This window comes from Lissotriton vulgaris, chromosome 8, assembly GCF_964263255.1.
Source record: "Lissotriton vulgaris chromosome 8, aLisVul1.2, whole genome shotgun sequence".
Classification (NCBI taxonomy): Eukaryota; Metazoa; Chordata; class Amphibia; order Caudata; family Salamandridae; genus Lissotriton; species Lissotriton vulgaris.
The window spans coordinates 1,457,594,173-1,457,738,351 of NC_141696.1; the positions used below are offsets into that span (position 1 = coordinate 1,457,594,173).

The following is a 144,179-nucleotide window of genomic DNA, read 5'->3' on the forward strand; positions in this document are numbered from 1 at the left end:
GAAACTACATTTACAACACATTCCACTACAATGTATACTACATTTACAACGCATACCATTACAACGCATAACATTACATTGCATGTAAGGTAAGTATTGGATAGTGCAGGGGTAAAAATTACTATTGTAATTCCAGGGGGTGCAACAGTAGGGTAAGTGTTGGATAGTGTAGGGGTTAAAATTACTACTCTAACTCCAGGGGGTGCAACAGTAGGGTAAGTGTTGGATAGCGTAGGGGTAAAAATTACTATTCTAACTCCAGGGGGTGCAACTGTAGGGTGAGTGTTGGATAGTGTAAGGTTACTATGTGTTGTAATGCTATGCGTTGTAATGGTATGCGTTGTAATGACTGCATTGTAATGGCATGCGTTGTAGTGGTGTGCGTTGTAGTGTCATGCGTTGTAATGGTTGCGTTGTAAATGCATGTGTTGTATTGGATGTTGCATTGTAACAGTTTCGTTGTAATGGTAGTGCGTTGTAAAAGTTGCATTGTAAACGTTGTTTCCCAGCAGGGACATTATAACTGATGTATAATCCCTGATGAGGAAAAACGGACAGTGTAATTGTACCTCATGTAGAAAACTGGCTCCATTGGCTAACATGGGAATATTTTATTTAACTATAAATATTGACAGGAGCCAGCTAAAAATGTACCTCAAGGACAGGTTGAACCAAGCTGTCTTAATGAGGTGTGAACTGGCCTGCTAGACAGACAAAGGGTTTTCTGTCGGTGGAGAACTGCAGAACACAAAAGCAGGATGAAAGTGGAGTTGCCAGACTGGTCTTTAAAGGAAGAATGACACTTTGGAATAGCACAGGCTCACCCGGACATCCTGAACCCCCAGCCACACAGGAGGCCTTATAATTCAATCAGTGAAGATGATGGAAGTGGAGTGGTATGGAATATTAGCCACACCAGGGGGGTGTTTTCGGCAGATCTAAGCCTCCAAGAGAAAGATTCCCCATTTTGGATTTTAGAAGAATATTGCTTTCTGGGGTAAGGATTTGCCACACTTTGGAGGAAGTGGTCATACCGGAGGGTGGCACCAAGCATCCCATATGTTAGGGGTGGCCCCTTGTTTGACACCCACGAACACTGAATAAATATGGAAGAGTTGCCAAGCAACTCAGATCAAATATCTGAAACAACAAGGTGAAGAAGAACTGCCCTGCTGGAACCCTGATCTGAACCCAAAGGACTGCACCTGATGCACAATATGGTACTACAGCCCTAAGGATGTTGCCTGGCTTTAAAAATGATTAAGGAGTGGACCCCCTGCAAGCTACAGGTTAACAGAGCCCACCTGAATTATCTCCACAAAGAAGTCTCCTTCCAGAAGTACGTCCAGTGGACTTTTAAGGATTTAACCAGGTGCATTGTTGGAATTGTTGGAATTGCCCAGTGATCCTGCCTGTTGCAAGAAGGTGGTTAGCATTGGGCTGCCCAGTGTAGCCATGGAGTAGGACTCCTCAGATGAGGATGCCCTCTTGGCATTTTGTTGGGAGACAGGGCCAGTTGGTAAGCTGGAGATCCCTGAGGGTGGGAGCAGACACTTACACTCCATTCAGGTAAATGGAATCCCTGCCATTGGCCTGAGAGATACATGTGCCATTCACACTATAGTGAGGGACAGGTTGTTTTCATCAGACCTGTATGTACAAGAGAGAATGGAAGAGTAAGGGTATCCCCAGGTGAGGTCACCACCAAACGTGTAGCCATAGTGCCCCTAGAATGGGAGGGTACCCTTAGCTGGTATGAGGTGGTAACCAGTGCAGATATCTGCTTAGATTACCTCCTGGGCAATGACCTCTCAGAGGTTGGTCAGTGTGCAAGGAACTGTCGCCCAGGGCGCCTCCAACCCCCTATAGTTAGGAGTATCGGGTCCCAAAAGAAAGGGGAATAGAAGAGGGAAGATCAGCCACTCTTTAAGAGAATTCCAGTGAGCCATGAGTCATTTGTCCCAGTAAGGGCGAACTCCAAAGTTGGCACTGGTGAGCATTCACCTGACTACAAGGAAGTCCTGAGAAACCTGGCAGCTGTCAAGCAGCAGGGTGCCGCCCATGCACTGACAGAAGCGAGAGTGTAAGAAGGGTGTCTGCCACAGGATGAGGTAGCCCCTGCTCTAAATAGCAAAAGAGGATCCAGGAACCCACGGTTGCCCCTAAGGCAGCTCTTGTCGGTGGAGACCTTAGGGTGTGGCTCTGGACTATGATAGCTGTCAATAGCCTCTGCTGGGTGCTGGCCTTCATGGTAGCACTGTCCTTGGCATGGGAGGAAGACCCCATAGGCAAAAGTAAGTTAGGACCCATGACCCTGTTGGTCATGGTGGGGTTGCTCAACTGTTGGGTAACCTCAGTGGGTAAGCTAGGTGCTGCCTAGCAAAGTTAGAGATAGAGGAATTTGGCACCTCACTACCCAAACTAAAAATGGAGGGAGACAATAAAACAGCTGTGATGAAGGTTCAGTTTAAAATGGGTCCTATCACTGTAGAGATTGGTCAGCCTCCCAGAGAAAGTGACCTTGGCAGGAGGATGTAAGGGAGAGTAGGGCCTGAAATTGTACAGCCTGATTTCTTTACTTTCTTCCTCACCTAACAAAACAGAGTGAATGGCTCAGAGATGGGCTTAGTTTCCTAGGCTGTTGGCTGGGTGGAGGGTGGGCTTGTGTGAGAAATCAGGACCTACTTGCAGTGTCTCCCTACTTTTTGCCCTCATTTTGACTACTAGGTGCTGGTTTCTGACTCTGACTGTGCCCTGGGCTCTGCTAACCAGACTCAGGGCATGTACTCCGAAAAATCTATTGTAATTAGGTGCAATTACAATTGGTACTGCCAGCCTAGCTTTAAGTCCCTAATATAAGCTAGGACATGTAGGTTTAGAGGCCCCATAGATTTCTTACAGTTATGTGTGTATTACTGTGTTGCTTGCTGTCATTTTTAGAGGCATCCCTGCTTTTCAGGCCACATTTACATTTAATTTATATGCAAATTCGACTTTGGATTTAAATGTACTTCCAAAGTCTAAAATGGCCTTACTTTTATATATGTCACCCTAAGGTCTTCCCTATGTGCCCCAAGAGTAGGGTGACATGTAACTATAAGAAGGGACATTATAAAATATGCTTTATAAGCCAAGGTGAGAGAAAAACTGTCATTTTTTGTTTACCCCATTGTAGAAAACTAGGGGCCTGATGTAGGTAATAGGGATATACCGAATTCTAATTATCGAATTTTACCGATTCGGTATTTAGAAATCAGTATTTCAGATGTAGGTAAGAATTCGGTAAAAAATACCAAATTCTTAATATTCGTTATTACCGACTCCATAATTGAGATTCGGTAATAACGAATACCTACCCATTCATTCCTATGGGCATAGGAATGAATGTGAAGACATTCGGTATCACCGATTCGGTATTACCGAATCAGTAATACCGGTAGGTATTTCAAGGGTGCCAGGGTGTCCAAAGTACACCCTGTTGCACCCCTGAAATGTGCATGTGTGCACATGTAGCACACATGCATGCCCTAAGGGCATGGATGTGTGCCACATGGCACATAAAAAAAGCAAGAAAGTGCTTGTTGGACCTGGGGTTACCAGTCTACATAGGGTAGTTTGGCACAAAATAGGTAGGCTTATCCCAAAGGTCAATGTGTTAAGTTTGCGTCACACCCTTCAGTAACATAACGTCCATCCACTCAAAAATAAGGTCACTACACCAGCTTAGAAAAATACGGGTCACTTTTATAAAAGAATTCTGTATACTCTCGCTTATTTCATCTGATAGTTGAGACACTATTCACATCAGAAACTCCACCATCAGTCTGGTTGCATCAATAAAAAGAGAACTTCACATTACATTGCATTTGCTGGCACAGAATTCCCCTTCTCTCACTTTTAAATGACAGGACTGGTTGACTTAGTCCACAGATTAAGGTGACATTACATAAATTTCACGATCCCAGGCAAGGTCTCAGATCTGGTTAACTCTTTCTACAGGTGGACACAGTTGTACATTACCCCTTAAGGTCTCAAGAACAGTATAATCCAGTTGGTGCAGGTTCTTAGTACAATTCCAGTCACCGGACCCTTGTGTCACAGTGCACGCAGCTAGGGATCTAAATGGAGACAGACAAGTTTTTATTCCACTGAATTAAATTACTCAGCTTGCTCTAGTCTCTCAGAAGACACATGGGATCCCTCGCTCTTTCCTCCTGGGCCCACAATATTCTGTTTCAAATCAGCTCCCGCCCCACACTTTATTACACAGTCTTGCCTCTGGGGTACTGCTCCTGGCAGTTTAACCTTATCAAGTCAGGGAAACACTGCACCAAAGGAGATGGACCTAGGGGGACTTGAAAGTTTCTCAGTACATCGCCTGGGGGATATCCTGTAGTCTCATTTCGGTTTGGCAGTCAGATCTCGTGTCCCGCTGAAGACCCAGTCTCACTCTCCTCCTCCCTCCAGCCAAGCCCCTTTCCCTCGCTTACTTATTCTCTTGAAGCTGACCGGGACTTGGATCGCTCCAGACACACTACCGGACTCTTTCCTCAAGTGGCGCCTCCCTCGCGAGCCAGACCGTGGCAAACCAGCTGGTCTTGAAGGGAGGACACGCTGGCTTAGGGCGCCATCCTCGTCGTCTCGCTGGTGAACGGCGGCTCTGAGCAGGCGCAGGGGAGTAGCGTCGCTAGGCGGGGATCTCCTCCTTCCCCCAGAGTGCTCAGTGGTCCGTCTTCGAGCTTGCGCAATCACGGGTTCTTCCTGACTGAGTCTCCGCCCCCACTTGGAGACAGCGATCTCCTCACCGGTCCGGCGCAGCGCCGCGCCACCACAGCAGCCCTCACCCACTCAGATAGAGCGGTCTGGCTAACGTGCGGAGCACACCTCAGGAGCCCTCGGCTCTCCCTACCAAGGCCACCAACAGCGGAGGAAAAATCCTCCAGTTGCGCCACCGAAGGAAGGCAGGGGAGGACTCGGTGAGCCCAGCGCAGGTGGCAGGTTGACACGAAGTACAAGGAGAGGTAGGAAATAATTAGTTCTCTCCGTCCTAACACCAACCTTCCAGTGTTTCTTTAAAGTTCGATTTAGTCTTTAGTACTGGACAGGGGAGGGGTGGCCCAACTTCCACACCCCTCCACTCCTTGATAAGTCTCTCAACTCACCCCAGATTAGGGATCAACCCTTATTAACCCGGGTAGACTTCCTGTCCAGGATCAACAGAAACGCAGTCTAACTAGGTCAGGTCTGCAGGGAGAGGAGGCGGTGGTACCATGAGGGGGCAACCCTTAAAAAGCAGTCCACCATCTGAATGTCCTACCCCCAAGTAACGCCACAGCCTGTACTCTAGCTGACCCTCTCTGAATGACAAAATGGCCGCCCTACAGTTGGTCTTTTATACCCCTAGCCTCAAGTGTCTAGAACAGGCCAGAAGGTTCTAGATTCCCTATGTTAACCTATGGGTCCCTTTCCTGAAGTAACCGTTATGGCAGTTACTGGCCACCATTTTAGGTAGCTAAGCTTTCCCTCAGAAAAGGAGGGATTTCTAGGCCTACGTGGAGCCATGGGGTCAAGGAGTACCTAACCCCCAGGTCAACACCTAAAAATTCCAGTGGACATAAAAAGTGAAAGGATTGAGGAGCAAAAAGGGGACAAAAATAAATAAATAATAGGAGGGACCACCCAAAGGGCTGACAGGTCTAACAGTGCTTTTCTAAAGGAATTTGATAATTACCACCAACTTGAAGTTGGTGGTAATTACCGATTCCTTAAGGCCAAAAAGCACTCTTTTATGTGCTTTCTACATTGCATTTAAGGAATCTGTATTACCGATTCCTTAAATGCAAGGCCAATTAGGAATCGGTATTAAGGAATCGGTATTTACCAATTCCTTAATACCGAATCCTTCCCTACATCACGAATGCCTAAAATACCAGTCGGTAACGGTGAAATTTATAGAATTTCACCCTTACTGACCGGTATTTGGGCCACCTACATCGGGCCCTAGATCTATAGGCTAACTTGGGAATTATTTAATTAAGTATAGCTATTTACGGAAGAGAACTAGAAATTTAATTCAAGGACTTAAAAGAATAGTCATGATACATAGAACAACTTGCCACTGTTAGATTTGTTATAGCTATTACAGAAAATAAGCCATAGAACTTTCTTTTCTGTAATCTAAAATCTAGCATTCCAATTATCTTCTCCTGATTGGCCAGCCTTTGCCAGGCTGAGCCCAGCTGTCCTAATAAAGGTGTGAAGTGGCCTGCTAGAGATACAAAGGATTTCCTGTGAGTGGAGACAAGCCGCTGCTGAAGCAAAAGGCAGGATGGTGTGGGGTAGCCAGACTGGTTTTCAAAGGGAGAAAGACACTTTAGGAGAGCACAGGCTCACCCCCACATCCTGCACCCCCAGCCACACAGGAGCCACTGTTATTAGATAAGTGAAGGGGCTGGAAGGGGAGATGTTAGAGAATCGTAGCCAAGCCAGGGGGTTGGCTTTGCCAAATCTAACTCTCCAAGAGAAAGTTTCTCCATTTTTTAGTTTAGAAGAATAGTGCTTTGTGGGACACAAATATGCCACACTTTGAAGGGAGTGGTCATACCTGAGGGTGGCACCCTGCATCCCATTGGTCAGGGGTGCCCCGCTGCTTGATACCCAGGAAGACTGAATAAATATTGAAGAGTTGCCAAGCAACTCAGATCTACTGCCTGAAAAAACAAGGAGAAGAAGAATTGCCCTGCTAGAACCCTGATGTGCACCCAAAGGAATGAACTCTGAAGGACTGCACCTGTTGTACAATCTGGTACTACAGCTCTAAGGACTTTCCATGGCTTCACAAGGATTAAGTAGTGGATCCCCCCCAAGTTACAGGTTAACAGACCCACTTGCATCATCTCCACCTAGAAGTCCCCCTCCTGGAGTGTACCTAGTGGACTTTTAAGGATTTAACCACATGCATAGTGGGGATTGCAGGCCCAGCAACCCAAGGACCATCTCAGATGTTCTAGACCCTTGGAGTGGTATTTTGGCCACTTTGACCCACAAGAGGAACTTCAGGGAGAAGTTTTAGAAGCTTGAAGAAGTTTGGAGCACCTTTGGTAAAAAGTCGATCAGGTGCATTGTGGGAGTTGTAGTCCAGACCCCTAGAGGCAAACCAGAGAATCTGAACCCTTGGCTGGTGATGTGAACCATTTTCCTGCATCAAGAAGCCCTTATGGAAGTAAGTTTAAAAGTGTTATATCGTGGGTGGTCTGAACTCTGGGTTTTGACCTGGTTAAGCTCGAACCTTTTTATACTTTGCAAGCTAATTGTTTCTAAACATTAGTTTTTCTTTTAATCTTTACAACTTCAAATCTCTGGTTCCCTACATTGGATGTTTTTTTTGTTGTCAATTTGTTCATAAACATATAACCTCTGTTTATAAAATGGCGTTGGAATATTATTGAATATTGTGTCTTACTTATTTAATGTATTGGTGTTTTTAATTGTTTTACACACCTGTCCCCTAAGTTAAGCCTGCCTACTCATTGTCAGCTACCAAGGGTTGAGCAACAAATAATCCACTTTCCAACAGGGAGACCTATAGCAACACATTGAGATGCTCCTCTATCTAAAAAAAAGGCTTTGCACAGTTTATATATTAAACTGCTCTCATTTGTACCAGTCCTGTTGTCATTGTTTATTCTATCCATCCAATCTTTCACCAAACGGACAACAACAAACAACAACTTTTCGCGCAGTGTACTATGTCCATGTACAACAAGGTCTGATAAACTGCCTGCGATAAGTGTGATTGTAAGCAAAACCATATGTTAGCACTTTATCTCATGAGGCCGCACAAGCAAATGTGTGTTAAAAGTCAACGATTAACCCTTTTGTTGCCAGACCTCCCCCCATGCCCCGCCAAATTAGCATCCTTTTATCCCACATCCTGAGGAATCTAAAGGTACCCAGAATTTGAGGATTATCCTGGAGGGGATCAAGAAATTGACCAAAATACAGCTAAATGTTTTTTGGGGGGAAAAATAGGGAAGAAGTAGCAGACAAATGTGTCTGTTTTTTCCCTGCAAATGGTATGAACAAAGGGTTTGCAGTGCTAAAATTACCATCTTCTCAGCTTTCAGGAACAGGCAGACTTTTGTCAGAGAACCAAAATGTTCTACACAGTTTTGGCATTTACTGCGACTTAGCCTATTTTTACAATTTTTTTTGCTTTTACCTCCTTCCAGTTGGTGGTAGAAATGGGTGTGAAGCGAATAATGGATCCTTGAATGCTATACATTTCCGATAAGAGGACACAATTCTAAATTCAGCAAAGGGCCATTTGTGTGTATCCATCAAGGTTTTCCTATAGAAAATAACTTTTGAAATGATAAAAGAATGAAATTGAATTGAAAATTAAAAAAACAGCAATTTCTGCCTACATTTTCAGCTCTAACTTATTCTAACTATGGCAGAATTTTTAAAGCAATATACTGTTACATTTGCTGGACTCTTTTGGCTGAGGGAATATCTTGGGCTTCTAGGTTCACCAAGAACCCAGGGTACCCAGAGCCAATAACTGAGCTGCACCTTGAAATGGGTTTTCATTGTGTACAGAGAATACAGCAATTAATTTGGTAAAATATAAAGAATGAAAAATAGGTATCAAGGAAACCTATGCATTTTCAAAATTGTAATAAGATATGGAGTTTACAAATAGTGGTCATTTTCACATCTCTCAATTTGTGGGTACCCATACTAGCATGTGAATTACAGGGAATATTTCAAAATATCTTCCTTTATACACACTGTACTACATTTGAAACATAGAAATGCATAGAAAGACAATTGGCAATAACATTTTATATTTATATTGATTTTCACAATATCCTGTATATATGACAATTACAATAAACAAATGGAAAACAAAATGTAAAGGCACATCAGTATATCGTTGCACTTAATCAAATTGACCAATATGCAAGATACAAACAGATTAAAAGCAAAAAAACACAGACATCAGAACAGATGGACCCGTGACTAAATCTGAAATATACATATGAAAAAGATGAAACAGATCTGACAACATTACAGCTAGTATATGACATATATGGTTACATAGTTTTGGCTCCAGTTGAACCTTGCTGGGAAGCAGAACGTAAGTATATAACTAAGGGCTCTCAGATGTCATTTGGCCTTGGGGACGCTGGAAACTCCTCAGCGTAAACGGCTAAGTTTTCTCTACAGTGTGACAGATCTTTAAGCCACAATTCCATTGTAGGGCAATTGGTAATAACACATGTTCTACTATTCTGTGCTCCTCTAAGTATCCCAATAAAAACAGTACCTCACTTTGTCAGTAGGCCTAGTGCCCGCGACAGGAAATGGACCAAAATTCAATGTGGACACATCACCTTTTTCCACTGAAAACTGAGGCTTTTTTTTGCAATGTTCCTAGTTGTGGATTTTGGGTACTAGCTCATATAGCACCTAGAGAAACCTAGCAAACCTGTACATTTCTAAAAGATTGACACCCAGGGGAATCCAGTATGGGGTGACTTTTGTGGCTCTCACCAGGTTATGTGACCCAGAACCATTTGCATACCTCAAAATTTGTCCAAATAAAAACACATTATCTTCACATTTCTGTGATGGAAAGTTCTGGAATCTATGGGGAGTCGCAAAATCCATCCACCCAGCATTCCGCCAAAACTTCTGATAAAAATGGTACCTCACTTGTGTGGGTAGGCCTAGAGTCTACAACAGAAAAAAAAAAAAACGCAACATGAACACATCACATTTTTCCACTGAAAACTGACCCTTCTTTTTCAATGTGCCTAGCTGTGTATTTTGGGCCCTTGCTCAGCCAGCACCTAGGGAAACATAGCAAACCTGCACATTTTTGATAATGAGACACCCATGAGAATCCATAATGTGGTGACTTGTATGGCTTTCATACAGAATACCTTGCAAACTTCAAATATTGTAAAAAGAAACATATTTCCTTACATTTTTGTGATGGAAAGTTCTGGAATCTGAGGAGAGCCAGGAACTTCCACCCACCCAGCATTCCCCCAAGTATCTCACTAAAAATGGTACCTCAATTGTGTGAGTAGGCCTAGTGCTCGCAACAGGAAACTGCCCAGGATGCAATGTGGACACATTACATTTTTCCGCTAATAACTAATCTTTTTTTGCACTGTGCCTGGCTGTGAGATTTGGGTTCTAGCTCAGTCGGCACCTAGGAAATCCTCTTAAACTTGTACATTTTTTAAATCTAGACCCCAAATGGAATTGGGGATGGGGTGACTTGTGTGGCTCTCACCAGGTTCTGTTACCCAGAATTCCTTGCAAACCTCAAACTTAAAAAAAAACACACATTTCCCTCACATTTCTGGGTTTGAATTTTCTGAAATCTGTGGGCAGCCAAAAACTTTCACCCACCCACCATTTCTCCAAGTCATCTGATAAAAATGGGATCTCACTTGTGTGGGTAGGCCTAGTGCCTGCAACAGGTAATGGCCAAAAACTTATTGTGGAGACATCAAAATTATATATCCCAAAAAAACCTGGTTACTCAAGGGAGTCACTTACGTTTTTGGTCCCTGGCTCGACGGTCACCTAGGGGAACCGAGAAAACCCAGACATTTCTGAAAACTAGACACCTGGGGGAGTTCAGGGAGGTGAGGCTTGCACGGATCCCTCTACATTTTCTTACCGAGAACCCCCTGCAAACCTCAAATGTAGATAAAAAAAATAGAATTTTACCCATATTTCTGTGTGAGAAAGCTGCGGGATCAACAGCCTGACACAAATTTCCTCCGACCCAGTTTTCCCCAGGTCTCCCAATAAAAAAGGTACCTCACATGTGTGGGTGGGTCAAGTGCCAGTGACAGGGAAGGCCTCAAAACCTATCGTGGAGACATCAAGATTATCTATCACAAAAAGATCTGGTTTTGCAAGGGAGTCACATTAATTTTTGGACCCGGAATCCACGGCCATCAAGGGAAACCTACCAAATCAGGACATTTCTAAAAACTAGACACCCATTGGAGTCCAGGGAGGTGTGGCTATTGTGGATTCCATAATGTTTTCTTTGGGGATCCACAAGGGGGGCAGGAATGGCCAAAACATTCAACCCCAAAAGGTGAGCAATCCTTTCTCAAGGGGCCACTCCCTAAAACATTTTGTGCCATATACAATAAATACTCTGGTGGTCTAGTGGTTTGTGCACCCCTTGGGGGGAGATGGGCAGAACAATACATGGCTGATCTGCCCACAAGGATGCAGAAATGGGCAAAACATTCACACCCAGAAGGGGCGGGTCCCTTGCCCAAGGACAGCCTCCAAAAACATTATACGTCACATAAAAATAATCCCTGGTGGTCTAGGGGCATCTGTCCCCCTTGGGGAAGATGGGTCTAAAAACTATAAGGCAAATATGTCCCCAAGGGGTTCAAAATATTAATCCTCAAAAGGAGATTGACCCTGGCTAAAGGGATTGCCCCCCATAATGATTATAAACAATACATCCCTGGCTTCTAGTGTGTTTCGACCCCTGGGGGCTAGATTCGCTGAAACAACATCCAATCTAGCCCTAGGGGGTGCCGAAACATGGAAAAAACATATTGCCCCCTGGATAGCAGCCCTTGCCCAAGGGGTCACTCCCAAAATACGCCAACATTTAATTGCTTGTGTCTAGTCGGAGCCAGAGGAGCTGATCGGCAGAAAAGTGGCCGAATCAGCCCCGGGGGGGGGGGGGGGGGGGCAAACAATGGCAAAACATGCCCCCAGGGGAACAACCCTTTCCAAAGGGGTCGCACCCCCAACAATATATAGAAAAACCCCTGGTGGTCTAGTGTAAGGATGCCTGCTCAATGATCGGGAGTCTCACCTGCGATTTTGGAGCAGGAATCCTTCAAAACAGGCACACAAGGAAAGCAAAACTCTTTCCTTTTCCCCTGTTTTTGTTTTTCCCCCAAAAAAACCTTCCCCCCGGAGAAGGACTCACCCTATTGGCGTCCTCTCTCTGGACACCCTGGAAGCAAATGGATACCAGAAAGTCCCCAACAGCCTATGATCACTTTGGCGTGTAGTGAGCACGCCAACGTCATTACATAGTGAGGGAGGGGGTTGGGGACGGCAGCAGAAGCGTTTCCGCTGCCATCCATGGCGGGGGCTTCTAGGTGGATGGCTCACTGGGTAGATCCAGTGCTTCCCCCATGAGCAGGTGCCAGGACGTAATGGTTACATCCTCGGCACAGCAGCACCTCTGACTTGGAGGTAACCATTAAGTCCAGGGCACTGAATACATGAGCATGCAAATTGGAAGTGTTTGTGCCAGTGGCCTATGTAACCTCACCGCACTACCCTAGGTCTAAATACAGCAGGTAATGCTTAACTCTTAAATAATTCCTCATCAGTGACACAAAATATAACTGTGTCATCAGAAGTGCATAATCAATTACTTTAAAATCCTAGGAGATAAGTAAGAGTAGGCAGGATAAATGAATAAATAGCAAAAAAGGCCGCTATGGTGGAGATATTCAAATAATATTTTAAATATTAGTATTAAATGCCTACATGGTAGATTGCAATGCCACTGCAGACCTCATAACTTTATTTCTGGCGCACATGATCTAAGCATCTATTTACACAATTTAATTGAAGTAAGTGAGAATAGCTGGTGCCAGTGATATTTACTCTGTACTCAGAACACGATTATTTGCTCTCCTTTCCAGATTAAAAAGAATACATTCATTTTATATAAAAGATAAACAATAAAAATATATAAGAATAAATTATGTGGTGTTTGCCCATGACAAGCTGTCTGGTGGGTTCCTCCTGTCTCGTTGCCTAGGAGGAGGAGCTCGGCAGCTCTAAATGAGTCATAAACAATACCTACTTCTTAACCCTGCTTTTTCTGAATCATTACAGAATGGGTATGTCATCAATGGTGGCTGAGCCCACCTAAGACAGTGACTACAATAGACATCCACTTGTTTCTGAAACCCCCCTAAAAAACGAAGGATTACACATACAATGAGTTTTTTTCCTACAAGTGGAGGTCAATGATAATTTTCCCTGTCTGGCATGGCAGACCCTGACAGGGGTTTGAATCGAGAAACCAACATAAAATAGGGCAGACTTCCCTGATATATTGACAGTAGGGACCCTGTGGTGGTAGACCTCACATGATATGCTGCTGGCAGACTAAGGCTAAACTTTTGGAAGGCGTTACACCTGAAACCTCAGAATAAGGTCTTAAATTGAAAGGAGAATTGACAGTCTCATGGAATGGGGGTTCCATGAATTTATGGTAGATTAAATCGCTTAGCCCAAATTTAAATGACCGGCTTAATCTTCATCTTTTGGTGATTAGATTTAATTTGCATCAGTACATCCCTTACAAACCTACTCCCTTGTTTAAGAATCAGTGAGAAGAACATACACTCAGTGTTAACAAAAAAGAATAATAATATTATAATAAAAAAATGAACACAACAAGATTTTCAATGTGCAGTTATGTAAAGCATGTTCATCACACAAAGATAGCTTTTTTATCTTTGATGCTAAATGTATCATGGGAACTCCTGCAGATGTTATGTGGGTGTAGGGAGCAAAGGTGTCTACAGAATGGTTGGTGTCTGCGAGGGGACGGGCATTGTTGGGGGCCCCCTCATAATTTTTTACAGGGTGGGCTATCTAAGGTTTTGTTACGCCACTGACTTAGGCTAACGAAAAGCCTCTACATGCAACTGGATCGCAAATGGAGAACATGTTGTGACACCACAGATAAAAACATCTTCAAAATCAGTCCTAAGATGCTACCCCCAGCATATACCAAACACCAGGCACAAAGCTCTTGTAGACCACATCAATGCCAGCACTAACAGCGGCAAGGAAATCTTCGCCATGTTCAAAGATTTTACAGTGCTTCCTTCCACCTCCAGCAATATCGCCCCCTCACAAGACCTTTGCAACAAGCTCTCATATTTCTCCTGTAACAAAATCTCCTCCATATACAACAACCTCTACCCTCAACCGGACACCGCCACTGTCTCAACTCAACTTCCCATCATAGCCAATTAATGAATCCTGTCCTTGTGGCACGCCATCATCGAAATCGCTCCTACCATGAATACCATCCATTCGGAGATTCCATCTGACAATTTCCGCCATCATGTCTTCACCAAAGGACTCCTACCAATTAGCGAAGCACTAAAACCATCTGCAATGCCTCCATCGACTCAGCCTCATTCCCAGACACACAACTTCTCTAGGCCCCATAGTCTGGTCTCAGGCCCAACCACAGTATAAAATCACTGCTTATCACCTCTACAGTCGACATCAGCAGCATTTGACACAGTCTCACACCCCATCCTCATCAGGTGCCTGCATGAGATTGGGATCTGCTCCTTCCAAAAAGATCACAAACAAGTTTTCAGCCTGGCACCTTACTCCTTTGAATCCTACATATTTATCTGCAGAGAGCCTCATTGCTCAGCCCTACCCTCTCCAACACATACATGCTCCCTCTGCCCAACATCATCCATGCACACAGCATTAACATCCACTCCCACGTATATGTTATGTTATGTTATGTTATGTTATGTTATGTTATGTTATTATAGGTCTTCTATAGCGCACGGCTACTCCAAAGGAGTGTCCCGGCGCTTTGTGCTCAGACCTAAGAGGAAGAACAGACAAAACATAACAGTTAACAACTCATACTCTCCCATGGACTCAGACAAGACCCCCAACACAGGAATCAAGTTCACCACCTGCATGACTAAAGTTGCTAACTAGAAGAAAGCCAGCTGTCTCAGCACTGTCAAGTCAGAAGTATGGATCTTCAGGAAAAAAAACCCCATGGCACTCCAATCGGTGGCTGGCCGAAGTCTGACCCACACCCAAAACACACACCATAAACCTTGTGTTAATCATAAACAGAAAACTGGACATGACTGCACAAGTCAATATCATCACTGCATCCTGCATTCACACCCTGAAGATACGGAGGAAGATCTTCAAATGCCTCCCAAGCAACACTAGAAAAACTGCCACTCGTGTTCCAGTCACCAGCAAGTTGGACTATGGAAGCATCCTCCATGCTGGGATCATGAAGCAACTTACTAGAAGACTAGAAACCATCCATAACTCAGTAGCCAGACTCATACTCAACCTCCTATATTGGACCCACATTACAGCACACCTCAGCGAACAACACTGGCTTCTGATTCACAAACACCCTCATGTCAAACTTCCACATCCACATTCATGGCCCTACAATCAGGACCCAATTAGTGGTAAAGGTGCATCTCCTTCTACCAATAAGGCAGATCTCCCGCTCTACATCATAGCCTCCTACTCTCTTCTTGAATTTGCAAGGAGTTGAAGACCTCTCTTTTCATTTAAACAGCCTACCATAGCAGGGCTAGGCGTACACACCTGCTGAGCACCAGGATGACTTCACGGGTGATAGTGCACTTACAAACACACATAAAATAACATTTGGTGATGGTGTAGGGGAAGCGCTTCCACTACAGGAAACAATGGTTTCCCTGCAAAGTTAAAAAAAAAAAAAATTGTGCATTTGCACAGCAAGTCCACCCTTTGTGCTAAAATCTCCCATCTCTGGATTTCTGCATGGGGGAAATAGGAGTCCATCAGACATTCACAAAACATTACCAAGTTGGGAAACCTGCTTCGGGTGTAGCTTTTCAGGACTACCAAAGTGAATTCTTGTGAATTTGAAAACAAAAGAAAAATATGTTCAATTAGACATGTAACTCTCTGCATGGCCTTTTACTTTTTAGTTGTGAATTGAGAACAAAGTGGTTCGAATATGGCTTAATGTATAACTGTGCCAGCATAGAAAAATTTAGATAAGTTTGAACTTTGTGAAACAGAGAAAAAAACTAGTTTGCCTGAGACATACATTTAAAAAAAAAATGTTTTTATTATTTTGTTCAGGCACACATATAACATAAGTGCATACACATTTGAGTTCTGCTCGGCTGAATTTCGAACAACATTGACATAGTAGGATGGAGTATCAGCGTTAAAGATTGTCAGGTACATTGCTCCGTCACAGATTATCCTACCAATAACACAGCAGGTACATCTATACATCACATGGAAATAGCTTTCGTAGGCTTGTTGACTGTGAAATAGCAGTGTCAGCTGTGGGCCGAAGAGACAAATAGATTATAGGCCAGTACATTTAAGAGGGGGAAAGAGTGCACTGCATGACCCCAGCCCCAAGCCTAGACTCGGCCAGCACCGGAGTGCAAGGAGCACACCCACATACAGACAAGCTGGAGAGGGGTTAATAAAGCCATGGGGAGATGACTTAAGTTGGGCTAGGAGCATCCAGAACATTTGTATTGTGTCCCCTTAGCCAGGTAGTAAAAGGTTCCAAGATATCCCTCGGGTGAGATGCCCTCGGCATTAGGTCCCAGAATGTCACCAGCTGCTCTTGGCAGTAAGCTACATCCCGCACCCACTCGGCCACCCGGGGGGCCCCAGGGGCACCCCATTGTATGGCTAGTCTGTTGCATGAGTAATACATAGTTTTAATTAATTGACCCTGTACCTCGGAGCCAGATATTCTGCTTAACATGAAGGAGACATAATTTTGCAAGGCTGTGAAACACAATGGCAGTTACTCTAACATGTAATGTTCCTCTTTAAAGGCAGTCTCAACCATTAACCTCTGGCAGCAGACAGAAGAAATGAAGTACAGCATTGCCACTAAAACATCCATTAGCTGCCATTCCCTGAACTGTATTATTTTGTGAAACTTGTAGTGTACTGCTGGCCACATTATGCAGTAGCCACTCCCCAGGGAAAGTGCTAACACCCATCCAACATAGGCGTCCCCAGTTAGGTGACCCTGCTAATAAAAGGGGCCATGTGCAAGTGCCCTGGGCCAGTAATGTATTCCCCACACTAGTGTTCATTTCATTATTTGTTTTAGTATGTGGGCCTAGGGCGACGAGTGGGTTCAATGCCACCTCTGCAATGCTGAGCGCACAGAAAGTTCCCATGGGGGATGTGTAAATGGATTCCGGAGCACCTCGGCTCCACTTCTAGGAGTGCAGCGACCAAGGCACTACGGACGTGGCACACCACAATAAGTGGAGAAAGCCAACCAGCTCGCAAGGACAGTGACATCCGTTATTAGTACACACATTTAGATATCCAGCTAGAAGTGCCAACTGGTGAAGAACATTGGGCTGTTGCAATTCTTGGCCCTTCCTTTCTTCAGTGTGGATTGTACATGGTACACATTACAGAACAACCATTGTTTGATTTTATAAACCATTTCATTGTATTATTCTACATTGTACATATTTATTGTCATTGTGTCATTGTAATTTCAGGTTTTATGTTGTCCTATCTTCACTACCTATCATATAATCAGTTCAACCTGTCTTTGTCAAACAAATCTCTTTATCTGTATTGCCTCACATGCGTTTTTATTAGACCGAGCCTAGAGCAGCCTGCATGCGCTGCTTTGTGAGACTTCTTGTAAGGGGCTTCAGAAAGCTCGCCACACACACGCTCATGCGTGTGTGGCTTATTGCTTGCGGCTACCCACACGGCGCCATGTGTTTTGAATTATTATGCCCAGATGAGTGGGCGATAATTCAAAACACATGTCTCACTGTGGCACGCGCGTGGACCACTTGCGTGCTTGTCCTCTGTTTCCCGTGAAGTTGCCTGGAAATCCTTCCGTCAGCGGCTGTCTCCCCTCCAAGCCTCACACTTGAGACTGTAATAATTGACTGAAGGCTATACCACATAACGCCAACTGACACTTTTTAAACAGCGTCATGTTGCTTCGGAGTAATTTTCTTGGCGGAACTTGTTCTTGTCTCGTTGCTATGAAGAAATTTGCAGACTGTGTTATTTTTTAAATCTGAAAGCACCCCTGGTTCGTGTCATGTCCTGACTATATTCCAGCACCACTCGAAAATATTGCCCAAAATAGAGATGGCGCATTCTTTCATTCAGGGCATTTGGCAGCCGCTCGGTACACGGCAGCACAACATGGTCATTTGGCAGTGCGCTCAGAGGCGCCTGTTGCGGTTTCCTTCTCCCTAATTGTAAACCATATTGTCCTCAGCTCGTTTCTGAATGGACGCACTTCTGTCCTGCCGGCTTTCCGTACTTGACACCGTTTGCATAAGAACAATGTGCACCCCGCGCGGTTTGTCATTAGCATTCCATCCTCCCAAAACTCCCTTTTGCAAATGTGTGACTGCGATGAAAGATGCAGCATCCCTCATTATTTCTGATGAAAACTCCATGATCCAATCTCATTTACACAAATGTGCAAGTATCCAGTGAACTGCACGAGCCCCATTGTCTGATTGGCTTAATTGGTGACAGCTGCAGGATGCTCGTCATTTTCGTTGCCATACCCTCTCCTGGTCCAAGCCCGCCTTCCGTTGGCTTCTCATCTGTGGTATTATTTGGGGCACAGGCATAATTGTTTTGTCAGTGAAATAATACAACTCTGTTCTGATTTTATAACCCTTTTGTGTATACTATACATTTTGATTAATTTCATCATGAGGAAGCTCATTTCCCGGATTGTTGAAAGCTGTATTCGATTCATTAATCTGTTTTGGCTGAGCATAGGGCAAGTCACCCCCCAAAAGTAATTTTTAAAAAAACAAAAAAATAAACAGTCCATCAGTTTTCAAATGTATTGCCTTGCTGACAGGAATGCGATGAGATGCTCCATCGCCTAAGGGACTGGCTGAATATTAATGCGCAGAGGGCCAGAAGTACCACCTTTTTTCGCGGTTGCAATCTGTAAATGAGCCCATTTGCTAATGCTAAATATGTCTGTGCAAGACTTTAAGTGGGCTTGGTCCTGCTGCTGCTGAGCACCGGCACTTCTAACAAGCGTTGGCATAGCCAATAGGTCTCGCCTTTGGGACCTTATAAGTGTTTAGCCTGTTGGCCCCACTGACCCTCGACAGGCCAGTGCCAAGGAATAGGGGTGGGCGGAATTTGTGTAAAAAATCTCCGTGAACACGCAGAAATTCCGCGAACACGCGGAATTGCTTGATTGCGATGCTTTTTTCCTGTTCGCAATTGCTGTTTGCATGCTCGGTTGTAAATATCTCGTGAACACGCATTTTGAGAACCAGGCACCCTTGCCTGGTTCCGCGAGCAATAGTTACCCAGTCTGTAAGAAATCCGTTAACTAAGATTTTTACTCACGGGGTGCGGTAAAGGGACCTAATTGCTGTCACAAAATTAATAGGGAATCCAAACTCCGATAAGGCCTTCCACAAGTATGACCAGTTAACTTGGTCGAAAGCCTTAGCAGCATCAATGGCTACCATAGTCAGCAGAAGCTTTTTATTAGTTGCAACATCAATTGCCGCAATAGCTTGGAATGTTAGTTCATTTAGTTGCCTATCAGGGATAAACCTCCTCTGATCTTGGTGAACAATGGTTTTAATCACTCCAGCCATTCTAGCTGAAAGGACTCCCGCAAATATCTTATAGTCCGAATTCAACAATGAAATCAGTCTATAAGACTCAATTCTTAAAGGATCCTTGTTGGGCTTCAATAATAGAGTGACAGTAGCTTCAGACCATGATTTCGGGGCCGCCTCACCTGATAAAAAGATTTTATTGAACAAAATCGTCAAGACAGACACAACTTGATCGAGAACTATTATATATAGTTCTACTGGAAGTCCGTCCGGGCCGGCTGCTTTTCCCCTAGTCATTTTCTTAATCTGAATTCTGACTTCACTCTCACTGATGCCAGAACTCAGTAGAGCTCTATCCGCAGCAGATATGTTAGGGAGCTCTAGTTGGTTTAATCAGTCTTGAACTCTCTGTGGAGAGGAGCAAGTATCAGCCTTGTAAAGACATTGTATGAATAGTCTAGCTTCTTCCCTAATTAGATCATTGTCATGGGTAACAATTCCTGAACTGCATAGGAATAAGCTATTGATCTGATTCCTAGTCCTATCCGCCCGGGATTTCCAAGCCAGAAGGCGACCACAATTTTTCACCATATGAGAAATTTTGAAGCTTGCTAGCATCCCACCTATCCTTTAAGATCTTATCAAGACTTGCTTGGTACTCTGCCCGTAGGCCATCTAGCTCAGCTTGTAGGCGTGGTACGGTATTTAACTGATCCGCCGATGCTCTCTGAAGCTCCTGCTCTTTTAACTTAAGCTTTAAGAGATGCTCTTCCTCCATCTTCCTCCTGAGTTTATTACTTCTGATCATCAAAGTGCACAGTAGGCCTCTTAGATAAGCTTTAAAAGCCTCCCATACCACCTGATCACTTGTGGAGCCATAGTTATGCCTAAGATACTCCTCTGGCTGGGTTACTATAACCAACTTAACTTCATCCTTAGATAATAAGGATCTATCTAAGGTCCACCATCTATGATGCTCCCTCTGCTTAAGATTGATGACCAGCTCCACGACAGAATGATCCGACAGCACCGCTGGGATATAGAAAATGGATTCCACTGCAGAAAAGAAAGACTGATCGAGTAAAAAGAAATCAATTCTGGAGTGATGTCCGTATCTTCGGCAATAGAAAGAGAAATCCCTTTTGCTACTATTTTTAGCTCTCCATATATCTATTAGATTGAAGTCTTTCATGATATTCTTCAGTTCAATTCGGGATTTATGGGGGGGGGGTGAATTTAACCCTTAAAGTAGGGTCCAATTTTTCATCGAAAATTAAGTTGAAATCCCCCCCTCAAATAACTGGTACTGCCATATCTAATAGACTTATAAATGAGTCTAGGGAGAACCCATTACTGATAAGCAATGCACAGCCTGAAGGCACTAGGCCTAGAGTTTTTAGCATACGTTTTGCAATTTATTAGACAAATGCATATATTCCAAAGTAATCAAAAAACCTCCAACTTAATCATAAATCAGGTTAAAGCTCAAAACAATGATACATGTCAACATCATCTGATTCATTTCTCAGTGTTAAAACATATGTATCAATTATTGATTATCAAAACAAGTGTTCATAATCAGTTCATGAACAACCCAATGCATTTCGGGTTCATCCCGAACCCTTCGTCAGGGCAGATGACGTATACAAATATCCACATATATAGTTGAAACTTCACGGCGTCAGTCAGATTGCGAATCTACAATGAGAACGTACATTGGCCTTAGTTACAATAAAGGAATAAAAATTTTCTAGAATGCATTAAATATGGTTCATGTTGCTGTGGGTTTTTGCATGCTCAAAAACGACATGTATACCAAAATAGGCGTGTTCTAGGAAAGGTTTCCCAATTTAAGAAGATCCAAAGTGTAAGTAAAAAATAGATATAAAAAGAAAATGAAACAGTGTTTTAGTATTAGAATCCAATCACCAGGAAGATAAAAACTCTAGAAGGTAAAAATTCTAAAAGGTGCTCCATATCTATCTACCATTAAACACAAACCACTGTAATCAAAAGGCAACCCTCACCAAGTGGTACACCTGAACAGATTATAATGTGTACCTCCAATATTCAGATGGAACAAGAAGATTCTCTCATAAATCCAAACAAACACCGTCATACCTATAAAGGTGAAAGGAGTTATATTCGTGTGCCTTTGTTTTTAGCCCAAAAAGGTTAAATGTTAGCGTGAAAACAATTACTCACAACAAGGTAGCATGTCTGGACCATGAATGTTGAAAGGCGATGTCAATCACAAGATTAACTAAGGAAGAATAGTAATAATGCGCCAATAAATACCGTCCTATACAACCAGTCTACATCTATGCTAAACACATTTTTAACACGGCGTCTCCGTCTTACCTTCTGAATGCAATTCCAATGCCCCCTTCATGTTACTTGTATATGAGGGTATCTAAAATGCCAGAATGAAACCCATTAAGAAAAGTCCTCCATGCGGACGAGTAGCTACTGAACGTAGGACGTGATTAGAAAAATAACATCTCCATACCTTCCAGTTTCGTTACGCCCTTCAAACACCTAACTTCTCTTCGTGAGCTTTTTGCATCTGCTTGCCGGTAGGAGTATATATTCGGAAACAGGAGGGATGCGATACCGCCCTCCCTACAGTCATTAACATCCAGGAAGGACTAGTGAGAGAAACAGACTGCTTTATCCAAAATGGCGCTCATAATCAATATTTTATGAAGCAAAGCAAGAACGTAAATGTAAAGGAAAAGGAGATAAAAGGAGGTAAAAAGAAAAATAAAATTAATAAAGGAAGGACAATGGGGGATGCATCAATATAAGTGAAGTCCAGTGCAGTATGGTATATTATCGGTTTAGAGTCTACAAAATTACCCCTCACATTCTGAGGTCACACAAGGTTGACCAACCTTATAAAAATGCACTTATAGAAAACACAAAAGTTCATAGTGGTCATTTAGACCCCCTGGGATCATGGTCCCTAATTTTTTGATCCATTGTGTCTCTTTTCGTGAAAGTGTAGTGTTTGTGTCCATACCTGTGTGTGGTGCTATGCACTCTAGGATCGTATATCTAAGTTGCGGAATGGTATGACCTGCATTAATCCAATGTGCTGAAAGTGCGGAATTCATATTTTTGTTGCGTATTCGGCTTTTGTGCTCCACTATCCGTGTTTTTATTTTCCTGCTTGTTCTGCCCACGTAAATCAGTCCACAGGTGCACTTTATGGCATATATTACATTCTCAGTCGTACAATCAGATGTGTGTTTAAGAGGAATTGCTTTTCCAGTTTGGGGATGATGAAACTCCTTCCCTATGATTACGTTTCCACACTGCCCACAATTATAACACTTCCTCATTCCCTTGAACACTTTCACCATTTCAGTTCTGGGTGCTTTTAACAATTCACGTAGATTCTGACCTCAAGTATGTGCAAACAGAGGTATTCCTGTTATAACTCCATTGAAATCAGGTTCATTTTGGATCAATTCCCACCTTTTGAGAATGATAGCTTTAATTTTGGGGGCTTGATTTGAATATTTCAGAACAAACACCTCCTTCTTTTCTCTTGGTCTGATTTGTTTCTGTAATAGATCTTCTCTTTTCTTATGTGATACTACCCTTCTTGCTTCAATAAGAGTGGAATCCGGATAACCTCTAGATTTATATCTCAATATTTGATCATCCATCAATTGTTCGCAAGTTTCCTCCCCCGATGTTATTCTTTTTATTCTCATTAGTTGTGATACAGGTAAGTGTTTTCTTAAAGAGAGAGGATGGGCACTTGTGAAGTGAAGAGCGCTGTTAACATCAGTGGGTTTTTTGTAAACCTTGGTAGCCAATCCAGTATGAGTCTTTGAAATTTCAATGTCCAAAAAATGTATTGTACTTTTATTTATCTCATGTGTAAATTGTATCCGACTGTTGAAGGAATTCAATTCCTGAAGACATTTGTCCAGTGTCACACGTGGGCCTTTCCAGATTACCAAAATGTCATCAATATATCGGATGAACATGATTGCATTTTCTTGCCTGTCAGGATGATGGAGTACATGTTTTTCTTCGAAATACGCCATAAATGTATTAGAATAGGCAGGTGCCCCTGGAAATCCCATAGAGGTACCTGTCCTCTGTGCATAAAAGCGGTCCTGCCAACAAAAATAACTGTGAAAAAGAGCAAAATGTAAAAGTTCTCATGTGGTATATCTGAATTAAGAAGTCTCCATTCCGTGGCCTCAAGTCCTTCTTCATGGACTATAGAAGTGTATAAAGCAACCACGTCGATGGTGCAGAGTAATACATCTTGAGTAAAAATTTCTTTGATAGAATTGAGTTTTTGCAAGCAATCAGTTGTGTCTTTCACATAGGTTATCCAAGTCTGGACAAGTGGTTGCAGATGAAAATCCAAGAAAAATCCTAATGTTTCATGTATGGATCCACACCCTGCCACAATAGGGTGGAAGGAGGGATTATTTCTGTCCTTTTATGTACCTTAGGTAACATGTAAATCGATGGTGTTTTAGGGTACTGGTTGTATAGATATTGTTTTTCTTTTTCAGTGATCACTTCCATTGTTGCTCTTTTCTCCAAGATTGAACACAAAATTTGTTGTAGTTCTTTTATAGGATCTTGTGGTAATTCAAAGTATGTGTCTTTGTTGGAAACAGGCAAGTTCACACTTGTCTCATAAAAGTCAGTGTCAAGAACCATCAGGGCTCCTCCCTTGTCCGCTGGTTGAAAAGTTATTGAGCGATCTTGTCGCATATTGTTTAGAACCCTTCGATCTTAAAATGTGAGATTAGAGTAAGAATATGTTGAATATTTTATTTGTTCAAGATCTTTCTTCACCAGGGTTTCAAAATTATCCAAAGTTTTATGGGATATAGGCGGGATAAATTTGCTTTTAGGTTTGAACTGAGTTCCAGTTGTTTGGGTGTCCAGTGTTGGTCCACTTGAAAAAAACCATCTTAATCGCAACTTCCTCATAAATTTGAATAGGGACACTTCCGTCTCCAAAGCATTAGAGGTAGGTGATGGTACAAACGATAATCCCTTGTTAAGTATCCTCAGTTCCTTCTGACTGAACTCCTTGCGAGAAATATTGATTACCAAGGATTCATCCATATTTATTTCTTCAGGTCTCGTTTTGGTCTGCCCGTCTCCACTGGAATAACTTTTTTTATTTTTTCCCTACGGTCCTTCGTTTCCAGAGATTGTCTTGTCCGGAGGTATTTTGTCCGCCTGGCCTGCCTCTAAAAAAGGCTGTCCTGTTGCAGAAGTAGTTGGTGTGTCATCCCTAGTTTTTCTTAGGGTCTGCAATACTGACGCCGCACTTGGTCTTTGCATGTTTAAATCTTGGTCCGTGGCCACACTTTCTTCTGATGAAGACGTGCCGGGTTTTTTGAAAGCTTTTCTCTGGGCATAGTTGTCAGCCCACGTATAAACTTCATCGAGTTTATAGTCAATAGCATCCCGTTTAAATTTACTGGTCTTGCGCTCGTGCACTTCACGAGCATGTATATCCAAATTCCTGTTAATATCTTCCAAGGTCTTGGTCCAATCCTCTCCTTCCATTTTACTAAAAAGATCATCTTTTAGTTTATTAATGTCATGTGTGAGTTCCTTTAAAGCATTAGAAATTTCCTCCACTAGTAGTAAAATCAAATCTAGAGAGCACTTGTTTAGAAAACCGAGAGAAATGAGAAATACCCTTGACATGTGTGACCACATTCAACCCAATATCAAATCAAGTGACCAGAAGCATAAATAAACACTGGGCAATCGTGAACACTGGAAATCTACACTGGGAGAAGCCTCTGTTCTCTTTTAAGAAATCACAAAGTCTAAAAGACACTCTTGTTAATACCAGACCAAAAGCAAGAACAGCACAAACTACACCATCGATAACCAGGACCTGGGGTTTACCAGATATAATCAGTCACTACCGCTGCGGAGATTGCAGTGTATGTCATTTGACAAGGAATACCAAAACACTAGATCTGGAGCCTGGCAAAATCTGGAGGCAGATTGCACACACCAATTGCAACAGTAGCAATGTGGTATATTTAATCGAGTGCACTTGCAACAAGCGGTACATAGGAATGACCACCCGAAAAGTCAAACAAAGGATATGCGAACATCGCAGCACCATACGCTGCAAAAAAATGCGACCCGACTTACCGATCATTTCATTGAGAAAGGCCACACACCAAACGATATGTTTTGGACCATCATTGAGCAAATGACCCCTGGACCAAACATACAAAAACGTTTGTATGAAAAAGAACAAAGATGGATATACAGATTATCCACACACGTGAACGGCCTGAACGATAATATACCCTGGGCGAATGTACTCTCCTAAATACCTTTGTCAGGCCCCGTAGTGGTATACATCCCATTATACCATGTTGAATGGCTATCCCTTGTTTCATTTCCGTGTATGAGATCACGTTCCCATGACTACCCCCCTTGAGTCTGAACGCTCCTCCCTTTGGAGCTCTGCTGTGAATTTGTGTTCCGTTTCTATGGTAAACTCTAACCTGACGGGCCTCCATAGATTCCCCTGTTACCGCATGAAGTCTTTACATCACGGTAGCCACGCCCACCCCGAATCCAATGGCGGCTACCTTTAAATACAACCCCGCACTTGGCTCTTAGCGGGCGTACGGAGGGGCGAAATAGGTATACGGCTGTAAACAGACCACTGAAACTGTAAGTAGATTCCGGCTGCACTAAAAAGAAACACGTCTGTTTTTAGTTACCCTACCCAAACATCATATGTGGTGCCGACTAGCATTTCACCCAGCCATTTTGCTGATCTCCTAAAATTTTCCATTCTGCAGAATACGTTTCCTGTATTGTGGCCTCCCTTCCCTCTAATCCCGTGCAGCATTCTAAACCCCTAAAGAGGAGTGAGCACGCTTTATTTACAATATGTGTTATGTGTTGTGTCTGTTTTGTATTGTTTATTTTGGATCAAGTTGTACTCTTAGCACGTCGGTAATCCCTGGCACCATTAAAATATGAGTAATACCTAGGCACGCACTAGTTAGCCGTAACGAACCTGCAGTAAATAGACTTTGCTCGTTCTCTTTGACACTTATATTGATAGGTGTGTCTACAATCAACCCTAAACTTCACTGTTAAACAACACTCAACCACCGCACCTGAGTAGTTCGTTTTAATTGGATGTGGGATGATTCACAGAAAGAGCAGATTCGTCACTTCACTACGTTGCAGGCATGTAACTAGTTTTGTTGACTTAAAATAAAATGTATTTTTCTCTACAGGTTTTTTCTGCTTTTAATGCAACCACCTTTGGGTTGCTTTTTTCTTTGCTCTATAACAATACTTTTGTTAATTGGGAACAAAGGGTTGCAGGTATGGCAGGGTGTTAGTGTACCCTGACCACCCAACACCTTTATTTTGGTCCTGATGAAAAACCGGTAATTTCCTAAACGGTTTGAAACATGTAGACCTCACACATACTTCACAGATACATTTGGTCAGAATAAAACCATCACTGTATCGACACGCACTGTTTTTATTATTGTCCAGTAGTCTTAGAATAAAATATTGTATAAGCCATACCTAGACAATTTTTAACTCACTGATTCCTTTTTTCTCTACATTCATCACTCACATACCCGCTCCACTGTATCCCAGGTGTTGCAGCACACCTTGATGGCACTCGGCTGTCAAGGTGGCCCCGATGATGAAGCATGTCACCGACCATGTCGGTGAGTGAGGGGTTCATTAAAAACAAAGAAGGACTTCTTCTTTTTTCTCATTAGAATTCCATCCCACCGATATCGCTCTTTAGCCTTATCTATGGTGGTACTCCTCCTTTTGTTATATAGTTACCTATCCAGGGGATTGGGAGTACCTTTCCGTCCACCGAGGTGGATAAAATCCCTTTACTCTCCATTTTTGTTTATAATGTATTTCGAAGAAAAACATATACTCCATCATCCTGACTGGCAAGAAAATGCCATCATGTTCATCCGATATATTGATGACATTTTGGTAATCTGAAAAGGCCGACGTGTGACACTGGACAAATGTCTTCAGGAATTGAATTCCTTCAACAGTCGGATACAATTTACACATGAGATAAATAAAAGTACAATACATTTTTTGGACATTTAAATTTCAAAGACTCATACTGGATTGGCTACCAAGGTTTACAAAAAACCCACTGATGTTAACAGCGCTCTTCACTTCACAAGTGCCCATCCTCTCTCTCTAAGAAAACACTTACCTGTATCACAACTAATGAGAATAAAAAGAATAACATCGGGGGAGGAAACTTGCGAACAATTGATGGATGATCAAATATTGAGATATAAATCTAGAGGTTATCCGGATTCCATTCTTATTGAAGCAAGAAGGATAGTATCGCATAAGAAAAGAGAAGATCTATTACAGAAACAAATCAAACCAAGAGAAAAGAAGGAGGTGTTTGCTCTGAAATATTCAAATCAAGCCCCCAAAATTAAAGCTATCATTCGCAAAAGGTGGGAATTGATCCAAAATGAACCTGATTTCAATAGAGTTATAACAGGAATACCTCTGTTTGCACACGCTCGAGGTCAGAATCAACGTGAATTGTTAAAAGCACCCAGAACTGAAATGGTGAAAGTATTCAAGGGAATGAGGAAGTGTTATAATTGTGGGCAGTGTGGAAACGTAATCTTAGGGAAGGAGTTTCATCATCCCCAAACTGGAAAAGCAATTCCTCTTAAACACACATCTGATTGTACGACTGAGAATGTAATATATGCCATAAAGTGCCCCTGTGGACTAATTTACGTGGGCAGAACAAGCAGGAAAATAAAAACACGGATAGTGGAGCACAAAAGCCGAATACGCAAAAAAAATATGAATTCCGCACTTTCAGCACATTGGATTAATGTAGGTCATACCATTCCGCAACTTAGATATACGATCCTAGAGTGCATAGCACCACACACAGGTATTAACACAAACACTACACTTTCACGAAAAGAGACACAATGGATCAAAAAATTAGGGACCGTGATCCCAGGGGGTCTAAATGACCACTATGAACTTTTGTGTTTTCTATAAGTGCATTTTTATAAGGTTGGTCAACCTTGTGTGACCTCAGAATGTGAGGGGTAATTTTGTAGACTCTAAACCGATAATATACCATACTGCACTGGAATTCACTTATATTGATGCATCCCCCATTGTCCTTCCTTTATTATTTTTATTTTTACCTCCTTTAATCTCCTTTTCCTTTACATTTACGTTCTTGCTTTGCTTCATAAAATATTGATTATGAGCGCCATTTCGGATAAGGCAGTCTGTTTCTCTCACTAGTCCTTCCTTGATGTTAATGACTGTAGGGAGGGCGGTATCGCGTCCCTCCTGCTTCCGATTATATACTACTACCAGGCAAGCAGATGCAAAAAGCTCACGAAGAGAAGTTAGGTGTTTGGAGGGCGTAACGAAACTGGAAGGTAGGGAGATTTTATTTTTCTAATCACGTCCTACGTTCAGTAGCTACTCGTCCGCATGGAGGACTTTTCTTAATGGGTTTCATGCTGGCATTTTAGATACCCTCATATACAAGTAACACGAAGGGGGCATTGGAATTGCATTCGGAAGGTAAGACGGAGACTCCGTGTTAAAAATGTGTTTAGCATAGATGTAGACTGGTTGTATAGGACGGTATTTATTGGTGCATTATTACTATTCTTCCTTAGTGAATCTTGTGATTGACATCGCCTTTCAACATTCATGGTCCAGACACGCTACCTTGTTGTGAGTAATTGTTTTCACACTAACATTTAACCTTTTTGGGCTAAAAACAAAGGCACACGAATATAACTCCTTTCACCTTTATAGGTATGACGGTGTTTGTTTGGATTTATGAGAGAATCTTCTTGTTCCATCTGAGTATTGGAGGTACACATTATAATCTGTTCAGGTGTACCACTTGGTGAGGGTTGCCTTTTGATCACAGTGGTTTGTGTTTAATGGTAGATAGATATGGAGCACCTTTTAGAATTTTTACCTTCTAGAGTTTTTATCTTCCTGGTGATTGGAGTCTAATACTAAAACACTGTTTCATTTTCATTTTCATTTTTTTTTATATCTATTTTTTACTTACACTTTGGATCTTCTTAAATTGGGAAACCTTTCCTAGAACACACCTATTTTGGTATACATGGCGTTTTTGAGCATGCAAAAACCCAAAGCAACATGAACCATATTGAATGCATTCTAGAAATATTTTATTCCTTTATTGTAACTAAGGCCAATGTACGTTCTCATTGTAGATTCGCAATCTGACTGACTCCGTGAAGTTTCAACTATATATGTGGATATTTGTATACGTGATTTCCCCTGACGAAGGGTTCGGGATGAACCAGAAATGCATTGGGTTGTTCATGAACTGATTATGAACACTTGTTTTGATAATCAATAATTGATACATATATTTTAACACTGAGAAATGAATCAGATGATGTTGACATGTATCATTGTTTTAAGCTTTAACCTGATTTATGATTAAGTTGGAGGTTTTTTGATTACTTTGGAATATATGCATTTGTCTAATAAATTGCAAAACGTTTGCTAAAAACTCTAGGCCTAGTGCCTTCAGGCTGTGCATTGCTTATCAGTCATGGGTTCTCCCTAGACTCATTTATAAGTAATTTTCCCGGGGGATAGGTACTTTCTCCCATAGCACTGAACGCCAAAAGTGATTACATTGTATTAACTCATTTACAGAAACTAAGATAATACAGGAGTGCAGATCCACCCACATTTACATATCTAATAGACTGGCTTTTAGCTTCAGGAGAGCCCCCGGAAGATCTTGATTGGGCCCATAGTAAACTGCACATACAAATGGAGTACTACCCACTAATATTGCAGCCACCAACCACCTCCCAGACTGATCTGTCTCAAACTTCTCCACTCTGATCCCAGCATTAGCTCTGATCACTATTGCCACTCCTCTTGTGCTACCTTTCTGGTCCGAGCACAGAATATCCTGGACCCACCGAAGCCTACCAAAGGCTGACTTGCAATCTTGTGCCTCTAGATGAGTCTCCTCAAGTAATCAGATATGGGCCCCGGAACTATTCAGATATTCATTCACCCTGGACACCTTACTCCTATCCCTCAGCCCGTTAACATTCCAACTGATGATCTTAATCTTACTGGAAATACTGGTCATCTCAATGTTACAAAGGATGAATCACATCCGACTCCCGTCCCAAAAAAGATATTTTTCTTCATTTTCATAGTTATACGAGGAATAATTTTTTCCCTTTTTACCCCTACCCCCCAACAGCCCACCCACCTCCCATGAGGAACCCCCCCCACCTGCTTTGGCGATCTTATCGCCGATCGGGAGCTCATAGATCTGGTCAGGATCACCCCCCAGAATGAATAATGGGCAACTATGAGTACTGTGAATTGTAGATTATATTTCCCTTTTTATATATTTTTTTTATTTTTCCCCCATGCATATATATATTTTTTCCTTTTTTCCCCCTATTAAGTGAGTATATTTTTTTTTTAAGATGTAGCTATAAATTCAAGTTGTGCTACATTAAGTGCAGTAAAGAGAGAGGAGAAAAGTAGAAGACGCTCCACTGAGAGCTTTCTTTCATTAGAATGAGAAAAGTATCGACTTCTTGTGGGGAGAAAAAATTGTGAGTTTTGTTCTTCCACACCACTTTTAAGAAGGTCGGAAATTTAATTTGTATCTGTGCGCCCATACTTCTCAGATCAGGCATTATACTCCCCAGCTCCCACTGCCCCTGCGCTGTAACTTAGCCTGCGTCTGAGCAAATTAGATATTTTGTAGAGTTAATATGAAGTGAGGTGTCGGTCAGTGCTCTCCCTAATATTAACTCCTTAATATCAAAAGTGTGGAAGTTAACTAAAACTTTCCTGGGAGCCTTCCTGTCGGTATGCAATCTGAACGGATCCCTATGGTCTATCTTTGTAATATTAAAAAGAATTTGATATAGTTCTCTTTGGTACATTGAGTCTATTGGTTTAGATTTAAGGTCTCTCATTCGTTGATGCTAGATGCGTCATATTTACAGTATGACGCATCATGTCGCAAGGAGTTTCAGATACGTCAGTATTTCTGACGTATCTGTAGGCGCAAAAATGATGCATTGCTGGATTGTGTCACGAAATTGACGCAGCTCCAGCAATGGGTAATTTCAGATGGGCAAGCCTCATTTCAAATGTGCCTGCGTCAGTCTTATGCCTGCTGTGAGGCAGACGTAAGATATTGACGCATTTGCGTCCTAGAAGTGGCGCAGTGAAATCTCATAGATTTCACTGAGTCACTTCTATGAGGCTTACTTGCTTTGGAACGCCCACCCTGCATACATTATACCTGGCGCAGGTATAATGTGGCACAGGGGTTTACAAAGTGACGCATCTACCTAGATGCATCACTTTGTAAATATAACCAACACTGCACATTTCTTACGCCGCTGGTGCGTCACAAAAAGTGACACACCGGCAACGCAAAAGTGACGCAAGGGCTCATAAATAAGCCCCTGTGGCTGTAAAGGAAAGATGAGGTGTGTCCAGGGAGACTTCAAACCCCCTGATGATCACCTGCCACACCACCTCATGCTGTCAGATAGCCACCTGTCAATGTGGCAATGAAAGGTGAAATAAACTGACTACCTGCTCCTGGAGAGGTTTTGGCACATTTCGATTGCAGGGAAGCCTAAGAGGGAAGAGAACTACCAGCAGGCCCCACTGATCCTGGACAGGGCAGTGCCAAGGAACCGGTGAGAGCTGAGGCTGTCCCACTGACAGTGTCCATGCCCGAATCACTAAACCATGGAGTACAAAAGAAACAAGTAAATTTAAATCACGGCATTTGATTTAGGTGAAAACAATACTACCCAAATTTTAAACATCTAGGTTTATTCCATCTTTCATTATTTTGTTGCATCCTCATGACAGAATTCATTAAATTCCACTCGAAATAGAAATTTGTTTCACAACATACTGGCGAGAATATGCTTTGGACAATTAGAGTAAGACGTTTACTTTTTTCATATATATTTAATGAATGTTTTTTAAGCTTACACATATTGATTCACTTACATCAGGACATATAAACCAACTTTGGATCGGCTATGAGAACCAAAACTATACCTCTCGTCCCTCAGGGTTTGTCTACTTTAATAAACCCTGTTTAATACACCCTGTTTAAGATGATGAGAACTAAGATCAACATTTTTCGTTTGGATACTTTGCTTACTTCTGTATTCGATAAGAGTAAATCTTAGACTAACTTCATTTAGTCATTCTTCCAGTAGAAACTCTACAAGGAGTCGATTGCCAAATATCAGGTTGGCAATCTTGATGTTTCAATAAATCTCCAGTGTCCTGCAAACACTGTTTTTTTAACCATAATTACTGAATTTTTGACCTTCAAATTATAGTAGTAATCAACCAGATTTTTTCTAGACTACAATCTAAACACACATTTTGGATCATTATAGGTTGTATTGATTCAGCTACCAACCATTAATAAGACCAGTGATGGAAATATTACAAGTAAGATTTCACTATTAAACCAACTAACACAAAGGTGAAGGACCTATCCCATGAAAATTGGTGATGTATTTCTCTTTCTTTCCAATTCTGGGTCACTCTGTGGCATAAATGGTCTTTATTTTTTTCACAAACATTATTGAATTTAATTTGACTTTTTCACAAATATTTTGGGTGTCTTTTCAATTGTTTTGTCAAGGTCCATCTAATAAATAATATGTTGCATTTGTAAATAGTTATTTTGCCAAAGGGTCCGTATTCTTCCTCGGAATCTCAATGTCCTCAAGATGGTCTTATAGATGAATCACACTAGACTGAAACGTCGACATGTCAACTCATTTTGTCCATTCTACCAATTAACCTATATGTTTATGAAAACGATGTCAAATATTTAAGCCGTTTTCATTAGGATTGATTTTGAGGTGTGTTTACTACATTGGTGAAGATGATTAATTAATTTATAATCTTTAGTCTCAATCACCTATGTATCTAAGAGGTATCTGTGTACACTTCGATTTATTACTGAAATTAAAATTTGTACAAAAAAGAAATACACCCTATTTTGTTTCTTCTGTTTAAATGATTAATTTATTACTAAGTTACTTCATTATTTTTTAGTCTAAATTGTTTTGCCAGGATGCTAATTTGAAGGCATCCATAAGCATTAACTAAAGGAAAGCAATTGATGTTTAAATGATATCCCTTGTAGGCTCCTTTACCTGATACAGTGCACGAGTGATTAGGCAGTGGCTTCTCAGCGTTCTTGCAGTGGCCTAGACGTGTCACACATGCAGCCTCAGTGCAGATCACACGCAGTCCTTTTGGAACCCAACTAATGAGCCTCTATTAAAGCGAGAGATGGATTCGACACTGTCCCACTGACGGATGCCAGGAGCTACGAGGGCTGAAGAGTTGTGACTTCAACAGATTGCAGCATGCCAAGACTGTTATCAAGGAGTCAAGCAGCACCACCAATGTACGCTTTGCGATGGACTACGACACCGCTCCTGATGCACCCTTTTTTTAACTGGTCCACACCAACCACAAATCCTCTGGAGCATCAGCAGAGTAGACCAACTCCACACAATGGAAATGACTACAGCCGGCCTGAAGCCAGAAGGTTTTGAATGTCCTTGAACCAGTGTACATCTCCTTTCTCAGGCATGGTAAAGTATTAATGAGAGCAGAGATGTCCAGTTACAGCCAGTATCATCCGACCGTGCGTCCACTGCTGTCCTGCTGAGTGACTCTAGAGACTGATGGACTATGCGATATCAGGTTTGTTTTGTTTTGGTTCCGATAGGTTGGACTCTGTGACCTTTCTTTTGGATTTCGGGGGGATGAAGGGCCCGATTCACAGAATGAACTTACTACTTTTGGCATTCACAGAATGCACTTACTACTTTTGGTATTCACAGAATGAACTTACTCATTTTGGTATTCACAGAAGTTAGGACTCCTAACTTTAGGACTCCTAAATGCCTTCTGTGAATACCGAAAGTCTGAAAATTACGATGTTTCTCAATTTGGTAGTAGTAAAGTTAGGAGTCTAACTTTACTACTACTAAATTGAGAAAAATCCTAATTTTAAGACTTTCGGTATTCACCGAAGGCATTTAGGAGTCCTAAAGTTAGGAGTCCTAACTTTACTACTACTAAATTGAGAAAAATCGTAATTTTAAGACTTTCGGTATTCACAGAAGGCATTTAGGCATCCTAAAGTTAGTAGTCCTAACTTTACTACTACTAAATTGAGAAAAATCCTAATGTTAAGACTTTCGGTATTCACAGAAGGCATTTAGGAGTCCTAACTTTACTACTACTAAATTGAGAAAAATCGTAATTTTAAGACTTTCGGTATTCACAGAAGGCATTTAGGCGTCCTAAAGTTAGTAGTCCTAACTTTACTACTACTAAATTGAGAAAAATCCTAATTTTAAGCCTTTCGGTATTCACAGAAGGCATTTAGGAGTCCTAAAGTTAGTAGTCCTAACTTCTGTGAATACCGAAATGTGTAAGTTCATCCTGTGAATACGAAAAGTAGTAAGTGCATTCTGTGAATGCCAAAAGTAGTAAGTTCATTCTGTGAATCGGGCCCGAAGTGTCCAGCTGGACATGTTATGCATCAGCCCTTCCAAAGGGGCAGTGCCAAGACCCACCCTACACCCATCCAACACAGGCTCTACCGGTCAATAGACCCTACTATTAAAAGGGGTTGGCTGGACGTGCCTTATGCCAATAACATACATACAAAGTTTAACAACAATTGCCAAGTTGGGATGCACCCTCTTTGGAACTTCACCCAATTCTTGTTTGAATATTTCAACATAGCTCTCTTCTGTCAGCTAAGCAAACTTCTGTAGAGTTGTAGTTACAATTGCCATTGATGTGGTCACTGCTCTGTGCAGTCTGCTGATATGCAAAGGATTTGAAGACCCTGGAGGAACAACAACAAACACTGGCAATGCCAATAAGTCTCGCCTATGCAAGAGCTATTGGCTTTGGCAATGTGTTTTAGCAATGTTGTATACCAGTGTGGCTACTGTGCAGCATAGCTAAATATTAGTGGTGTGGTGCGGCATGGAGTACACTTGAGTGGGGTAGGTGGGGTAGAGTGGAATGGAATGGATTTGTGTAGCATGGAGTGGGGTGGACTGTGGTAGCGTGGAGTGGTATGGGTTGGTTTAGAGTATTGTGGCATGTGGTAGATTGAGGTAACATGGAGTGGGGTAGACTTGTTTATAGTGAAGTGGGGTAGTTTAGGGTAGTGTGGAGTGGAGTAGATTGTAGTGGGTACATTGGGGTACAGTGAGTTAGAATGGAGCGGGGTTGATTTGGGTGGACGGTATTGGTGAAGAGTTGGGTAGATTGAGTGGAGAAGAGAGGGGTAGATTGGTGTGGGGTCAGGTAGATTGTACTAGAGTGGGGTAGATTGTAGTAGAGTGAAGTGGATTGGAGTGGAATGGAGTGGTTAGATATGAGTGGAGTGGGGTAAAAGTTGGTGGATTGGGGTAGATAAGAGTAGTTTGAGTGGACTGCATTAGATAGGAGTTCGGTAGATCAGGTTAGATTGGGGTAGAGTGGTGCGAGGTATATTGGGATACATTGGAATGGAGTAGATTGGTAAAGAGTGGAGTAGGGTGCATTGGATTAGTTTGGAGTGGAGTGGGGTGGGGTGGGTGGAGAAGGGTAGACTAGAGTGAAATGGGGTATTTGGAGTGGGGTAGATTGGGTAGATTAAAGTAGAATGGAAATGGAGTGAGATAGGTCATAGTGGGGATAGATTGAATTGGACAGGGGTACATTGAGTGCAGTAGATTGGATGTATTAGTAGGGTAGAGTGGAATGGAGTGGAGTGGAGTGGGGTAGACTGGGGTAAATTGGAGTGGGGCGTTTGGGGTAGAGGGGGTAGGTTAGAGTGAGGTGTGTGGAGTGGAATGGAATGTAGTGCAGTAGATTGAAGTAAAGTATATTGTAGAGGAGTAGATTGGGCTATATTGGAGTGCAGAAGATTGGGGAGGAGTAGGTTAGATTGGAGAGGAATGTGGAAGATTGGAGTGGTTTAGACTGAAGTGGAGTGGGGCACATTGGAGTAGAGTGGAGCATGGTATATTGAGAGAGTGGAGTAGAGGGACGTGGGCTAGATTGGAGGGAAAAACAGTGGGGTTGATTGGGTAGATTGGAGTAGGGTGAAGTGGAATAGGGGAGATTGGGGTAGAGTGGAGTAGGGAAGATTGGAGTGGGGTAAATTGGAGTAGCATAGAGCAGGGTATATAGAAATAGAGTGGAGTGGGGTAGATTGAAGTGGAGAAAAGTGGGGTAGATTTGAGTGGAGTAGAGATGGGTAGACTGGAGTGGAAAGGAGTGGGGTGGGGTAGATAAGGGTGAAGTGGAGTACAGTGGAGTGGAGTAGATTGGGTGGATTTGAATAGATTGGGGATGAGAGTATGGTAGATAAGTATGGTAGATTGCAGTGGAGTGGGGTAGACTGTAGTGAAGTGGAGTGGGGTAGACTGTAGTGAAGTGGAGTGGGGTAGATTGGGTTGGGGTACATTGAAGTAGAGTGAGATAGAATGGAGTGGAGGGGTGTAGAGAGGAGGGGCGTAGAGTGAAGGGGTATAAAGTAAAGTAGTAAGCCGTGTCGTAGAGTGTCTTACAGTGGAGTGTCGTGGACTGGAGTGGAATGGCATGACATTGAGTGGCATGGCATAGAGTGGAAGGGCATAGAGTGGAGCAGAGTGTGGTAGAGTGAAGAAGTCTAGATTTTGGTGGAGAATAGTGTAAAGTAGAGTGATGTTGTGTGGAATATACATGGTGTGGTAGTGCACTTCTATTATAGACAAACCATTTCCAATTGAAAATTAAAAATGGGCATTACATTTGCATAGACATTTTGTTTTGTTACACACAAATGATAATGTATTTAAACATTTGTTTCCACCACCCTTCAGAATTACAAAAAAGTACTTCATTTCTACTGTTCTCATTCTGATATATCAGCACAGTTAATTTTTATTGTGTGCTAGAAAGTACACCATATTACAGCCTATCCTCTCGCATAGGAACTCAATAGGAAGATTGTCACATACATTCTTTTGCTTTGAAAGTAGCAAAATAAAAGCAAACACCAAGTTCCTTTAGAATACAAAGACTGAAATTTGACATCTGTCTTATTTGACCTCTGTCTTTGAATGTACAGCAAATGAGACAAGATAAGAACAAGATTTAAAGGCCTGTTTACAGATAGCGAGTACTTATGTGAGATACAAATTCAAGCTGGAAAACCTAAACCAAGAAGCAAATGAAAAGTCAGCTAGGAAAGATACACTCTGTAGAGTGGCTCAACAAAAAGAAAAAAATGGGTCCCAAAAGTGTGAGCAGTGCAAGGACACAAGTACTTGGGCCATGCTCTAGGGGAGGGTGACTTCGCAAAAAGAGGGAAGTGCAGGCCGCAGAAGTGACCAGCAGGAAGCGAGTAATTGAGAGTGGCTTTGAAGCCCACCAATGGTAACTAATTGGAAGGCTCCAAGCCTACTAACAGTAAACAATTTATCTTAAAGAGACCTAAAAATGTATGGCCCAAATTCTGGCACTCTCAGAACTTCACACTGCATTTATCCTCAACTCTTTGTCGTGCTATTGTGGATACCCATCCACTTCCTGAAATCACCGACTCCCAGAGGCAACTCAGTTTGCAGTATTGGCTTAGATTATATTTCATGAAGAACAAAAACACTTATGAAATAGGGACATGTTCAGTTTAACGTGAAATAAAATGTGTGAAATTATCAGTGAATGCATAATTGACTTGGATTACCTGAAGGTTTGATGCACTCATTGTTGAGAAAGAAATCATAGTGTTGTCTTGTAAAGTTAAGGATAAGAAAGATAGGGCCTTGTTGGCGCCCATTTTAAAGTCAGTTTTGCTGAGCACCCAACGCACATAGAGCCCTGACTCACTACATTCACAATCATATAATCTCAATATTCTGTCTCGCTCTCTCACTGGCAGCAAAGCCAGACATCCCATTAGTGTTGTTAAAGGAGGGCTGCAACTGTCTTGCACAGTTTACACAGCATACATAACCTGCCAATAAGCAGTTAATCAGGATCCAGATTCATGGTGCCATAAGAATGAGTGCCAGTGGGGACCATTGGCTACCATAGTAAAAAACATCATCCTCTTTGGCAACTTACCATACAACAGCTGACTAGTTTTACTACCATAGTGTGTGGCTTAAGTGACAGAGAATATGCTTATGCAAAAATATCAAACCATTAAACAAACAGATCTGAGGATATAAAACTGACTTGAAAGTCTCGAAGAGCAATCCACATCCAGAATCTGCCTAACAGACTGAATTGAGGAGACTGCACTAAACCATGGCTCAGAAGGTGTTCTTTGGTCTGGCTCTGGTCCTTATTATAGGAGTCATGCTTTTGAATGTACAGCCTGCTGAATCTGCCCCAGGTAATGTATAATCAATGTATCCACATTCTGTAGATTAGCCAACATGAATATAAGGTTCATCAGAGCAAATCTGTAGGCTGACCCACAATTTCTGGGGAGAAAAGTGAACACAAAGATGATTAGGGAAGAACAGAATAGGATTTTGGTTTTGTTTTCACAAAATGTATTCCTTCATTTTGTCCATGTGGTTCATGGGTCGAAAAGTGTTTATTCCAAGGTAGCTCACATCTGGAGGGTCTTTGATTTAATATGTCTTCGAAAGAGTTAGCAAAATAAAACTATGTTTAGGGGATAGTCTGGGCAAATGCAAAGACATTTGAACACTCTAATAAATGATTTACGCTAGTAGCTCTGTCATGTTCCAAAAATGAAATCTATATCAAGCCTTTATTGTGACATTGACTGAACGACCTTTCTGAAAAACTCTAAGTTCTTCATTCTTAAAAGTGGTTTAAATTGTGCAATTATTGATGGCAACTAGAGTTGCGAAATGTTGGGCTAAAATATCAAAGTGTGAAATTCGAAAAAGGCAGTTATAGGTGCACAGCAGACGCATGCCCTCAAGTGTGGTGAAATACAATGCACTGCACTGGGGATGGGGATGTGAATAGCAGGAGTGGAGGTAATGAGGCAACAGAAACTATACTGTTCACTCTTCAAACTTTATTAAATGATCAGTCATGAGCAATGTATGTGTCTATGGTACTTGTAGAGCAGGAACCTTGTCAAAAAAGCAGCAGAGTACTCTTCTGGGTCAAAGGTAAAGATATAATGACCAAGTGATTGGAGAGGAGCTGGTATGGAGGGGGACTATTAGTGCCCCGTGATCAATGGATTTGACTCCATGCCATTACTGCAACTAGGTACAGAACGCTATCTCCCTGAGTTGTGTAAATGCATTGCTGTTATTTAGTCATTCACATTTAATCTCTCTGTGCGGACGGTTAAGGGTGGACTTCACAAAACAAAGTCCGGTAGCGTCCTTACCCACCAATTTGAGTAGAAAACGTATAACTTAGCCAATGAGCTTAATTTTAAAACAGAGTCCCCTTTACCTAAAACTCTGCTTTAAGCAAATTATAGCTGAAGGCAGAGATTGCTCTCTCTAAGTCTTCACAATTGTATTATTCTTAGTTTAAATGGATGAAGTGGTAAAGAGAATAGATATGCTGGGGAAAGTGATGAGAAAGAGAATGGTACCATTACCCAGTACAAAACAATGAGACTAGGTCCTTCGCTTAGCTCATTTCCTGTAATCTGTTCCATATGAAACGCAGTAAATTCCACAGCTCCAGTTCTCTCAACATGGCGTCAACGAGTGCCACACGTGCGCTCTATCATCTTAAAAGGATGCTGGCTCTCTAGCTCATTATGTACCCTCAGTGGTGAAGCTATAATAGAGCAGTAGTGTTGGAAGGCTCCTATTCTGTCAGCTGAAGCGGGACATTGAGACTGCTGCTGGTCTGTGCTGATCAGACAGAGGCTCTCATACCAGCTGCACTTGTCAGAACAGGACATCCAGTAAGGGTCCACAGGCAGAGTTACTTAAGCCACTGCTTCTTCTTGGGGGTTCTAGTCCACAACTGTATTCTTTGTGCAGGCGGTCTACCTCATAAGGACTGAAACCCCAAGGAATTTCTCATCTTTCAAGGAAAGGTGATGTAGGGTGGAGTGAATCATACTAACCGCAGGACCAGCACTTCTCACCACGAACAACTGCAATTACTATAATGACCAACACATACCTTATGCCCTGTGTGTCATTTTCATTTTCTCTCTTTATCCATCGTCTGAATATACATGCCCACTCACTCATCCTATCTTCTCCTACACCCCTCTGTCAATTCTCTTCCACTCATTTGGTGATTCTGCATGTTATGTCACTTGTGTGATTATCTCCTGCTGTCCTACCTTTGAGCATGTGGCGACTGGCACACAGTCACTCTCACTCTCCTCATCTGAAAATTAACATTATACAGTGATAAACCTGCTCTGGCATGTGTAGTTGGGTCCATTATACCTCCTTTAGTGAATGTCTCAGTGAGTTCAACCCCACCCTTCTTTTCCATCGGTGGCACATCACAGTGTCTGCTTTTATAGTTTTCCTTTGGGGGCAATGAGGACTATTCACATTTGGATCAACCTGAATGCTCACCAAGCCCCTGCAATTCCCGTACATGGTTAATACAAGTATTCAATATGCAAAATGTGTGCCCACCACCTAGCATTCATAAGCTTGCATTCAAACCTTACAGTCACGAATAAATTACTATTTGCTATTGCGTGAGTTGACTACAGCTGATAATGCACGCATGTTGATTTTCAGTATGGTGCTCGTACGGGAATGTGACTATGATTGATTTAGTGTTTCTGCCCTCTTCAAACGTTTGTGCAATTAGCAGAACCCTTCTTCGGTTTGGTGCTGCGTTTTCCATACAAATGTTATGCTCATGGGTAACAAATGTTTTCAAGTTAGGATTGACTTTTAGGAGAAACTCTAAATCAAATATAGAAAAATCTAATTTCTTATGACCTTTGGATATGTTGGTGCAAATTGCTCACTTTATAAGCCCTGTTGTACCAAGAGAGCACACCAACATATTTCTTGTACTTTTTGAGACTTGTGTGTTTAGAACACGACCCGGAAGAGGTTGGGATATCATTGTGAACATAGAAGACAAACCACCTTTTGCAAACCTTGATATCTTATATCTTATGTTATGTTATTCAATACCTTCCAGAACTCAAACTACAAATGAAAGCAATGTCTTTATTTTCCTGAGAAAAAGATAACAGCAAGAAAGAGCTCCTAGATTCAGTAAAAGGTTATTCCTGGAAATTAGAGGATAAACTTTAAGATACTGCAATGAATTGTTCCTAAAATAATGATACTGGAGACTCTAGTTAACTATAAATGAAGCAGTTTTACTCTGTTTAATATGAATGCTCTGTTTCTACCAGCTTGTGACTGCCATACATTCAGTAATAAGATGTGAAACCTTCAACCTCTTATAGTAACATGCTTCATCAAAGGGCATGCTCCATGGTAAAGGTGGATGACTGAGTCCATAATGTGCTCCTGGTAACTGTGTAGCATAGGATACACCTGTGCCTGTGTGTAGTAATGCGGTACAAAAGGGGGTGGTGATGGACGGAGCATCTGAATCAATCAAACACTCACACCCAGTCAAAAGATCTGGGTTTAATCCATCACCGTTCTTTAGCCCACACTGCCACCCCAGTTCAGACATGGCTATATGCAAATCAGTCTGACCCTGTGCCTCATGGGAACAGTCCAGCCCGAACTGCCAAGACATGTCTTCCCTGGACCGGAAACAAGCTTCCGAGGACCGGTTTCTGGCATTCCAGCAGTCTTCCAGTGGCAAAGTGAGCAAGGCTCTCAGGTCTGAGCATACCCTGCCAACTTATGGCAGCCAAAGCAGTACAAAAGGGGGTGGTGATGGACGGAGCATCTGAACCAATCAAACACTCACACCCAGTCAACAGATCCGGGTTTAATCCATCACCGTTCTTTACCCCACTCTGCCACCCCAGTTCAGACATGGCCATATGCAAATCAGTCTGACCCTGTGCCTCATGGGAACAGTCCGGCCCGAACTGCCAAGCCATGTCTTCCCTGGACCGGAAACAAGCTTCAGAGGACCGGTTTCTGGCATTCCAGCCGTCTTCAGCCCGGCTTGCTTGAATCCAGTGGCAAAGTGAGCAAGGACTGTAGTAATGGGCAGTTCAATATCAGGGTCAAGATGATCTGTGAATATAAAGAAAAAACTTGAGTGAGCAAGGGACTCACATCTGAGCATACCCTGCCAACTTAGGGCGAACAAAGAAAAACCAAAGGGGATGATGGACGGAGCATTGACAATACAAACACTCACCCCCAGTCAACTGATCTGAGTTTAATCCATCACTGTTCTTTAGCTCACTCCGCCACCCCAGTTCAGACATAGCCATATGCAAATCAGTCTGACCATGTGCCTCATGGGAACAGTCCAGCCCGAACTGCCAAGCCATGTCTTCCCTGGACCGGATTCAAGCTTCCCAGGACCGGTTTCTGGCTTTACAGCCGTCTTCAGCCGGGCTTGCTTGAATCCAGTGGCAAAGTGAGCAAGGGACTCACGTCTGAGCATACCCTGCCACATTTATGGCGGCCAAAAGCGGTACAAAAGGGGGTGGTGATGGACGGAGCATCTGAATCAATCAAACACTCACACCCAGTCAAAAGATCTGGGTTTAATCCATCACCGTTCTTAAGCCCACTCTGCCAACCCAGTTCACTCTCCGTTCTTCTTTGTTGCACTGCTTACGATGGAATAGGCCAGTTTCTGCTCTAGTAATGTAAAGTGAGGTTTACATGACCCTGTGCCTCATGGGAACAGTCCAGCCCGAACTGCCAAGCCATGTCTTCCCTGGACCGGAAACAAGCTTCAGAGGACCGGTTTCTGGCATTCCAGCCGTCTTCAGCCCTGCTTGCTTGAATCCAGTGGCAAAGTGAGCAAGGGACTGTAGTAATGGGCAGTTCAATATCAGGGTCAAGATGATCTGTGAATATAAAAAAAAACTTGAGTGAATGCAGAAGCAGAGTATGTCTACTCTCTTTATAGTTTCTGAGAGGCTCCTAGATCATCGAGTTGTCTCACAGGCTAGCCTTTTCTAAATGTCACATATACACTAGCCTGGGGCCAAATCTAAAGAGGTTTGGAATATTGGTGATGAATCCACAAATAATGTATTGAGTTACCACAGGCAGTAATCATGATATCAAAGTGGATCAAGTTTAAAATAGGATTAATCTGTGGCAATATTGTTTTTGTCTGATTTTTCACATGTAATGATATGAAGTTTCCACAAGCATTGTGCTAATACTAAGGAGGACAGCTGTCCCATGCCATACAGTGGTATTACTGCAGTAGTAAACTACTTTCCAAAGTCTTATGAAATGTGAGTTTACCCCCTGACTGTACATTGTAAAAAAACGTTTTACTATGCAACCTTCTGTAAATGATGGTGTTTTACAGTTCCTATGAATTAAGGGGGACTGTGTACCTGGACAACATAAGATTCAGAATATGGGAGTTCAGTTCAAACATACAATAAGAAAGTATTGTCCTGGGTCCCAGCGAGCCTCCAGTGCCCCATCTAAACCCCTAATCCTACCATGATACCAGAGGGGATCAGCAACCTCGAATATACCCACTCTTTATTCCCCAAGGAAATCGTGGAAAATGATCTACCAATTTCTTGTTTAGATTAAATGACCAAGGTAAACACAAGAAAGATACAAATTTACTTTTCTTTTTTTGAAATATTCATATCCTTGAAGACAAAGAGTGTGATGCAATTATTAGGCAGAAGAAACAAAGCATTGTTACTAGCATTACAAGAATGGTGAAAAAAATTAACAGTTCAACCATTATATAATTACTATGCTTTTACTAACACTTAACACTACCTATACTCTTGAGAGGAAATTAGGAGTACCCTCTGCAAGATCCCCTGGGATAGCCTTGTGTAGGACAGGCTATCATCCTTTGCAGGATAGAGGCCATAATCAGCAGGACTGCATCTGAGCCACAGGGCGTCATGTTCCAAGAAAATCCCAGCAAAAGTGCTCCTCTGCCAAATCTGCAATAAGGGACTTTCACTTACTTGTCATTTGAAATTTCCCAGAATGCCATGTTTAGGTAAGTAGATAAGTTCAACGGGAAAGTGGCCAATAAGAGGTTGTGGTCCCTCTGAAAGTCAAACATGTGCTGCAGAAGCTGCCTTCCTTGGAGGCTCAGCCTTATCAGCATCAGGAGAGATGCAGCATCTTTTCAAAGTGTGCTGCCAGTAGGTGGGACTGTCTCTGGCAGAATCTTGTGTGATAATCTGGGTGAAGGACCTCTTCTTCCAAGTGGTCGAGTGTCAGTCCTTATATACTAAATCCTATCAGACACTAGAATTTCTGACATAAGTTTAGGAATGTCTGACTTAGCTGATGTGCATCAAGGTGTACGCCCCAAACATTTCCTTATGTATATGTAAGGTGAATGGACATCAATTCCGACTACACTATTTTAGCTATATGTCTGCATTTTTCCTTATTTGACCTTGGTATTCTGATAAGTAGACACTTGCCCCAGACTGATGCTTCATCAGGTGTTATATCTACACCATTAGCAACATCACTTGGTGCCTCATTTATGAAAAGTGACACATCACTCTGTGAAAATAGAAACACGTCACTTTTCGTTGCGCCCTCCTTGCGACATGCTGGATGCGTCATATTTACAATATGACACATCATGTTGCAAGGAGTTACAGATTCGTCAGTATTTTTGAAGTATCTGTAGGAGCACAAATGACACCTTGCTGGAGTGTGTCACAAAAGTGAGGCAACTCCAGCAATTGGTAATTTCACTTGGGCCAGTCCCATTTCAAATGTGCCTACGTTAGTCTTACAACTGCTGTGAGGCAGACGTAAAGATATTGACGCATTTACATCCTACAAGTGACGCAGTGAAATCTCATAGATTTCCCTGCATCACTTCTACTAGGCTTCCGTGCGACAGAAAGCCCACCCTGCATAAATTATACCTGGCGCAGGTATAATGTGACGCAGGGATTTACAAAGTGATGCATCTAGATCTGTAAATATGACGCAACATAGTGCATTTTTTACGCCGCTGTTGCGTCACAAAAAGTGACGCACCAGCTGCGCAAAAGTGACACAAGGTCTCATAAATAAGCCCCTTGGCATTTTCATGGTTCTTAAAAAAATAAGGCCAGACAACATCTGTGACAGTGGAAGACATGGCAATGATTCTTCATAAAACTGGGCATATGGCGACACCTGTTACCTAAGGTAGTGTCAGGGCTTGAGTCAGACCTCATGGGCTTTCCGTCAAGACCTTAGGAACAAGAACTGCTTGAGTGAAAGATGTTGCTATAATGTAAGCATTCCTGATGCAGTGTTCTACTGTAAAAAAACTGGTAATGTATTTACCCTACCCATGTCTTTTTCAGTCGCAGCTGGCATGGTTTGCGGGTGAAGAAGCGGGGAGTTGGGTCACGCGTAGAGGTTGGGGTTTAATTTAACAACAATAAAAATAATAGACTTACCTCTCCGCTGGCCGGGTTCCACGTCTTCTCGGCTCCTGCTCTCGTGCCTCTGTCTGGAACAGGAAGCAGACAGCCAGGCTCCCTCCGACCCTCCCGTAAGGCAACCACAATGCTGCAAGTAGCATTGTGATTGGTGGGTTACCACCCAACCAGGTCCTTACGGGGAGGCCATGTTCTCCATGTATGCTACATTGCACCCTGCATGTAGAAGGGCAGAATGTGCATGACTGGTTTGGGGTGCCCCAAAGGGCCGTCCAAACAGTCTTTGCGCACTCAGGAGTGGGCAAACCACTCCTCCCCTGACCTGCCTGCCCGCCCGCCTGCCTGCAATCAAACATAAAATGCTTTGCCGACTTGGTGACTCTTTCCTGTTGTTTCCACCACTTCTAGCCTACTTGAGAGACGCTGCTATTATCAATTCAGGGGTGCCTGACTATGATGCAGTACAAGTATGGCTTATTCTGGGGGTGCTGCAACCTCCTCCAGTGTGATGGAGGCTAACATTCTCCCACTGAAAAATGCCCAATGATAAAAGATGCTTCCATGGCCACCTCCAGGCATTCCTGGACCACAATCAGGAGACAATGTTTTACCCGCGTGACCATTGGGCAGCCAAGAAAGCGACAGTCAGGTATGACATAATGTGGGCCACCACCCAAAGAAATGCAAGGCACTCCAGATGCAAGGCAGACTGTAACAAGTCAGCCATACGCCCAAGACTCAATACTCCGCCACTCCCACGGAGACTACATTGGAAGCCTTGCTGCAGGCTAAAAAAAGTGTTACCTCACTTTACATTACTAGAGCAGAAACTGGCCTATTCCATCGTAAGCCGTGCAACAAAGAGGAAGGGAGAGTACTAGGCAACTTCTAGCCCTATATGCCCACCAACAAGAGGTATCCCACACTATACCTGCCAAACTTCATGCAGATGGCACACCCCGCACACAGCCAGTAGATATTCTGGTGACCTTTGGAGCATACAACACAATCTGATGCTTTCATACATCATGAGCACACCCGTTGACATAGACGTTTTCCTGATGCAATACGCGCCCACTAGATTTACTCCACTGCAACACTTACGAATTGAGGCCGCTATTACTGAGGGCAAAATCACAGAGATTATTGGGGGCCTACCATACAACTAGTCCCCTGGCACAAAAGATGCAAAAGGACATTTTAGTGCCCATTCTTTGTACGTTCTTTTTGGAAACACTCCCCACCCAACATACTAACATAGGCCAACATTGCACTAATTACTGTTATCATAAACCCTGCAAGGACCCATTGCACTGTGCAAATTACAGACCAACTTTTCTTCTTAATGCCAAAACCAGAATTGTGTGCAAACCACTGGTAAAACGACTGCAGCAAGTTATTCTCACTTTAGTAATATGAGATCAAGTGGGATTTGTTCCCCACTGCTCCTCCATGTCACATCTCTGAGCCCTCTCCCACATTTCCTGCAGGTGTGCAGTGACAAAGATGAAAAATGACTAATCTCACTTAATGCTGAAACAGCATTCAACAGAGTTGATTGGGTCTTTATATTCCACATACTACAACTGGTAGGCCGAGGCACATCATTCTTAGCTTTGGTCTATAAACTGTACAGTCACCCAAAGGTGAGGGGGGATTTTCACGGCTACATCTTTACACCCTTCACTATTCACAGGGGGACAAGAATAGCCTATTCCCTCTCTCCCTTGTAGGTTATCCTCACCCTGGATCCCATGGTGATCACATTCAAAACTTGCAAATAATACAAGCATACCAACCACAGGAGGGATTAATAAAATATCAATAAACCAACTGTAAAAGGTGGCATGAGATTCCCTAGTATCATAAATTACTGGCAGGCATCAGAACTCATGCACCTCTGTTACATCCTACATGCCTCCCTAGATACCCAGAAATGAGTTGCAATGGAAACAGCCCTGAATGGAGGCTTAAGTGGATCTAGAATGCTCTACACTGGTGTCCATGACTGCCGCCTCTCTTCCCATCCGGTCTTGGCCACCATGACCTATGCCTGGAGAAAAGCCAGTAAACTCCTGAAAGTACATCCCACACTTCATTTTCTGGTCTCTATTGGTGTAAGGCATTCATGCTGATAGACGGTAAAGAGCCCTTATGGAAAGCACTAATGTTGTCTGTTCTATAGCCGGCGTGCTTATAGACCAAACATGTGAATCCTTTGCTGAAGGACAGGCCCAATTTAACCTACCTTTGCAATATTCATGGGACTACCAGAGAATACAACATTGGTTGTGGAAAGGCTTAGCTCCTCCCATCTCAGTAATACTGGAAGGCCTTTCCTGTCCTGGACTACTTGAAGAAATTGGCTATACACAAAGGGGTTGTGTCTGTTCTCTATCAAATACTGACAGACGGTCAATACTTCACACCAGGGGTCCCTCCTTGAAATCTTGGTGATCAAACAGGCCATGTATACAATATTCAGATGGAGATTGGCACAACTATAGGCCACACATAACGGCCATAGCAGGTAAGCCAGACTAATATTAAACTTTCTTAAATACTTCATCAATGGCATTGGATACCCTTTCAACTACAGCCATCCTTACTGCTTTCAAAAGAGACATGTAAGCGGGTTGGGCCTCTGGACTGAGACATTGTTAATTTTCTGTGGGAATGCCCTGCATCATCCCACTCTTGGACATCTGTGACCAACACAATTGCAAACACGGGTCCTTTTAGAGGACCCTTCACAACCCAAATGATTCTTCTTCGTGACTGTCCCCAATGCCCGGACATTAGCCATCATCAATACAGATGACATACCATGGCACTGGCAACAGCAAAAATCTGTATCATTATATTCTGGTGCACTAACATCTGCCCATCCTATGACTCCTGGCTCATGGAAATGTATAAAACTGCAGTCTGTGAACTCATCGCTGCTAGGCTGAATGATCGACTGGAGATGTTTCTAGAGCTGTGGAGTGTGTTCATTAGAGGCTCCTGGACTAGTCCATATAACCTGGTAGAAATGGACTATGAGGGATCCAATATACATTCATACCCATGGGATTAATCAGGGGAACCTGTGTTGAGGCTCAAGAACACTTGTCTGCAATTAGCCAAAACACTTTCTCAGAACAAAAGATATTGGACACCTCAAAAGTTGGGAAGGTTCCCTACTAACACACTCCCCCCTTTCTTTTTTTACTGTTCACCACCACGCCTCCCCGTCCTCCTTCCTGGATTCCCCCCTTCTTATAGAAAATGGTTACATTTACCCTCTATCAGTACGAGGCCAAAAGGCAGGATGCTTTAATTTGCCATACATTGGACTTTCGAAGGCTCCTTTAGTTCTGCACTTTTGAATAGTCCAGTAACTTGACCGTGTATGCTGACACGTTTGCTTTACGAGGCTTTACTTTTCTGTATGATACATGTAAAACCCAGTAGAAAAGTGTGAATGAAGGTAGATTGACTGGTGAATAAATATTTACCTTCTGACGACCATTATTAATGCTTTTCCTTAGTGGGTTGGTGTCTTCTTGACAGCCTTTCTCTCAGTTGTGGCACAAAAATGTAATGCTGTTAATAGACACAATATCAGTACATGAACATTACTGCCCTGTTCTTCTAGGGATAGTGCGACTCATCTATTGGCAATCAGTGTATACGTTTGACTATGTTATTATTCCAGGGTTCCAGGTTAGGTTGACTTTATCCCACCTCAAGAAAATCCTAAGAACTTAGTTTGGATTGTTGTATTGTCCTTGAGAGTTTACTCCTTCTGTGAACCATTTACAGCATGGTTAAAAAATGAGACATTAGACCAAGTACCTTCAAATGTGCCTTTAGTCAGAAAATCAGGTAATAGCCTTTAAAAATAAGTATGTGATTCAGTTGGATAAGTGCACTAACACTGATGTAATTCTGTCTTTCTCGGGACCAGGAGAGAGTGTATTGGTGAAACTCTGTCTTTTCTTTTTCTCCTGCAGAAACACGAGAGTCAAGGCTGGGTGATGATCGTGCTTCAGGATTGCGTGTATGTATTGCAGGTTTTGTAGTCGTGCTTGTCAACGAGGGTCCCAATAGGGGCAGAGAGAGGAGTGAACCACACTGTGCCCTTTTACCAATAAAGCCAGGCAAGGCCTTGTGGCTGTGGGGTAGCAATTGTCCCACACATGTGCAAGGATGGCTGCCAAGTCATGTGGTCATGTCAAGATCCTGAGAATTCTTATAAGATCTTCATCACGCTCACATCTAATAAGCATTGACAGAACCCATGGAATCTTGAGAGCCAACATACATTGGCAATGTACACAGCTCTACTAACAGGAAGGGGGTGCAGCACTGAAATCATAATTTAGAAAGGAAATAATTTGAGGAGAACATTCACAGTTATTGGATCCAATCCATTGGTCAGGTTGTACAGTCATTAATCAGCGTCTGGATTATATAAGTATAAGTATACTCTCTTTTATTCTGCTTGGTTATACTTTACAATTTAATAGTTGTAGGGGAAGTAGTTTAGAGTACATCGCTGTTTATCAATCTGTATTGTCATTGATTTCGTTATTGTAGAGCCAAACCATTGTTATATGTTCTTCTTGCTCTTCTTCTTTTCAGGCTAACCGGCCGGCAGCCGACGAAAGAGAGTCAGAGGTATGTATTGTATCCTGGAGTAAAGATATTGTTCATCTCCACTCTTTCTTCTATCTTGTATTTCACTTCCAACAATACCTTACCTCGGTATGGTTTATCTAGTCCTGTCACTTTCAGAAAGACTGGTCTTTACTCTATAGTCCTTTATTGTTTCCTTTGACCTGCCCTGACAAGTCTTTCCTTCCTACAAATTAATTTTAATTATGTTTTAGAACGTTTTGCTTAAAAGAAAAAAAAAATATATATATATAAATCCTTTTGCCAGTATAAATCTATCTATCCGCTTTTCCCACACTAAATATGAAACTCAAACTAATATCAAAGGAAAGAAAGAAGAAAACCAAATATTGGGGCACCAAAAAATATATAATAATCGTCACTCTTTTGTTATTGTGACGCATCATTCTGCCAGTCTGTACTTTACTTACTCAGCCTTTCCCACACCACTCCCCAGTCTGGCCGCCTCTTCCCAATCCATGCGAAGTTGTGATCATGTTTCTGGCTTGGCCACGCCCCTCCTAGAGCGTGGCGGAATCGAGTGCTTCTCCCACTAGTTCCCGCTCCTCCCTGGTCTGTTTCCCTGACTGCTGCAACTTTGGCATGCGTGTCTCTGTAAGCTTCCCTCAACCCAGAGGTCTCCAGTCCAGGGTCGGAGTGATAAGGTGGCCACTCTGGCAATGGCTGAGAGGCCGGTGTCCGAATTTCAGCTGTGGACCGCTTTTTTTGAGCAGCCGGGCGGGGGGGCAAGTTGAGAGGTGTCTGTGTTGTTCAGATGCCGCCAGTGGCCCAGTGGGTGCCTGAGTGGCTTTTCTGGAGGCAGATGGGTGTCCTTTACATCCCTTTTATCAACAGGCAGATGTGTCACTCCCTTTCTTATGGCCGAGATACCCGCAACCCCCTTTCAACACAATCCCCAAAGGAGGGAAACCGGAAACAGTTCTTGAGTTTTTGGAAGTGGGATGGAGTGACCATCCCGGCCGTATTTATTAAAACAAAAATTAAAACATTAAACGTTTCATGTTATGTACAATTTCATTACCATAATGCGATGTTTGGCTAACCTTAACAGATTCTCTAATACAGAGGTTCTCCTAGCCGAACTAGCATCCTACAAAACATTTCTTGACATATTGAAATTGTACACCTAACGTTTAAGGGCCAACGGCAAGGTCATAACCGGTGTCAAGATCCCTAACCAGACTTACCCCTCCCACTTGGGCTGGGCGACAGCACGGAGGCGTACCTCAAGTGCAACTATTACCAATTTCCCTTGACTTGACGGGGGCACCTAAAGACTCGACGCCAGTTAAAGGTCGTTCGAATACTCGTGTGAGGTATCTAGAAGGTACCGTAGACCTTATCCCAACCCCACACAACTTACCGCATCTGCCGTCGCAGATGTCACTGGCCCCGGGAAATTCCCCAGGAGGGGGCTGTAACCCCTCCTACAAAGGAAGGGGCCTTGACCGCCTTTCCTTTACTTCCGGCGACCCATCCTTAGAAGGGACCGCCTCCCCATTGAGGGGCCAATGGCCACCTCTCCCGAGCGCTCCCATCCGTGTTGGGTGACGCCCACTCATAGGGATCTACTAATTAGTGCTCACCGATCATGACCTTACCGCCTACCAAATAAATACGACAGTGCTAACTAAAACTCAGAATACAGTGGCCACTATGACCGAAAGGGCATGCATAAAATTCGACACTAAATCTGAATCTCCTTAATGGTAAAACGTACTCAAACAGACCATTCTTTATTAACTCAATATCAACATGATACTCCAACCTGGAAACGAGAACACCAACAAAATTAATCAACTTTATTAAAAACAACTGGCTGTCTTCAGGGGCTGGTGGGTGGGTCAAAATTGGCTCTTCGTTCTGTCCCGAGCTCACGTGCAGCGAGGAGGTGCAGCTTCAGGGCACAAGAACAAGAGGATGTCTTCTGGTCTTGCGTCCCTTTTTATCCGTCTTCAGGGCGGGCGTCTACCCGCCCCTGCCTGCCCCGAGGGCGTGGCTGGCTGCGTCAGTGTCTAGGCCAGCCCACTCTAGGGCGGGAACAGGCGCGCCCCGGCTACGCCGCTTCGGGCATACCAGCCGAGACGCGCCTCCCGCCCCAAAATGGCTTCCCGGGGGGATCGAGGCACTCAGCCATAAGTTCGGGGGGACCAAGTTGGTCGCCCCTTTCCATATGGCCGAGATACCCGCCACCCCCTCTCAACACAATCCCCAAAGGAGGGAAACCGGAAACAGTTCTTGAGTTTTTGGAAGTGGGATGGAGTGACCATCCCGGCCGTATTTATTAAAACAAAAATTAAAACATTAAACGTTTCATGTTATGTACAATTTCATTACCATAATGCGATGTTTGGCTAACCTTAACAGATTCTCTAATACAGAGGTTCTCCTAGCCGAACTAGCATCCTACAAAACATTTCTTGACATATTGAAATTGTACACCTAACGTTTAAGGGCCAACGGCAAGGTCATAACCGGTGTCAAGATCCCTAACCAGACTTACCCCTCCCACTTGGGCTGGGCGACAGCACGGAGGCGTACCTCAAGTGCAACTATTACCAATTTCCCTTGACTTGACGGGGGCACCTAAAGACTCGACGCCAGTTAAAGGTCGTTCGAATACTCGTGTGAGGTATCTAGAAGGTACCGTAGACCTTATCCCAACCCCACACAACTTACCGCATCTGCCGTCGCAGATGTCACTGGCCCCGGGAAATTCCCCAGGAGGGGGCTGTAACCCCTCCTACAAAGGAAGGGGCCTTGACCGCCTTTCCTTTACTTCCGGCGACCCATCCTTAGAAGGGACCGCCTCCCCATTGAGGGGCCAATGGCCACCTCTCCCGAGCGCTCCCATCCGTGTTGGGTGACGCCCACTCATAGGGATCTACTAATTAGTGCTCACCGATCATGACCTTACCGCCACAGGCCCGGATAGTTGACCGGCTATCCGGGCCCCCCACAAAACTCCTAGCTAAAGGTCATGTTTCAACGTTTTTAACCATGCTAAGAAGTCTCCTATGAGTAACTCATTCCCCACCCGAGACAAATGCACACCATCCCCTAGATACATACTGTCATCATTAATACAACCGTGCGAGATAGAATGCAATGTCCTGGAACGAAACAACCTACTCACTTTGTTATTAAGTTTTCTAACAGAATGGTTCAAAGCAGGAATCGAAACAGCCCCCCGCCAGACTTTTCGTGGGATCATATGAGACCACCCAATTATGCACCCCGGAACTCTCCTCGCCAACCAACTTACAGTGGAAAGCATCGCCTCCAGGAGAAGTCGTCTACCGGTGGTGACCAAATCATTGCCCCCTAAATGTACTATGACTATAGACGGCGGTGACCTCGTCCGCCCTAACAAACCCTCAAAGAATGCCTGAAATTGGTCAATACAGAGACCGCCCCTTCCGTAGAAGGACATTCTGTACCCGTATTCCCCAGCTACGTGAATCATGTCACCTGCTTCGAATACGTCTGCGGCACGCCTCACGTATGAGTGGCCCACGACCCACACCTCCTTTCTCACAGCCGGTGATGTCTGACCGCTGGCCTGGTGTTGGGTCGACTGCATAGTCCGCCCCGCCTTGAAGGCTTGCGTAACTGAAAACCAAACAAAAGACAAGAAGCGTGAGTACATTATTACAGCTTCACAACATGTGCAATCGCACATACCTCTTATAACAATTGGAGGACCAACGCCCCACTCGTTTTACTTGTTCCACATTAAGACCCCTGGCTGTAGCTTCAGTGGCAGCCCCTATCCGAAAGGAATGGGTCCCAAACTCACCCGGGTCCAAGCCCGCTGCGGTAATTGACATCGCGAGCACCCGCTGAAACTGAAACTTCGTCAGTGGGGCGGCGTCCGCGTGTCTCAACAATGTCCCCCCCCATGATGCCACCCTTCGTGCTAGGTAATCTTCTAAACACTTCACCGGACACATGGAGGACCCTGGAATCCTGCGAATGACTATGCAGTCTCCCACCCCACCTTGATCGGTTTTTGACTTGACAAAGGATACAGTCATCGTCTCACCCCTGATCTGAACGTGTTCCCGGCACAAACCCCCCACCACATCCCGCTTGCTCCTTGCTACCAGCTCACTTATCCTCATTGCCCCGTGAAATGCAAGCGTAAAAGCAGCTCGGAACAAACAGGCCTCGAACTGAGACGAGCATGTGGCGGGGAGTGTGGCCAGCAACTGGGACAACCTATCCAGACCTATCGGGCGCCTCTCATCTACTTTGCGACCCTCAAGGCGTTGCCACCCACGCAGCGCTTTCTGTACTACAAAAGACGCTGTCGGGTCCTGGATATTATGAGCCCTGGCAACAAAGGAAATGGCAGCACGATGCCTCTGGGCTGTAGCCACCGACTTCCCAGCTTTACGCAAGGACATCAGAAAATGTACTACCCAATCCTCATGCCCCCAAAGCCCCCCTCTCTCAGTCCCCAAAAAGGCTAAATAAGCCCGAAACGCCCCTTCGTATGCCTTCCTCGTCCTTGGTGCTAGACTCTCTCCCACGAGGTAACGAAGTTCGGGGCACCGAGAGACCAGAGAGCTTCGGGAAAGGGTGCTGGCTCTGGGTCCGCTGAGGGAAGGAAACCCGAGAAAGCCTGCATTTGAAAACGAGACAGTGCATCAGCAGCCTGATTCATCACCCCTGGGACATGTTTTGCTCTGAATACCACGTTCAGTTGCATACACAGTAAGACAATTTCTTTAAGCAGCCTCAAAATCATTTTACAACGTGCTGCCTGACTATTGATGCATTCTACAACGGTCATATTGTCAGACCAAAATATGACAGAGTGATTTTTGAATCCATTGGGCCAGGTTCTGAGGGCCACCAAAATGGGAAACAGTTCAAGGAAAGCAATATTACTCGTCAGCCCCTCTTCATGCCACCATGTTGGCCACCTTTGTGCCGACCATTTTGTGCCGAAGATGGCGCCGAAACCCATGCTTCCCGCTGAATCCGTCCATAGACCCAGCTCTTCAGAGGACAAGGCCGGTTTGTTCCAGACGACTCGACCATTGAAATCCGCCAAAAATGCTAACCAAATACGCATGTCTTGGCGGACCTCGGCCGATAATCTCGTGCGATGATGACCCTCTTTTAGGCCGACCATCGCCTGGGCAATTGAACGGGAGAAGGGGCGGGCCATCGGGATCACCCTTAGGGCAAAATTCAACTTCCCCACCAATTGCTGCAATTGATGCAGCGTAACTTTAGATGCAGTAATACACATTTCCAGGGCTGCCCTGAATTTGGACACTTTGGCAGCTGGTAAGCGAAAACAACACTCACTAGAGTCCAACTCGATCCCGAGAAACTCGAGGCAAGTCGTGGGACCCACAGTTTTACCTGGTGCCAATGGCACGCCAAATTGATTCATTAAAACACAAAAGTCAGTCAAGGCCCGGGCACATTCATCATCCCCAGCGGCCCCAAGGAACAGAAAGTCATCGAGGTAATGCATCACATTTCGAAAACCCGTTTCCTTCGTGTAAACCCATTGTAGAAAACTACTGAATTTCTCGAAATATGCACAAGATATAGAGCACCCCATCGGCATACACCTATCCATGTAATATGAACTTTGAAACATGAATCCCAAAAGACGTTGGTCTTCCGGGTATACCGGGAGCAAACGAAACGCTGACTCGATATCTGATTTCGCCATCAGCGTCCCGGGCCCCAGGCGATTCAAAATGGCTACGGCCTCATCGAATGATGCGCACCGCACCGAACATATCTCTGGATCAATTGCATCGTTTACAGAAAGGCCATGAGGAGCTGATAAATTGTGAATCAATCGAAACTCACCTGGGTCCTTCTTGGGGACCACCCCTAAAGGAGAACAAACAAAATTCGGTACCGGCGGAACACTAAACGGGCCTGCAACCCGACCTCGGGTAACCTCTTTCCGGATCTTATCCTGTACTACAGTCGTATGCTGCAAGACGGAAAGTTGGTTTTTGCACGTCCCGACACCCTGAAAGTTCCCCACCGGGATGCGGAAACCATATGAAAAACCGTTTCGTAGCACCCCAGCAGAAGTACGATCTGGGTATTCGCTGAGCCAGGGAATCATCGCCAGGGTATCAATTGGGGTTGGTAAAGGCGCCCCTCGGACTATATTAGACCTGTTTGGCGCCTCCTCTACCCCCATTTTCACCCGATTTGGCTCTGCACGAGGACTCAGGATGGGGTGCCCCACAACCACTACATTCGTGTTTGAATTTACAAGATCCCGGGGGCCTAGTACATTTACTTCTGTTGAAATTGAAACAGAAACCCCTCTTCCCTGTATTGCCGGCGGGTCTCGGGTAATCGTCTGTACCCGTACCCGACCGAAAGGGCGTCCCCCCATTTTGGCGGGAGGACTCACTAACAGTACTCCCCACCAACGGCACTTTCAACATCCCCGACTCCTTCATTTTATTCCATGTCAAAGAATCGTAACAGTCCCAGGTTAAACTTTTGTTATGCTCCATCGCCTTCCTGAAAAGGTTGTCATAACAGAACCATTGGTTACCTTGGTGCGATGTCGAGTACCCCATAATTCGTGACTGATATACTGGAAATTCAGGGAGCAATTCAGGCCTACGTTCCCCCAAAATTGACGTAAAAATTCCCCAAGCATTACCCCAGTTGCCAATATTCTCATTCACTTTAAAGGCGGCCATTTTGGCGCGCCAAACACTCGGATGCATCAGATCCTTTTGACCCTTAACAGTTTCAACCTCATAGTGATCAACGAGCAGGGAGAAAATGTTTACGTATTCCCCCGCCCAAATCTTTTCCTTTATTGCCAAAGGAACATGTTGCCCCAATTTTTCTCTACGAGAGGGTGTTGACTCATCCCTTGCGATCGGCAATGGCCGCTTACCTGCACCGGACGCTACTTCCGCCCCTCGTGGCTTGTTTATCACCGCATCCGGCGCGGGCACCTTGGCTGCATCACGTTTCTCGCGCAACTGTTTCATGAGTGCTTGCGCTTCGGCAGCCGTGGCGCCCTCGGTACTGTCCCCCAACCATGCTGCTAGCTTTGCCGCCAACTCGGGAGGCATACCCTCCGCGGATGTCGGGGTGACTACGACCGGAATCGGGTTCCCTTCCTGCGGTACCGGGGCCGGTACCGGGGCTGGCGGCTCGAGCGGGGAACAGGGAACCGGGACGTCTCCCCCGACCGGCCCCCTTCTCGGCCTCTTAGGCCTCCCTCCGGCCGGTGGACGCCCCGATCCCTCCTCACCGTCTCGCCCCGCCAACTGCTTCTTTATCTCGGACATTTCCTTCATGAGAGCCCGAACCATCTGGTCAGTCGACATTCTCTTCGCGCCTTTCTTGGGCATCTATCAAACGAAGTATCTAGAAGACAAAAGGAAAGATTAAAACGCTCAAAATTGGCTCTTCGTTCTGTCCCGAGCTCACGTGCAGCGAGGAGGTGCAGCTTCAGGGCACAAGAACAAGAGGATGTCTTCTGGTCTTGCGTCCCTTTTTATCCGTCTTCAGGGCGGGCGTCTACCCGCCCCTGCCTGCCCCGAGGGCGTGGCTGGCTGCGTCAGTGTCTAGGCCAGCCCACTCTAGGGCGGGAACAGGCGCGCCCCGGCTTCGCCGCTTCGGGCATACCAGCCGAGACGCGCCTCCCGCCCCAAAATGGCTTCCCGGGGGGATCGAGGCACTCAGCCATAAGTTCGGGGGGACCAAGTTGGTCGCCCCTTTCCATTCTCTTGCTGGGCCGGCCCATTTATGTATGTATATTGAGCAGGGCAGGGGGCCTGAGCAGAAGTGGCCTCACTTATTTTCAGGTGTTTCATCAGTGTGAAATGATCTGTGCATTTTTTTGGCCCCTTTGAGTAGAGAAAACATGCCTCTGTCAGAGAACCCTTCCCCCCTTCTTTTTATAAAACTTTGAAGCAGTGTTTTGCGGAAAGGCAATATACAAAATGAGGGCCGCTTTTTTATACCGTGCCCGGGCTGATTTTTAATCCCAATCCAACCCTGCTCTAGTCCTGCTATATCTGTGGACTCCTTAACTTGAACCCCACACCAATCTATCTCTAGATTTCTCGTCAGGGTCCCAGTCAAAGAAATCAACTACTGTCTTTCCGGGTCACGTGTTTCCTCACTTCCCTATAGATATTCTCTTTCTCATCTTTGCATCACCTTCTCTCTCTCATTACTCCACGCCCTTGTCAGTCTCCTCCCACTCTTGTAGTATTGTTCCTTGTTTCTTTCTCTGCTATCCTCACAGTCCTTTGAAAGAAAAGTCCTTCCTTCCTTCATTGCTATTCCTCCTACTTTAACTTTCAGCTTTAATCTTTTTTCTCCTTCCATAACAATGGGTTGCTCGAGGACCTGACTTTGCAGTTTGGACTGGACTGTGTCATGATCTGTTGTCACAATAAAGCAGCAAAGGTCACATTTCTAACCTCCTGGTGCAAGGGCTCAGTTTAATGCAGCATTATGAATTAGCAATCCAGTTGGACTGCAATCAATATTCAAGTCAACTCACTGAAGCAGTACTGTGTAGGATGTGTTTCCTGATCACGTTCAGTCCCACTAGATGAGTTCAGGGACACAGTGGGATGACAAACCCTCAATAATAATACCAACATACAGGAGATGAAACTTTAAAATGTTCTAAAACTCAAGTCTAGTGCATCAAGCGTTAACAGTAACCAAGTCGAAAGAGAACATGAATACAGGTGTGCATGTCATAGCGAGTAAACATTGTTTAACATTCCTAACATAGTTAGTAAATCCCTATAATCCTAAAACCCTTTTGCTACTTCTAAGCGCTATGCTAAACATTACCAGAAAATATCTTATAAATCAAGGGGCATATTTACAGCGTCACTTTTAGTACACTGCGGTGGCGATGGGGGCTTTGCCTTAATAACAAGGCAGCGTTAAGCCACTTAACATGGCTTCACGCTGCCATGTAAATAGGGCACCCTTTCAAGCTGTACTTAGTGTGAAAGGGGAGGGCAACGGGTGTTGCGGTGGGCATTCCATTGCAACACCCATTGATTTTGATTTACAAAGGTGGTGCAAATAGGAGGCAGAACCAAAATTAAGACCAGGGAAAACCTGGTCTTAAACAGGCAAAATGAGGAGAAATGTTTTATTTATCCTCGTTGTTGCTGTTTTTATGTGTGCTTCTTTGTGCTGCATACATAGAAACAGCAAAAGGCCATTGGTTGTTTATGTGCAGGAAGGTGATCTCGTCTGCACATAAACAATTTAAAAAAATGACATTTTGCAATTTCTATATGAGCTGCATTAGGCAGCACACACAACATTTACAAAACAACATTTATAGATTGTTTATGTGCAGGAAGGGAGGCCTTCATGCACATAAACAATCTTCCCCTCAACTCAGACATGTAGAACCGAGTCACAAGAAAACACTAAAACAGAGTTGAAAAATAAGGAAAGGGGCAGTGTAGAAACATCGTGACCTTCTAGGCCTGCTCAATGGATCCCACATGGATCTTTAGGCCCTCATTTTCTTTTTTAGACATCTGCGGTACGCGTATAGTACGCGTGCACGGTGGAAAAGGCAAAAAAAACTAGAAGTCTGTTTTATTCTTAATTAGCCTCCGGGGGGGGGCAAAATCTCAGGGGCAATTTTTGTACATAATGGGGGCTTGTAAGGCTCCCCGCAGCCTCGGGGACCGCCACTCTTCGTGGTTTTGAGCTCCCCCTCCCCCCGTACACGCCCCGGGAACCGCCACCTTCCTGGGCCAGTAATATGTAAAATTACCTTTCAGCCCCGGAGACCTGCACCCCGGGGCTTTTTAATGTTGGGAGGTGGTCGCGAGGCCCCCCTCCTGGAGCCCTTGATGGCCATGGGGACCACCGCCTCCCAGGGCTGGCTCCTGCAGTGTCTCAGGGTGCCTACCCACGGGACACTGCTGTTTGCTTTGTTAGGGCGGGAGCGCCGCTGTTCCCACTTTATCACAGCAAACCCCTTTCCTATTTGAAAGAGAGAGCAAGTTATTCTGCTCTCTCTTTCAAGTAGGAAAGCAGATTGCTTTTCGATAGAGAGAGCAGCATGTAAGCTGCTCTCTCTGACAAAGCAATGCCGGCTCTCGAAGGACGCGGGGAGGATCGTGGGGGCATTGAGGCTAAAAAAAAAACATGTTTTTGAGAACTAACTTTACTGGTGAAAGAAAGAGCTATATTTCTATGATAGTATGTGAAACTTTCCGGTTTTATTTGTGCACCAGTTGTACTCTCTATGCATGAGCAGCCTCGTTTCCAAGCCAATGTTTCTTTCTTTTTCTTTAAGTTCGCCAAGCAAAGCTGTCCTCATTTCAGGTATTAAATTTGCCGCTTTCTTTTTGCGGGCCGTGTGTGTCATCCGCTGCCATACTTTTGTAATATATTAATAATCATATTGCCGAGGGGCCAAACGTTGATTACATATTCCGTCCTCCGCCATTTCAGTAGTTTTCCTCCGTTATTTTTTTTATACCTGTTACTTTCATTTTACCCTCCGCCTATTTTGTCTGTGATCGATGAGATTTCCTGCCACAGACACCAGAGTGTTTGTCCTTGGCCTCCAATGTTATCAGACTTGGTCACACGCATACCTAAAAACTAATTTGAAGTACGTAAGCCACAGCCATTATTACGCGTGTCTGTCACCACAAAGCCATTATCATGCTTATGCCTTTATCATGGGTGGTAAATGTATATGGCTAACAACATACTCGTGCTCCCATCATGATCATCGCAGGTTCTTCACCCGCTCAGTGCTTCGGGCACCACTAACTCAGTGACCAAAGAAGCCACGCATGTTGTAGTGGGCCCCCTTGTTCGGTAGTTTGTGAACAACCATAAAATGGCGTAGAACATGCGCGCCCCGTCTTTTTTATACATAGGGTCACATGTGTAGTGACGGATTTCCTGGATGGGTGTGGTGTGGGTCTATACCAGCCATGAGAGAGTTTGTGTCGATCTGACAACTAGACCTGCAACTAAGAAATCACTACAATGGAAATCTGGGCTTTGTACTGTTGTTGTGTTTTTCTGGTAGCGTAAGCACAGTAGGCTGTACTAACGTATTCAGTCTCAATTAATTTACCACCCCCCCCAGGGGCTTTTAAATGGTGGGAGAGCTTATAAAACTATTAAATGGCGAAAGACGGCTGGTTGAATTTTCTTGCGTGAGAGTAAAACAAAGGTTCTTATCGCCTCTTTACATTACATCTTGAGCTAAACTTTTAACGACCCTTTGCAATGACACCTCTATTGTTCTCAAAGTTCATAACAAACTTGACTAATCTACAAATGAATTGTGGATCCGCTGTACACAGAACTTGTATGATGGCAGATCAACAGGTACATATTCCATAGTCGTTAAATTTTGCCTTTAACCAGCGTCGTCGTTCCTGGTCCAGTGTGGGAGAGATGCAAAATAGGTGGATAAAGTCTTGTTTTTTGGCACCACATAAGTCACACTCCTTGGTGTCCAGTTTCCTCCAATCTGGTTGATCTGCATTTGTTGGCAGGTTTCCCATCCTTAAGCTAAGGTATTTCAATTTGACAAATGATGAGAAGGATAACCCAAAATAGACTGCAGGTTTTGGCATAGTGAATGATTGAATTATCATCCAGGCATGTGCGCGCTGGCTGAAGATTGACTTGTCGTTGATCAGCGAATGCCTGTTTGCCGCCCTTTTAACAACTTGCTTAAATGATGATACAGGTAGCTTAGTTTGCCACAATGATGCAAGAGCGGTGGTATCAAGGGACAGGTTTAGGAACTTAGTATACCGAGAATTGGGACTATTTTGCATTGCCTCCCACGTGGCAGAATTGATCTCTGTTTCTCTGTTCATCCAGATGTCATACCAGAACTTAATGGTCTCATACTTTTTTTGCAGTTCTTGTGATTGCAGGCCAAACTCGAGTTGGACCTGTGCCGGAGAGGCATTGCAGGGTAGACTGAATATATACACATATAGACTCTGGTTTGAATTTTGTCTAAAAGCTGCGCACTTCTCCCATGGTGTAACACACTGCCGTAGGCTATTGTAGGGAGTAGCTTGGCCTTGATGACTGCCAGAAGTGGATTAAACAGAGGGCATTTTAGCTGCTTGGAAATACTGTTGAATGCATGTAACAGAGCTGTTCCCTTTTTTTCGATGACCTCAAAATGCAAGGAAAAATTGAAGCGTCTGTCCATTTGTATTCCCAAGTACTTATAGCTATCCACTACCTCCAGTTTCTTATTATCTATGATATCATAATATTTGTTTTCTGGCTATTTATTTCGAGAAGATTCTGTTTAGTGTATTCAGCCAGTTCATGCAGGAGGCGTTGCGGACCTATTTTGGTTTGACTAAGGAGTACCACATCATCGGCGTAGGAGAGAAGTGTCAACCGTAGTGTTCCCAGCTGTGGCAGGTGAGCGTTAATCCCATCTAGCCTTGTAGTTAGGTCTGCCATGAATAGATTAAAAAGATGGGGCGCCAGAACGCAGCCTTGTTTCAATCGTCATATGTCCTGATCTTCCGTGTTAACTGGTGCCCGTTTGCGATCTTTAACTGCATCCAGGTATCTGTGTATAAGTCCATTATGGGATTTAGAATTGTATCAGGCAAGCCCTGCTGTTTTAACTTAGACTATAGTAGCTGACGGCTGACACGGTCAAAATCCGCCTTAAAGTCAACAAAGCAGGCATACAATGCTTGACGGCTTTGTATACTCTTTTCGGCGATTAAGCTTATCGCCATGGCATTAGCCATGGTGCCTGTACCCCTGCGGAACCCAGTCAACTTATCGCCATGGCATTAGCCATGGTGCCTGTACCCCTGCGGAACCCAGTATTGTAGAGAGCTATTCAGCAGAATGCCGTTATGTATGCACTGTGCTAAAAATGAAGCTCTTTTAAATTCAGACAGACACTCTCCTTGCAGAACTGTAATTATCCAGTTAGTACTCAAGTAATCATGGTGCAAAGTAGGCCTTAGGCCATGTACTGCTTTAAACCGGTATAGACTATGCATTCTGTCTTCTATGTAGCTGCACATTTGTTTTTTATACATTCAATTTCCCAGTCTGTATCAATAGACTTTCACAATCACTCTCACTCTACTGTTTCGATATTGTAGTGAGCCATTCAGCAGTATTTAATTATATATGTACTGTGGTAAAACTGAAGCTGTTATAAAATCAGTCAGGCACTTTCTTTGCAGAACTGTAATCATCCACTCACTATGTAAGTACTCATGCATTAAAATAGGGTTTAGGTCATAGACTGCTTCAAACTCCTATATACTTTGCATGGAGTCTTTTATGCACTGGTAAACTTATCTTTTATACCTTCAATTCCCCAGTCTATATCCTTACACTTCCAGCGAACACTATCACACTACTGTTTCAGTATTATATTGAGCCATACAGGACTATGTGCTTATCTATACACTGTTCTAAAAGTGAAGCTGCTATACATTCAGCCAGACAGTTTCTTTGCAGAATTGTAATCATTCAGCCAGTACCGAAGTACTCATGGGGTAAAGTGGGCCTTAGAACATGGATTGCTTAAAACCCCTTTTGACTATGCATGCACTGTTCTATGCACCGGCAAACTTGTGTTGTATACCTTCAATGCCCCAATCTCTATCCTTACACTTCAAGCAAAAACTCTGTGATTACTAATTCAGTATTGTACTGAGGTATTCAGCAGAATGTCCTTATCTATGCACTGTGCTGAAAATGAAGCTCTTATAAATTCAGTCATGCACTCTCTTTGCAGAACTGTAATCATGCAGTCAGTACCCAAGTAATTATGGAGCAAAATAGGCTTTAGTATATGGACTGCTTCAAACTCATATTTACTATGCATGAACTGTTCTATGCACCTGCAAATTTACGTTTTATATTTTGAATTTCTCAGTCTTTATCTTTACACTTCCACCAAGCACTCTGTCATTCCTGTTATAGTTTTGTAGTGACTCATTGATCAGTGTGTAGTAATCCATTCATTACATTCAAACAGTAATCAGCAGATGTACAATAAGTAGGACATCCCCAGAGATATGCCAATCATTGTGCACTGTGAGATCACCACAATGGATGCACCGTATTTACAATGTGGTGTATTATAGAGCAAAAACAACACAGATATGTGAAATATTTGTGTTGTGAAGGTGGTGCATTGCTTGTCTTGCGTTCCAAGCACAACGCAGCTCCAGCAATGCTCTTAGGGCTCTATGCTCACAATGCTGTGTCAATCCTTACACCTGTTTCAAGCAGGTGCAGGGTTTTGACGTAGCATAGGCCTAAAAGTGACTGAATGAAATCTTAAACATTTCTCTCAGTCACTTTTAGGAGACGTTCCTATGCCAGAACACCTCCACTCCCTCCCCCCCACTCTCTTAGCACAGGAAAGCCACTTTCTGTCGCAGGGCTTTAGAATGTGATGCACCTTCCATATGCATCACATTGTAAATTACAGACACCATTGCACATCTTTTGCACCACCGCTGCATCACAAAAGTGACAGAAAAGATGTGTAAAAGAGGCACAAGGGGGTTATAAATCCGCTCCTAACACATACAAGTTCACCCAGGCAGTTTCACTAGCAGTGCAAATTGAAGTATAGACTTGTAACATATTTATATGGATATGTTACATTGAAGTGCTTCGGAGGTACTGCAGTATACTATAGGTAAACACCTTAAACATTTATGCTGTAGCACTACCTTATAGTTTTGCACTTTCACATTCACCATACACTTCTAATTCATTCATTCATTTATGCACTACACATTCATTCTGACAAACCTTTACACAGTAATATAGAAATATAGTTTTTTCTTAAGCCAGTGGAGGTTGTTCTGAAAAAAAACTGTTTTTTTTCTTTTTCTTTTTTTGTATTTTGTCAACAAGTTTTTAGTTGGGTTTTTTTAAACCAAAAAAATGAAACTGGAAACAAAAAAACTGTGGAACCAGAACAAAAAGAACAAAAAATATTATTGTTTTGGGCAACGGTGCTCTTCTTTCCTCTTCACAATGAGGTCAATAGACTGCTCACCGTAACAAAGGAGTTCCCTGCAAAATTTACAATGAATTGTAAGATCCGCAAACTGAGGCACAATAATAGGATGCGGACTGCTCGGAGGAGGTAGTGGTGCAGTTGAGGTTGAAGGAACTGCAGGTTGAGTGTTCTCCTGGAACCTTTGTGTTGCCATCCTTGCATAATTATTTGGATGCAAATTTTTGACATGTCGAACCATTGAGGCTGTATCAAAAGAGTACTTTTTAGTGGGGTCACCCCTGGAAAGTGTAACCTCACAGATCTTGCACGTTACTTTCGGCGCATTCACCTTTTTCTGACCCTCCGGATATGAAAAAAACTTCCAAATGAAAGCTTCTTTTCTCTTTTTCTGAGGTGGCTCAGATACAAAATCTATCTCTGAGGAATGTACTGATGAAGTCTCAAAAAGAGCAGCCATTGTAGAGTTTGGTTCTAAAAGACTACAGCTCCACAGAATAGATGTTTCTCCTGGAAAATTCCAAGTAGGATGATCAAAATTAGAGGCGTTTTTCAACAGTTGGAATAGGAAGTAATATGAACCAATCAAAACTATCCTTTTATGGTCACATGACTTTGCATACGCTTACTGTACTCTTACAGTGCTCTTATGGTGCTCTTAAGATGCGAGTACGTACGACGTACCTCAGCGATTTGCGTAGTTGCTTTTAAAAGTAATAATTGCTTATTAAAAGTTTTAAAAAACTATTTTCATAATTGTCCCAGATAATGTCTTCCCTTAATATGTACATTAAATACATAAATATATGTTTTTGAACAATTAGAAACGTTCGCGCCGTACGCTTACGGAGCGCCATACATGACGTCACGCAGAAGCCTTGATGCGACGCGCAAGGTCAAAGCGTATCTGTAACGAGTGCGCGGCTACATGCAGAGGACGATTTACTGTACAAAGTGTGGTGCGATCACTGTACGCGTACGGTGCGATTACCAAAAAAAAAAGTGAAACAATTATTTTTCAGAATTTAATTGCAATATATTGAAAAAAAAATGTAATTTATAAAAAAAAATTGGATTTAGTTTTGGTATTATTTTACATTAAGAATATGAAATACAATTTAAAAAATAAAATAAATATAAATATTTATAATACAAATGTAAGAAATCAGTATAAAAAGAAAGAAATATAATAATTTACACATTTAAAAATTATCATTTACAAAGCCTTTGAAATTCACTGAAAAAAACATTTGAGATGTCATCAGTGATGTCATGAGTGATGTAGTATGTGACATCATCAGCAGTGCATTGCGGGCGCGTGAGGTATAGTTAGCTGAAGTAACTATAACGGGGGAATTTCAATGGTTTTGTATGAGTGAAATGTCCAGCTAACTATAACATGTGTGAAACCTATGGTTTTTTCAGTAAATTTCTAAGGTTTCTTAAATACTAATGTCTAACTATAATGTGGCTGAAACCTATGCTTTTTAAGTGAATTTATACATATATTTATCTATTTATATATATATATGTACATATACATATATATAGAGATAGATAGATAGATAGATAGATAGATAGATAGATAGATAGATAGATAGATAGATAGATAGATAGATAGATAGATAGATAGATAGATTGATTTACTGACAAAAACCAAGGTTACCGTGACGCTATAAATAGCCTCAGATTTCACTCGTACAAATCTAGTGAAATTCAGCAGCTATTGTTACCTGAGCTAATTATAACTTACTCCCGCGCAATGCACTGCTTATGACCATACATTACATCACTCATTGCATGGTGAGTGACATTACTAATGACATCATTGATAACATCTCAAATGACATCACTGATGATATCACTGATGACACCATCAAGTGAGTGTAAGAGTTTTAACACCTTCGCTGCTAGGTGTTTTCCCCTCCGGTGCTGGATGATGCCCATTTCCATTGTTTCATGACGAGCTCAGCTCGTCATCAGCACAGCTCAACCGTGCATCATGACGAGCTGAGCTCGTCATGAGCATGGAAAGGGTTAAAGAGTTTAGGGTGTTAAACACACACATATATATATATATATATATATATATATATATATATATATATATATATATATATATATATATATATATATATATATATATATATATATATATTTTTTTTTTTTTTTTTCCACTGAAAAAAGACATAGGTTTCAGGCCTTATATAGTTAGGAATTAGCATTTAAAAAACCTTTGAAATTCGCTCAAAAAACTATACGTTTTAGGGGTGTTATAGTTAGCTGGATATTTCACTCATACAAAACCATTTAAATTGCTCCTATATAGTTAGTTGTACTAACTATATTTTGCGCAACCGCAATCCACTGCTGATGATGTCACATATTAAATCATTCATGACATGGTCAGTGAAATCACTGATGACATTTCAAATAAGGGGGAACTATTTCCCCTTGCATACGAAGGGTCCCTGGGGGGCATCTAACCCACCAGGAGCCTCCAGTATGCGCCAGGGGGCTGCTTTGCTTTGCCCCAGAGGGCGGCGGTCCCCAGGGCCGTGTGGGGGGGGATTGGGCACCCCCCACACTTCTTTATCACTATGCCCCCGCGATTTGGTCCCCCTTGGGGGTAATTTTTAAATAAACATACCACGTTTAAAAAAAAAAAAATTGGCCTTGGGGGTCCTTATGGGACCCCCTGAGCCTCTTTTTCTACACGTTTGTTTTACTGCTTTCTTGTGCCTCGGTCTACCTAGCACAAGATGAATGCCAACAAGTACAAGTACGTGCACCGTACGTGTACCTCCGCTTAGGTACGCGTACGGTGCACGCACCCCGCGATTTTTCAAAAATTAAAATTTTTGGGGGGACCCCCTGAGCAGGCCTAGGGGGTCAGGGTACTTCTACCCTGCCCCCTTTTTGAGTTCTACACATTTGTTTTTCTGCATTCCTGTGCCTCAGTCTACCGAGGCACAAGATGGCTGCCAACAATTTCTGTTTTGGAGTGTTGACAGACAGTGGCAGCCAATCAGCATGCAGCTCGTACTCGGGAAGGTACAGAGTACAGTAAGCTTACAGTGCGCGCACAGTGCAATGCCTATATATATATATATTTTTAAAATCTGATTTTCTCAACAACTATTGGAGGGATTTAAACCATTTTACCAAAAGGGCGTACTGCGTACCAGGCCCTACCATTTTGCCAAGTTTGGTGCAATTCCGTTCATCAGTTCGGGTTGTATCCGTGTCTAATCGTCGCTTCACGAATCCCCCCAAAACTTTTAGGAAAGGAGCGGAGTGTAACGGGCCATCTTCTTTGAGAAAATTACGTACATTCATTAACTGGCGCCAAAGTTAATCCCAATAGAATGTTGCAGATTTCCTACGGAAACTAGGTCCTAACTATATATACCTACTGGCGACCGCCAGTAGGTAATATATATATCTATTTATCTATATATCTATATATCTATATATCTATATATCTATCTATATATATATATATATATATATTTTTTTTTTTTTTTTTTTTTTTTTAATATATATATTCACTGAAAAAACCATAGGTTTGACACCAGTTATAGTTAGCTGGAAATTTTACTGACATAAAACCATTGAAATTCCCACGTTATAGTTAGTTGGACTCACTATAACTTGCACGCCTGCAATGCACTGCTGATGACGTCACATATTACATCACTCATGACATGGTCAGTGACATCACTCATGACATCACTGATGACACCATCCAGTGAATGTGTGTCTTTCAGTAAAATAAATATGTTTTACAAATGTATTTGGAAAGGTCGATGGAAGAATACATTTTTAAACGAGTGTTTAAACGGATGTTTTAAAAAAAAAATTGATTGGTAACTGGCTTATTAAGTGTATCTTAGTAAATACATATATTAGCGAGTAATCTATACGAATATAATAAAGAGAGAGCCCAAACCTTTGAGGCGGGTAATCTCAGGAACCACAGCACCAATCACAACACCCAATACAGCGTTGGAAAGGGCAGTTGCAGCAGAAGGACATAGGCTATGCAGACGCCCACCATATACATTTAAAAGGTAAAAGAACCGTGCCAGCAAAGTAGTCCCTTGTGGGCGAGTCTGCATTGTGCTGTGGGCGTGTGCTGGGGGCGTGACAAACTCTGGGGGCGTGTGGTACATTCCGCGCTTCATGCCATGTCTCATATCGTGTGCTGTGGGCATGTGCTGGGGGCGTGGGCGTGTGCAGGCGTGGGATTACGGAGACTTTACCGAAAGCCCACTGCGGGCAATTCACTGCTGCACGCATCTAGTCATCACCCCACGCACTTAATTCATAGCATCCCCTATGGGGAGATGCTTAGAATCAAGCGCATTTGCAGCAGTGAAGAGGAATGAAAACTTGCCCAGACGCATGCAAAAAAAGATTTCTCATGAGAGGCTATGGCGCATCCATTGTAGATAAGGCCATCAACAAGACTAAAAATCTTAGCAGGGAACAGGTATTAATCTCGGGGGAAGTAAATCCAAGCAGGACTGAACCCCAGTCATCTAAAGTCAGGGTCATCTTGTCCTTTAGCAAACAGCATGGCGCTATTAGATGAATCCTTAAGCGACATTGGGGTTTACTCCTAAGGGACCCCATAATTGGGGGGGATTTGACTCAGCATAATCGGTTGCCACAACTTACCTTTAGAAAAGCAAGGTCGATGGCAAACTGTCTCGTTAAAAGTAATGCTGAGATTAAATCACCTTCCAATTGGCTATCTAAACAAAAGGGGTTCTTTAAATGTCTAATATGCAAAGCATGTAAAAAGCAAGCGTTGTGCCCAATATTGCATTGTTTTTTCTTCCAAGGCTCTCTACATTCCAGCTCCGGGTGTCCACCCTGCTCTATTTAAATCTCCTGTACCCCATAATCATAACCTGTTGCGTGTTTATCTAGGTTCCTGATCGATACTGTGACCTTATGCCCCTATTCGGCTATAAATCCATTTATTCCCTATATTGGCAGAACCGTTCAAGTGCGATTTTCTGAAAAGTCATCTCTGGCCTCACACGAACAGAGCCACATTCCAGCATAGTTCTCGCTGCCACTTCCTTTGCGACCAATTAGTGCAATGACAGAGCAGTAGTCACTATCTGATATTCCTAGATAACACTCCGAGTTCTTCAACAAGATAAAAACTCCGCAAACCTGGAAATCCCCGCTTGCTGTGTTTTGATTAGTAATGGAACTCTAATGAGCAACTGATAACTATCACTTCCTAGTGACATCTTTAATTGACATCTTATGTCCAGCAAACTTGCGTCAAACCCGGCACCTGTCAGGTATAAATATTACCAACGTTGCCTTAAGCAATGGAGAGCTATTGTTGCTGATGCCAGCTGCCTGCAAGACCCCGTGTTGGTAAATCTAGCACTCTGTCGCTGCAGCCTGCTGTCCCTGTGGTGGTGAAGCTGCTGATACCATTATCGCTGCTAAAGCGCGAACGATGGTACAGTACGCTTAGGAGCTGAACAGCCGTCCCTCTGCGAAGACATCCAGCAGATTCCAGCTGCCCGCGGACGCTGTCCCCCCTCCTTCCTCGACGCGCTGAAGAGACCCGCTGCCTTTCTCGTGCAGAGAAATCCAGCTCCGGCGTTTCCGGTCTGCCCTCGCGGGTGACTGGGATATCGAGAGTGACCCCTGAAGGAGATACCAATCCTCCATCATTCTATTCAGAGGTATGGTGTTGACTAAACCCTTAGACGAGAATTCTTGAAACAAACCTTGGCAAAACCAACTTAACTTAAAGCTACTTACTTACTCCCCTTCCACGTGTTAGGCTTAGGTCAGGCACACTGGGGTAGGCTTAGTTAGAAGCACCAGTTGAGTATGTTAGCCTAATGTATATATGACTGTATATATGTTTTATTACTTTTAAACCATTGTATGGCTAAGAAACCATATCAATGCTTTTACAGTTCTATTTCGCAATCCTTATCTTACTGTACGTACTTTTTATAATAACAATTCTTGCAATTGTGGCAATACATTTCTCTTGTACGAGAAGAAAGACTGTTCAATAAATGTTGACCCTTTATTGACAAACGCCCGTCTCTCTATTCTCTACATCTCGTGAAAGTAAACTGCACTAGACTGACTGAGTGAAATACATGTCTATTGTTTCACACGACCCTAGAGATTGACTCTTGATCTGAGGAGCAAAGTTGTCATGTTGCACGGTTGTTGGAAAGCTGAATCCCTTCTTGTCTGTGCCAAGGAAGCTGATCACTTCCTATGCAGAGAAGAAAGTTTCCAGTGACCTCTGAGCTAGTTGGTAACACAACCCAATTAAGTTTAGCATAGTCAGTGGAGGCCTGGAATATTCGCAGTTCCACGTCGATACTACTGTTTATGTTATTCCAATGCGCAGGGCCTAGTGGGAAACTAGGAACTACACTACATGGCGCCCAACGTTTGGTAAGGCGATAAACTAACGCAAGACGTTAGAGTAACTCAGTCGTGCATATTTCACACCCCTTTCTCCTGTAAATACTCCAATAGACGTCTGGAGTGGGTGAAAGGTTAAAACCCGCCCGACCTTAGTAGGAAGAGATTCCTATGTAAAGCTCCGGTTTATTCAACGTTGAAGGATACAGTGTTCCAAAATATTGTGCACCTAATCTTTGTCTCCTTGGAGACCTACTCTGCAAACCTTGCATTTTTACAATGCCAGAAAACGGAACCAATGGGGCCGCAGCAGATGCGACTCAGCAAGGTCCCGAACACACAGACCCGGATGCTATCAACATCCCGGTCCACTTAAGAAGATCTATAGCTTTAAAACTTATAGAAAATGGACTGACACCTCAAGGTGGTACAGTAATCTTCGTGATAGAGGCTCACGAGTATCGGCAAACAGAGGTATTCTATTCATGGATAAACTTTCCAGCGGTAAACGCTAGAACAAAAGAGTTTCACTATTACAAAATAGAGAAACCTCCGGAAGAGTACGCTCCTTTCGAGGAGATTGAAATTCCACTTAAATTTCAAGAGCACCTGCTCTGGTTTAATGGCGCCCTAAAACACAATGATCACATTACCAGGCTCGGTCCACTAGGTAGACCAGGAGCCACGTGGCCGGTTCTAGCCAGCTACACACCACATCCTGACATTGTAAGAATGTCAAGAGAAGAGCTGTTAGTACAGCTAAACACATTAATAAAAATACATAGGCAATTAGTCCAATATGTAATGCGGACTGCAACAGTCCAGCCAGCTGTTAATACACCACAGCTGACCCCTCATCAGGGGAACACAAATAAAATTACACCACAGAACATACAGTCATGTCTTGGTAAAACACCCGTAAAACGGGAACAAATTCCTTTCTGGTTAGCACAGAAAATCACTCAAATAGAGGCAGTATTTCCTGATACTACCCCTATAGAGAAACACAGAATCTTGACCATCTGCCTTCCTATGGGAATCGCACCACACGTGGAGGACTGTGACACTTGGGGTACAGTCTTTGCTTCCATTTACACAAAAACACACGGTGTTCCGTCTATGGCGGTAATACCAGAAGTGCTAAAACAGATTCAAAATGAATTCGGTCCAGAGCCCGCTTTAAATCTAGGTATGAAATTACTGAAAGACTTCAAGCAGGTCTCGGCTATATTATTAGCTAATATAAGAGGAGAAGCAGCATCTGTGGCGATCCGCCAGAAGTTGAGGGAAACAGATACAAAAGATCCTGTTGAGCTTGCAAAAATCATAGAAAAATGCTATGAAGAATTAGGTAGAGACAGCTTGGGTGGGAAACCGGTAAAGCCCCAACTGCTCGAAAATCCAGAAAAATTATTTATTAAAAATAATTTAAACACTCCTAAAAAGAGCTGGGATGGAAATAAACAATCCACTCCCAAGGAAAAAGTTTTCCAGTCCAGAGGAAGGTCTCCTCGACGGAGGGAAAGAACTCCGACCCCAACGACCCCAACGGGAGCCCTCTGAGAAAAGATATAACCTTAGAAATAGGGATAATCTGAAAAAACCTGATAGATATCAAAGTATTGATACACGTCCCTCTCGATCTCTTCCACAGAATTCGGAAAGAAGAGGACGGTCAGACCCAGGAGAGCACACCAAGTCCAAAGACAAGGAACCTGCTCAAAATAAGAAATCTCAATTTCAGAAAAAGAAGGTAGCCAGTATTAGAGTAATCAACCATGCCGAGAATACTGAGGACACAGTTGAAAAACGGGGAGTGGGCATTGACAATGTTGGACAGTGCAGCAGAAATCAGTATAGCGCGCAAGATCTTGATGAGTCATCTGGAGACAGTGGACACGAATGAATACATTCAATTTGAAACTGCCGACGCCAGACTTAGCGAGCCCCATAAAATATACGAAATAACATTGCGTATAGAGGGTGATAAGACTAGGAAAATGAAGGGTCTATTTTGGGATAAGCTCTCAAAAGGCTATGATATTCTGTTAGCTGAAAAAGATTGGCCACCGGAGTTTGTCAGGGAGTGCCCTCGTGGCGAAGAAGTGATTATGCCTGCCTTCTCGAATCACATTCCGATTCATAAAAAATATACATATGCATGGAAATGGGCAGTAGCACAGGCACCGGCATTGTATAAAAATCATGTAGGATGGGATGAGGACTCTCCTCCTCACAAAATCCAACTAAAAAGTGAACCAACTGCCCAACGGCAGTATCCCATAAAGCAAGAAGCTAAAAAACAAGTCAGGGAGATCTTAGATCAACTTGAATACCAGGGGGTGATTGAAACATGCACCTCTCAAATGAACAATCTTTGTTTCCTGTCTCCAAGCCAGACAATTCATATCGTCTAGTTTTGGACTACAGACATCTTAATACATGTTGCAAAACTTTTGCAGTACAAAACTCGCATAGTGCAGCCCTAATGAATAACATAGTTAGGAAAAAATATAAAACGACATTAGACATATCTAATGGTTTCTTTTGTCAAAACATTGCACCAGAAAGCAGATATTTGACCGCTTTCTCCGCATTTGGGTCGCAGAAAAAATTCTGTCGACTCCCACAGGGGTTCAAGAACAGCCCAGGACTATTCTCAGCTAGGGTAACCGAGTTACTACAAATCTATGATGATGAAGCATTATCTTACGTAGATGATATTTATCTCACAGACGACGACTTGGATACTCACTTGAAAAGAGTGAACACCATTATACTTGGGTTCGCAGCAGAGGGTTACAAATTCAACTTTAAAAAGTCTCGAATTGCCCATCTGACAGTAATGTTTTTAGGGTACGAATTATCAAGTGAAGGGAACAGCCTAGCGGACAACTTCTTAGAGAAGTGCGCAGTACTCCAAGCTCCAAAAACGCTGAAGAATTTACAGTCCATACTAGGTTTTCTGAATTTCGGAAGAACTTACATCCTAAATTACGCAGAGAGGGTTAAACCTCTCTACAAACTAATTAAACTTGATTTTAAACAAATCAATTGGACTCAAAAACACACAGAAATTTTGAGATCACTGAAAACAGACATGTTAGCAAAAACAAAATTAGATACACGTGACAACACGATCGATCTTGTAATCCGAGTCATCCCAGGAAGATGCGGATTCACGTACCTAACCTCTAATGAGGGAGAAAAGGTACCAATTTCAATTAAATCACACTTGTAAACACACAAGTAGAAAAAACATTCAGTCACACAGAAAGAACTGTGAAAGCAGTGCAAATCGCATTAGCAAATGAACGAGAACTAGCACACGGCAAACGGATTAAAATCCTTACAGCGGAATCCGCCTTCGAGGCGCTATTCAGCCCAGTAAACCTGCCTACAGTGTCACTGGATCCGAAATGGATACAGTGTATAGATTCTCTAGGAGCCGAAGACGTGAAATACTATTTCGCCCCACAATTTGAAGAACTGAATGATTTAGAATATGAAGAAGAATATCCTCTGCCAATCGAAATTCTGCCTCTCCCACAATACGCATGTATAATCTATACAGATAGCTCTGTACAGCATTTCAACGTAGAGAGAAAATCCTACGATGCAGCATGTGCGATCATTAAATGTCGTTGGCTGTGCGGTAAAATTACACCGAAAGTAACAAAAACTGAATCTGTAAGAAACTGCTCGGTTCAAAGAACTGAAATCAGATGTTTAAAGATGGCGCTCGAAAATGCAGAACGTGAATTCCCGACACTTATAGTGTGCGATTCTCATTTTTGCGTCAACTCTTACAACAATAAACTGCAGAGTTGGATCGAAAACGACTACAAAGATGACACAGGTGCCACAATAAAGAATAAACTGCTCTGGGAACAGGTAGCTCTTTTACACAAAGAACTACAAAAGACTCACGTGATTCACGCCAGAGTCTTCAACGTGATGGCGTTCACGTTGCAGGGAATTCATTGGCTAATACAGCCACAGCGGAAGCAACTAAACCGGCTTCCGTAGCCACAAAAAAGCGTACAGATAAATACATAGACGGGGAAACCATGCTGGCAGTAAAAACGACCGTAAAAGGCGACTGTGCAGCACTACCCGTGAACTATCCACTCAATTATGCATACATAATCGATGCAAACTCCGTTCCTTTTGCTCGAATCCCTGGAGTGGGGGACAGAGTAATTCCAAACAGGAGTAGGAGGGGCTTCCTCGTACTGGAAGCACACATGGGGTTGGGTCTGAAACACGAAACAATCAAGGCTTCTCTGAAAGAATTACAATCAGAGTACTGGTGGGCAGGAATGAGTATAGATATTCAATGTTTTGCTCAAAATTGTGAAAACTGCAACCGAGATCGCAGAAATGAACAGGCCAGTGTAGTTTCAGGATCCCTTCTAGACAGCATAAGGCGGTCTATCTGCGCAATAAAAGAAGAGAAGCGCGTCCCAGTGTACACCATTAAGACGAAAAGCACTTAAATAATGAGGCCCCAGCGCTCGGCTGACGCTAGAACGGTTATAAAAGATTTGCGAGTCTTTATCGGCACATACGCAATTACCACGTTCCATTCTGACCAGGGTCCTGCTTTCAGCTCTCGAGCTTATAAGGAGGCCATGGCCAGCATGGGAATTGGGTTGCGGTATTCTTGTCCGTCGCACACCGAAGGGAACGGTGTGGTAGAAAGAAAAAACCGTGACATAAAGCAATCTATAACAGCGAAGGTATTAGGTTCAGGCGCTGGGTGGGTCAAACATTTAACAAGTGTCCAGACTAGTCTTAATAACATGCCAAGAAATTCTCTAAAAGGTTTCAGCCCATACGAACTATTGTTCGGAATTAGAATGCGCGTTCAGGACCTCGATAGTCAGATGTCAGTGGTACAAGAAGAAACAACACACTTTGATGTAAAGGATCGTTTGGCTGTTTTACAGGAACTGAATGAAACAAGAAAATCATTAAGCAACATAAAGTTAAAGCAACAGCCAAGTACCACTGACGAGGCACCACCAGCAACAGCCCCAGCAAGGCCTGTCTGGATTCCAAAGATTGGGGATCTAGTCAGAGAAAAGATCCCGGTGAAGAAGGAATTTGGGCCTTCTTACAGAAAAGCAGTACCTGTCTTGGCAGTCACCGGAACATGATCAGTTGTGCTACCGCCCCTTGCTGGTAAAAAGGAGAACAGAGTCGTGTCTATCGATCTGGTAAAACCACAAGCATGTGGCCTATAACCAACAGTAGGCCCAGTGGACTCCCAAGAAACAACAGAATACCCAAACTTGCAACAATCCAAGAGGTTCAAACTGAAAGACTAATCACATTCGATCAGCCTGCAGTGCACAATGAAGGACTATGCAATAATGCCATGGAACTCGTGCCTCTTGAAACACAGATTGAAACAGTTCATCAAGAAACAACACAAGTCTACAATGATGTGGCATCAGAAAGTGCTACCGAAAGACAGATTGAAAGAACAATCCCATCAATTGACAGAACTGCCTCTGGTTATTTCATCAACTTCGACAACTTCTCTGAAGATCAAAACGACCCCGAAGTGATGCCAGAAACAAAAAAGTATTCTAAAGAAAATACAACAGGACTCCTTCAACAAATCAAAGAATTATATCTGGATTCACCGTTGATTGAGCATTGGATTATCTCAGGGGTATTCATACTCCTACTATGCCTAATTTTAGTTTTAATTTTAGGAAAGTTTATTACAATTGAATGGACACAGCAAGTCAGAACATCAACGTAGTCCTGAAACCACACAGATCATCCCACGTGAAGAAAAGAGAACTGTCAACAGTAAATGTCACAGCAATTCCATTACCTGGTGGGGTAGTATGGGAGAAAACAGACTATGAGACCTATGGTCCGGTCGAAATCCTGAAGTATCCTCATCAACTAAAGGTTTCCTTAAGTGACTTTGTGACACCTAGTACATTCTCTGATGATTAGGACTTTAACAGTATTAATGACATGATGTCTGATTTAGTAATGTCAGCTAGATTCACAGATCATGATTATTTACAAGGTTCATCTAGTTATGAGCAATTATTCTGTTACACCCACTATGGGGATCACTACTTGCATAAATCTGCACAGCCTAGAAATGTTTTTATGTATAATCAATGGGAACATTGTTCTACACCACCTAAAATCAGTTCTAAAGCATTTTTTGAGAAATTCAAATACTTCTCAGGGTTTAACACCAGTGATGCAGAAACGTTTTATTACAAGCTGTTAGATAAAACAGGAATGAAAACAATGCTGACCAATTCTAAATTGATATATTCAGAAGCATTTTATGACAAAATGATGACATTTGGTTTTGATTATTGGAAAAATAATATTGAAACGAAAACAATTTGGGGTACAAAAGATTGGCAGGTGCAAGGCATTGAAGCACTATTTAGAACCTGCATGATACCAGAACAAATGTTGTTTTTAAATGACACAATACACCAAACATCTTGTCTTGGCCTAGCTAAGATCAAAGACCATAAAACACCGTCTATACCAAAGCCAATACCTGAGAATGCTACCACAGATATTGAGTTAGACGTGTCACAAATTTTACATTTCAACAGAACACATCCTGATTAGAAAAAGTGGTTAATCTGGCCTACAGACACAAATAGCTGTCAAGATAGATTCCTGAATAAAACACAGGGGTTAAAAATGACCAGATTAGACCCTAGATACTCCCAGAGACAACATCCAGGGATTATAACAACATACAGTGTAGGGAAGCTCTGCCTTGAATGGCTAACTTCGTCCACACTGGCTGAAATTAAGCAACACTTGTCTTTATTAAAAGATGGTGCTGAATTGCGCGATTTCATTCTTGGACCACGCAAACAGCGTCAAAAGCGTTTCATAGCGACCAGCATCTATGCTGCTTACAACGAGGCTTGGAAAGTAAAGCAAATTGAAACTGCTGAAAAAATACCAGAAATTGATCGTATTAATTTGGAAAAATCACTTTCTGTAGTAGATTCTGTCTTCCAGAATATATTCGTTGGACAATATTGTATCCTCTGCCTTTGATGTGATAGACAGAGATTTGCTTATGTTACAACATGGCCAGTCTCAATTACGCTCTATTATAGAATTAGGCTGGACGCTGCAAAATCTTCGTTCAGGCTATGTGCCTTGGCGTTTAATCAACACAACGTCATTATTTTCCAGTTTTAACCTTACTGATAAACAGATCAGTTTGGCACAGAAAGGAGCAGACTATACAATCCTGAGCATCGAAAAACTCGAGAGATCACCATTGACAATGTCAGAAAGTCCTGTCATTGAATGGATAATACATGGAATTATCACAATTCCGATAACAACTTTCCGATTTAAAAAGTGCCTTGAGTACATACCTGCTGGCCAATATGAACAATTGGGTAAAGGATATGTAAAATCTGAATGGAAATTACCATACACTCATTCTTGCTATAGTGACAGCAACAAAAATGTATTTCTTAGTGGTAACAACTGTAAACATTCACTAAGCGGTATACTTTTGTGTCAGGGTATTAATTTACACGGAGCATGTGATGGAAATTCTAACAACTTTTCATGCCACCAGATAGTCACACCTGCAACTCAGATAGAGCCCTTCTTTATGCAACTTTCGAACGGGAGTTACATTCTTAGAACGGATCACAGATGTTGTGGCCACGTGCCAGGGAAAAGTTATCTAGTAGAAGTAACATCCATGGTCAAATGCTGTATGCAAGCATTGTTTCCGAGTGGGCCTGCAGACATAGTGACTCCCATCTGGCCTCGTCTGAATCTCTATTCTATACGAATTGATACATTAAGCAAAATGAAATCTGTACTTTTACAGACAACAGTGCCTATAACGTCATCTAAAGAGACGTATGATCTTCTAGTTGCAAGGACAGCTACTGAAGTTCATGACCTTTTATCAACAAATTGCCCCGTGCATTTCGTAGAAATGTTAAGCCAACTCCTTAACATGTCTAGTGCAACAAGCATCCCAGGCATATTTAAGACAGTCTTTACGGGACTGCTAACACCCTTCCAGGCAATTTTGGGAATCGTTCCTAATTTTGTGCACTCTGTTTTTGGAGGCATACCATTATTTTTGGGACTTGTAGCAGGGATTCTATTTTTGACCCTCCTGCTTCGTTATGGCAAGCCTCGACTCAGACATAGCTCCCATGGGAATGGAAGAGACAATCCTAGCAATGCGCTACCGGGACAGGATAACTAACGTCCTTGGATTGGCCAGGCTGAGAGATCTAAACATGACCTGGTTCCTTTCATTCAGACCTATATGGCAGAACTGTATCTTACCGGTACTAAGATGTATGCTATGCGGCGATGAATGCGTGCTGGACATCTGTCTTTCACTTCCATCAGCAGTACCAACGGACGTTGATACTTTGCTCAGTCCAATAACGGCTCACGCATTGTGTTGTCCCCAGCGGCTACCAATCCTGATGACAGCATTCGTTGAGACTCCTGTACTACGACTAGGTGGTAACAGTGGAGCGAGTGACAAAAGCAACATCACCCAGGTACGGCCTTCTGTGAGCATTGCTGAAACCGACTATGATGACAGCAATCATTCTCACACCTGCCAAGTTACAGCGCTATCTAATTTGGTTGAACTGTCACCTGAATTTGTAGACAAATTCTTTGAGAGCCTGTCTGATACGATGTTCTCACCCGTACAGAAACAATAACTTTTAAGGAGCTTTCCGACTCACAGCGTTCCCATGAACTCTGAATTCGGCCTTCAGTTTTGATCAACAAAAACTGCAAAAAGCTTTGGAACTATTTTTCCCCGTTCAAGCATTAATTCTTTTGAATTGGACATTTTTAATATGCAATTTTTTTTTTTGGCACGAACAATTCTTTGCTTAACGTAAAAACTATTCTTAGAGAACAGAAGCTTCACACTTCTATTTCTAATCACATCTAGAGACATAACAAGTTACACCAGCCTCTAGCACATGTTATTACAATGCATTTTTATGTCATGATTTATCTCGCTTTTCTTCTGTCAGAGATACTTCATGTGTAATTCTTTATGCATGATCGTTCATTGATTTCATATGCAATACTTTTTGAATGATTTCTATGCTTTAAATAACGTACAGCATCTAAATTTCATGTATTTCAAGTACGCCTGTTTCAAATGCATTTATGTATTTTGGGGTGGGCAATGCTACACATGCATCTAATTGCTTTAGTTTTGGTAATTTTGATGGACATTAACCCGTGGAGTGGGTGTTGCGTGTTTATCTAGGTTCCTGATCGATACTGTGACCTTATGCCCCTATTCGGCTATAAATCCATTTATTCCCTATATTGGCATAACCGTTCAAGTGCGATTTTCTGAAAAGTCATCTCTGGCCTCACACGAACAGAGCCACATTCCAGCATAGTTCTCTCTGCCACTTCCTTTGCGACCAATTAGTGCAATGACAGAGCAGTAGTCACTATCTGATATTCCTAGATAACACTCCGAGTTCTTCAACAAGATAAAAACTCCGCAAACCTGGAAATCCCCGCTTGCTGTGTTTTGATTAGTAATGGAACTCTAATGAGCAACTGATAACTATCACTTCCTAGTGACATCTTTAATTGACGTCTTATGTCCAGCAAACTTGCGTCAAACCCGGCACCTGTCAGGTATAAATATTACCAACGTTGCCTTAAGCAATGGAGAGCTACTGTTGCTGATACCAGCTGCCTGCAAGACCCCGTGTTGGTAAATCTAGCACTCTGTCGCTGCAGCCTGCTGTCCCTGTGGTGGTGAAGCTGCTGATACCATTATCGCTGCTAAAGCGCGAACGATGGTACAGTACGCTTAGGAGCTGAACAGCCGTCCCTCTGCGAAGACATCCAGCAGATTCCAGCTGCCCGCGGACGCTGTCCCCCCTCCTTCCTCGACGCGCTGAAGAGACCCGCTGCCTTTCTCGTGCAGAGAAATCCAGCTCCGGCGTTTCCGGTCTGCCCTCGCGGGTGACTGGGATATCGAGAGTGACCCCTGAAGGAGATACCAATCCTCCATCATTCTATTCAGAGGTATGGTGTTGACTAAACCCTTAGACGAGAATTCTTGAAACAAACCTTGGCAAAACCAACTTAACTTAAAGCTACTTACTTACTCCCCTTCCACGTGTTAGGCTTAGGTCAGGCACACTGGGGTAGGCTTAGTTAGAAGCACCAGTTGAGTATGTTAGCCTAATGTATATATGACTGTATATATGTTTTATTACTTTTAAACCATTGTATGGCTAAGAAACCATATCAATGCTTTTACAGTTCTATTTCGCAATCCTTATTTTACTGTACGTACTTTTTATAATAACAATTCTTGCAATTGTGGCAATACATTTCTCTTGTACGAGAAGAAAGACTGTTCAATAAATGTTAACCCTTTATTGACAAACGCCCGTCTCTCTATTCTCTACATCTCGTGAAAGTAAACTGCACTAGACTGACTGAGTGAAATACATGTCTATTGTTTCACACGACCCTAGAGATTGACTCTTGATCTGAGGAGCAAAGTTGTCATGTTGCACGGTTGTTGGAAAGCTGAATCCCTTCTTGTCTGTGCCAAGGAAGCTGATCACTTCCTATGCAGAGAAGAAAGTTTCCAGTGACCTCTGAGCTAGTTGGTAACACAACCCAATTAAGTTTAGAATAGTCAGTGGAGGCCTGGAATATCCGCAGTTCCACGTCGATACAACTGTTTATGTTATTCCAATGCGCAGGGCCTAGTGGGAAACTAGGAACTACACTACAAACCCACCCTTACTCCTAAAAAATACCCCAACACCCTTAAACACTAACCCATCTTAACCCCATAAAAATACCCTGTACCCCAAAACCCAAACCTATCCCAAAACCCTATAAATACCCCTGTACCCCAACACCCAAACCTACCCCTGAACCCTAAAAATACCCCTATACCCCAAAACCCAAACCTAGCCCTGAACCCTAAAAATACCCCTATACCCCAAAACCCAAACCTAGCCCTGAACCCTAAAAATACCCCTGTACCCCAAAACCCGTACCTATCCCTAAACCCTAAAACGACCCCGTACCCCATAACACAAAACTATATCTGAACCCTTAAAATACCCAAACACCCCAAAACATATACCTCAGTACCCCAAAACATATACCCCTATACCCATACTTACCTTATCCAAACATTAAAAAAACATGCTTTTACCATTCATGCATTTACAACAAATTTCGTTGTAAATGTATGCGTGGTAAAAGCATTTAAAATGTAATACCATGCGTTATAATGACATCGCGGAGCCATGGTACTTTCGTATGAAAGTATGCGGAGTGATGGTAAGCGGAAAGAAGTTGCAGAATAATGGGTTTTTACCCTCCCCCGGTAAGTACATTGGTGGCACAGCGGCACACATCTCCAGCAACATACTCATATTTTTTCACCACCGATTTGAAAAAGGCACAGGTCTCTCTCAGTGATGGCCAGCACCGACATACACTTTTAGACACACCTCCCGCCACAAGTTCTAGAATTGCGAACTTTAGAGCTGGGGAGCTACGTTCGAATCTCGGCATCAGCTTAACATCCCGTGATTTCAGGCAAATCGCTTTGTCTCCCCGTGCCTACCACAAATGAATGTGTTCTTCTGTAATGTAAATTGTGCTCATGCCATGTTGCCGAGTTCGCGCTAAATAGTATTGCAAGGAAAAAGAAAATAGGGAAACTCGAGTTCACACACTACTGAACGCGCACTTTTAAGTGCATCAGCAGTGCACTGTGAATCAGAGCATTTCACAGGCCTCTCACAGATAAGAAATGCTATCAAAACGAAATCCTACAAAACAATATACTACTGGCCGGCAGCAATTCATACCCGGACAACGTCGGGACGGGCTGCTAGTTTTTAAATATTTAAATATATGTATCAGTGTTTCACTTTGTGTATAAGTGGCTGCATGGGTTGGTGAGTAGCTACATGTGTGTGTATATGAGTTATTAGATGTTTTTTTTAGTATCAGTATAAGTGTCTGTATGGTTTGGTGGGGGTATTACTCAGCACATGGATGCATTAATGACTGACTCACTGTTTGTATGTGTTTTAAAGACAGCATATGTGCAGGACTGTATGGGTGAATGAGTGTGTATATGTGTGTGTTAGTGAATGAATGACTGTCTCACTAGTGTCTTTATCAGTAACTACATATGTTTTAATCTAGTATATGTGAGTATTGATGTATATAAGTGAGTATATGTGAGAGTGAGAGATTGAAAGAGTTGTTTAAATATGTATGCGTTTCTATAAGTGATTGTTTAAGAGAGTAAGTATGTGTAAGTTTCCTTAGAAGTAAGGTGGTAGTGTGTGTATAGATGTATAGGCAAATAAATGGATGTTCAATAGTTTATTTGCATGTGTGATTATGTGTGTGAGTAACTGTCAGTGTGTAACAGTATGTATAGGTGTTTCACTACATATGTATGAGTGACTATATAGAACTGTTGGTGAATGAGTGGATGTGTATATAGATGATGGTATTACTGAATTGGTTGTTGTAACTGGTATGGGTATCTCAATTTTTTTGAAAATGTTAGTTTTTATTTTTGAATATGTGTTTCAAGGGTTACATTACAGTGAAAGGAGGTCTGTCACTCTGTCACAAGGATGGTGTCATGAGTGATGTCATGAGTGATGTCACTGACCATGTCATGAGTGATGTAATATGTGACGTCATCAGCAGTGCATTGCAGGCGCGCAAGTTATAGTGAGTCCCACTAACTATAACGTGGGAATTTCAATGGTTTTATGTCAGTAAAATTTCCAGCTAACTATAACTGGTGTCAAACCTATGGTTTTTTCAGTGAATTTAATAGGTTTTTTGAATGCTAATTCCTAACTATAACTGGTGGGAAAACCTATGGTTTTTTCAGTGAATTTCATAGGTTTATTTTTAAATGCTAATTCCTAACTATAACTGGTGTGAAACTTATGGTTTTTTCAGTGAATTTCATAGGTTTTTTAAATGCTAATTCCTAACTATATATAGGGCCTCTAACCTATGAAATGTAATATGTTTTATAATGAATCCTATATTGTATATTTATATAATACTATTTCATTATTATTATTTTTTTAATGTTTTTTTCCCTGGTGCGCTCCCAGGGCGCGTACCGGGGAGCGCCCCGGTCAGCGCAATTTTGCCGCGCGCCCCGGGGCGCGTACCGGTGAGCGTCCCGTTAGCGCTATTGCCGCGAACGAAAACATCATCATGACGTATCGCGTAGCCGTGTCCGCGTGCTATGCACGGCGTAAGCGCACCCGGAATCACCCACGCGCATAGGAACGCGCGTAGCGTAAGCGCGTCGGGTCATGTGACCTGAAAATAACACTTTTCATTGGTTCAGAACAGTTCTGGTTTCCAAATGATGATAGCCCGGCACATGTGACCTGAAAATAACACTTTTCATTGGTTCAGAACAGTTTTGTTTTCCAAATGATGAAAGCCCCCACCTTTTTTCCTCATTCTCACTTTGTTCTTTGAGTGAGGAAGACCTGCTTTTTTCTTACAGATATGGCTACAGTACTATCAGCAGCTGGAGCATCTGCCCCACCACCACCACCACAAGGACCACCAGAACATCACATTGGTGGTCAAGAAGAAGAGGAGGAAGAGGAGGAAGGGACAAGGCAGTTCCTGCCTGAAGCCAATACACCATACAAACCTAGGGAGCACTTCATATGGGAGTTTTATAAAATCCCAAGGGGTTTCAAAAAAGTAAACGCTGCAAAGGTGACCTGTCTCATCTGTGGTGCTGTGCTATCCAGGGGGAACCCTGCTAAAAAATATTCCTTTGGGAATCATACAATGATTCTTCACATGCAGCGTTTGCACCCTATTAACTATTCTGAGGTGAGAGAACTCTGAAGAAACCTACCCCAATCATCTGGCACAACCTCAACAACCAAAGAACCCACTCCATCAGGTCCAGAGGCAAGTCAGATGATTTCAAATATACAACCAAAGTTTGGGGGCTCCAAAATTGTTTGTGTACATTGTGGGAAATTAATTACTTATGGTGAGCAGAGCATTACACTCATCATGCTTGCTGGTGATAACCACAAATGCACAAAGAAGCCTTAATTTTTTCCTGATTTTTTTTTTTGCTCAAGTTGAGCCGTTTACAAATCCCTGTTTTTTGTTTCTTCCTATAAAAAATACAAAATAAATATAAAACTGTTCAGAAAAGCCAAAAAAAGTAAAAAAAATTCAAAAAAACAATAAAAACAAATATAAAACAACAAAAAGAAGAAAAAAACAGTTCTTTTTAGAACTACCTCTAATTTATAAAAAAAAAAACATTTTTAAAAAAAAAGGTCATTCTTTTTTCTCCATGGTGCGCTCCCCGGTCCGCTACCCGGTGCGCGTACCGGGCGCTCCCCCGCGCAAATCAAAAAAAAAATGTTTGTCCCGCGGGGCCCTTTTATTGCCCCCACATCAAACCTAGGGGGCCGGGGGGGTCTACCCTGCCCCCTTTTGCTCATTTTCTCCTTTGTTTTTGCCACCTCTTGTGTCTTGATCCTACCGAGACACAAGATGGCGGCCGCTCCAGACTGTTTGGAATGTTTACAGACACCCGAGAGCCAATCAGCTTTCCGCGCGCGAACTCGCGTAGCGCACTGGAGCGCGCCCCGGTGCGCGTACTTGGGCGCTCTTATAGATATATATATTTTTTTGAACCTAAATTACTCAAAATCCACTGGAGCACATATCTTGAGACATAGCAAAGGCACATTGGGCTACCAGTCCCTACAATTTTGCCAAGTTTGGTGGAAATCCATTCAGCCGTTCGAGCTAAAAGTGAGGTCGACCGCCCTAATGAAATTAACATGGGGAAAACACGTTTTGGGATCCCCTTTTATCTCGGCCCCCGCTTGACGAATCCCCCCCAAACTTTCAGGGAAGGACCGGAGCGCCACGAGGCAAATTTGACGAAAATTGCAGGCGGATTCTTCAACCGGCGCCAAAGTTATTCACAATAGAATGTTGAGATTTTCTATTGAAAATAATCCTAACTATAACTACCTACTGGCGACCGCCAGTAGGTAATATATATATAGATATATAGATATATATATTAACCTACTAAAAAAGTAAAATTTGTATACTAGGTGCACTACTACTGATACTACTTCTCACTTATAATATGTGAGCGGCAGTGTGGCTGTATGTATCCTTGTGTATATGGGTGTGTAAGTATCTGTGTGGGTGAATAAGATGCAATGTGAGTGGCTATATTGGTGAATGAGTGGGTGTGTCAGTGGCTGTATGGGTGAGTAAATGGTGGTGTGAGTGGCTCTATGTGTGGGTATCTGGGTGTGTAGTGACTACATGGATGAGTGAGTGGGTGTCTGAATGGCTAAATGAGTAAGCGACTTGGTATGTAAGTAGCTGTATGGATGAGTGAGTGGGTGTTTGATTCAGTGAATTGGTGTGTAAATGGCTGTATTGGAGATTGAGTGTCTGGGTGAATGGCTGTATGGGTGAGTGAGCAGATGTGTGAGTGCTTGTATGGATGTGTGAATGGGTATGAAAGTGATTATGTGGGTGTGTGAGTGCTTGTAAGATTGAGTGAGTGGATGTATGGATGAGTAAGAGTGTGTGAGTGACCGTGTAGGTAAATAAGTGGGTGTGTGAGTAGTTGTATGTGTGAGTGTGTGGCTATGTGAGTGACTGTTCATGTGAGTGACTCGTATGAGTGGCGGTATGGATGGGTGAATGGTTGTGTGAATGGCTGTACGTGGGTGTGAGTACCTCTATGGAGGAGTGAGTGGATATATGAAAACTGGTATGAGTCTGTGAATGGGTATGTGAGTGTTTTTGTGTGTGTTTCAATGGTAATAAGAGAGGTTCTATGGGGGCGTGAGTGAGTGCGTGAGTGGATCTAGTCAGGATGTCCCCTGAGGCATTTCCCTGTTTTTGTGTGTGCTGCAGAAAGCAGCACACATAGAAAGAGGAATAAACATGAACAAATAAAGATATTTCTCATTATAACACTTCACATAGGGATGTGTAGCATTTCAACGCCTTCCCAGGTTGACTAGTAATGGTAAATGTGGAAATGCACCAAAATCTATGAGTGGATGAATGGGAACATCCACACTCCACCCATGGATTGCCACCCTGAGGCAGGGTAGCTCAACGATGTGTTCAGAGACTCTGGATTTATCATGCCATGCAAGGGTACTCAAGGAGGCCTTGCACAGATTGATGAATCTAACTTAAGAGTTGTGTAGTTCTTGCACCCCATAGGGTGGCAGGAAGGTGAGCAACTCTCATATGTCCCTAAGGCTCTACTAGTAGACACTATCATCCACCTCTAAATAAGGTTGCCTAACTGCAATTTTGGAGGGATGGAAATGAAAATGAGCATACATCTAATATAGTTTTTGCACACTCTGCCATACTCTCAATGACTGGCTAAGTATCATAAACTGACCTTTAAATTCATCTTTAGCATTGGCATAAAATTGTCTTGGTCTCATGGGACCTCCATCCCTTATGGAGCGCACACTCATCCAAATCCTGAGAAAGGGACACTAATTGACCAGTCATAATAAGGGCCTGAGTAAGAACTGATGGTAACAGTGTGCTCAAATTCAGTGGTGAGTGCAATGTGTACTCATCTCAAAGGTGATGTTATGAACTCAGAGTCAAACATTATTTGCACCTGCTTTTTTAAATTTACATGATTAGTGTTTATCTTGCTCTGAATTATTATGTGTGTTCACACTGAGTTGTTTGCTCTTGCATAAGGGATACTTGGAGCATACATTCAATATAAGTTACAATGATTTTAGATTGTTGAAAATGTATTTTGTCAGTTCATGGAATATTTAAATGCATTTCTAATACTGTATGTTTGTCTATTTTTTGATAACATTACATTTGCCAGTGCCGGTAGCCCTTCTTGATAATTGTATGCACTTTATAAGCTTTGTACAACTGCTAGAAAACATGAGCTAACATATTTAAATCTCCTATTTCTGTGTACAGCAAGAGACAGAAGAGCTTGGACTCCTTCGTTCTCTGCAACTCTAAAAGGGACAATTATTGGACCACTCACTCCAGCATGGTAAGAAAGGGGTCGCACGATAGAACCAGAAGTAGGTAAATGTAATCATATCATATATGCTTCATGATACCACTTTCCCTTCTAAATGAACCCATTTTGTGGTCGAGTAAAGGGATCCCCTCATTTTGAGGTTGGAGTAGCAGGGTCACTTAGATCTCACTAACTATAAGGGGGTCAATACCTGGGGTGAATATGCAGACCATCGTGTGAAGGGCCAAAGTTCCATTCACATATGGATACTGCTGTTCGAAACAGGACATAGTTTTAGATGGTGTAGTTGATTGAATTACAGCAATATATTATCCATTAGTGAACATTATAATAGGGCAGTTAAACCCCACAAAACGACATTAAGCTTTTTTCCAAAACTACTCTCTAAATTGCTAAGGAGAGAGCTACCACCACCATGAAGACCAGAATGAATACTTCTATGAAGTGAATCAGTGATGTATTAACTAAGAACCCATAGATGTTGCTGTGGTAAATATTAGAAGTGCAGGATGAAAAATCAATTTTCAACTCTGCTCCTTTAAAATAGCACAAGGATGTCATAGGCTGTGTAGAAACCTGTAAATCCATATTTAAATGGTACACCTTTTGGCACAGAGAATGCGAACAGGGTCAACTGTACAAGTGTAAGTTCTCCAAGGACATCCAAACACAAGGTACATAAAGGGCAAAATGTTGGATAACTTTCCAATATGAGGTGAATTTCCTGACATACCACAACCTTCCCTAACAGCATCACTAACTGAGGTGTGATCAACCATTCTCTGATCTAATGAACAGGAACGTAATTTTCTTTATGGATTTTCCTCTCTGCAGGCAAGTGAGATTGGGGAAATATAGGACTCAAACATCTGGTTTCCACTCAAACAAACACCTCTTGGTGAGAGAATGTATTGATCAAATAAAACACAATCAATCAGTCTCTCCACCCAACACTCAAACAACTCAGCCCTGAGGTCGAATGCCATGAAGGAAGCTGAAGAAGCGATCACAGCTTTAACTCTGGAAGTCCTTCACACAATTCTGATCCTTGATTCCACCAGAAGGAAGTGTGGATCAATATTACTGGAGCAGTTGAAACAGTAGTCCATCAGAAGAAAGTAATAGTTCTTGTTAAGACAACCAATGCTTTGTAAAACTAACAACTTCTACTCCCTGGTCGCACACTACATAGCAGGTTCATTAAGGAACACAACAACACTTTAGCTACATTGCGATCAATGCCTCCATCTCTCTAGCAGGACATAGTGCACCACTAACAAACACATCTGTTGCTGAAGAAAACAACAGTTGATTAATAAATGTGGGGCAAAAATGATCTTAGAGACCAAATCCTATTCCTGAGTGCAGTCTTGTAAGGCATGGGCATCCACCAGTTCTGAGACTAAGTGGAAAATAAAAACTTTAATTTAATGAAAATAAAAGCCTACTCCAAGATTGTCAGTCGAAATTCGGACCTCTTACAAGCTGTAACTGACATCAGAGATGATCTCTCGATGTCTCTTAGCACATGGCAACCTGACCTTTTAATCTTCCATGCCCTTTTGGCCACCTATGACACAGTGGGCAAAGAGCTTCTTCTGAAGTCGTGAAAGAAATGCTCATAAATGTCAGACAATCCCCATAAATGGATTTAATTCTTTCTATCAGAAGCATGTTAACAAATCACCACTACCATAGCCACCTCACTTATCAAATATGTTCTCTGCTGTTCAAATTGTTGCATTGGCAACATGTGCTGTTTACCAGGATCACAAGAGCTGGCAGAAACACTGCCAACCCAAAAATCAGTGAAAAATGAGTTTCTAGCGTGACATGCACCTTTGATTTTCAAAACAAATGGTAGTTGCCTTGATTAGTTCAGCATTCAAATTATGATCCCAAAAATGGTGCTCCTTATCATGCAAATACACAACAATGTTAAATGGAATAAGCCTCTGGTATGACCTTGATGGAAAAAGAGAAAACATAGTGTATAAAGGTGGCAATGAAAAAGGGAAATAAATATCAGCAAATATGGGAAGCATTTAAAACAGACTGTTATTATCTGACTTCTAGTTCAAGCGGAGTCTGGCATATTTACAATAAAGTGGCGAATCGTGTTGTTAAGCCAAGTAGACTAACGACAGGCTTCGTCACTTTAGAAACACCGGGCTGCACCATATTTACTTGAATATGGTGCAGCCCTGCATTTCCCCCTGCACTGGCGCTAACTTTAGCTGCCTAGCGCCTACTCAGGCACCCTTGCACAATATTTCAAGGGTGCCTGTGTTGAGGGGGAGATTGTTTATGTGCAGGACAATTTTTAAATGCCGTTTTGTAACTTTTAAGTGTGCTGCTGAACGTAGCACACATAGAAGTTACAAAACGGCATTTTTTTTTAAATTATGGTTTATGTGCAGTAGGTGGGATATTCCTGCACATAAACATTCATAGGCAATTTGCTGTTTCTATGTGTGCTGCACAAGGCAGCATGCATGGAAACAGCAAAACCAAGGAGAAAAAATGCATTTCGCCTTGTTTCGCCTGTTTAAGGCCAAGTATTTTCGATGTACTTGTAAATAGGGCACAGCATCAAAAACAATGCCTGTTGCTGTGGAACGCCCACAGCAACACCCATTGCCCTCCACTTTCATGCTAAATAAAGCGTGAAAGGGTGCTCTATTTACAAACAAGTGTTAAGCCAAGTGTCTTAATGCTGCTTCGTAAATAAGGCAAGGCCGCTATCGCCCTCACAACATCATTGAAAGAGATGTCGTGGTGGTGATAGAAGTAAGGATTCATTTTAAGTGTTCCTTTCTTTGGAGGTTATTAAGAGTTATGTTGGGTGGTCTGCCATCACCAGTATGGTGGAAGTCATACCTGGTGCCAACCTGGCAGAATACCTCCAACCATTCTTAGAGATCTGTTTGCCTGTTGCAGACATTAGTGTATACAGAGGTGCCACCACCACCATGACGGCTTCTTTGAAGACATTGTAAGTCTGCTGAGCAGCCACCATGTTTTAGCTGTATTTGAAATACAAAAGATTAATGGCTCAAATGGCTCAAACACTCTCGGAATGTTCTCCCAGGGTATGGGAATATTTTAGTTTTTTTTCTGTTGGGGCCACCAGGCTTTTCCTTGTAGTCCCAAACAGGGAAATACACATGCAAGAATGGTCTGAGATATTTAGAACGATGGCCCGATATTGGTTGGATTATTGGTCTAGTTTTTTCACCAAGGAGGTCTTCATTGACCTTATTCTGACAGTTCATCCAACTCTATATTGAGTGGACGGACTATCAGTTTGGTGGACCAGGTACTCCACCAAGTTTGTGGTAGGGCACTCTCACCACTAAACTCTAAATAATCCCCATACTACAATATTATAGTCTGGGCAATAGTAGAGCCATATTAAATGTCATGACTCTCCTGAAGGATGACACGCTGTTTAGTGTTCTAAGCATGAGCAACCTGTTTTGCATTACATTTGCAGCCACAATGTAAATTCTGTATTTATCGCTCATTTCAGATTCATATTGGGCCTACGATTTTCGATTACAAGGTGGTCCCAGCTGAATTTACTACATAGCCTACCATATTAATGACACCTCTGTTTCTTTAAACACTACCCAAAGTAGTTCCCCTTGCCAAGGTCTCTATTTTTCCTATCAATCACACTTAGACACCTACCCGCAGAATTCACCTGTTACCCTACCTCTATCCAATCAACCCACCCATCTCTTTGATCTACTGCTCCCCATTCTTCATAATTCTCTCTATTGGTTTGGTGCTAGTTTTGTGTTATGTAAATTCACATACATACATTCATACATCGAAGAATCCCCTGAAAACTGCCCTTCGCAAGGAAGGTTTTGACATTTTTTCTGACATCACCAGGCTCATGAGAGAGACTGAGCCCTACTAATTCCACAAATGCTCCACCAAGACTGTTCATGAATAGAATCCAAAAGTTGCAGAACTTTGCCTTGTAACTGCCTTAACTTTGCCTGGTATCATACATATGGTCCAGACAACCAACAGACCATCAACTCTGCAATTCACAGTATAAGTAATGTACAAAAGTAAATGCAAACATCAGTCACTCTACCTACAAGTGAATTTTACAACTACATTTATAATAGAATGGTTGGCTCAATTTGAGAGATGGATACTAGAGAAGGATGATGCAAAGCAAGTTCTGTACAAGATTTATAAATATGATGTAGTCAATTTATGAAATGCAGGATAGAAGTGCAGGGAACAGGAACTCGGACAATTAGTGACTGGCAGAGAATGGAAGGACATTTTCACCAGGTAATCAACTAGTGCACCCAGAGGAGCAATGAAGGAAACCCTTATAAAGATAGCATTACATTGGAACTACACTCAAGCTCGAATCCATCCAGTGCTTAATTTGAACCAGTGGTTTCTGCTGCTTGCCACCAGCCCTTAATTGTCAACACCAACCCTTGTGGCAGTGTGCCACAAGGAGGGGCTGTCTGGCTAAATTAGAGATGAACACAACAACAGTTAATTATTAATTCAATATACGTTAAAAATGACTATTATCTGCTGCACAAGTCATCCTATGGAAAAACAAGGTGAACATGTCTTACATTTTGGCAACCAAGCTGAAGGAGAACAGTTGTCCAAGGTACTTGAGGATGTTTAGAATCACTGGATCAGCACAATGGAGTTGATTACTGAAGCCAAAAATTGGGAAGATATCGGAAATGCATAAAAGAAAAGTGGGTGGGCAAGTTATGTTCTAGATGGGATAAGTGCAATCATGGACATCTAAAGGGATGGCTATGGAATGGGGACATCTTTGGTGATGATGTTAACCAGGGACATACTAGGTCAGGTGAGAATGTGTAGTTACACTTGCAGAATTAGAGAAATGTGTCATCTCCACAAAGTTCCAGACAAATTCCACTCATCAATTCTTTGCGTAATTTTTTCACAGCTCGGGCAATGCAATGACAATAGGAACAATGTGAGGCTCCAGCAACCGGGCTAGCAAGCATGTGAGACATTTGGCATCCCCAAGCCTGATTTCCGGTCACTAGCAAGCCTTTCAGTGAGATTTCCTAACAGAGGGTTGCTTCTCATGTAGATTTGCAAATCAAGAGGCAGTACGCTCTTGCACAAAATGCATTGGCATAATCACAGATTTTTCAGCATTGAACATGCTACCGGAGTTAAATCGCATTGCAAGCAGGGCAACATGCATTTTTGCCACCTGTTGGCGGAACTCAGAAGAATCTTTCAAAGTTTTTGAGTAACTCTGTGGAATTACACTGAGTGAAATTCCACAAGTTCCGTCTACCCCTAAATACTGAAGCAATACTTTGGACATTTTGTGGCTCCTGATGGTCGGTGCAGGCTGTTTGTATTTTCTGAAAATGATAATTAAAAGATTTGACCCACAATTACATAATACAGCAGTTAAATTCCACCCTCACCTCAAATAGTACCCACCACAATAATTGCAAAGACCAAAACACCTTTTGCTGTTACAACTAATATGTTTTGTTTTCAGGAACATTATGACCTTTTATTACCGGCTAATTATTAATTTTTTATTTTTATCCGCAGGTTTCCATGACGAGAAATGGAAACTCAATGAGAGTGTCAATCACTACCAGCATTTATTGAATTCATTGACTGGCGAATTGAATATTAAATCAAATTGAGCTCTATCCTGAAAGTGTTTTGTGTTGTTTTGTGTCAGATAGTTGGAATCACAAGATCAATCCATGATATCACCTCAGTGATTCAGAAGTCGCATCAAAACACACCTTGTTTCTTACCTTGTAGCTTAATATTTTATCAACTTTGATGTGTTTGTGCTTTAATCACATTTTTTTCTTTTAGATTAGTGCCATCATGCATGCATCAAAATGAGAACAATATGCAGTGTATTGTGTACACTACGCAAAGCACCATATTAACCCAACATCAAATATACAAGGAAATGGTTCAGAATTGATCGTATAGGTGTGCACAATGAGGCATCTAGTGAGCAAAAAATTCCAATGCCTAGTAAATGATAGTGTACATATGTATGGCTCATTTTCACAAAAGCGTATGCAAAATAACCAAAGCACTGATCAAAGCAGACAAATGAAAATGTAAAGAAGACCACAGTGCTTGCAAAACCATCAACTCATATTAATTTTTGGTGATCAAAAAATTACATTTGGATGGCAGATAAGCCACATTTATTTGCACACATGCTAATAGAGTGTGTAGTGGGTCAGTTTCATTAATGTCCAATGACAGTCATACCAATATTTCTTGAAAGATTCAACTCTAGATTTTATATTACTAGTCCATCATCTAATCATCCAATATTACGTTATGCAGTATTATAGCAACTCACAATAACATAAATTCAAATAAGATTGGAAAATATACCAGTTCATGACAACTGGCTGAACCAGATTTATTTTACGCAGGTTGCCATAACAAATTTACCATTTGACTCCCCTTTTGTACCCTCCCTCATCATATGTATCAATCTGAAAAGAAAGACACAAACTACTCACTATTATACATAGCCAGAAAACCCCTACTGTCTGTTAATAAAGAACAAGTTACTTACCTTAGGTAACACTATTTCTGGTGTATAGCTATTTTTTAATGATATTTATTGCAAGTTCGATAAGCAAACATTTTGGTAGAAGAGAAAAAGATTTGTTTTTGAATAAAAAGTGGAACAAAGGAGAGGATGAGGAAGAGAATAGGAAAGTAGTACAGAGAAGAAGGAAGGGGAGGGAGAGAGAAAAAGCAGGAGGAAGAAAAATTAAGATCGTGATGAGTGCACAGAGAAAAAATGAGTTAAAGGTAAAACAACCTTTTGGAGTGTAGCAGGAGGTGATACAATATGTATTACATGTTCAACAAATACATCATTCCACCAAGTGAGAGAAATCTTTCCAACAAGAGAGTATTACTTTGAAAGTAATTGCAATAAAAAGATCTAACAATAGAGGTCTATTAGACAAATGATCAAGTTGAGGTTAAAGAGAACCTAAGAAAACACTCTGCAATGCAAACAGAATATTACATTGAAAACTATTCAAGCATTTAGACCAAACTAAAATGCAGAAAGCTTTAACATGGCAACAGTTATATAACATATGAACCACAGAGCGATTATAATTAGATCAAGGCCAGCATAGAGGAGAAAGTGTGAAACTTTCTGAAGTAATAATAGTTTTTATATAAATAAAAAAGAGTGACCGCATAATGTTAGCAGCGCTAGAAGTTTTGAAAGGCTTATTCCATATTGTACCCCAAATAGTAGAGGGAACGATATAGCTAAGTTGTCTTCTCATTAACAGTTACAAAGTACATTGAAATCTAGTGGAATTTAGATATACTAAAGTTTATAAATGAGAGCAGCCTTGGGAATTGATGTAAAAGTGTATCTAAAGATACATGTGGTACAGGTGGTAATGGGCTGGAGTCATGTGGTATTTGGTGAAAATATTTGATTTGAGGAGGAATTTAAATTATACTCTCTTAAAAAAGAGTCAGGTAACTGATAATTTGTTTGTAAATAAGCGAAATCTACAATACAATTATCTTTAACAAATTGCTGTACTTGAAAAATATCTTTGTCTTCTCAGTCTTTAAAATAAAATGATCTTTGTGTTTATTAGGATATTTATTATACCAAATGGAGGAACACAAGAAACACTGTTGGAATGGACATATATCAAAGAGTATTCTATTCAATAAAAAGTGTGAATACTTACAAATGGGAAAAATACAATTTGACATATGAACATTATGATTAAAAGCTAAGTAATTGAATAGAGAATGTTCAAAAGAAATATACCTTGGTAAAGGTGATCTTGGAAGTCATATGTCATTGCACAACACTGTCCCATTGGGAAATATAGGAATGCGACCAAACACTGTTCAGTCGCATCCTAATGAGGAGGTCGGGACCACCGACCGGGTGTCGGTCGGTCCCATGATTGAGTCAGTGTCAGGCAGAAGTCATTCCGCCTGAAATTGTAACGACCCCCTGAGTTCATAACCTGCGATACTGGAATATAGAGAAACCTCTTCTTCAAATAGATCCAGACAGAAAAGCAGATAGGACATATATTAGGGCAGTGATACTCCAAGGAAGGCCCGGGGACTGCATGCAGCCCTCCTGACCTTTACATGTGGCCCCCTGCATTGCAGCAGCAGTGGGCTGCTGTTTACTGCAATCAGCACTAAAATTACAAATATGTTAAATAAACAGCAAATATTTATTTAAAGGTTCCTTTGAGTTAAAGAAAGGAAGTAACTAGTGTTTACTGCACCCCAGGTTGTCCAGTTATACCTACTTTACACATTCCCAGCCCCCTACACAGCCCTGCTGGCATTAGTGTGTTCCTCGGTCACAGAAAAGGCAAAACCTTTCTGCTCTTGGGAAAATGTTTGCAAGTACCTAGTATTAGGATGTTATCAAAGATGCAGATAATTTAACTACAGAGCACCATGTTTAAAATCTGATGTTTGTTTTACAATGGATTCACTCCAGGAAAGGCTCCAAAGATGGAACAAAATGTAAAGGAGAGAGGGGAATCCTTCCAGTGTGCCTCTATGCAAGTCAAAGTAAGGAGTAAAGCAAGCCATTCAAAAAAATAACAGCACACTGGTTAGAATATATTAATTTAATCAAAGAAATGAATTTAAGGCCAAAGCCATACCAATGAATGGTGGTAAACAGAAATTGCTAAATAATACATTCAAAAGCTTTGTCAACATCTAGTTAGAGAGCTGCCAAAGGGGAGTTAACACTCCAAGCCAGTATCCAATACTAGAGAAAATTCTATTATTGTCAGCAGCAAGTTACACCCATAATAAAAGTAGATTGGTCAGATTTTACCAGAAGAGGAATAACAGACTCTAAAAGTGAAGCTAAGATATTAACAAAGATCCTGTAATTGTAATTGATAATTGAAATAGGCCTATAATTCTTATAAAATATAGGGTCTGCATCTGGCTGATGGATTAAGCTTATTAAGGCTTCCATAAAAGAGCCAGTAGCTTTTCATTAGTAATAAAAGAGTTAAAAAGTTCTAATAATTTGGGAGTAAGAAAAGAAAACATTGATGAGAAGAGTTCAATAGAGAACCCATCCAGACCAGGTGCTTTTGCTCTCCTCAATGACTTAATTGCATCTGAAACCTCCTTGAGAGTAATATTAACTGTCTGAACATTGAATGCAGAGGGGGTGTCATCATCAGAATACAAGTTTCTTTCAGTGGAATGATTCAAAAGAAATGTCAGTGTTGGGGATTGAGTAAGACATATTCAATTGATGGAATATCCTTCCAATCTGTTTTTATTTTTAAATTTTTGGCAACCATTTTACCAGCGTTATTCTTGTTCCCATAGAATTTAGATTTGATTTTAGGTAGAATATTATATGTATCAACAGTCATGAGTTTGTTTTGGTCTGGTTTAGCTTTAATCAAATCATGAAGTATTGATGAGAAATTGTAAGTAAAATAAGCATCCTTCAGTGTCTTGAGGTGTTGCAATAGGAAAACATTTTTAGCACTTACACACATTTTCCCTGGTGGAATGAGACATAGTGAAGGCAGAAAATAATCTTTAAATGCATTCTATTAGTGGAAATAGAAATGTCTTTACAATTAATAAAACAAAAAAGGATTTTATAAAAGAAATAACTGCTATAATAAACTGAGTGTCTGACAATAGAGCCTTACTGAATATCCATCTATCAGGTTTGTAGTTACGATTAGAACTGTCTAAAGAAGCCAGTATCGGGGCATCATCGGAGCAAAAAACTGGCCCAATTTCAGCAGATTGCAGATTAGGAGGTAGTGCTTTAATAACTAAAATATAATCAATTCTGAACGTTGTATTATGTAAATTTGAAAAATAAAGAGAATTCTAAAATTATCGGGTTTGCAGGTCCTTCAAACAATAAGTAATGGTCTGGAAGTAATTGCTGGTTGACATGTGTTATGCGATTTATCTGATTTGAACTTGTGTTTAGATTTTCTATCTACAAAAGAGTCCAACAATTGGTTGAAGTCAGCAAACAGTTATGATATTAGTGTTAAAGACATTAGCAAGTTTTACCTTAATTTAACACCGAAATTCAGGGTCAGATTTAACTGGGCCATAAAGATTAAATAAGGTAATATGCATGCTGTTAAGAGCAACATTGACCAACGTGGTGTCATATTTAGTAGAAACAACTTATAGTTGTAAAGATTTATGGCATGTGTTAGCAACACCACCTTTAAGACCAACTGCTGGAGAGAAAAATACCAGACCAACCCATTGGCTTTTCAATTTAACAGTTTCAGAAACATTACAGTGTGTTTCCTGCAGAAATGCAATTCGAAAAACAACTTTAGATAAGTGTGATAGTACCTTTAATCATTTGACGGGTTGGCCAAGTCCAAGAACATTCCACAAGACATCGCTAAACATGTTTGATACATGAGGATAGGAATACAGGAACAAGGGTGACAAGCTGCAAACATGAAAGGAGACAAAAACCACATTTATTATACAAGACAAAAGATAAAAACAAGGGTACAAAGAGAAATCAGTTATAAAAGCAGTTACTGAGAACATAGAGGAAAAGAAGAGAGAGAGTGAGATAAGGAAATGTATATGAAAACAGAAGAAAAAACAGATTAAGATAAGTATCCAGATCTGAGGAGACAACTAGTGAATAGAAAGGTGAGACGTGCCACACCATAGCAAGATTGACAGTAGAGAAAGAAAACATAGAATAAAGGTTAAAAATGAAGAAAACATCAGCATAGGAACAGATAAAGCCACAAAGAACAGCTTAAGACTTCTGAGCAATAGTATCCATTTAATGTTATGTGATGTTCTGGAGAAACATTTTCAGTTTAACAGGATCATCATAAGAATTAATAGTGCGTTTGTAGGTTATCTTGTATAAGCAGGGATGTAGAAAGCAATACTAAATAATTAGGTGTCTCATTTGAGGCTTCAAGGTGAGAAATGTCTTATGTCTGGCATTGGTTGCATCAGAGATATCATGAGATATGAACATAATACGAATATATTATAACCAGACCAGAGAAGGTGCCTTTTATCTTTAGCTGCCTTCAAGACACAAAGAAGATCTGAAAATTCTAGGAAAAGCTTCATTATTCCTTGAGGTTTGGAAAAATGAGGAATAGGTTGACCTAAACGATGAACCCATTGCATATTAAGAGGAGGTGTTTAGGGAAAAACACCCAGGAATAGCAGGAATTTATTTAAGAATTCTAGATGATTAGGTCCCTCCAGAGGCTCAGGTAGACCATACAAATGGACATCATTGCAGCTTTTCCTGATCACTAAATCACTGGTGTGAAATTAAAGTTTTAGGATCTCTTGTTCAAGTAGGATACATTTTGTAGATTTATCTTCAAGGGAACTAACAAGCTGCTGCATTTCAACCATTTTCCCTTCTATCAATCTGCTGCAATTTCCCAATAGTGGCTCAGATTAAAGGCTGTAGGCCCTCACATCATCAAAAATGGTATCCAAGACTGGATTGCTAGATGACATGATAGGTAAAGGAGAGTAATTCTTTAACTTTTTGGACAGATGTGGGGCCTTTGGCTCCAGAAATAAGTGCCTCCCCATTTGGATGTGGGTCACTATAATGTGAATGATCTTCTGAGTTTTAGTCTACTCATATATTAAAATTGTGAGAACCAAACACCTGTAGTAGTTCATGAAGGAGAACCCAATAATTTAAGAGGCAAAATGCAGTTCTATGTGAGTTAAGAGGTCACTGGAAGAATCAGGCAACAGAGTAACTCAAAATGGCAGCCATACAGAATTGCCAGGATATTCAAATGAAGAGCCATGAAAAATCCATAAAGTGCTCCAGAAAGTTAGTCAGGAGAGTCAGTACAGCAAGAAAAAGGTAACTTGTTGAGGGCTTCACAACCGCCCCATCATGGAGAGAAAGGTAACTGCCCGTTTACCAACCACGGATCACTGCAGGGTGACCATTGGAGGACACCATGGATTAACAAAGATGGTCTCACTTTGACATGATAAATAATTAAATTAAGAATTTGCAGGCAGGACCAAAACAGGTTTGAAAGGGTCCAGCTGATGGCTTCAAAAGTAAAATAAAGTCCACATAGCAGTGGAGCTCACAAGTCCACTTCCATCTTGCTCGGCATGGAAGTCACAACTCTAAAGGTGGATATCTAACCACAGATTTCTCAACTTTATAACATTATCAAGCACCAGACTGAATGTAGAAAAAAGTTCCTGCATTGTTACCGTGTCAGAAGGTGGTGCTATGTGGCTCCACGGTTACTCCGTATGGCACCAGAAGTGACAGAGCAGAGCCAGATGGAAGTGCCGCCCCTGCACTCTGGCATTAGTTCCTTCCCTCTTTCTCCTTACATGCTATCAGAAGTGGAGCATCTTACAAATTGCCATTGACAGACCTAAATTGGGGCCTTATTATTATGTTCAGGAGTCAACTCACCAAAATGGGAATGCAGTGAGGAATTTGCTGTTAGAATAATAAACACTATTGCAGCTAATTCTAGAAATGTAGGATTCTGGGGAGTGGACCAAAAAGTCATGACAGTAATGCTTTGTGAAAGTAGCATCATGAAGGTCTTGGCTCAAGAGGAATGAGCCCACAGACCTTCAGAGGCAATGTTTTGGCTAGTGCCTAACAAAGTTTAATTTAGAGGACTATCTTGGTTGACAAGGTTGTCTTCTGCCCTACCTTCTCTTTCTTCACTCCAGAAAAACCTTCAAGAGCTAAGTGCTACAAAGTGATCCTTTGATCAATGTGGAAGCCTAGTGCCCTTTAAGGGTCATGCAGATGGAGTATCTTCTTCTTTTATAAAGTGTTTGAGGTAGGAAGAAAATGATTGGCAGAGTAACTGATTGACTGATGAGGAATAACACATTTCTGTAAGAAGGCCAGCCGAGTCCTCGGCACCACTAGAAAAGACGCTGTGCAGGGAAGTTTTACCAAAAGGACCTGCAGATCACTTATGCAGTGGACTGACATGATATCAATTTGAAAAACAGTCTTGGTCATCAGAAATTGCAACAAGCAACTGTGCAGTGGCTCAATGAGTGTGCACAAGACAATCTTAAACACTAAATTTAAATCCTATTGCAGCATAATAAATGTCTTTGGGGTACACTTGTAAGTCAAATTTTTTATGACATGCATCAAAATAGGCAATTTGAAGGTTGCTCAGGTAAACACAAAAAGATCAAAAGGGCTAACAAATAACCTTTTGCTAAGCCAACCAAAAGGCCTTGTTGAGCTGATTAAAGAACGAGTAAGAAAACCTTCCTTTAATAAATCGCATGCTAAATGTCTATGCACCAAATGCCACACCAGGCAACACCTTTCTTCAAGCTTAGATAAACTCCATGGTAGGATGTCTGGTAAAAAGGATGACACCAATCGCCTCTGTCGGTATATCAAAAGCACTTTATATCACTGCTCATTCTCCGCACATGGAGCTGTAGGCTGTATGCTGTTCAAACTGCAGTGCAGGTTGGCATTCATCTGTGACCATGGAAGACCCTGTACTCCTGAGCTGTATTCTGGAAGATCAGGATGGAGTTGGGGATGCATCCCTGATGCTAGGCTGACTGTAATTGGAGGTTCCACTACACCGACTGCCTATACCATTTGGCTTTTAAATGAGGAGAATGCACATGGAACAAACCACAAGACCCAGGATTGACCCTTTACTATTGAGATCAAATCCAAAATATTCTGGACTTTGAATTTCATGGTTTCTTGCCAGCCACAATAAAGGGTATCCTGGCACACAGATGTTACCTTTGCTCACTGACTGAAAGCCCCAAAAATGTCTGGAGATCAGCGGCATTTGAAATTGGTCTATGACTGACTGCGGCAAGCCCACTTTGAGGAGCCAGTCATCAAGAACAAGAAACACATGTATCCATGACCTTCAAAGGTGGTCAACGACCACTGCCATCATTTTCATGAACCACTCAGGGCAAAGATAAGGCCTAAGGGGATCGCTGCATGGGTGGAAGTGTTCCATCTAACATTGAAGAGTAGATAATAACTGTGGGAATACAGAATGGGCATCTAAACATATATGTTATGCAGGTCCTAGGACACAATTCAGTCTCTTTTATCCACAGCAGATAAAAGATTAGATGGATTGAGCATTTTGAATCTCTATTTCCTTAACAACGTATTCAGTAGCTGGAGGTCCAGTGTATGCCTAAATCTTTTGCCTTTCCTTGGCACAAAGTAAGAAGCACTAGTTGCACCATTCTCCTCAAATTGTGGCACCCACTCAATTGCATCCTTGGATAGGGAAAGCTTGGCTTCTTTCCACCAGATTTGGAGTAATATTTTAAATGTTGTAGTGTAAGTGTAAGATGAAGTAGGGAGGTGAGGAAAGGTCGGGTGTAACCCTATTGAATAATCTGACGAAGTCATCTCATGTGAAGGATTTCCAGCCAGGGAACAAAATAAAGTATCCTGCCTCCCACTGGCTGGTCCTGTGCCTGTAAGTGCAAACTAAAATGGTTTTGAAAGTAATAGAGCAGGGGAAGAGGAATTGAAGGATTGTTATCCCTGCTGGTGTGAGTATCCTTGGTCGCTGAAAAAATCCTCTCCCCTTTGAAAGGATGGGGTTTGCTGTACTGCAGGTTGGAAGGGCTGGTGTTATATGTAAGCCAGCCCCTACAATAGCTTCTGAATATTTGGTACTCTCAGTGTAACTGCTTTGCAGGAAATAATATTCTCAAGATTGTGCTGCGGTGTGGCTATCCTTAAATTGGTCTATTGTCAAATCGTCCTTCTTACCAAATAACCATAAACCATTAAAAAGCATATCCATCAAGGACACTGAAAACCCATTGGATGGCATCCATCTCGGCCTTATAAATATTATTTTGGTGCCACTGTCTCTTGCCCTGCTTTTTGTGGTGCCTACGCTGGCGCGCAGAACATACTTGGTTGCGTCCTTGTCAAATTGCAATTTTAGTGCCAAGGAGGCCTTCAGGTCACCATGGATATTTGACAAGATCTCTCCAGCCTTATCTCAAAATGCATGGGTGTACCTTCTCAAACGTCACACTTCACTGACATATCTAAGGGTCAAGCGGCACTAGGAGAACATTATCTTTTTGAAAGCATTTTGACGCTCCATTTGGAGGGCTAGTCAGAAAAGAATTGACTTTACTTGTTGATACTAGAAATACCTGGCTTTCAGGTGTAAAGTGTATAGTTAGGACATCCGCATCAAGTTTATACCACCTCCCCAGAGTTAGATTAATCGGGGGCCAGAACATGGCTTACTCATGATTAAAATTTCAGTATAGGGTTCATTGAACGGCAAGAGTGGTTTGGATAAAGTAGGCCAAGTTGGAGAATTTCACTTAGTAAATCTGCCTTCATATTAATAGTAGGCAAGGCTTCTAAGACAAAGACTTTTTTTTTGCTCCTCGTGCCACTACAGCAAACAAGGCAACCAGTGGCGGTCTACCTCCATCATGGAGAACGTGTTAAGCCCACTGTTATTTTGTAGGTCAAATATAGACCGACATTGGTGTAATGAGTGGGGTGTAAATTATCTGCTCGCTCCTTATCATCAGTATCATGAAAAACAGTAGGATGTCCTGAACCTCATCAAAATTAGAGACAGGTAGTAATTCTGGTGCTGAGGCATGAGCCAAGGATTAAAATCTGGTTGCATGGTAACTGGCTGGACTTTTGTAAACTCATAGAGCAACATTGGCCAGGAGCAGGCTGACATTGGTTCGGGGTTGGAGATTAGTATTGGTTCGGCTACCAGGATGTTCCGGAATGATGACCGCACTGACCTGTGCAGTTCACTTCAACTTCAGATAACTCTAAGCTTGTCTATCCTCTGTGACTTTGGACGCATCTGTCTTTAGTCTCTCCCTTGCCGATATGCACTGTCCAGCAGGGAATCATGACAGTAACGGATTTTTGTCCGCATCAAACATCACTTGTCGCAGCCGGGTTGGAATTAACACCGATCTTGCGTCTCACCAATCTACTTTAGAAAACGCACAGCCCTGAAGAGTCACATCTTCTACACGGTGTGACAAAACACGTGTCGGCTGGTTTATTTCATATGTACTAATCAAGATTGAATTATAAATCTAATCTTTACGCAACTCTGGATCTTGACCTTCATTACGTTTGTTTTCATGAACCTTGTCCCACTCATTTGATTCTGACACGAGAACCAAATACTTTGATACATGTGAACAGGACTTTGACTTATTAGTATTGGTTCTTAATCTGTGACTGGGCTGACAGAGTCGGTGTCGGATCCAGCATGAAGGAAATGGTCTAGGGTCTGGTGTGGTAGTCTGAAACAGTGTTGATAAGAGATTCCGAGGGGGAAGTTGAGATATGGGGAAGACTCACTTTCGCACGTCCAACGGGTGGTTCCTTTAGCTCTGTAGGGCTCAACCGCATGACAGAGACATCTGAAAATGCTTGGAATTTGAAAAGCTTCAATATGGCCTCTTTGAAGGCTGCTGCCTAGGGAATTAGGGGCACACCTATACCAGTTTTGGGACAGGATAAGATTTGAGTGACAGAAGAGGATTGAGATCTTTAGCTTGACTCCCACAGGCTTTCTTTCATTTAGTAATTAGACATTCTAGAATACTTAGACGGAGATGCCGGCCTTTGTGTGAGTGGCCCCGTGACTTGAAGTGAGAGTGGAAGTTGTGCTTATAATGCAACCTTTTTTTATATTCAGAAACATAGAGCTTCACCATCCATTCTCTGAGCAGTTTCAGGTGCAGTAGGGTACCCATGCATTTACCCTAGTACCATCCAATGTCTCGAGCAGGTTGTGCTAATGTAGCGGAATCCTGTGGTGTATTTAGGGGTGTCCGTAAAAACACCCGGGATGTTGTGAACCTGCAGCTCTACTGGTATTATTTTGGCACGTAAATAATCTGTTAGTAACTTTATCATTAGCTGTAAACGTACTAGTTTTTTCTTACTTTTCTCAAGCTGTTCTCCCAAGGAAGTGGTTTGTAATCCTGGAGTGTCCAAGGATTCTGATAGCAGGGAGGGGCCTTCTAAGATCTTCTGAATGTAATCTTCTGAATATAAGGGTGTATGGTCTGACATGCTAAGGAATTATAAACTTTCCGTGCCCCTTCTTCAGCCTCAATATCTCGTACAGAGGCTTTTGCGGTAAGTCACACTTTCTAAATACGTAATCCGCTTATGTAAGATAGATCTTTGGCGACTTTACAACTCACTGCCGTACGCACCGGGCACGCCATCCGGGCTTCTTCACTCACTCTGTTGACAATTCTGGTATTTCACGCCGCCATAGGCACCAATGGACCCCAAGGAACTGTATTCCAACTTCACTTTCATCTGCGCCGTTTTACTTACACCAACAGTAAGGTCTTATTAGGTTTTTCGGTTTCATACCCACGCATGTAACCATGGTGAGCCTTCTTAAAGTGCCTTATTCTTGTATGTTTGCACTCAACGTCAATCCACATCACTATCTATTGCGCCGTTGTATTGTTATCATTGTAATACCCACGCATGTAACCATGATGAGCCTTCTATAAGTGCCTTATTCTCGCATGTTTTCAATCTACATCACTTTCTATTGCGCCGTTGTATCGTTTTATCCAGTCACCAAAATGTGCATGATATCGTGATGAGCTTTTTCCTCTTGACAGCTAGCTAGTTTCAAGCAGTTCTCGCATCTAGGCTATCTGACATAATGCCTTGACTGTTAATTGGTTCTTAACTATGATATAACAGTGTGTAATTGTATACCTCTTTTCTCTTTCCTTCTTTTTCCCTCCATTAACCTTAAATATTGTACGTTACTTGTATGTTGATTATGTTTTTAATTCTCTATTGGGCACAAAGTTGACAATCTAATTGTTAAAAACAGGCATGTACATAATGTTCTGATGATGGTCCCGTTTATCCTTGCACAGGGATCGAAACGCCGTCGACACCATACACTATGGGCCAGATGTAGGTAAAATAGATTTACCGATTTGTAATTACCGAATTTTACCGATTCGGTAATTAAAAATCGGTAAATCTAAGGGGTGGATATGTAGGTATTCCAGATGTGCTGGAACACTGATTCGGAAGAATTCGGTATTTACCGATTCGGTAAATACCGAATCGGTAATGCCCATTCATTCCTATGGGCTTTGAAGCCCATAGGAATGAATGGGCATTACCGATTCGGTATTTACCGAATCAGTAAATACCGATTTTCACAAGGGTGCAGGGGGTGTCACTTTGACACCCTCTGGCACCCCCAAAACAGGCTCGGGTGCCATGTGGCAGGCATACATGCCCTAAGGGCAGGTCTGCCTGTCACATGGCATAGGTGTGCATGCACACATGTGCATGCACACCGGAATCGGTATTTTACCATCAAATTGGATTTGATGGTAAAATACCGATTCGGTAAGGCCTCTGGGACTCTGAAGGGTCCCACCTACATCTGGGTGCCTCAGAATCGGTAAAATGACAGAATTTTTATTTTACCGAATCGGTTAAATAATGCCCCCTACATACCTGTCACCCATTTACCGATCGGTAACGGCCAAAATCGGCCATTACCGCTCGGTAAATGGCCTCAAATGGCCACCTACATCTGGCCCTATATGCCTTGACTGTATTAATAGGAAAGTGTTGCAGTAGTGTATTCATGTTCTATCGGTCTGCATGATCAAATTGTACGCAGACCTTGCTTTTGCCTTGCCTGATACTTTCTTCTATGTCTTAATTGTCTGTATACGGTAGTTGGACACAGGCTGTGTCCCACTTGGATCTATATGGATAACTGACTATCTTTAGCACTGAATATTAAATTCTGTCCGGCTGGACAAAGTATATAGAAACAATTTTGATCTATATTTATTTGCTCTCTCTACCCTGTGTTGTCTAGGACCACTGTCCACAAAAGACTATAATACCCAAGGTCCTTGACCTATTGCTACAATTGGGTTCCCTTGTACTTGGAAACTACAGGTATAGAAGAGGCAAAAAAATCACTAGTGTGTCACAATTCAGTTTGTTTCGTATTTTTAGCACTCCATTGTACTTCACTATTGTATCAATATCATATTAAGAAAACCCAACTAGGTTATCGGAATCCTTCACGAAACAAGATCAGGTTTTTATACCTGTGACAAAATATTAGAAGTTATTCTGGGAAAAGTGTGCACTGCTAACAGTACATTACAGTAGTTAACATTTATTGCACAGCCAAGAATATTGCAGCCCACTGGTACTGGACATGTACCTGCAGATATTGAGAGAAGCCCAACAGCATGAATCGTTTTTGATTGCGGACCTTCAAGGATACTGTATGATGTGCAATGTCACCCGTATTCGGTGGGACTCAAGCATTCATTAACTTAGAGATACAGGGGCATATTATCAAGCATGGCATTATAATTATCGCCGCTTTAGCGGCAGAAAACTGCTGCTAAAGTGGCGATAATGGGCTTCATAATATGCTGTAGAGAATATCCATAGAAGCCCATCTTCACACCAGAACATGAGCTTCTATGGGAATTCACAAGGGCATAATATCAAGCCCATTATGGCCGCTTTAGTGGGAGTTTTCTGCCGCTAAAGCGACATGAATTATAACGCCGTTCCTTGATAATATGCCTCAAAGTTTGAGCATTCCTGCATTATGGTCCATCACCGCGGATGAAAATGCTTCTCGTAATAAGAGAAGATTTTAGACCTACAGCAGTGAATGCCAGCAATTAACTTTACTGTGGTATAAATTTCAGTCTGGACTATTCTTGTGGTACAGCATGGATTTACAATGCCTGTCAGTGCACAGAGTACAAGAATACTCTAAATACACTGAATTTTAAAAGAAATATTAGCTGATCTACCACCTGCATTAAAGGTGATTCCAGTCTCATCCAAAATTGAAGTTACAGAGGAATCTGTGCGGTACAGAAGATAAAATCCAGATTTCACAGGATCTAATTGGTTGTTTTACTGAAGAAAGACAGAGAGTTGCCTATTGATGTGCTTGTCTTGGAATTTCAAGAGCACAGAACAATAATGGTTCAGAATGGTGGTATAAAAGGGCTTTCCCAATAATAGTGCACAAATGTTTTTAGGTCTTGCTACAGCTTTTAGCAATCTATTGTCACAGACCTATTGTGAACAATACCATTACTTACCATGGGATTTTGGACATTCTACTGTTTATCACTGAGTGGATTGCTTGTCACTCTCATTTGCTGGCTTCTTATTTTATGGCTGTCCCTTCTCTTCATGCAGCTGCCCAGCAGGTGTTTCAAAGGTACCTCTGCTTCCTCAGGCCCAAAGAAAAGGAAAGAATAATCTCTCTATTTCCTCCTTCAAGGTTTCAGCTACAATATATGATCTCCCACTCTCAAAGGGAATTTAGGAACTCACTCATTCTTAGAGAAGGAAATCAAACGTGAAAATCTGTGTCTTCAAAGTTTGCAGGGCTTTATTAAGTCTCCACCTTGAATAGTGTTGAGAAAAACGAACAATTTTCACTAATTTCCCTGGACCTAAGAACAATCTGGTTTTGTTTCCATTCACCAAGTTTCCAGATCAAGCCAATATGGTGTAAGAATCTTTAGAAGTGACAGATTTTCTGATTTAATTTACTTCACGGGGAATTAATAAGTTCCTATTCTAACTATACATATAAAAAGTACATGGCAGTGCTTAATTTGTAAAAAAAAAAAAAAAAAATGCCATGGCTTTTATTAGGAGGCCACTGCAGGTTACACTACACATTTCCCCTGCTATGCTGCTAATGATAGTAACTGCAAAAAGAACAATTGGTGAACAGAATGCTGCACAATGTCAAACATCCACCCCAGTACAGAGTTCTGGGTGTAAATCCATAGTTTTTTTTCTCCCCATGCCATTCCAGTTCAGACCCAGCTGTAGGCAAATCAGTCTTGACCCTGCTCCCCATGAGAACTTTCTAGCCCGAACTGCCAGGTCAGGTCCTCCCAGGAGTGGAAACAAGCATCCTAGGACTGGTTTCGGGGCATCACCCCTCATCAGCCAGGCTAGCTTGACTCCAGTGGCACGAAGTTCACGGGACCCATGTGTGGGCATACCCATCGCACTCGGGGTGACAAATGTTAAAAGAACAATTGATGGACCAAATGCTGCACAATGTCATACATTCACACCAGTACATAGAGCCAGGCCTAAGTCAATCGTTTTTCTTCCCCCCCATGCTATGCCATTCCAGTTCAGACCCAGGCATATGCAAATCAGCCCTGACCCTGTTCCCATGGCAACAGTCCAGCCCAAACTGCCAGGCCGGGTACGCCCTGGACTGTAAGCAATCATCCTGGGACCATTTTTGGGGCATCCCCCTCATCAGCCAGGCTAGCTTGCCTCCAGTGGCATGAAGAGCACTCGGCCAGGGTCTGAGCATACCCCTACTACTCGGGGTGACACATGCAGAAAGAACAATTGATGGACAGAATGCAGCACAATGTTATTCATCCACCCCAGTACAGACATCCGGGCCTAAATCCATCGTTATTGTTCTCCCCATGCCATTCCACAACCACCCACATGCAAATCAGTCTTGACCCTGTTCCTAATGGGAACAGTCCAGCCTGAACAGCCAGGCCAGGTCCTCCCTGGGTGGGAAACAAGCATCGTGGGACCGGTTTCAGGGCAGCATCCCTCATCAGCCAGGATAGCTTGACTCCAGTGACATGAAGATCACAAGACCTATGTCTGGGCATACCCATCCCACTCAGGGTGACAAATGCAAAAATAACAATTTATTGACAGAATAGTGCCCCCATGCCATTCCAGTTCAAACCCAGCCATATGCAAATCAGTCTTGAAACTGTTCCCCACGGGAACAGTACAGCCCGAACTGTCAGGCAAGGTCCTCACTGGAATGGAAACAAGCATCCTGGGGCCGATTTTGGAGCAACGCCCCATAACAGCCAGGCTAGTTTGACTCCAGTTGCATGAAGAGCACCAAACCCCCATCTGGGCATACCCGGCCCACTCGGGGTTACAAATGCAAAAAGAACAATTGATGGACAGAATGCAGCACAATTTAAAAAATTCACCCCAGTACAGAGATCCGGACCTAAATCCATCGTTTTTTTTCTCCCAAGCCATGCCATTCCAGTTGAGACCCAGGCGAAAGCGAATCAGTCTTGACCCTGTTCCCCATGGGAACATTCCAGCCCAAACTGCCAGGCCAGGTCAGGACTGGAAATAAGCATCCTGGGAGTGGTTTTTGAGGCACCACCCCATATCAGCCAGGCTGGCTTGACTCCAATGGCATGAAGGGCACTGAACCCACGCTTGGGCATTCCCACCCCACTCGGGGTGACAAATGCAAAATGAACAATTGATGGACAGAATGGGGTGAATGTTTGCATTGTTCAGCATTCAGTCCATCAATTTCTCCATTTGCATTTGTTGCCCTAAGTGGGATGGGTATGACGAGATGTGAGTACTGTGCTCACTGCACCACTGGACTCAAGCTAGCCTTACTGATGAGGGTGATGCCCCAAACCAGTCCCAGAATGCTTGTTTACGGTCCAGAGAGGAACAGGATAATTTTTAATATATATTTTGGGGATTTTGGAAGGTGTTCGTGGCTTATACTTTTTTTCATTGGATAGTTTATTTCTTTATTGATATTTTTTAATATTTTGGGATTTATGTTTCTGTATTTAAGAATATAATTTGTAGCTTCTTTTTTTTTTTTTTTTTAATTTTTGAAAACCTTTATTGTGCTTCAACGTCAAACAAATACGGGCCTACAACCTCTCGGCCGGCCACGAACACAGTTGAGCACCAAAGCAGCGTTACGGCGACATAGCATTAGTCACTTTCAGGCGAGTATTCAATTACACTGTGTACTTCGGAACACCACGTCTCAGAATCAATGAAGGTTAATTTTAAAGTTTTTTAAGTAAGCAGTGTATCATGTCGTACTTCACTAAGGCTGTTGAGAAGAAAGAAAGAAGGATCCATGCAGGAGGAGCAACACCATAGTTTCAACACACGTACAGGATAGAACCGCCAATCAGTGAGTTCCCCCCGGGCAGGAAGGCAACCATCCACAGAGTCAGATAAGAGACCCCTCACATACGCCACCCGAACCCTGCCGCCCCTTAACCCCTAGTAGAACTAGACATGGACCCCGACCAAAAGTAAAACCAAAAAATAGGAAAAAAGAAGAAGGCACCATAGAAATAAGACTATATTCTAACTACTAACCCCCCACCCTACACGCATGCGGAGGCTACGGCCTGCCCCCCCCCCCCCAGCAGTGTGTCTGTCGCCCCATAAACCCGAAATATAGCGAGAATAAGGAAGAGAAAGAAAGGAGAAGAGAAAAAGCACAAAGGAGACAAAACGTACCCTATGGCATAGAGAGGGAGAGAAGGACACCCTACTCTTCAACTCTCAAAGGGAAGAAAGAAGGGAGGGAGGAGGTTCAATTCCAGGCAACCCGGTCTCCGCCAGTCGTACGGCATTCGCCCCCCCGTAGTCAGAATAGACTGCAAAAATTGAAGCAATGTAGGAGCGAAGCATCATTTAACGGCGAACACGCAGACTGGGCACAAAATACAGTCCGAAATCCCGACCCGCCCGCCCAGCAGCCAATATCAGGAAATGCAACCTAACCCTGTCCTGAACGCGGACAGCCCCACCGTCGCGCTGCCCAAGAGAGGCCCGCCCACCACAAAACAAAAAAGCAAAATGGCGAGAGGGCAGGGATCAACAAAGCGTAGGCACAAAATGGCCACGATGAGTCAGCAGGAAGTCCGTCCATTGCAGCAGAATGTTCTTTAAGCACACCAGGCATACTCAGCGTTTCAGTCAGGAGAGGCAAAAAGCGCAGCGCAGGAAGAAAAGGCAGCCAGGACGATGCAAACAGTTCTCGGGGTTTCCACAGTAGAGAGTCTGGCCACAATGTTGCACTCCTCTCCTGGAGGAGAAACAAAGTATTTCGAGGGTAGCCGTCAGACTGGTAGTCCTGGGCGTCCGCAGGATAATCAGGGAGGTCAAATGTGCCGCTTACCGGGGAATCACCGGCGCGTCACACGCTGCAGGCAATGGTGGGCGGTCACTGTGCAGTTTAGAGCCATCGATGCCCCAGCTCAACATTGGTGTCATTCGGTCCAGCTCGGCGCCCAGTTCCCGAGTGCAATGTCGCACCTCTAAGCGGAGATCGCGCAGAGCTGAAAAGACTGCGCCGAGAGAAATCCCGGACTGTAGACCTCCGTTCTTGTGCCCCCGGGGGATCTCCAGAGGCACGGGTTCTCCTGTAGCCAGGGCGGCACTGGACCTCGGCGCGGAAGGGCTTCGGTCCCCACAAGACATGGCGGCACACCCAGCCAACTCAATCAGGGTCCACCCCGGGCACCAGGTGTAGAATAGCGCCAGCGCACCCCCTCGTTTCACTGACCGTGGAGGACACTCCATGCCCCAAAGCAATGCAGGTCAGCTACACTCCGTTTGGCCGTCTCTGGTAGCGAGGCATGGGATCCACAAACAAAGGGCAATTCAAAATGTCCGTCTTACTCCCGCATCAGCCACCTCAAACAAAGGCTCCGCTGTAGTGGAGGTCCGCAGCTCCGTGAACACTGTCCCCTTTCCGTCCGCGTCTCAGCGTTCCTGGTGACTAGGCTCAAGTCGCGCCTCACGGGGCCAGCGCCAGTTACACTGCCGTGTGCGCCAGCGGAGCACCCCGGCCGGCAGCAGGGTCAGGAGACACGGGAGGGGGAGCTTGCTGATACGAGGTCCAGAGCCGGGAGTCAGGAGCCGATTTCTCCGGCTGCCGGGCAGGTCCGGGGCCCGGGAAAGCACCGTCGTGAACAGCGTCGTCTCACACACACGCTGCCGTCGAATTCGTCAGGATTGAGGAGCAGGATGTAGGCACGGCAGAAAACGGACTGGCGGAGCCGGGAGCCTACAGGTCCGCTCCGGTCGCCATCTTGGCTCCTCCCCCCTGTAGCTTCTTTTTTAAGTCACACAATTCAGCTACAGAAGTTTGCTTTTTATTTTATTTTGGAATATGTAGGAAATACTTTTGTGGTTGTTCATCATGAGCTGTTTTTTTATTTGATTTGTGTAGTATGTATTCATTTGTTAACACCTATTTTGCAAAATGTAGATTTCAGGCTGAGTTCATTTTGTTTGAGGTTAGGTAAATATTTTAGATTGCTTTGTAAGAAGTATTCAATAACCTTTATAAATAAATATACACATAATATGTTTTTGTGTTGTTTAGGGTTATATTTTGTATATGCTAGTGTAGATTTTTTCAGTAATGTTGTTACTAAGGGCCCGATGTAGGTCGGTCGGTAACGGCCGAAAATCGGTATTTTCGGCCGTTACCGATTGGTAAATTGGCGAATGGTATGTAGGGGGCATTATTTTACCGAATCGGTAAAATTACCGATTCGGTAATTTTACCGATTCGGTAAAATGAGTAATCGGTAAATTTACCGATTCGGAGCCACCCATATGTAGCTGGGACTCTTCAGAGTCCCAGGAGCCTTAACCGATCAGTATTTTACCATCAAATCCAATTGATGGTAAAATACCGATTCCGGTGTGCATGCACACCTATGCCATGTGACAGGCAGACCTGCCCTCAGGGCAGGTCTGCCTGCCACATGGCACCCGTGCCTGTTGTGGGGGTGCCAGAGGGTGTCAAAGTGACACCCCCTGCACCCTTGTGTGAATCGGTGTTTACCGATTAGGTAAATACCAAATCGGTAATGCCCATTCATTCCTATGGGCTTCAAAGCCCATAGAAATGAATGGGCATTACCGATTCGGTATTTACCGAATCGGTAAATACCGAATTCATCCGATTCGGTATTCCAGCACATCTAGAATACCTACATGTCGGACCCATAGATTTACCGATTTTAAATTACCGAATCGGTAAAATTCGGTAATTTAAAATCGGTAAATATTTCCTATCTACATCTAGCCCTATGTTGCCTGAGTATACTAGCTCTCGAGAGACAATAGTAGGAATTTGATTTATAAATGTTTGTGCATGTCTTTGGTTTCTTCCATACTTTAGGTTTTAGACAAGTTATAGGATATTTATTCTTAATTGTTGATAGCTGTGCACGGTTTAAAATATTTCAAAAAAATTGGTGTAGGGTGATTAGTCCTAATGCTCCTTGGAAGGAACTGTGCCACCCTTCCACTATGTTAATGGGTTTGCTTGGTGTTCCATGGTGCTTGTAGGTGCTTGGTTTATTAGTAAGGAAGCGTGAGGTGGGTTGACTTCATAATACACAACAATCACAAATAAAGTTCAGTCAAGTCTCAAAAAACGAATCCTTGATGAACCCTTCGTAGCTTGACTCCTGGGCAATCCCACTTAGGGTGAAAAGTGCTATGCAAACAAATGATGGGCGGAATGGTGACTAAATCATATATTCACCCCCAGTCAACAGATCTGGGTTAAATCCATTGTTCTTTTGCTCACCATGCACCCCAGGTTAGACCCAGCCATATGTAAATCAGTCTTGACCCTGTGCCTCATGGGAACAGTCCAGAGCGAACTGTCAAACCAGGTCCTCCCTTGACCTGAAACAAGCATCCTGGGACCAGTTTCTGGGTATTACCCTTCATCAGCCAGGCTAGCTTGAATCCAGTGACACAGTGAGTAAGGGACCCACGTCTGGGCATACCCATTCCACTTAGGGGGAAAAGTGCTCTGCAAACAAATGATGAACGGAATGCTGACTAGATCATACATTCACCCCCTGTCAAGGGATCTGGGTTAAACCCATTGTTCTTTTGCTCACTGGTCCTAGGATGCTTTTTCCAATCCTGGGAGGACCTGGCCTGGTAGTTCAGGCTGGACTGTTCCCAATGGGAGCAGGGTCAAGACTGATTTGCATATGGCTGGGTCCAAACTCGAATGACATGGTGAGCAAAAAAATTATGGATTTAGGCCCAAATCTCTGTACTGGGGTGAATGTATGACATTGTTTTGCAATCTGTCCATCAGTTGTTCTTTTTGCATTTGTCACCCCGAGTGGGACAGGTATGCCCAGACGTGGGGCCCATGCTCTCCATGCCACTGGAGTCAAGCTATCCTCCCTGATCAGGGCTGAAAGCCCGAAACCGGTCCTAGGATGCTTATTTCCAGTCCAGGGAGGACCTGTCCTGGCAGTTCAGGCTGGACTGTTTCCATTGGGCGCAGGGTCAAGACTGATTTGCATATGGCTGGGTCCAAACTGGAATGGCATGCTAAGAAACAAACAATGGATTTAGGCCCATATCTTTGTACTACAAAAGGGGGCGGTGATGGACGGAGCATCTGAATCAATCAAACACTCACACCCAGTCAAAAGATCTGGGTTTAATCCATCACCGTTCTTTAGCCAACTCTGCCACCCCAGTTCAGACATGGCTATATGCAAATCAGTCTGACCCTGTGCCTCATGGGAACAGTCCAGCCCGAACTGCCAAGCCATGTCTTCCCTGGACCGGAAACAAGCTTCAGAGGACCGGTTTCTGGCATTCCAGCCGTCTTCAGCCCGGCTTGCTTGAATCCAGTGGCAAAGTGAGCAAGGGACTCACGTCTGAGCATACCCTGCCACACTTATGGCGGCCAAAAGCGGTACAAAAGGGGGCGGTGATGGACGGAGCATCTGAATCAATCAAACACTCACACCCAGGCAAAATATCTGGGTTTATCCCATCACCGTTCTTTAGCCCACTCTGCCACCCCAGTTCAGACATGGCTATATGCAAATCAGTCTGACCCTGTGCCTCATGGGAACAGTCCAACCCGAACTGCAAAGCCATGTCTTCCCTGGACCGGAAACAAGCTTCTAAGGACCGGTTTCTGGCATTCCAGCCGTCTTCAGCCCGGCTTGCTTGAATCCAGTGGCAAAGTGATGAAGGGACTTACGTCTGAGCATACCCTGCCACACTTATGGCGGCCAAAAGCGGTACAAAAGGGGGCGGTGATGGACGGAGCATCTGAATCAATCAAACACTCACACCCAGGCAAAATATCTGGGTTTATCCCATCACCGTTCTTTAGCCCACTCTGCCACCCCAGTTCAGACATAGCTATATGCAAATCAGTCTGACCCTGTGCCTCATGGGAACAGTCCAACCCGAACTGCAAAGCCATGTCTTCCCTGGACCGGAAACAAGCTTCTAAGGACCGGTTTCTGGCATTCCAGCCGTCTTCAGCCCGGCTTGCTTGAATCCAGTGGCAAACTGATGAAGGGACTTACGTCTGAGCATACCCTGCCACACTTATGGCGGCCAAAAGCGATACAAAAGGGGGCGGTGATGGACGGAGCATCTGAATCAATCAAACACTCACACCCAGGCAAAATATCTGGGTTTAATCCATCACCGTTCTATAGCCCACTCTGCCACCCCAGTTCAGACATGGCTATATGCAAATCAGTCTGACCCTGTGCCTCATGGGAACAGTCCAACCCGAACTACAAAGCCATGTCTTCCCTGGACCGGAAACAAGCTTCCGAGGACCGGTTTCTGGCATTCCAGCCGTCTACAGCCCGGCTTGCTTGAATCCAGTGGCAAAGTGAGCAAGGGACTCACGTCTGAGCATACCCTGCAACACTTATGGCGGCCAAAAGCGGTACAAAAGGGGGCGGTGATGGACGGAGCATCTGAATCAATCAAACACTCACACCCAGTCAAAAGATCTGGGTTTAATCCATCACCGTTCTTTAGCCCACTCTGCCACCCCAGTTCAGATATGGCTATATGCAAATCAGTCTGACCCTGTGCCTCATGGGAACAGTCCAGCCCGAACTGCCAAGCCATGTCTTCCCTGGACCGGAAACAAGCTTCTGATGACCGGTTTCTGGCATTCCAGCCGTCTTCAGCCCGGCTTGCTTGAGTCCAGTGGCAAAGTGATCAAGGGACTCACGTCTGAGCATACCCTGCCACACTTATGGTGGCCAAAAGCGGTACAAAAGGGGGTGGTGATGGACGGAGCATCTGAATCAATCAAACACTCACACCCAGTCAAAAGATCTGGGTTTAATCCATCACCGTTCTTTAGCCCACTCTGCCACCCCAGTTCAGACATGGCTATATGCAAATCAGTCTGACCCAGTGCCTCAAGGGAACAATCCAGCCCGAAGACGGCTGGAATGCCAGAAACCGGTCCTCGGAAGCTTGTTTCCGGTCCAGGGAAGACATGGCTTGGCAGTTCGGGCTGGACTGTTCCCATGAGGCACAGGGTCAGACTGATTTGCATATAGCCAGCTAACCCTCACAGACCTGCTCCATTCAGATCATTGATGATTTTCCTCCCTCTCTGGGTATAAAATCAACTGGGGTAGGAGTGAAGCACTCACCATTTCAGATGGGACCACGAAAATGGCTATTCATGGCCTCCCATTCCACTGGCAACAATCTGGCCTCAAATATTTGGGCATTCTTGTAAATAAAGGCCTAGCAGGCATGGTTCAGGACAAGCTCAACCCACTGATTACTCAGATGCAACAAGCCTTCGAGAAATGGGGGACATTGAGACTCTCTATGTGGGGTAGGGTGCAGGCCGTGCATATGGTAATACTCCTGCGTTTTAACTATACACTGGGGATGCTTCCTATGCAGGTACCCCTTGCCAACCTGCGACAGATGTACTCCATGATCAGACTATTTTTATGGGGTTCCTCAAAAACCCCGCATAGCCAAGTCCAAATTACAGGCTAGTCACACCAACGGGGGAATTAGTCTTCTCTCAGTAGAACTCTATGCCCTGGCCCTACATCTTTCTCAGCTAGGTACTCAGACACGCCACAATGGCTGCCATTGGAGGGCCACTTGCTTTCAGCCGAGACAGAGTAATCCACCTTATACGTGACAGGGCCCCAGACAAAATGCACCAATTGCCCGATATTAACCGCTATGCGCAAGGCATGGTACCGAGCACACAGACCACTGGGCTCGCACCCCTGACTACACGAGAAAGCTTCCCTATGGGTGACTGCCGCCATACACATAGGAGGGAAGGGTCTACTGTGGCCCGCATGGCACGAGGCGGGCATTCATACACTTGATCAGCTTATCAGCATTGGCTCCCTGAAAACGCTGGCACAACTGGGGGAGGAGTTTGATCTCCCTGCGACGCAGTACTGGAAACACACCCAACTGCAACATTGCCTGAGGAAATGTCTGGGGTTTCGAGTAAAGGAATTATAATCAGCAGTGCATTTATCCCATTCTAACCAAGAAATGTCTGGGGCCCCACCCGTGGTCCCTGCCCACATCGCCGGTGGTAACATATCTCTCCATGTGGGGAAGGTACAAAGGGGTAATGTCTGGCCTGTATGGGGCACTCCTGTCACATCTCTTCTCGAATACCCTTTCGCAGACACTACGCATCATAACGATGGCAAGCACGGCTGTCGGTCAAGTATGAGGAAGACGAATGGGTGGACAGTTTAGAATCCCTAGACAGGGGCGTAATATAGGCATCAATTACATTTTGCCTTTTCAAAGTCCTACAGGACTGGTACTGGACACCCATGAAGCTCCACAGTGTGGGTCTTCTTCCGCACGCTAATTGCTGGAGGTACACAAACACCCGCTGCAACACAACACATATCATATGCGAATGCCCCTCAGTGCAGTCCTTCCGGGAGTATGTAGGTCGGAACAGTAGCGCCTCCATGTCTCTACGCTTACGACTCAACCGAGATCCTTCTGCATGATCTACAGCGGTCACCAGACTTATCGAGACCCCAACCCTGCCTCTTCCATCCAGCAATGGCCACGGCCAAACTTTGCATAATGCGCCAATGGAAGGCTCCGGCTCCTCTGACACAGGAGTCGTGGCTGGTAGCTATGATCCAAACTGCCTCCTATGAGTGGGTCATCTAAAATTTGCAGGGCCAATCTGACCTATTACTGCAGATGTGGACTTCTTTCTTGCGCCCAGAGGTGACGGATAAAGACCCTCCACACCAAACGAGGAGACCAGAGCCTGCCCCCACTCAAGGCCCAGGACGTACACCATAGCCTTTTCCTATAGTCGCCACCAGCAATGCAGCACTGGTGGTGCCTCAATTGCCTGAGCACCTTTTCCAGTTACAGTTCCTATGCCCCCTGTGCTATAGTCTGAATAGTTGGGTAATACAGCGTGTGCTGAACCGATGTGAAGTTGAGATAGTAGAGCAAAATGATCTAATAGTGATAAATTCAGATATACAATGATTCATCCACTGAATGTAATAGTATTGGCTCTGTGACCTAATGCTACTTGTGTGACTTTACAATTTACTGTTTTGTTGGTGATTACTGTCTATCACCGTATATCCGAACGTGTCACCATTATATATTTTTGCTCTACTGTCTCAACTTCACATCCGTGCAGAACACGCTGCATCACCCAACTATTCAGACTATCTTTACTGACGCTAAGTTTATCCTTACTGTTTCTTAATGGTTTTTCGAACCTGGAGTGTATACACCATCACCCCCCTTTTTTCTCCTTTTCTTATATATCTTTTAATTTTATTTTTCCTTCAGTTACTTTACCACCGATACAAGAGTCCTTACTGGTAATGTTATACCAGCGATTAGCTTGATGCACGTTTCCACATAGTTAATACTGCTACCTTTGAGCTACCTTACCGCCAGATAATGCTAATTCCTCGGGTACGCTGGTTTTGACCGATGGCCCTTTGTTCCCCCAAACAATTGTTAATTTTGCCTCCACTGAGACCATCGGAATGTTGAGCTATACGTAGCGCAGCAGAGGGTGTTTCCCCACTTCGCGGAGTTTCGCGTAGCGCAACTCCATGAACTCCTCTCAGGGTTATGTGATTATCATAAGCTACAGGCAAAATTGTTTACTACCTTGGAGTCAACAATGGCATCTCCTGAATTTTTTTAATTAGAAGGTTACAATGTCTGTGTGCAGTATGTGGCAGAGAAATGAAATAGTTGAACAGATTGTGGTGAATTGTGTTGAAGGGGAATGATGGTCAATCTGATGAGGAAGAAATCTGTGACAGTGAAAAGTGGCTGATAGTTGCTTGTGCATTAGATAATGTAGGAACACAGAAAAGGGAAGACAAGAAATAAACAGTGATCAAAGGTTATATGTCAATTTGATGAATACAAAACAGTTTAAATGTGTGTTGAGGCTTTAGGCAGAATGGGAGGAGAGAGTTTAGGGCCAGATGTAGGTAAAAGTCATTTACCGATTCTTAAATACCGAATTTTACCGAATCGGTATTCAAGAATCGGTAAATGAGATGTAGGTAAAAAATCGGTATCAAATACCGAATCGGAAAAAATCGGTATCGGACTTTCGGTATTTACCGAATCGGTAATTACCGAATCGGTAATGCCCATTGATCCCTATGGGTCAAAAGGCCCATAGGAATGCATTGGAAATACCGATTCGGTAAATACCGAATCGGTAAATACCGAATCGGTAAATTCCGAATCGGAATGCAAGCAAAAGTGAAACTAATGAAAACAGCCAATCAGGTGCTACCACCCTCCCCCTCCCTTCGAGGGAGTGGCTACCCAGGCAGCTGCAACTCATTAGAAGGTTCTGGAGAGGCAGTCAGAGCTGAGCAGAGAGATAGAGCAGCAGGGAGAGTTTGTTTGGAGTGAAATACAAGTAAAAATGGCAAGCAGCACTGAGAGCCAGAAGGCAGAGAGAAAAAGAAAAAAAAAGTTCAGCAGCATGGAACTGCAGGTACTGGTGGAGGAAGTGGTGAGAGTCCACAAACAGCTATTTGGCAGTCAGTCCCTCACTGTACCTGAGTCAGCAAAATGACAATTGTGGCTTGCTGTAGGAGAGAAGGTAAATGCAGTGGGTGTGACAATCAGGAGCATTGAGGACCTGAAGAAACGTTTTTATGATATCAGGAGCCTCACCAAAAAGAAGATGGCAGAAATCCATAAGCAGGCTGGTGTCACCGGTGGAGGCAGGAACCCAGTGCCCCCCCTGACTGACCTGGAGGAACTGGTGGCCTCAACCATCGAGCCTGACAGTGGTGTGGGACTAGGAGATGTGGACAGCTCAGCCAGAGCTACAAGAAAAGGTAAGAGGCATGCGCAGCATGACACCCCATAGCAACCAACTTCCCTTTAGCCTATGTGTACAGGCCAACCCCAGTCCAGTACTGTTAGCACTATACAGGAGCAATGCATTATGGGAAATGTAGTCAGCAAATGTAGGACCATGTGTAAGTGCACAGACATCAGCAGGCACTGAAAGCAAATCAGATAAATGAAAGTTAAATGTGCAAAGCATTTATTATAGTGACTGTGACACATTAGCACTCAGTTGACATACGCTTCTTTATCGCTTCTTTATACCTAGGGGCAACATCAGGCAGTCGACCATCAGCATCACAAGAGACTGCACCAGCGAGGGAGGAGAGTGTGGAGGCAGGGACAAGCACTGTACAAGCCTCGCAGGAGGAAGGAGACACCACTGCCACCTTCAATGGGGATGATACTGTACAGTCCCTCGAGTTTCCCCACTCCCCACACCTTTCTTAATCCCCTCCATTGGTGTTCTCACCAGAGAACTCCCCATCAATGTCCCTGTCTGTACCTGCAACCTCACCAGCCAGAAGGAGAGTTGTGGACCCACTGCCAGTTATGGAGGGAGCAGAGGGTGAGGCTCCAGCAACTGTACAAGTCACTCCTGCTGCACTGCAGTCCACCTAGCAAACACCTTGCGCAGACGCCAACGCACACCCAGCACTGTAGGTGCACCTGGAGATGGCACTGTGTTCCGTGGCCTGGAGGGGAGAATGGTGCGCATTCAGCGCATGCAGGGGAAATCTATACAGGCCTGCCACCGCCAATTCAGAATCCTAAACCAACAAATAGGAGACATGGGCAAGGGCATGGGTGAAATAGTAAACAGTAATAGGGAGGTTGCAAAGACAAACGCTGACATTGCATCAGGAATGCATCAAATGACCACCGCCATCACCCAGCTCTGTGCAAAAATGGAAAGCCTGGAGCACACAAGGCGCAGGGATGCACGTGTGCACAATAAGGCCATGAATCATCTGGCCACTGCAACATCCCAGCTATGCCGTAGAGGCGTCAATATGCAGGAGAGCCTCACGCAGAACACGGCAGAGGTCACCAGGAGCATGGCCAGGATCAACAGTGCCCTGGAGCCATGATAATTTCACATACTGCTGTAAATCCTGCCCTGGATGTGGCAGAGGCAGACAACAGCAGTAGCCACAGCAGCTTGGCAAGCTCTGTAGTTGAGCCACGCAGGAGCACCAGGCGCTCAGCTGAGCCTGCAGGCCATGCAGAAGGCAGCGAGCAACATCCCAATGGCTCTGGGAAGCACGGCCGCAAATGACATTGCCAGTGTGGGTGAGGCAACCCGGACATACAGTCCCCATGTTTAATTAGTTTGTTTTGTTGCACATCAGTGCATGAACGTTGTGGCAACATTAAATTTCGTTCTTCACATTCACAACCTGTCTGTGTCGTATTACTCACTCAGAAATAGTTGTGTGTAATCTCCTCACGTCTGTATCTGCCATCACTTGGTGTTGACACTCCAGCAGGTTGTGTTTCAGGCACAGCAATGTCATCGTCATGATCCTCGTAGTCTGACAACTCCACCTCAGTACCCTTCTTCACCGCAAGGTTGTGCAACATGGCACAGGCAGCAATGATCTTACAGCAGGTGATGGGGGTATACTGCCTTGCACCTCCACTCTTGTGCAATCATCTGAATCTGCTTTTCCAGATGCCAAAGGTCCGTTCAACTACATTCCTTGTGCTTTTGTGGGCCCGGTCATACCTCCTTTGGCTGGGTGTTGAGGGCTTGAGGTAGGGGGTGAGTATAAAAGAGCGGAGGGCATATGCACTGTCTCCAACAAGGAAAAGGGAATACATTACTCACATGCATACATGTACTTCTTACTGCAATAGATATTATGGGGGTCAGACAGTGTGTCTTACCTAGGAGGTATCCTTCACCAAATTCATCTGCAGTCAGCCGTGCATAGATGCCGCTGTTTTGGAATATATAGGAGTCATGGGTACTCCCAGGGAATTTTGCCACAAGGTCAGTGATGGCGCACTTGGCATTGCAAATCACCGGCACATTGATGGTGTGCGTAGACTTCCTATTCTGGTATATATATTTGTTGGCAGCAAGGGGACAAATGGGAATATGCGTGCCATCAATGCAGCCAATGATATTGGGGAATCGTGCCATCTGGTAAAAGTCTGATTTTGTTTGGACCAGTTCAGCATGGGTTGCAGGAAAAGATATGTAATGGTCCATCCTCTGTAACATGGCGTCAAGGAATTTGTGGAAAAACCTTGACAGGCTGCTCTGGGTCACCCCACCTACCGCAGCAACCACACTCTGGTAGCTACCAGACGCAAGCAGGTGTAGGCTGCACAACACCTGCATGTGCGGTGGAATAGCGTGTGCCCTTGGGGTAGTGTGCTCCAACAGTGGTTGGAGGTCCCTGATGAGGTCCAAGATGATGTCTGGCTCCAACCTGTACCTCTGGAGAATCTCTGCCTCTGTCAGCATGAGCAAGGTGATCCTCTGCCTGTAGACCTGCTCCTGTCTCTGCCATTCCCTCTCTCCTTCCTCCCGTAGCCGTAGCCGTCTTGTAATGACATAAAATGCCGCCATTGTGCAAGAAGAATTGCATTTTGGGTCCATTTTTATAGGTTGCACCTGGTTACCACCTGATTCCAATCCATGGTAAATACTGACTCTTAAATACCGAATTTGAAGCAAATTCGGAATTTCAGGGCTTACCTACATCTCGTTCATTTTTCCACTTCTTATTTACCGATTCGGTATTTTACCGATTCGGTAAATTTACCGATTCGGAAAATATACCGATTCAGTAAATTATCCGATTCGGATTTTTTCCGATTCGGTAACTTTACCGATTCGGTAAATTATCCGATTCGGTAATTTACCGATTCGGTAACTTTACCGATTCAGTAAATATACTGAATCGGACGATTTTAGGACTCCTACATCCCAAAGGCTCAATACCAGTCGGTAACGGCCGAAAATACCGATTTTCGGCCGTTACCGACCGGTGTTGGCCTACCTACATCTGGCCCTAAGTGCTCAGAGGTGAGTAGTGGGCCATAGTAATAGAATTAAACGACGACTTGGAAGCATTTACTATGGCCAGTGATTGATTTAGATGTTGAGGTTGTGGTAAAGGATTGTGAGGCTTTTGAAAGAAAAAAATAAGGTGATAAGGTGTATGGAGAAAGAGCACTTTGTTTCGATTTGGTGGCTTGCTCCATCAATAATGATGTGAGCTATCATTCGGCATTTTAGGTGTACGAGCAGTGTTGGGTTAACATTGGTATTGTTTACTGATGTTGATGGGTATCATTCAGACTGATCAGTGGTGATGCATTTAATAGATGCTTATGTTGCAAGAGATAAAACATTTTTAGAAGGTTGCACGATTATGCACAGATGCACAGCTGTGTGCAATCCTAAGTGAATGAACTTGTGGAGCCAATAGACTAAATCATAAATATTAGTGTGCTGTTACTGTTGTTAATTGGGTTCGCTTGCAAAATGGGGTTGGAAGGGATGCTGTGAACATAGCAGGCTGTGAATGAACACTAATTAGCTGCTGTCAGTCTTTATAATATGATGCAAGGTAGGACACCTAGAATGGATTTTATTCCTGAGTGGTTAGTCAGGGATGGAGAAGTTGAACTTATCATGGGTGTAAAGAAAGAAAGAGTGCAAGAGGATCAAGCTGAAAGTACAGAGAATTATGATAATGTGTATGTGTGTGAAAGAAGTATAATACAAAGTAGATGATGTTGTTACAGAGAAGGATCTGGGTGTGGTTCTGAAGAGCAATTTGAACTTCTTGTAACTACTAAAGAGTGTCACAGGTATGTGAGGTTCCACCATAATACACTATAAAATGTAGATATGTGATGGTGCGGATGGAAGTGAAAGGTGGGATATGGGCATCAGGAGACGACGCAGAGGAAGTCACAATGTCATGACAGAACAACCTATTCCATAATGTATTGACAGCAGGAAACAAAGAAATAAGTGTTGGCTGCTGTCATTTTCTGTTGATATCTTTGCATTAGTAAAGGAGAGTTTGTTCTAATCAGGGATAGATATATGTGAAACTTCAGGGCATTGAGTGAGGTCATTATACTATTTAAGAGGGATTCTACTTGGAATGGTTAGCAAGTAGAAGGCGGCTGCACGAGGGAGGCATGGTACTTCATGAATAAAGTAATACTTTTCTATATCAACACTGAGAGCCCAATTCACAGAACTAACTTAAGACAAAATCCTAAACTTACTACCATTTTGGTATTCACAAAAGGCACTTACTCATTTTGGTATTCACAGAAGGCACTTACTCATTTCGGTATTCACAGAAGTTAGGAGCCCTAACTTTAAGACTCCTAAATCCCTTCTATGAATACCGAAAGTCTTACAATTAGGATTTTTCTCAGTTTAGGAGTAGTAAAGTTAGGACTCCTAACTTTAGGACTCCTAAATGCCTTCTGTAAATACTGAAAGTCTTAAAATTAGGAGTTTTCTCAGTTTAGGAGTAGTAAAGTTAGGACTCCTAACTTTACTACTCCTAAACTGAGAAAAATCCTAACTTTACGACTTTCGGTATTCACAGATGGCATTTAGGAGTCCTTAAGTTAGGACTCCTAACTTTTGTGAATATCGAAATGAGTATTTGCCTTCTGTGAATCCCAAAATGAGTAAGTGCCTTCTGTGAATACCAAAATGGTAGTAAGTATAGGATTTTGTCAAGTTAGTTCTGTGAATCGGGCCCTGAACAATAATGTCAAACAGCCAGTTATATTATGAGGTAGTGCCTCTCCACTTCCCTCTAATGGAAGCCAAAAGTACTTCCAAAAACCTTGGGCCGGATTCACAGAATGAACTTAAGACTCAGTCCTAAACTTACTACTATTTTGGTATTCACAGAATGCACTTACTACTTTTGGCATTCACAGAATGAACTTACTACTTTTGGTATTCACAGAAGTTAGGATTTTGTCTTAAGTTTGTCTTAAGTCTGTCTTAAGTTTGTCTTAAGTTTGTCTTAAGTAAAAATTAAGACAAAATCCTAACTTCTGTGAACACCAAATGTAGTAAGTTCATTCTGTGAATGTCAAAAGAGGTAAGTGCATTCTGTGAATACCAAAATAGTAGTAAGTTTAGGATTGAGTCTTACGTTCATTCTGTGAATCAGGCCCCATGAGATTGCATTTATATTTAATCTTTGAATATGAAGTGGACAGGCACATTGCTTTTTTTAAAGAAGCAAAAATTGCCCGAAATACAAGGTAACTATACAGAGTAACATTATTTTGCTATTATATGAAACAGAAGGGTATGCACACCACTTAAACTACTAGCAATATTCTTAATATGTTCTAAGGAGTCATTAGGGCCTCGGCATACATTCCAAGACAATCACTGTCTGTCACCCTATTATCATTTCATAATATAACATGAGTTTAACTTTATTTAAGTTTGAAAAGAGATTTTATTAGAATAAAAGATACAAAATATTGGATAGGTCATACATATGAAGCAAAGAGAAAAAAATAGAAGTTACATCAAAAGAAAGTAGAGATGAGGCAGTAATGCTATAAAATTTGGATTTTTATATGTTTGTTAGGTATAACACAACATTTAACAATTATATAAAAACAGAAATAAAAATAGGAATGTCAAGGAGGCTTTAATACGTCTTGTGCAGCAGGTGATCTCATAGCAGAACATTTCGCAATCTTATCAATAACTTGAGTGACAGGTGACCATTTGCACTAAATATACCAACATTATTTTCTACATTGTTTGATCCCACGACTGACACATTTTATTCTTAGAGAAAACTGTAATGTTGAATTGCAAGAGAGACGTTCTCTGCAGTGTCAGATTTAAAAGGAATCGTACCCTGCTTCAGTCAAAATCATTCAAAAATGGAATGCTTTCTTACATCAGGCATAGTTTGGTATGGCTATAGCTGTTCAAACTATTTCTAACATGTTTGTGAATTTCAGCTGAATAATCTTTTTTTTATAGCAGTGTCAATGTAATGTCCAGAATGTTGCTTCACAGCTGGGAGTGGTGTTGTGACCCCTACTCCGATGAAAGGCTGCTCTAGGATCTAATTGCTTCCATAATCTTGTGTATGCAACAACTCCAGCTCTTCAATTGTTTTCCTGTTGCATTAACTGCATCCCTTCCAAAATCAAGAATGAATTAAATTCCCTAATAAATCAAATCAAATCAAATATTACTTTATTAGGTTTCCAGCGCAAAAAAACATAAAAGTTCATAGTTAAAAGGCACGTACATCAAATAAATAGTTATACAGACTTAAAAGACAAGCATGACTACATAAAATATCTCGAGATACAAAAGTAGTGTTAAAACCATTAATATATTCATATAGATACAGATCGGGAGCAAAGAATGGGTTGGAGGAAAATGGACAACATTATTACTGTTCTAAATTAGACCTATGGCTGATACAAAACTTCAAAAATTTAACAATATTTGCCACCAGGCAATCTGTCTCCATGAGTTGCAGCACTATTAGGGCAGGACGGCATAGGCGTAAGCCTAAAAAATTTTAAATTGGGATTATGCAGTGCTTTTTCGGTTCTTCATAGAATTTACAAAAAAGAACCACATGGATTAGCGATTGGGTAGACACTTCGTCACAGGGGCAAGATGTGAGCTGCTTCGACCAATCATTGATTCTTGGAAAGGTTACCAGGCAATGAAAAATGTTCAGCCTGAAGGGGGTCAACAGGAACCTTTCATAGACACTCAGATTACAAGTTAAATAAGGCTGAATGGCCATGGTGGATTGGATCAACAATGAATGTTGAACCAAGCTTTTTTTAAAATCAATAATCAGTCGCAGATCTTCCAGTTGAGTAAAGCATAGCTTTTTCAGCCCTTTCCTTGATAACTCAGCGATAAGTGAGGGGTGTCCCTAATAAATACAACTTGTTTTGAATATCAGACAGTCTGCGTTCGAGTATTCTGAACGTTTGTTTAAATAAAGTTTTCTATTCTATATTCCACACATGATATACTTTTCCTGATGTGGGAAATGCCTTTATCAAATGCTCAGGTGGACATTTTGAGTTCTGTGCCTTGATCCTTCAATACTGCCAAAACAAATATGACCATGGTATTGTATAAATTGAGCAATCAGTATCTCACGAAAGTAGATTTGAGGCAAAGGCCAAAAACATCAGAAAAAGTCTACAATGGCGATTCGAGGGGAAAATGTATTCCCAGTCGAGTGTGTATGTTACCCTAGTAGACAAGTGAAAAAGATTAGCAATAAATGCTAACATTCTTATTTTATGTTGAGTTTTTCTTTCAATAACCTCAACTTCTGTTGGGATGAGGTTTTCGCATTCTTGGCCTGCAATGCAACGAATTGCGGGGCATATTATTAACAAATAGCGATATTTATCGCTAAATGGGCTTAGCTGCGCATCGCCGGATTTTATTGTAGATATAACGTGCTATTAGTAACGTTTATCTCTAGAGCGATAAAATATCTGGCGATAGCGGCGAAATGCGTGAATATCGCTGGGAATACAGCGATATTCACGCAATAATGCCAATAGGGTCTTAGCCTGAATATCCACCTCCCATTGGATATACAGGCTAAGAACTGGTCGGAGCTTGCGTTAGGTTTTGGAGATAATTGTGCTTAGCGCGAATATTTCCATAACTACGCCTGCGTTGAAAATAGGCGATAGCGATGTTAGCGACTGTTTTTAGTCGCTAACATGTTGGGTACGCCCACTTTGCATGTCATTAGCGATAAATATCGCTGACATGCAAAGCGGGCCCCAAACCGCTCGCTATCACCTAAAAGCTGTCGCTAACTGATGTTAGCGACAGCTTGCTAATTGGGCAATGAAGTTATCGCTGCTTTGCGGCCAAAAATGGCTTCAAAAGCGGCGATAATTTCATTTCGCCTGCCTTGGTCATGTGCCCCTGCATCTCTCACTTGTGTGAACATGTAGATCATCCATACTTGGAGCACATGTAAACCTAAATGTATTCCCAGAATTTCATGAGGAGTGACTAGAGATTCTAAATTGATACCTATTGGGTTCCATCAATGGCCGCACCATCACACATCCAATTGCCCTCCCCTGATCTTGATATGTGGTCTGCATTGTTTGAACCCAAATAACCCATTTGATCAATTCAGCGGAAAGCCTAGTCTGATTTTATTTTTTCTTAAAGCTGAAGGAGAGGACTTTGGTATCCGTACTAACAACATATATATAGCTATTAGCCACAATTCTAAACACATATTATAATGAAGTATTTCACTTATTTCTAATTTTCCAAATTTCTCTGTTTATTTTTTTGTTCTCATTTGTTAATCAGCTTTAAAATTAAGATCATTCTGACTTTTATGCAAACCAAACAACAATTCTACCTATTCTGGGTATTTGGAGATGCACTTCCCTATTTGATCTCTTCATCTTTTGAAATGAATTAAAAAAAATTGCAATGAATGAAGTGTAGGAAGGTGGATATCTGACTATATGGTTACCCCAACTTTTGCCTAGTGTTTCGCTGGTTTTCGACTTAGTTGGCCTGGGATCCTGCTAATCAGGGCCCCAGGCTATCTGTTCTCACTGTAAAATGGACTCCATGTACTTTAGGTACATCTCCAATTGGATATTGGGACACCTTATTGGCCCCTGTATAGTGTACCATAGGTACCCAGGGCATAGGTGCATCCAAGGCCTACCAGGGGCTGCAGCATGTATTATTCCACCCCTGGCTGGCCATCCAAATTGACACAACTAGCTGATCACTTAGCTGGGGCAAGGTTGTGTAATCACCCCTTGATTAGGTATAGTATCCCTATACCTACCATTACATATAGACATATATATACCTATAAGTCTCTCCTATGGCAGGCCTTGACAATCCTGAAGGCAGAGTGCTTGGTTTTATGTTAGATGGTGCTCTAGCATGAGCTGTGCCTGTCTGCAGCTTTCAGAACCATGTCCTTTTAGCTGTTCTATGATATAGCCATACCATATACTCTTAAGTGCATTATGATCCTTGCAGTTAATGCTAACTTTGGTTTGGCTTTATCAAAACATGTCGTGTAAGGTGTCATACGCTTTGGAATACTACCCCCCAGCATTCCTGGCGGCAGGGGTAGCATTCCACCCTTCTAGAGGGAGAAGACATGTAGTTGTAGCTTTACCCGGTTAAAGTTAAACAGAGCCTCAGCATCACAAAATGGATGCTGCTGCCACAGACACGAGTCTGACCTCCTGCTGCTGGACGAAACTCCAGCAGGGGAGGACTGGACAATAGGTTTCCTGCCTTGGGAGGTGCTGACACATCCCCAGACAGGCTATAGTGTATTGGGGCAGGGTGGGTTGAAAGAAATGAGACACTGCCTGGAGCACACAAGGTGCTCCATGCATAGCCCAGTTCAAACCAGTGGCTGGGGCACTCCAGCCCCAGCTCTGGCGTGAAACTGGACAAAGGGAAAGGGGTGTAACCACTCCCTTCCCAGGTTCCACCCATAGGAGGGACCTAGCAGGTAATCCAGCCCCTTTTGATTAGTATAAAGCTAGGAGCTGAGTCTAGAGACTTTAGATTATCCTGAACTGAAACTCTGAATCGAAGCTCTAGACCTTCGACATTCTACTGCAACTAGAAGACTAAAGAATCTCCCTTGTGGTGAAGGAGTGACCACCCTGTGCAAACAGGCACCATCAGTGACTTGCCGGTTTGCTTTGTCAATTCTCCCGCCAAAGCCCGAAGACTTAGTGATGCAGCCTCAGGACTTCCAGACTTCTCTGACCCCGACCCACATCCACAGCAAAGCTGAGACCTGTGGCGGACACGATAGACGTTGGACCGGACTACCTGCAGTACCTGCTTTTTGCTAACTGTGCAGCTTTTGAGGCATCCTCGAAGTTGTGCATTGGGACTTAAGAAACACCAACCCCTAGTCGTAAGTGCACCGAAGCTCAGCCCTCCTCACTCCACGAGTGCCGCGTGGGGCCTGTGCCTGCTTTTCTCCTTGATGCATCTTCACGGATGCTAGCCCGTTGGCTAGTGGCCCTCCTGAAGACATCTTTACAAATCAATACCACTTGCCTGGTTGTTCCGGGCTTGCTCCTGCTTTCCTGTAAAGGGGAAGCTCCCCAGACCTTGCTAGTCTGAACAGAAGCCGATCTTCCCTTTCTGCGTGGGTTGCCTATGCCAAGGCTTGTTGACTCCAATCCGGAAGCCGACACCGCCAACAGCGTGATCCTTTGTGGGGCAGTCCATATACAGCTCCTGGTCATCGTCGACGCATCCTGGTCCACGTGGCTGCAGAGACACGCTTCACTTCTTCACCTGTTTGCAGCTCGACATCGCCTGGTTCCTTCCTGGTTCCTTCCTGGTCACTGGCTAGTGACCCAGACTCTGTCCCCTCTGCTTTCAGGTTCTTCACTGCTTCGATCCACCCTTGGATCCAACCGGACATCTTCCTCCTGGTCGCCTGCAGCATCTTTGTGCAGCTCTCCATAGGATTCGACGACGAAACCCGACACGAAAGAACACCTATGCATCCGGCTTCTCTGGGTGAGGTAACTCGAGTACTCCGGTGCTCCGGTGGGTAATAACTATCCAAGTGTCCTAGTTTAACTGGGTTTTCCTGTAGTCCATCCAGAAGTGCCCGAAATCAACTACTTTACAAACTTTACGTTCCCATTACAAGTCTACGAGAACCTGCGTGTGTGTTTAGACACTGCACACGCATCCTGTGAGACTTGTACTTCCTAACCTGTGGTTGTTCTGTGTAGTCCCATCGATTCCCTAGGCCCTAGGCCTATTCACCTGTCCTGAAGTAGATCTTATACCACTTATTTAGTATATGGTTCTTGAGGCCCCTAGGGCAGAATTGTATTTGTGCAACTTATAGTATGCTTATTGAGTAACTTGTTCTGTATCTCGAACTCTGAACTCATAAAGAGTGCAGAGGGGTTGTGTTAGTAATAAATACATATATATTTGATATATACCTTGTGTGGTGTCCTTTCATGTGGTATTCAAGGCGTTATTATTGGTAAAACAATTGGCTAGACATGCTCTCTGAAGTATTAGCCTAAGACTGCTTTGTCCATGCTACCACTAGGATAGCTGGTCTATAAGGTTGACTTTACAACCATCACCAAAAGGGTTGTTTGGACTGATACAGGGTGCCCACTAGAATAGTGGACAGCACATATCAGGCCAACTTCTCACATGAAGAACTTTCTAAAAACGAGTTGCAGAACACTGCACTCACCCTGTGCAGGATCAACATGAATTCATCCTCTTCCTTACAAGTGACCATCGACAACACAGGTCCAGAATGGGGAGAGTCAACAGGGCAAGACCCTTTGATTTCAGAGGCTCAATGCACTTCTTAACTCCCCACACCCCCACTTTCAAGTATATGGCCTTTACCAAAGGAGATGGTCACCACAGTATTGACTACAGTCAATGAACTACATTCAAATGAGGGAGAGCCTTTCATGAGCTCGGAAGGTTATACAAGTATTGTTCCTGGTTGCATTATTTTCTAATCTCAAACCAGGGCAGCCAAGGGTCAGAGGAATTACTTTTTCTTAGATGGATCTTCCCCCGAGTAGATATTTGCCAGAGGTTACTTACTTGCTGCAGGCGAACCTTAGCCCACTCCCCTTCCAGAAAAATAGCAAATATTGAATATGCATTCTGCAATCACGCAAACACATCTATAGGAAAGCGTCCAATAATTCTTTCATTTGCTCCTCCCAACTTCTTGACATTGCCAATGAGCCTCTGAATGTGTCTGGGTTGCGAGGAGGGGGTAATTCCTCCTGCTGAGAATGTTCCTTTGGAAATCACACTTATGGTGCAAATGACCCTACCATGGATATTTGAAGCATGATGCTACCATCCAGTCTTTAAACTGGGCCTCAGGCATGGCCACTAGCAGACATGTAATTTGGAGAAAGGTAATTGAACTGGTGAAGTCAGAGAGGTTCCAAGAGGAAGGAAATCTGAGGCAAATACACTTTCATCTGTCAAGTACATCCTAGCTTTGTTTAACACGCAGTGATATTTGTATTAAAGATATGAAATATTCAAATGCCAGAATTTCTGTACAGGCTTTCAATTTCGCATCCAAATATATTATAGACTTTGCAAACCATCTCATTAATCAGGCGAATGGGACTACAGATGCTTTCAAAAACAGTTCCAGATCCACAGTTTCATCCCCGGATTCATGGTAGTCACTGCTGCGTGCACAAAATATATTCTGCGCTATCGCCATCTAGTGGTTTGTAACGCCATTACAGAAAACTAGTGGAACAGGCAGATCTTACTTTCGAAAATTGAAAAATGTGTATGAATGGCATTACTTAAAATTGCTTTTTATATGAAATACAGCTGGGCCTCAGAAGGTGTCCCTTCCTGCACAAAAACAAACCTGCATGCAATGCAGGCGCCCTTGCACCAAGGTGCAAGAGCGCCTGCGTTGATGCTAGGCTGCCATAACGTTGCCAGCCCTGGAGAAAATGGAGGAATGCACAGTATTGTCTTAAGACAGGGTGAATAGTTTTTTTCAAATGTAGTTCATGTGCCACATTTATTACATTTTCATGCTGTTCAGCAACTAAATGTGCTACTCTTCATTGTGCCGAGGAAAACACAGCTCAGAGCCATATCCACAGAGATTTGCCTGCTGCTGCTATCATCGCCATGCTCTGGCACTCAAACAAGGTAGCCTTCTGATGTAGTGGAAAATTCATTTTATTTGTAGGGGTGCATTATAATCACACATGTAGAGCGCACCGCATATACTCCTTTGTCGTGTTATCCTAAAGTATTAGGATCTTAAAATGTAATAACGTAAAATGTATTTAGGCCATTGAATAGTAACGTGAAGAGTTCATGTAGAAAGTAAATGTAAGTAGCAGAATACATTTACGTGGAGAACTACTGTTGTGCAACTGACAATCATTTATTATTAAATGTCTTTACTAATTGTGTAATTTTCCATGTAGGTGGGATTATTAACTGAACATGCCTTACTTATGCAATTTTGTGAAGCTCATACCCTATTTTTCATATGTTAGCTGAATCTTGTAGGCCTGAAATGCAATTTCCTTGTAAGCTCTTGCTTTTGAATTAGCAATTTGAATTTCATGTTTGCTGTGGATTTCGTTCTTTCTCAAGTTTGTGTTACAGGTGGAAAAAGCACCATTGTTAGCTAGATTAATGTCTGTGTTTTATTAGTCAGGCAAGGAGAGAAGGGGATACATCACGGGCAAAAGCTGATAAGGAGAACTGTTGTATTTTCAAAACAGAGAAGGCATGGGACTCAAGGTCAACAAGTAACACTTCAGGAACATCGCTGTCCCAAGGAAACATACCTATGAGATTGTGGCCGGAGCGGATGGTGTGACCCGCAAGGACTCTTGGGAAGATACCTGTAATATTGGAACATTGCAAGTAGGGAAAGGGCCCCACTTCTTCTCTGCCTTTGGAGAGAGAGCATCTCAAAATGAGCTCTGTCTCGATAGTTTTATGATATTTGACCCATCGATGGTGGAGAGACTTCTTAGGAAGATTCCACATGCTGACACCTTTCATTTCTTTCCCTGAGGATGCTTAAGTAGGGATGTCACTTAGGCGTTAGTGTAGCAATAGACTGATGCTTTATATTCATCGACCCTCAGTGCAGGGAAATTTGGAATCATGCTTTCTGATCCTCAGCATCCTAATCCTTGAGTTAATTGTTTTGTGCATGTTGCATTGACTCAACTTTATTCACAGATTTAGCTTTATGCTGATTCCAATGTATTTTTTCACGCTCATTTGAGGTGTCTCTATGTCCAGTTATTTTGGGGTTTGTAATAAATTAACTAATCATATGTATTTGTCTGTGGTTACTATGTGTCCAGAGAAATTCTTGTTCAGTTGATTTGCATTATTATTGATTTTCTCCCCTCTACACTTACATGGTACTAAAAAGAACCATCAGATTTTGAATCTAGAACAGGTCCAGAAATGATGGGCCCGGCCTGTTCACTTCCATGCTGAATAGCCTTGCATGAAGTTGCAGAGGTTAACTGTGAGCTGTCTAGCAGAGGAATTTTAGTGGCCACTTTTCCTTTCAGACAAAAAGCCTATGCCGAGGGAAACTCAGAAAGATCTCACACTCTGGATGTGAGCTTTGCACTTCAGCACATGTGCAATGTTTCTTTTTTGTTTGAGAAATTAACATATTTTCTCTTGTTAACGCCTGATTAAACGATTGGCATGTTTTTGACACAAAGCTCAGTGTGCCTATTTTAGCAGATGGGTTTTGCATTGATTTGCACTATTAATGCTGTAGTAATGTCCTTGCAATGAAAAGTGATGCAAAGCAGCACAAAGTGAGTTTCAAACTGAGAAAAGGGCACCTTTCTAGTGCAAAACAACTTTTACGCTGCTTAGTAAATACCCTTGAAACATATTGCATTAATTTGTATTGCTTAGCATCACTTTGTGTGGGTGCACAGGTTTAGTACTTTTGGGTCACTTTGTGTTATTGTGTAAGAGAAAGCTAAATAACTGACTAAGAGATAACAATGCCTGCCTTTTATAGATTGAAAATAAGATTGTGCTAAATAGAAAAAATACATCGATCGCCAGTTGTTTCCCTGACAAACTACGGCATTTGATTACAAAAAATGTTTATGTAATTCTGCTTAACTGGCCACTGCTATGGGCTAGTAAACACAAGGTAGCTGATTCCAAAACCAGGACTTCTATGGACAAAGAAATAGCCGATATGTAATGACTGTGAGAGTTACCATTAGAGTTACATCGACTTGCTGTAGGGGGCGTGCTGGACTTAGGAATAGTATTATTTACTATTCCTACTCCAGTTTGCGCAACAGCAGGAAGGTGTTGGTGTTCATATCCAATACCTTAGCGCCCCCTACAGCAATTTATTGTAATGACTTGCGATGTAAAGGTATTGCGTAGTAACAATGCAGTCTTTGTAACAACCGTGTTGTAATAGCATTGTATTGTTTTAACAGCGTTATAAACGCTGTTTCCCTGTGCTCTTGTTTGAATGTGTGAGTCTGTCATCCTGACTCTAAGAGCTATTAACATACATAAACCTATTTAGGCCCTTTATCACAAAAATGAACTTAGAGCATAAGAAAGGAAGGGACTATTGTGTGCATGCGTTACAGAAACCACAGCAGCAGCAAATGACAATGTACACTGCGTACTGCCAACGCAAAAAGCCAGCAGCATTAACTCCTTTACCAGCACATCAACCTTACACAGTTAAAGCAAGTACAGCATAATACTTTGGGGAAGAGTCTCCCTCTCGGCAAAACTCCAAAAAGATTGATTATTAATTGCAACCTCCAGTGCACAGCTGTTTAGTGTAAGGTCAGCTGTCGGTATGCAGTTGGGGTAAAGGATTCTGGAGGTGCTCCATGCTGCAAGTGCAAACACTTGTTCGCTGAGCGAAGAGGAATGTTGTCTGGCTCTTCCTGCCATCTGCACATAGGTAACCCTGTGACACATAAGGTCTAGTATTACTTGTATATGGTTTTAGACATAGTTTTGCTAAGAAGACAACAAAAGAGATGACTGGGCTGTTCCTAGGGAAAGAAGAAGGAAAGGGTCACTAGGGAAAAAAGGGTTAGTGCTCAATGGAGGACAACCCCTGGGTATCCAGTTTGTTGGATATAATGGCCTCACACACCCTTGCGAGTGTCATATGAGGCCATTATACCCAACAAATTGGATACCCAGGGGTTGTCCTCCATTGAGCACTAACCCTTTTTTCCCTAGTGACCCTTTCCTTCTTCCTTCCCTAAGGAACAGCCCAGTCATCTCTTTTGTTGTCTTCATATCTGGGGCTACGACTGTGGCCGGACCTTCCATTCCCTTCTCTTGTGAATGGTAATCAAAGCCCTACTGGATCACAATTGATCCTTGTCTTCCCCTACCTATTGTTACATAGTTTTGCTAAGGCCTTATAATTAATTTGGGTGTTAAATGAAAAATCAATCTTTCCTTTTGGAAAACGTTATAGTATGTAATATTTTCAACATTGTCTTGTTTTATGTCTAAACTGTAATAAATTGTATGTTTTCAATGTCAACGCGAGAGACAGTACCCATGCACATTTTTATGGGTCTAGAAGACAGATCTAAGGTAGTTTTATCCAAGCTGATTTGTTTCATACACTTGTGAGTGATATATGTTTTTTGGAGTAAACTAGGGGTCTATTAGGATGGCAGGCGAATCGCCACTGCCCTACCGGCGGTGGCTATCTGCCTGCCAAAACACCCCAGCGGACGGCCTTTTACTCCACCAGATTAGCATGGCGGGGGTACCGCAGTGGGCTTCTCCGCCATGGAAAGGCATGCAGAGTTTTCTTTGGGGGCCCGTTGCGGGCCCCAGGGGGGCAAGCGTGTGGGGGGCAACACTTTGGGGGTACCCATGGTACCCCCCAATGTTGCCATGCACGATGTGGCAGGCACCACGCGGTGCCTGTCAAGTTGTGCATGCCAATGCACAACATGCATATATTGCATTGTGGGGGGCACTGCTTACAGCACCACCCACCACAATGTAATATATGCTGGATGCCACCGCCACCGTGTCGGTGGATTCCTGATTGGCGGTGCGGGTCCGCTGCACCACTGGCAGCCTGTCCAGGCACCGTTAGGGTGGTGGGCGTACTGGAGTACGCCTGCCATCCCAATAGACCTGATAGTTATTAAACTTAACCCTTGAGATGCTTAACTGGCTGCTCCCCAACCAGCAGGAAACGCCCTGTGGAGCAATAGGCCCTTTCTAGAGGCTCTCACCATCTCCTGCTAGAGGCAAAAACCAGGATTGTGAATTTCAGAGGCTGTCAGTACCAACTTCAGGTTAACTAGGTCAGGGGATTCTCCCAGACTGAATAATAGGGAGAGGGCAGCTTATTTTCTCAAGTTCCAATCAGTCGGTTCCTTCAAAATCTGAGACAGAAACAAAGGCCTTCCTACATTAGTGTAAGCCAAGCTGAGGTGATGTGCCACATTTTGAATCTTTCTTAGCATGCTGTGCAGCAGTAGGACAGTCAATGACCTGGCTTCTGCGAGTGCCATTTAGTGGAGGACATTTAGAGGAGGAGGAAAGATGTGGTAACCTTAGAATGGATGGGTGTCCCACCAATGGCAGAATACTCATCAGTTTACAGGCAGGGTGGGCTGAATAAAATATTGAAGATTCACAGAGACTTGAGCAGGAAGAGGAAGAACCAGCTTCTGACTAGTATCTCTGACTTTCAACTGTACACTCCTGAGAGCTTGTGGCGCCTGCTCTCTGATTCTTCTCAGGACTGGTGGGGAGTGGACATGTCGTGCCATGTATCTGCCCTGCCACACTGACCTTTGAAAGAGTGAGTACCATGGGCTCCTGTCACTGCACTCTAGCACACAAAAAGAGACTATGAATCTGGGTAGAAGTGGAGTGTTTGCACCAAGTGTGATCTATTGCTGATGTCCTTTAGGAACAGTGCTTGCAAACCTTTTGTGAGCTCCTTGGTCGGTGGTCCGGGGACCTTTAGTTGTCCTTTCTGGTAGTTAAGGGAGGATCTCTGGAGTAAAGAGTTCTAAATCTCATGTAAATCCAGATCCATGCAGGAGGGATCCATTTACAAATCTGTGAAACAGCTGCTCATGCACAGTTTGATTCATATAACTGTGGATAACCTGGAACTGTGGGCATGTGCCAGCTTCACATAATCTATAGCATGACATATGCCCTTGAGATAAGGCCCTTTGAAGTGGTCCATCAGCAGAAAATCCAGTGTATGACTACGTGCTACAAGGTTTGAACCCTTCGATGCGGGTTGCCACCACTCATGATCCCACTTTGTTCATAACTAACCCTTACGGAAGAAAAGGAGCCTTTTAGGTGGGCAGGCTGTTCATCATTGTGGAATTATGTAGGACAGTTAAAGAACACACTTTTTGCCAACAAATGTTGCTTCTTTTTAGTAGCCACTCCAGTGTGAGTATCCTGTGGGTGCGGTTTCTGTCTGGTCAAGAGCACTAAGCCTGGAGACAGATGTCCCCCATGATACTGAAATGTTGTCTTCTCTTATCTCTCACTTTCCCACACCTTGGGGGTTGCTGAATGAGAGGGACACACCTACCCTGGATGCTGTGGTCAGGGAGAAGCGGGAGGAGTGGTGAATGTGTATGAGGCACACATAGACAAGGGTGCAGCCCATCCCCACACCAGGACATGGGTGATTTTTGTCCTATTATAAAAGTAAAGTAGAGAGAAGCATTTATCAGTTCTGGTTGCAAGGCAGGAGCCTCAAAGAGTGTGAAGCTCTCTTATAAGTTAATTTTAGACTGGTAATTGAGTGAGAAACTCTCAGTAAGGAGAGACCTTATGCATCGGCTATTACATTTAACCTGCCCATGTCTTTAGTAGGTCTCTCTAAAGAGAGTCTAATTTGTTTATACATTTTATGTCTGCCTGAAACCTGGCCTACGGCTTTGTAAGATACTGTTAATACAAAAGAAAGAGACTTTCAGTGTTTAGTGTCAAAAGCCGCTCTCAAAGCCTGTAGATGGTATGTATATGACTATGAAAAAATATTATAAATTATGCAGGGCTGTGTTTTTGGTAGTGGAAAGTGTAAGTTAAATGAAATAGGCCTTTAAGGGATATCTCATTTCAAAGTGTGTAAGCAAGATCTTTGTTGCAACAACTCAGGGATTACGATAGTAGGCAAGGTTTTTGACGATAGTTACCCATTGTGATCAAACCCTGACGTGGAAGATGGCACTGTGGTCATTGTTTGGAGAATCCTTTAAGGGGTTGTGTATTGTTTTACCAACTGTAACTCTGTGTATAGTATTTTGCTGTGTGTACAACAAAGACATTTTATTTTTTTACAAGACTTTTTATTTTGTTTAGGTCAAACCATAGGCTGTACACCACCTTCTAGAGATTAATTAGTGGGAATTTCCAAAGGCTGTGTTTGTAGCCCGAAGCGCCTCATTGAGTCAGCCCTGGCTGTTCTGTCTTGCTCAATAGAGAGTTACGTTCCTAATGGAGGGCCTGGTCCCAGTCTTCAAAGTCTGCAGTATGAAGGCTGAGGGTTGTTTACCTCCATTTTAGTACAGTGGCAGACAACAAAATACCCACTGTTATCCACCAGTCTACGCAAATCATCTAATACAGAGAGTACAAGTGTCTGCGTGCGTTGATGGGATCTGAAGCCTGCTTGGAATACGTCAAACAGACCATTGCTTTCACATAAATGTTGTTGTTGGTGGAATACATGTTTTTCAAGTATCTTTCCCAAACACGAGTTAGTAAGGATCCGAGTGGTATGTTGTACAAATTGAAAATGTAGGGAGAGGGGAGATATCTTTGAATTACTCCAGAAGCTATGGGGAGATTTTATGATCTTGAAGATTCAAACTGGACAAACTGTTGGTAGTTAGAGAAGTAGGAAGAGACCAATTGTAGGACAGTGGCAGAAAAACAAGTGTTTCAATGGTGTGACATTCCGCCTGATTCATGAAAAACGGGATTTGCGATTCTGTAATAGCGAAAAAATGCGAATCGCTATTGAGAAATCGCAAATCTGAATTCATGAAGATTAGCGATAAAAAAATGCGATTCGCACGCGGGCGCAAATTCCGTTTGCGATTACCGATAATCGCAGAAAAATCACTATTTCCGGCTACCCGCGCCGGGATTGCAAACTTGCAAATAGCGATATCGCTATTTGCGATATCGCTATTTGCGAGATCGCAAACTCGCGAGATCGGGAAAACGGGAAGTCGCATTTCGAGCACAGTGATGACATCACAACCAGGAAGCAGCCAGTTCCCACCCCCATTCACCACAGTGAGGCAGACCTCGAGGGAGCAAGTGGGAGAGCTGCTGCTATTCTGGTGATTTGTACTCATCTACTACATTGCTGCCATGTCAGAGGAACCTGTTCCTGGCCCCAGCAACACCTCAGGGCGGAAAAGGAAGCTCAAATTTTCTGAGCAGGAGCTCGAACATTTGATTGAAGGGGTGGTGGCCAACCACGACAAACTCTTTGGTAAAGACTCCAGGAGGGTCCCGGAGCAAGAAAAACGGAGGATCTGGCAGGGGATTGCCTCCACTGTCAACTCCGTGGGAGTGGCCGATAGGTCACTATTGGAGCTGAAAAAACGATGGTACGACATCCGAGGTCGTGCCAAAGAGAAGGTGGCGGAGCGCCTTTGAGAGTCGTCAGGCACTGGAGGTGGCGGACCTACAGTCCCTCCCAACACAGCCATGGAGGACCAGGTGGAGGACACCCTTGAGAGGGAGGCGTGCATTGGCTTCACACGTCTCGACTCATCCCGCACCACCCAAGACACTCAAGGTAAGTGGCATGCGACTGCGACCCTGTCCCCTATGAATGTCCATGACCAAATAGGCTCCCCTAATGTCCCATAGGCATGCCATTGTTGCACATCAGGGAATGCCCTGAAGCATTGTGGGAGATGTAGTGTGGCCACAATGTAGTAGTACCACAATGCAGCCAGAAGGTTCCAAAGTACGCAAAGCCACATCCATTCAGGGAATGTCACCCAGCATGCATGTAGCAACTGCACGTCTGCCAGATACATGCAACTAATGATCGTCCACTTACCCTCACAGGTGGCGGCGAAAGCAGCGACAGTGAAAGGCTGCAAATTGATGAGGAGGTCCAGGAGGAGGAGGTGCCACCACCAACCCAGGCACCAGCCCCTGCCGCTGCAACAACACCAGCAGCCAGGTCCACCAGCAGTGTTCCCCCTGCGACTGGTGCACCACCTACAGCCGCAGCCAGGCCAGCTACTATTGTGCCCCCTGCATCTGCCGCACCACCTAGAGCCGCAGCCAGGCCAGATACTATTGTGCCCCCTGCAACTGCCGCACCCCTATAGCTGCTGCCAGGCCAGCGACTATTGAGCCCCCTGCATCTGGCGCACCACCTAGAGCCGTAGCCAGGCCAGCGACTAGTGTGCCTCCAGTCCCTGCCGCACCAGCAACGCCTGCTGTGACACCACCAGCAGCTGTTGCTACAACATCTGGGCCCGCGACAGTTGCGACACAGCGGCCAGCCACAGTGTCAGGCCAGCAGAGCAGGCGTGGCAGGTCTTGCCAGCACACCACTTCAGCAAGCAGGAGGGGCAATGGACAGGGGCTGGCGCGTTTGAGCGTCGAAAGACGCATGTTGAGAATCCATCAGCGCCAGGTACAACAGCAAGGTGCCATTCAGCTCCAGCTCCACAAGATTGGGCGCAATGTGGCCGGAGTCGCTGACCACATGGACCGCATGACGGCGGCCATGGCAGGTATGGGGGACCGCATGGACAACATGACTGCAGCCATGGCAGGTGTGGGTGAGGGAATGGCCCGCATGACTGCAGCCATGGAGGCCAACACTGCTTCGATGACCACACAGCGCAGTGCAGCCCGCCGCCGCCACCATCAGCTCATGAGCCGGCTGGCCTCCTACAGCAGGTCGAATTATGTTGCTGCCAATGCAACTTCACAGTTGTCGCGGCGGTCACTAGCACAGCAGCACCAACTTGTTCAGTGCTGTGAGGACATGACCAGG

General features: G+C 43.1%; 1 long non-coding RNA gene across 1 annotated transcript; it reads left to right on the plus strand.

The window, feature by feature from the left end:
* The first annotated feature begins 38,831 nt into the window (after nucleotides 1-38,831).
* On the plus strand, nucleotides 38,832-95,080 carry LOC147698920 (uncharacterized). The gene is made up of 5 exons (XR_015299387.1): nucleotides 38,832-38,979; nucleotides 50,082-50,128; nucleotides 50,713-50,748; nucleotides 89,306-89,384; nucleotides 94,977-95,080. It is a non-coding gene; the product is annotated as an uncharacterized LOC147698920 (long non-coding RNA).
* The last annotated feature ends 49,099 nt before the right edge of the window (nucleotides 95,081-144,179 follow it).